The sequence below is a fragment of the Urtica dioica genome, chromosome 9 (genome assembly GCF_054948205.1).
Source record: "Urtica dioica subsp. dioica isolate 48M chromosome 9, U.dioica_male_clone48M_v1_H2, whole genome shotgun sequence".
Classification (NCBI taxonomy): Eukaryota; Viridiplantae; Streptophyta; class Magnoliopsida; order Rosales; family Urticaceae; genus Urtica; species Urtica dioica.
Genome location: NC_142764.1, coordinates 13998833 through 14116864, shown reverse-complemented (window position 1 = coordinate 14116864; position 118032 = coordinate 13998833). Strand labels below are relative to the sequence as shown.

The following is a 118032-nucleotide window of genomic DNA, read 5'->3' as shown; positions in this document are numbered from 1 at the left end:
CTCTTATTTCGCAGTGCTCGGGTAATACTAGTTTGCTCAAAAAACTCATCTCAAATCAAGTTATCTACTTAGCCCACAATTAAATCCCTACAAACAAACTTCAAATTTATATTGTCGAATTTTCTCATATGTTTTTCATTTTTCGAGGAAAATTTAATTGAATATTCATATTCATATTCATTTTGATCTAAATGTATCCAAGATGACTTGATGCATATTTCTTTTTGTGGTTTTCGTCAAATATGATTTAACGAATATAGGAAAAAAATTTATATCACTATACTAGCCATGTTCAAAGTTATTTTAAATCCATATTGCATTTTCTAACACTTTGTTAATTAAGCGGGACATGAAAAATATTATACAAAATTAAAGATAATATATGATAAAATCATCCAACTCAATAAAAATATCACAATTCCATGACAAGTTCTCAAATTTTAGAAATGGTGCATGCTAACTTCATTATAAATGCTATGATTAGAAACATAATTTATTATTTTTAAAAACACATGTAAAAGAAATAAATTGAACTTTCATAAAATTATAGGTACTTAGGAGTTTTGTGTAAACAATGAAGATATAAATGCAAATCACGACCAATTTTATTGTGCTAAAGATATTTATTAATATTAAAGATTTTAAAATTTAGATACATTCGCAGCTAAAAGTGATAAAGAGAAATAAAATTTTAGGTATTTAAGGTTTTTTATTTTTTAATTTTTTTTTTTAATTTTTAAGCAATGATGACAGTTGAGCTAAAAATGGTAATCGGGTATTTATGAATATCAAAAATTTTAAGAAAAATTTGGATAAATTCACAGCCGATAATGTGGAAGAAAAATAAAATTGTAGGTATTTGAGAATTTTTTGTAAATAATGAAAATAGCGGAGTTAAAATGGTAATAGGGGCCAAAATGATATTTATAAATTTTAAAGATTTTTAAAAAATTCGATAAATTTGCAGCTAGCTGTGATAAAACTGGAAGAAAATATTGTAAATATTTTGGAATTTTTTTTTTGTAAACAACGAAGATAGTTTCTCATTTTTAACATATCATCCAAAAATATAAAGAGTCTCAATATCTTTTCAAATTTACTAAAATTCTTAATCGAAATTATACATTTAAAATAAATCCTTTTATTGGTTATATAAAAAAAAATTAAGCCTTTTATAAAAAAATACTAATTAATTAATTAATTCTCTTTTAAACAATAATAAAAAAAGTTTAAACTTATTTTACACAAATTTTAATTCTATTTAACAGAAATTAAAATTGAAAGAAAAAACACACGGCCCGTTGATGTTTAGTAGCTTCTCTAGTTCCCAGTAGCCGCTTCTTCGTTCTCGTCCGAGTTCGTCAACGAATCCACTTTGCAAATCTTTCTATCGGCCTAATCCAGGTTACTTTTCTCATTTCTCCTTTATTTGTGTACTGCGTCTCTGACGGCCATGTGTATAAGGGTTTTGATCTGAGTATTTTGGTTCACGATTCCGTTGAAATAGGTCGTGGGAATCTGCTTTTTGTGCTGTTTCGATTTGGCTATCGCGTTTTTTTATGGTCCGTTTCGGTTTCTGGGTTTAATGGTTAAGTATTTAAGGTTATGGCAATTGCGTTGGAGGTTCCTTATTGGCTGTCGAATGAATTCGAATACAAGGTTGCTTGTAATATTGGATTCAGTTTGTTGCTGAAATTGATAGACCGGTGAAAAAGATTCAGATGCGCGTTAGGTTTTTTTTTTGTTTTTGAAGTTTTAAAATGTAGCTTTTGCTTGGAATATGTCATAAGTGAATATAATACAGCTGAGTGGAAAAAAAAAAAAAGGAAGGTTCTTCAAATTACAATATCTATGTGAAAGGTTTTGGCTTTGGGTTAGTTGATATCTGCACAACTGTATATATTGGCTTTGGTTAGTGATATCTGGACAACTGTATATATTTGACTTTGGGTTAGTTTATATCTGCACAACTGGCTTTGGCTTAAGTTGATATGTCTATTTTGGCTTTGATTTGTAGTTGGTGAGTGAGCCAAATGAACTGAATATTGTAAGCTGTAGAGAGACAAACGAACTTATTATTGTGTGAACTGATTATCTACAGATTTTCACGCGATGGATGTTACCCAAATCCTTTTAAATGCACAAGCGGTTGATGGAGCCGTGCGAAACCATGCAGAGGAAAGCCTCAAACAGTTTCAGGAGCAAAACCTTCCCATGTTCTTGCTGTCTCTTGCGGGGGAATTGGCTAACGACGAGAAGCCTGGCGAGAGCCGAAAGCTAGCTGGTTTGATACTAAAAAATGCATTGGATGCGAAGGAACAAAATAGGAAGATTGAATTTGTGCAAAGATGGTTGGCATTGGACCAAAGTGCGAAGGCCCAGATTAGGGCGTGCTTATTGAGCACCCTCGCATCTCAGGCCCTCGAGGCTCGTTCAACTGCGTCGCAGGTCATTGCAAAGGTCGCTGGAATCGAGCTGCCTCACAAACAGTGGCCTGAGCTGATTGAAGCTCTCTTGTCAAACACACACCAGCTTCCTGCTCAAACAAGACAAGCCACGCTCGAAACTCTCGGGTACATCTGTGAGGAAATCTCTCCTGATATACTCGATCAGGCTCAGGTGAACAAGATACTCACGGCTGTCGTTCAGGGCATGAATGCTACAGAGAGTAACAACGACGTCAGGCTCGCTGCGACGAAAGCACTGTTTAATGCCCTGGGTTTTGCTCAGGCAAATTTTTCTAATGACATGGAACGGGATTACCTGATGAGAGTCGTGTGCGAGGCTACTCTTTCTCCCGAGTTGAGGATTAGACAGGCTGCTTTCGAGTGTTTGGTGGCCATATCTTCCACCTACTATGAGAAGCTTTCTCCATATATTCAAGATATTTTCAACATCACGTCAAAGGCTATAAAGGAGGATGAAGAGCCTGTTGCGCTTCAGGCCATCGAGTTTTGGAGCTCAATCTGTGACGAGGAGATCGATATTTTGGAAGATTACGGAGCGGATTTCACTGCTGATTCCGAGGTTCCTTGCTTCTATTTTGTGAAGCAGGCTCTCCCCGCAATTGTGCCTCTGTTATTGGAGACTTTACTGAAGCAGGAAGAAGATCAGGATGAGGATGAAGGAGCTTGGAATATCGCAATGGCCGGAGGAACGTGTTTGGGGCTCGTTGCGCAGACAGTTGGGGATGACATAGTCCCACTTGTGATGCCATTCATTGAAGAAAACGTGACGAAGCCAGATTGGAGGCAAAGGGAGGCAGCCACTTATGCGTTCGGTTCGATTCTCGAAGGTCCGTCCCCGGAAAAACTAATGCCTCTGGTCAATGCCGGGCTGACCTTTATGCTCAACGCGCTGATGACCGATCAGAACACTCACGTGAAAGACACCACTGCATGGGCTCTTGGAAGAATATTCGAGTTTCTGCACGGTTCAGCTTCAGCCGCGCCCCTTATTACCTCGGCAAATTGTCAGCAGATCATCACGGTCCTCCTTCAGAGCATGAACGATGTTCCGAACGTTGCCGAGAAAGCCTGCGGTGCTCTGTATTTTCTCGCTCAGGGTTTCGAGGACATCGAGCAGCCACCCTCGCCGCTGACGCCCTATGTACACGACATTTTTCATGCCCTTCTGAGCGTGACTCGTCGACCCGATGCTGGAGATTCACGCCTCAGAACGGCAGCGTACGAGACGCTGAATGAGGTCGTGAGGTGTTCTACGGCCGAGACAGCCACGATCGTGGTTCAGTTAGTTCCTGTCATCATTCACGAGATGCAACAGACTTTTTCAGTGCAGCCCAACTCGTCCGAGGAGAAGGAGAAGCTAAACGAACTCCAAGGCCTTCTGTGTGGCTGTTTGCAGGTCATGATACAAAAGCTGGGGTCACTTGAACCAACAAAGCCTCTCATCTTGGAAAAGGCCGACGAAATGATGAACCTCTTTGTGGCAGTTTTCGGCAGCAAAAGTGCCACCTCGCACGAGGAGGCTATGCTTGCTATCGGAGCTCTCGCCTACTGCGCCGGCCCGGGCTTCGCGAAATACATGCCCAACTTCATAAACTTTCTACTGATGGGTCTGCGAGATATCGAGGACTACCAGGTCTGTGCCATAACAGTGGGCGTGGTGGGCGATGTGTGCAGGGCGCTCGAGGGCGACGTTATGACTTACTGTGACCAGATAATGCTCGAGCTACTCAAGAACTTGTCGGACAACCAGTTGCACCGATCCGTGAAGCCTCCGATCTTTTCTTGCTTGGGCGATATCGCATTGGCCATCGGAGACGGCTTCGACAAGTATATGGAGCACGCCGTTCCCATGCTCCAGGGTGCTGCGGAGGTGTCGGTCCATATTCAAGGCGTGGACGACGACATTCTTGAATACACCAACTCTTTGAGGAACGGGATTCTCGAGGCCTACTCTGGGATCCTTCAAGGCTTCAAGGGCTCTGCTAAGGCTCAGCTTTTGAACCCACACGCGCCTCATATCGTGCACTTCGTGGGTGGTCTGTATCTTGAGAGGGACATGTAAGTCGAATGAGATTCTTGCCCAACTTATTTGAGATACTAGTTTCTCATGATTACTTTTGTGCTGTTTCAGGGACGATCTTGTCACAAAAACCGCGGTTGGGGTCCTCGGTGACTTGGCTGATACCCTGGGCAGTGGCGCGTGTTCTTTAATCCAGCAATCCGAGCCGTGCAGAGATTTTCTGACAGAGTGTTTGGGATCTGACGATCCTTTGATCAAGGAAGCTGCCGATTGGGCCAAGTTGGCGATCACTCGGACACTTTGAAGCCGAGGCTCACTTGACGGCATGTTCTTCTTTCTCTAAATGCGTTTTTGGTGTCTAAATTTGGGGTCTGTGATTGCATATTATTATGGAGTCGAGTCATCAAACATTTTTGGTCGGGAAACTGATGCGTTGTCGGAGGCCAGTTCTTGATCTGGTCATCATGTAGGAGTCTTTTGTCATTTATTATTATTATTATTATTATTATTATTTTCTTTGCTGTTTACATTTTTGCATTTGACAATCGGCGTCTACCGTGAGGTTAATGCTCATGAGAGATTTGTGGATACGCTGGGAGTAAGTTTAGGAAGATACCAAATTGAACAAGAAAAAGTTGTCAAAGAAGTTGAATGAAAAAGATAGAATAGATATGGTATGCCTGTTTTTTTTTTCCAAGCTCGCACGTTTGCATTTAAGCTGCTGTTCTTGTGCTTTGAAGTTTGAATGATATCTGCATCGGTAAAGTCTGCATTTGCTCCTAAATTAAAAAAAGAAAAAAAGAAAAAAAGAAAAAAAAAACATCACTATATTTGGGTGTCCATAGGATTATTGCCTTGTTACATATCTATCGTCTCAGAATTTGGTTGTGGTATTAATTTCCCCATTATTTAGTCATTGTATAAGTATGCTCGTTTTCTGGGCATTAGTGACACCGCGTACTATTTATTTTAATGCATTACAAATTTTCACTCTGTTATTCACCGTGGTTTTCCATACCTCATTTTTCGCTTTTCTCGTAAATGCTAAAATAATTCTGGTTATTTGGGCTTCTCAAATGAAAAAGACTCTGAAACGGAGGATGGATTCAAGTCACAATGCTAAAAATATCTATTTTCGAATATTATTAAGGATATAGCACGTATTCTCTCTTAATGAAACAATAAAGAAATAAGACGATAAGAGAGTGGCGAAAAAAAAAAAAAAAAAAAAAACACTTAGATGTCTAAACAAAGGAAATTATAAATTTCGTATAGAAAAACAGCAAAAGTCAAAGTCTGAATAAAGTAAATTAAAATCCAAACAAGATGAAATCTTAGAAGTTCGAAGTCCCTACGAATTTTAGAGAGCTTGCCAAAAGATTTAATCTTAACAAATTTGGATAAAATAAAACAAGTTAAGAGAAGTCCAAGAAATTAGGCATACATGTAGAATTGACGGAAGTAAACACCGCACTAAGCATATATTTTTTTTTTTATCGGATAGATTCTAAACGAGATCAGTTTCAAAAAACTTAAAAGACTTGACGGAAGTTTGAGCAAAGTCTAGAAGAATTTTTTAACAGCCAAGATCAAATGAGAAAATTATGCTCAGATAGCAGACATGTAAAATTAATTAAAGTCTCAAACATTTTAACTCGAATTCCAACCAAATAACTTAGAAACTATTAAAAATTTTGAGTGAAGTTATTGATCTATTATAAATTACCAAAGAAGATCAAGCATACAAGACAAAATTTAAGAACTAAATTCTAACAGAGTTGTGCCCGTGTTTTACGGGAAAACATACGCTTACGAGAAGAAGAAAAAAAGATTGCAAGGCTTGAACCATGAGCATAGTTTCAAAAGAGGGAAAAAAAACATGGTCTGAAGACATAAAATATAATAAATTAAAGATTTGATCACAAGCCATTGTTCGAAAACCTATTTGAAAGGTCGGACTCAATTAAAAATGAAATTTTATTTTCTAGACCTTCTAAGTAAGTGGCGACCTGAATGAACTTGTTATTTGCACACACTATCAAAATTGGACTTTTATCATGTTTTTTTTTACAAAAATGCCCCTTTGAACCTTCTAAAACCTCATTTACTCACATTTGTATTAGTTTTCACTTCTTTCTCAAACTCTCCTATTCTCTCCAGAAGTTGCATTTTGTGGATTGAAGTTGAAGATACATCTTCTTGTAAGGCAAGTAACTCGATATGAAAACTAGAAAAATGGATGGCTAGATCTACTCATAATGAGAAAATAACAGAGGAGATCACGTCGTTTTATAAGAATACGTACTCATCGGAGTTGTTTCACATTGGCCAATGGGAAGGAATTTATTGAGAACCTTTGGTGGAGGAAAAGGCGGTGGATATGGTGCGGCGTTTTGAATAGGAGGAACAAAAGGAGCTGCTTTTAGAAAAGCTTGAGGCATATCTATTAGAAAAAAGGTCTAACACCTAATATTACAGACATCAAACATCTTTGAACACCGATTGGTGATACCTCAAGACAATAGAAATTCAATCCTAAAATCGGATGAAAGCACAACTTGTGTGAGATTCTGACAAGTGGAAAATAGTTCACACTGAATTTCGAGCAACTTAAAGGCTCTAGAAGACCAACGATTGTGGAAAAATATGTTCGAGAACCTGTACACCCAAAAATATCAATAGAGAGCTTGAATTCTTAACGTGACAGATGATAAAATCATCTTCGGACAACAAAACCACCCTAAAATAGTAGACAAAACGACCTCATCAAAAAACAAAAGATCCTTACAAATCCAAACACAAAAACCTAAAACATAAATAACAAGGGCTAATCCCTCAAACCATATCCTTCTTTTCAGCAACCCCTCTTCCTCCACCCGGACACCATCTCGTATCCAGCTGTCACGCTCTGCTCCATTGAGCCTTTACTGGAGATGTACAGAGACAACGTTAGGAAAGGAACCCACCTGCTCTGAGATCTCAAACCCGAAGACGAGAAGCAAAACCTTTGAAGACCACTTGGTTGGGCTGAGGACCACCCCTTCCGAGAGACAAACGAGGTCGACGGTTGTCATTTGATTAGTCTAGTATCGAGCCTATATAAGATTCTTGCACAGAACATGGTCCCAAGACTAATAGACGTTTTGGCATATATGGTGACAATGGTGTAAGGTTCTTTCGTGGAGAAGCGGCAGATTATGGATCTTATTCTTATTGCCAACAAAGTGGTCGAGGAATGTCGGCAAGCGAACAAGAAATTGGTTGTTTTGAAGATCGGCTTCGAGAAAGCCTATGATAAGGTGTATTAGGACTTTATCGATTTTGTCTCTTGGATTAAAAAAGGTTTTTTTTATCCTCGTTGGACAATGTGTTACTGTTTTGGACATTGAAGACAACAACAACGTGCAAGAGACCTTCGCCTTAAGATACCACCATTAGTATAAATGCACACAACCCCTAGAGCTTAAGAGAGAACCTGTCGAGTACATTATTTATTTAAAAATTTGGTTACGTAAGCCATCTAAACTATAGAAATTGCAAATTAGCCAACATTTGGTAAATACTTTATAAATAACTAACTTGCATACGTGACAGCCTATTAACTATATTTTTTTACATATTTGGTTGAGTTAAATAAGTCTTTTATTAATTTGTTCATAAGTTAACTTGACTATTTACAAGAAATTAACCAAATGTGAGTTATATCACAATTCACTATAACCGTGTGGTTATATAACTTAATAACCCTTATTTATTTTTAAAAAACATTATATATTAATTATGTAAAGAATGGTCTAAAACTCAATTTTAGTTATTTATTTATTTTTAATTACGAACTGGAATTTTTTTTGTCCTAGAGAGGAAAATTCTCATCCCGAGAATATCAAATTTCGGTCTTTTTAATGGCTGGAACATTCGACCAGAAGCATAGTTTTAGTACTTATCGAACACTAGAGATAAAAGGAGAGTAAGAACTTGAAAAAAAAATGAAATATTTGGAAGTAAATTTTAGTCCAAATTCGTGTGGGACGATATACATTATGGAGGCGCTATTAATGAAATGAGAACTTTCATATATATATATATATATATGTGAACTAGACACAATTCAATTTCTAAAGGGATTTGTCGTAAATATAAAACATGTGTATTTTGATTTAAAAAAAAAAAAAAAAAACGTTTCTCTAGTGTTGTTGACAATAGTTGACGGCAGTCAACCATAATTTAACCACAATCAACTGGGGTTGATGGTCAAATTCAAGGTTTTAGGATTAAAACAATTTATTTGATAATTACATCTCCGAAGATATTTACGTAAAATTGTACATGAATGATCATAGACTCACAATTTTTTATTTTAATTTTTTTTTACAAAATATCCTATGATTGGAGGAAGTATTTATTTAGAGAGGTGGATAAGAGGTTGAGTTGAGCGAGACGAAACGGAATGTCAGTCTATCCAGTGGCTTCCCTCTCCATTTCTCCACAAACTCCAAAACCCTCCTCTGTCTCCACCGCCAAATCTGCTCCGCAGACTCACTCGTCCTCGACATGGGTCGAATCCCTCCGCTCCCAGGTCCGCTCCAACCACTTCCGACAAGCCGTCTCTACGTACCTCCACATGACCGTCGCCGGAATTCCTCCGGACAACTTCGCTTTCCCGGCCATGTTGAAGGCCGTCGCAGCCCTTCGCGACTTAAATCTCGGCAGGCAGATTCATACCCACGCCCTCAAACTCGGCCACGCCTCGTCCTCCGTCACCGTGGCCAACTCCGTCGTCAACATGTACGGGAAGTGCGGGGATGTCAGGGACGCGCAGAAGGTGTTCGACAGAATTCCCCAGAGAGACCAGGTTTCGTGGAACACCATCATCGTGGCTCTGTGCAGGTCCGAGGAATGGGAGCTTGCTCTGGAGGCCTTCAGGCGTATGCTCGCCGAGAACGTGGAGCCCAGCTCGTTTACTCTGGTGAGCGTCGCTCTGGCTTGTTCGAACCTCAGCAAATCTCGTGGCTTGTCGCTCGGGAAGCAACTCCATGGCTATAGCTTGAGACAATGCGACTGGAAGACTTTCACTATAAACGCCCTCATGGCTATGTACGCCAAGCTCAGGAGAGTCAACGAGTCGGTGTCCTTGTTCCGGTTGTTCGAGGACCGGGATTTGGTCTCGTGGAATACGATTATAAGTTCGTTGTCTCAGAACAACCGATTTGTTGAAGCCTTGTCGTTCTTCCGGATGATGGTCCTCGAGGGAGTCGGTGCGGACGGAGTCACGATTGCCAGCGTCCTTCCCGCTTGTTCCCACTTAGAGATGCTAGTCTCGGGGAAGGAAATCCACGCCTACGCAGTGAAAAACAGCAACTTGAAGAGAAATTCCTTCGTGGGAAGCGCTTTGGTGGACATGTACTGTAACTGCCGAGAAGTGGACGTTGGCCGCCGGGTCTTCGATTCGATCCCCGTCTCGGACCGGAAAATCCCGCTTTGGAACGCGATGATCGCCGGTTACGCGCAGAACGAACGCGACAATGAGGCGTTGAGTCTCTTCCTCGACATGTACGCCGTCTTCGGATTCTCTCCCAACTCCACGACCATGTCGAGCATTGTCCCAGCCTGCGCTCGCTGCAAGGAATTCCCCGGAAAAGCGAGCGTCCACGGCTACGCAGTGAAGAAGGGAATGGTCAGCGACAGGTACGTCCAAAACGCGCTGATGGACATGTACTTCCGGATGGGAAAGATCTCGATCTCCAAATCCATATTCGACGCCATGGAAGACAGAGACATCGTGACGTGGAACACGGCGATCACCGGATACGTCGTGTGCGAACGCCACGTCGAAGCTCTGAACCTGCTTCGCGAAATGGGGACCGTCGCGAAGCCGAATTCGGTGACGCTGATGACGATCCTCCCGGGCTGCGCGGCTCTGTCGGCTCTGTCGAAAGGGAGAGAGATCCACGGGTACGCCGTCAGGCACTCGCTGGCGTCCGACGTGGCGGTCGGGAGCGCGATCGTGGACATGTACGCCAAGTGCGGCCGGCTCGACGAGTCCCGAGCCGCGTTCGAGAAAATGCCGGAACGGAACGCCATCACGTGGAACGTGCTCATCATGGCCCACGGGATGCACGGCCGAGGGAAAGAGGCGCTAAAGCTCTTCCGAGACATGGCGGCGGAGGCGAGGCCGACGGAGGTGACGTTCATCGCGGTCCTCGCGGCCTGCAGCCACTCGGGGATGGTGAGCGAGGGCCTCGAACTATTCCGCAGCATGAAGAGCGAGCACGGAACGGAGCCGATAGCGGACCACTATGCGTGCCTCGTGGACTTGCTGGGGCGAGCCGGGAGAGTCGAAGAGGCGCACCGCCTCATCGCCGACGAGATGCCCCGCGGCCTCGACAGGTCAGGCGCCTGGAGCAGCCTCCTCGGGGCGTGCCGGATCCACCGCAACGTCGAGATCGGCGCGATCGCGGCCGAGAATCTCGCGAAGCTCGAGCCGAGCGCCGCGAGCCACTACGTGCTCCTCTCCAACATCTACTCGTCGGAGGGTCTGTGGGACGAGGCGATGGGGGTTCGGAGGAGGATGAGGGAGATGGGCGTGAGGAAGGAGCCGGGGTGTAGCTGGATCGAGCACCGAGACGAGGTCCACCGGTTCGTGGCCGGGGACGGGTCCCACCCGGGGCTCCACGCCTTCCTCCGGGAGCTCTCGGGGAGGATGAAGAAGCAAGGGTACGTCCCCGACACCTCTTGCGTGCTTCACAACGTCGAAGACGAAGACAAGGAGACCCTGCTCTGCGGCCACAGCGAGAAGCTCGCCATCGCCTTCGGGATCCTCAACACGCCTCCCGGGACTACCATCAGAGTCGCCAAGAATCTCAGGGTTTGCAATGATTGTCACGCTGCGAGTAAGGTCATCTCGAAGATGATGGGCCGGGAAATCATCTTGAGAGATGTGAGGAGGTTTCATCATTTCAGGGATGGGACTTGTTCTTGCGGTGATTATTGGTAGTCAACAGAAACAAATTGTTTTTTTCAGCTTATGATGTTCTTTCAGTGTTTATTGAATTCTACACCAATATTTTTGTCAATGTTAACTAAATTCAATCCAATAAACGTAAATTTCTTGTTGGTGACAAGAAAAAAAAACGCAAACAGTTTCAGCACATTTTGTGTTTAAACTTACGTACTAATTTATGATTTGATCGAGATAAATACCTGATGTTAATTTTTTCCTTGAGCAAATTAATAAAAAGGTTAATTTTTCATAATTATGTTTCCACTGTTCATATGAATACAGATTATAGTATTTTATTTATTATTTAAAATTTTGATCAATAAACATGTGCTAGAAAAATTGCTTTGGAAATTACGCAAATGCATGGTGAACCTTTCTAAATATATTTCGAGACAAGTTCATAAACATGCTACGACTAAAATTATGCAACACCAGTTAAATGGAAAAAATCGCATTCTTATCTAATACATATATTATTAGAACAATATTCTCTCTTGATAAATATCCAAAGCTAGCATGATTTTCTCTAAGAACAACTTCCTATGCAATCTGTACCTGCAAAATCAAACATCGACAGTCTAAGAGATCTAAACATGCACTCCATTTTGAGCACTGAAACCAATGATTAGCAATCTTTTATTTAGAATAAAAAAACTAATCTTACTTGATAGCAGCTTCGAGCGCCCTGCTAATTTCCGGACTTGAAACTGTCAGTCAGAACAACTATTAGCTTTCAGTATTAAAAGTTAGTTCAACGTGAAAATTGATCATTTTTGTAATAAAAACACACAATCCTAGATCATGAATTATCTAGTGACCAAAAATGGAAAAATGACATGAAAGATAGCAGAAATTATATATTATAACCTATGAGTTCTCAACAATAATGACATAACCAACGGTATGTTTTTAATTCCTCCGCAGTATGCCAACTATGCTTTGGATGAATTTGACCTTTCACTTGTAAAACATAGGTATTTTATATGTGGTGAACGCGAACTAAAACCGATGATTACTTATTTTTATTACTTTCATACGTGCAAAGCCAACAATCGAGGCCAAAGATCTTTTTCCCATAAAAATGAGTTTTTCCATGAAATTAACTAATGGTAATATATTTTAGTCATATTTTGATAATATGGAGTCATTTTATCTTATGAGTTCACTGGCTACTAAATTAAATTATCTTCAAGACACAGGGGTCGTTTGAGGTTTGTACCGAGAGTCTTTTGGTCTTGCTTGGATGTAGAAGGAAACCCAGAAAGCATCTTTTTGCATTCTTCCTGTAACTCCTTCACAGCTTTCTTCTCGAGGCTCGGGATCGGAGGCGTATCTCCGTCTGACCAAGTGGGCAGCGTTCTCGCTGCTGCTATCACCGACCCGTCAACAAACGTGTCCCTGTTATTAGCTAGTTGGTCTGCTACAAACAAACAAACAAAAAATTGAATAATAATAATGATATTAATAATAATAATAACTCATGAAAGAAAAATCAAGGGGACCATACTGTTATGATAATACTCTTCTGGAAGCCCCGATATGTTAAATACCGACAAGAAAGTGTCTAAATGAATCTTAGCATTGCCAGAAAACTTGACCACATCCCATGGATTCTGCAATCCAAGAAAAAATTAAATAAATAATAGGGTCGGACCTGAAACTCTATGTGACAAGTACAACATGAAAGGACAAACTACATCGAGACAGGGAAAAAAAATAAAATAAAGGGAGATATATCGAGTTATTTCAGGCAGGTAACCTTGTTGTCACAATAAAAACTAGTTAAGGAACATCATAAATGATTTACCGTGGGTGATGAGAAACCATATCTTTCCATGAATGTGAAATTCTGCTGTCCGTCCATGTAGTTGACAGTCATCTGAAAATAATTGTGATTAAGTCCACAATTTTCCGTCGATTTCGAGAACATTTTTAGGTTCACCAAAGATTCATACAACCTTGGAAGCCCAAGGGTCAGCTATATTACATCACAGTTTTTAAATGAGTGAACAACTGAGAAATTTGGTACATTTAACTTCTCCAACATCTGACCCGAAGGCATCTTACAAGATATAAAAAAACATTTCTAGTTGACATTTGAGAGGATGGCAAAAAACTCTTCCTTGTACAACATTTATGACACTAAATTGCCAATGCCAATATTTTACCCATTTGAAATTTTTGTTTCTTAAGAAGATGCAAATAAGTCCCCCGTACAAGAAAGCGTATGATGTGTTGTACAATTAAATAGATACCTCTTCCCCTTTACGAATTTTCTGTCCCGCATTTATCATCACCTCAAGCATACGATCTTTGAAACGCCAATGGAAGAAACAATTTGGTTGAAATGAATGGTTCAACATGTCTGCAAGAAAAGAAACAATGTTTAATTTCATTTGAAAAGGCGAAAAAAATTAGAAGGTGATGCAAAGATCAGTTCTCCAATCTAAACTCAAAGGCAGTACTAATATTCCATATTCCTAAAATGCCCTTGTAGGTCCAAATCCAAAAGAAATTGTAGTCACTGAACAGGTAATTAAACCAAAAGTTTGACTTTTTATGTTAAAGCCAACCAATTAATCTGCAGATCGTACACAGCTTACCCGCATAAGGAATGAGCATATTTGCGTCTTGAGTGAGAGCGCCGATCCTCACGTGCATGTTTATGCACCGTGACTGTGCAATACCAACTGCCCAAATGAATCTCTCAGGCTCTCGAGCAAGCCGTTTAATTTTGAGAGGTACACCACTGTGCTGGTTGAGATGGTATTACACAGAACATAAACGTTATGACAGAGAAACTAATCTGTCAGCTTGCAAACAATAAGATAAGTTCAAAATCGCAGGAATTTGGCTACCCAATTCTTTTCCCAAAATTCTAGCGCACGGCGTTTTTGCTCTCTTATCGTTGAAGCGAGATCGGAATCCTGAAGCTCCAAAAGCTCCTTCTGCAATGTATAAAGAGGAAAATCATTTGAGTACAGCAAAGCTTCCCATATTGTTCTGGAATTTGATCTAAATTAAGTTATAACATACTAAATAGCTCAATTTATTGCTATCTTCAGTGTGTAAGCATGATATAACCAGAGAACTCTTTCCTTGCACTGGAAACCGTATTTACGTACCAGAGAGGTTCTCATATATACTGAATTATCATTCAAATGATACACAAGAACTTAGCTGCTATGACCAGAGCGCTTTAAACAGATCAAGAATCTGTTTCTTGAATCATATGCCATCTCGGTCCAACCACGTTCAACAGAGAGATAGAAGAAATAACAAAATTGTCCTGCTCAACTAAATGTCTGCGTCCAGTCTCAGAATTGAAAATCTAGTTCTGATCTTTCAATAATAAATGAATCGGAAGTACCATACAGTTCACAAAAACGCAACTCAAACCCAAATTCCCTATATTAGTTATCTTTAATCGTTACTGTTTCCTGTTGCACCCTGTGTCCCTCGTTCACCCAAGGTGTGGCAATTTATTGATTGATTCATTGCACAAGAATTTTAACAAATAACTCGCCACCAAAGCTGAAGCTACTGACTGTATGATCCTACGGTCACCTCTGCAACTAAATAGCAGACACTTATTCCATACCTTCAGTTGGACTAAACCAACCCTACACAGCTCAACAACAATGAAGCACAAGAGATTAAAAAAAAAAAAAAAAAAAAAAAACAATTAAGGAATAAAAAGGAAGAAGCAAAATGATTATAACTCAAGTATTGGAGGCTTGTATAAAATTACTCACGCACCTCTGAAGCTAAAAGAAGGTTGGTACACTCGTCGGAAGCAGGCAAAAAATCACTATAGAGCTGCCAAAAGTTATCGTCACAATCAAATGCATATAAAAGAAGGCATGCCAGTCTCAGGTCCCAATCTGTCTGCCAAATAAAGAGCCATGGCCATCGGTTAAATTCTACTTGTAGAAGATGAAGAAGAAGAAAAAAACATATTGTAAAACTATTCAGAATCAAGATGAGAGTTCAAAACTTGATACCTCCGGATTAGTTGAATTAATGATGTCAAAAATGGGGTGACCGATCGGTATAATATCTGGGAAAAACATCCATGGTAGCTTTTGGCTTATGGTTAGCATAAGTTCTAGTGGAATTTCCATTATTACCTGAACAATCAGTCACAGATTTTTTTTAGAACGAAAACCACTACAAAAAAGAAAAACTATTCGAACTCCATGATATCACTGTCATTAATACTTTTATTATTACTACAATCTCATGAAATTAAGCAAAAAAATTTACTCTGGAGCGTCGGAGTGGCTCAACATCTTTAGAAGCGTAGACTCCAAACCCACCCGGACCTTCTTTAAACTCGATCCCATAAGCTCTCATGCGGCGAACAAACCCTATTCTGTAAAAGTCCGGGTCTGCTGGCTCCAACTATAGGAATTTGACAGCGAAAACAGAATACATTTTCTCAATTATCAATACAAAAACTTAAGAGTCAATTATCAGTACAACTATACCCATTCCTAAACTCCTACCTAGAGTCTATTGTTCTGTCACTTCAAAATCAATTTCGGAAAACTTATCATCACAAACACTCACACCACACTTCGGAGAAGCAACAATCTTACTTGATAAAAGGCAGTGATGGTTTACCTCACTTGGAGATTCCTCGACTTCGGGATCCTGAAAAAGTGGATATTGAGAAGTCTGAATCGAAGCCTTGATGGGTCGAGAGCCATTTTTTGGGTCACCGGCGATTGAACATCTTGGTAGCGTTGAGATTGACCAGCCATGTCTGTAGCCCTTTAACTGCTTTCAGCCGATCACACACCTAAATAGTTAAATACAAGCGAACACAGGCGTATATCCGTATATATAAACACAAAATACATATATATATATATATATATATATATATATATATATATATATACACACACATAGAGAGAGAGAGAGAGAGAGAGAGAGAGAGAGAGAGAGACCCTAGGGATACAGATGTTGAGGCAATGGAAGGGCTGTTGATGTACTAGAGACGTCGAGGAAGCCATTGCCATTAGAGAGGAGCTGGGTCAGTGAGAAAAGTGGGATTCTAAGCACAACATCGATAAGCGAAGCACAAAATAATTGCACATGACAACGTTATCCGTATATGACACAGCCGAGTTTTTTTTTTGTTTTTTAGAAATGACACAGCCGAGTTTAGTACTAATTACCCTCATTTTGCTTGGGTTCATGTATAATTTAATTTTGGGAGACAAAAATTAAAAAATTTAAATATATATATAAAATTACTTAAATACCTTTAGACACGTTATTTTTAAACAAAAGCATTTTAATGGTAAAAAAAAAACATTTCAACCCCAAAAATTTTAGTTTGACCGCAATCAATCGGAGTTGACCGTTGTTGACAGAGGGAAATTTTTTGGTCAAACGGCACACACATTTCATATTTATGACGAATGTCATTTAGAAATTGAATTATTTGTACTTTTCAGACATTAAACCCGAAATTTTCTTTTCTTGCGTTCAGGGCATTTCACTAATGCAAAAATAAGAATATTAAGCAATTTAAATTTTATGAAAACACAAATAACAAATCTAATTTCTATTTTAGTTAAGCATTTGATGAACTACTATAGAAAAATTAATAAGAACATTATAAATAAATAAAAAGATTATAATTTACACACATGTAATCTCGCTATTTGAATATTCACGTCAGTTGACAATTTTCAATGTCTTCGAGATCTTTGAGTTCTTTGTTGATGAATCGACACAATGTCTTTCAAGTCGTTTTTCGAATGAACAATGACCAAAACATGGACCAACTCTATTGGTTCACAATTACTCCGACAAGATGTCAGAATAATTTTCACTTTTCTCAGAAAGTGTAATGGACGAATCCTCTCAAAACGGGAGTTAAGAATTTCGACCACACGCAAAGGGAGGGGTTGCACGTTTTTCAAGAGTGAAAAGTGCTATATTTGAGTATATAGCGCTCCACATCAACTCTGACGCCTCCTTCGATCTCTCCGCCGCCGCCGACGCCTCACACGCGCCCTACAGCGGCTGTCCCTCCGGCGTCGCCGTCTCGTAGATCGCGCCGGGAGAGTGTTCTCCGGAAGCTACATGGAATCTGCGGCGTATAATCCGAGCCTCGGACTGGTCCAGGCGGCGGTGGTGGCATTCATCGTTGGCGGCGACGGGGGGTTTGAGGAGATCACGGTGGCGGTGCTTGTTGAGGTTGAGGGCGCCACCGTGGCGCAAGAGGAGACGGCGAGGATGCTCCTCCGCGTTATCTCGCCGAGCTGCGACTTTACGGCTATTCGCTGTGTGAAGAAGAAGAACGAGGAGTAGACGTGTGTCCTACGAATCTAATTTATTTAACAATCCCCAAAACAAAGGGGGAAAAAATGAAATTCGAATAAATATTTATTTCATGTACAATTTGATTGATGTTATTTGGTGAAAACTTTGTGTATTCAATAGGCAACGCCGTATGTATTCAGTGTAACAAGTGTCAAATACATCATTTTTTTCATCCTTTACTAATACCATTGAATGTTGTTATTTTTTTTTCGGTGAGTTTACAATGAATTTCGCTAATGCCAATAAGAGAACAAAAGGATTTGTGGGAGGTCTCTTTCTTACGCCACTAGGCTAGAGAGTGTCAACTGTCAAATGAGAATAAAGATGTGTTGTGAACTCGTATACGTAAAATCTCAAAAGGGGAATAATGAAAAAGCATGAGGATAATGAGTCTCTTCTATTCGTTTCATGTTGATGGAAGTTGCATTATTATCATAATGGTAACCCCAATAATGAAAAAGTGCTATGTTGGGCGTTTTTATACGGATCACTGCATACTCAAATATATATGAGGATCCCTGAAGGATTCTAGATGCCTGTAGCATCTAGTTCAAAGTCTAGAGAAAAATATTCTATTAAATTACAAAGATCTTTATATGGGTTAAAGCAAATCCGGATGACTGTGGTTTAATTGCTTAAGCGAATATTTAATACAAAATGGTTGGTTATGTCCATAATTCTCTTTGTCCCTGCGTATTCATTAAGAAACCAACATCTGTGTGAATCAATGATGTTTATGTTGATGATTTAAACATCATTGGGACTGATGAAGTGATCAAATAAGTAATCTCTTACTTAAAGCAAGAATTTGAAATGAAAGATCTTGGGAATACAAAATATTGTCTTGGCTAACAAATTGAGCACGTGAAAAATGGAATATTTGTTCATCAGTCAAATTACACGAAAAAAGGTGATAAAACGCTTCCATATAGATAAGTCAAATAATTTGAGTACTCCAATGGTTGTCAGATTCCTAGATATGGTAAAGACTCATTTCGTCCATGTGAGGAATCTGAGCAGATTCTTGATCCTAAAGTACTATATTTCAGTGTTATTGGAGCTCTTATGTACCTTGCTAATTGCGCTCAACCATATATAGCTTTTGCAGTTAATCTATTAGCAAGATTCAGCTCAGCTCTTACAAAGAGACACTGGAATGGTGTCAAACATGTGCTTCATTATCTTCAAGGAACGAATGATTTAGGATTATTTTATCCTAACAAGACAAAACTAGTTTTGATTGGTTATGCAGATGCAGGTTACTTATCAGATCCACACAAATGGAGATATCAGACTGGATACGTGTTTACATATGGAGGGACTGCGATTTCTTAGCATTCTCAAAAGCAAACACTCGTTGCCACATCATCAAATCATGCGGAGATTATAGCACTACATGAAGCAAGTCGTGAATGTATATGATTGAGATCAATGACGCAACATACCAGAGCTACCAGTGGTCTTCCAACAATCGAAGACCCCATCACACTTTTATGAAGATAATGCCGCATGTGTTGCTCAAATGAAGAAAGGATTCATCAAGAGCAACAAAAAGAAAACACATCCCTCCGAAGTTCTTTTCGTTCACTCAAGAGCTAGAGAAGAATAATGTTATCAGCATCCAGTATATTCGTTCTTGTGATAACTCATCTGATCTCCTCACAAATGCACTCCTCACTTCAACTTTCAGACATTGGAATGCGTAAATTGCAAGATTTATAGAAATAACGCATCTATGTCTGCATCAAGGGGTTATTTACATAGCTGTACTCATTTTTCCTTACTGAAGTTTATTATCCCATTGGGTTTTTCCTAATAAGGTTTTTAACGGCAGCATGAACACGTAAATGTATCAATGAGCATCCCAAAATGGGAGTGTTGTAAATAATTTGTATGCTCAAAAGTAAAAAAATATAGGGTAATTAAAGTAAAAAAAAATATAGGGTAATTAAAGTAAAATATATGAGATAAATAATTCATTACCTTATACCTAACTTATTGACTAATATACACAAATTTTACTATAAATATATAAGGATGATGAAGGGAGAATCAATCTCAAAATTCTATAATTTACTCTTTTATTTTCTCTGTACCATTTATTATCTCTATACTTATATCTTATTCTTTCTAAAATTCACACCTTTGTTAGTTTGTTAGTGTTTAAAGAGTTTTGGATTTAAGTTATTACTTTGGTTTTCAATAACATTGATGAATTACTTACAAATCTCTATTTTATTTCTTTATTACAATCGTGTTTTTTTCTTCTTCTTTTTCTAATTTAATAAAATAAAAAGCCCCCAGAACCGGAGCATTTACCTCCAGCGAATTGTCCAATCTTCAAAAACAAAAAATTTCCAGAGAAAGAGTTTTTTGAATTTAATGTCTGTGTTGTGAATGTGTTATCTTGAATACACAGATTCGCGAGCTCAAATCCTCAATTAGCTTAAAGCCTTAAACCCTATAAAAACTAGGGTTTCTCCATTGGTGTTGGACGCAATAGCATAGAAGCTGCGGTGGTCGACGCTGGCTCCAAGCTCCTTAAAGCCGGTCCCGCCCTTCCCGACAAGCTCCTTCGATGGTGATTATCCTTCAACTTACTCCTCTCTTATCTTTTTTGTGGTCAAATTCGATTTGAATACACGATCAATTTGACGAGAAAGTTGGGGAGTTAATTCGTTTTTTGTGCTTGTTCAGATAATTCCCACGCAAATGAAGTGAGTGCCCGAAGATGGAATATTGAACGACAGTGACGATTTCATAGTGGATCCGTGTCGCGGGGTATTGTTATGGACTGGGACGCCATGGAAGACCTATTTCACCACGTGTTGTACATTGGCCTTGGGTGGGAAATGGGCAACGAAGGACAGATGCTATTCACCGACCCTCTTTGCACCCCCAAGGTTAGTTGATATGGTTTAGTCACTCTTTGTTTCTCAACATTTACTTTTAGTATGTAAGTGAGGTGATTCTTTGTTTTCAGTCTGTCAGAGAACAATTGGTGCAATTGATGTTCGAAACGTTGAACATATCCGGATTCTATTCGTCAGAGCAAGCAGTGCTGTCTCTGTATGCTGTGGGAAGAATTTCTGGATGCACAATTGACATTGGCCATGGAAAGATGGGTAAGGAAAATATGTTATCTATGTCGTCGTTGGTGTTATGATCTCTCTGAACCCGATTATACTTAAATTATGATATAGGTTTAGTCGGGAATACATGACACCTTGTGTGGTAATGAAAATCCAATCTTAAAGAGCCTTTGATCTGTACATCTCGGCCATGAAAACACAGCAGGTTTTGAGTGGATGCGTATGTAATCAATTGAGAAATGGATGACTTTCCCCACAGGTTGTACGCCGCTGACATAGAAGCTAATTCCATCTGATGGTTGCATAAAAACATAAATGATTCATTTTTTTTTTTTCAGTATACTCACAAGATTGTGTAATTTGAGCTGCTCGTGCGGGCGTAATCCCCAATTACTGTGCTGTAGAGACAGGCATCGTAGAGGCGGTGATCGGTGTTGGACTCGAAGATGTACGATATATCTGTGGACGATGATCTTGACCTCACTCTTGGAAACGAGAATGGGAAGGGCTAGTGCCAATGGGGGTTTGAAGATTGATGACGTGTACAACCTCTCATATACACATACATGAAGAAGAAGAAGGAAATACAAAAGTGGTTTTTATTTATTTATTGAAAATGATTAATTATTAAAAATAATATATTTAAGGATATATATGTAAATTCAATTTCAAACTCATTTTTAGAGTGACACGGAAGAAAGGGTGAATTTTGAAAAAACTCACAAATACATGGTAAAAAAAAAGGGTAAGATAGACATTGTTACATGTCATATAGTTTAGGGGTAAAGATGAAATTTATCCATCAAATAATTATTTTATTTTGAAAGTTTTATTTTTTAAAATTTATCTGTAAATTAGATATTTTCATGAAATGTATGTCATTATATATTATATTTCATGCTAAGTTTGTCATGAAATAATGTAATGACGTATTTGTCATTAAAAACGTGTTTCATAATAAACTTGTCATGAAATACAGATGACAATAGTAATAAAGAAATGAATAACATCAAAATGTTATCATGAATACAACATGAACAATAGTAATAAAGAAATGAACAACATCAAATAATACCAAACATATGTCGTGTACACTTCGAAAACTCAATATCGGTCTAACTTTTCATAAACTCCACAATAGTAATAAAGAAATGAAAAACATCAAAAAGTACCAAACAAATGCCTGTACAGTTCAAAAAATCAACATTAGCCCGTCAAATGAACAACATTTCATAAACACCGTCTGACTTCATAAACTCAACATTCAATGTAATGTGGGACTCCTAAGAAGAGGAAAGATGGTATGCTCAGGCATTGAAGATGATCGGAAAGAGATACCCGAAAATACCAAACATTTAAAATAAATGGCTGAGCACTTCCCAGCATTGTCGGATTGTTTTTTCCGAAACTCCCGTGAAGGCAGAAATATCTGTTTAAAAAAAGAATAGAATGCACATATCATAAGAACTTTTCTAAAAACGTTACACATATATTTATATAAACTTTTTTACCTCGAATTGTGAACCTCTCGTTGTTTCTTGTAACGCCGAGTATTATTGTAGCGGCGATCGTAACAGGAGAATTCCTAAATTCATGTAATAAAAATTATATAAAAAAAACACACATCATAAAAAAAACAACTAAACAGTTAAAAAAAATTATGGTATGATTGCCTGATGTCAAGTAGGCCAATCTCTGTAGCCATTTCTCTTGCGTTTGCTAGGGTAGCTACGCTCAAGTCCAATCCTCTACAAAATCTCTCCTAAAAGAATATTATATATAGTTATATACATGAAATTCTGGAATAATAAATATATTTTTATATATATATATATATATATATATATATATATATATATTACCATAAAGTCCCCAGGAACTAGGGTCCTCATATTACGGAAGAGAGCATGATCATAGCCTAGGAGATTTTTTAACTTCGTAATGTTTCTCATGAGTTGATGCCGTGTCTCGCCAAGTTTAGCCATTCGTATTTCTACAGAACGAAATTATAATTAGATTGTAATTGAAAAAAAAATCTAATTCACAAATACAAAAATAAAACTTACCGTGCATGGTTCTTGGATGATTGCTCATTCGACATGCAACGTAAACCATGGCGAGCTCGAGCTTTTGCAATTTTTTTTCTGTAAACTCTCTTAGGCACAAGATCCTGAATATTTTCTCGGCTTTTACCTGGAAAAAAAACATTATAGAGGATTATACTTTTTAATAGACTTGATTAGGTAGTTAAGAGTTACCTTAGCTGTCTCCTCTACTATGTTAAGGCTGCAGAAAATAAAAAACGAGTTAGTAGCCAGTGCTTCAATTATTATAAATAATTTGTTATATTAAAAAAGTAAGAATATGCCCTCCTTTATAAAAAATAAAAATAAAAAATAAAAAAGACATAATCTACAATTTAGAAAATTAATTTTTTTTATTATAACAACAAACTGCAGATATTGATAATTCATTCTTCAATTACAATTCTAAAAAAAGTTCGAATATCCATTCCTATATCATGAATTTCACTATATTGGAATTTTTCTTGTAACTCTAGTTTTCAAATAAGAGCTCGAATATATATATATATATACATATATATATATACATATATATATATACATATATATATATATATACACATATATACATATATATATATACATATATATATATATACATATATATCGTTAAATTTCTATTCCTCATGAATTTCACTATAAATTGATTGATAGCTATATCTACTCTTCAATTTTTAGTAATCTTTAATCATCATTTGGAGGATCATTGAAAGACTTTTCGTAAAAGCCGTGAGACATTTTCTTTATATATATAATTTTAGTTGAAATTTTGGAAACGTTAGATTTCATCAATACTATGATAGGAGGACAAAAATATTCGAGCTGACCATAAGGGATCAATTCACTATGCTACTACTACTGAAATTCAAGCAAAATGCTATAGGGCTACTAAACTGTGAAATAAACTTTTTAACGCATAAGGTATCACCACAAAAGAGCCACACAAATTCAACGAATAACCTGCTAATCGTGGGTCTGATATTTATTCGATAAATAAATTGATGACTAATAATAGAAAGAAAAAAAAAGAGGAAGAGTGATCAGATGTTCTCTTGCACATAAATAATGTCATAATCTTCACATATCATCGCATCAAACCTTTATTTTATTTCACATAAGTTAACAAAGGGTAACAAGTCCGACTAATCCAACCAGTCAGATCCGAACCAGAATAAAAACCCCTAAGATTTTATTTTCCCTCATTCATTATAATAATTGTGATCGATCGCACGGAAGACGAAAGTCGAGCAATTTTGAGTTCTTCTATTTAATCGTACTCTCGAAATCCAGGTTTGCGTTTTTGGGTTTTGAACTCTGACTTCTGAGTCGATCATTGTATAATTGTTGTGTTGTTTTGTTTACCTACTGTTGCTGCGTTTTTGTTTGATTTAGGTTTTTAGTTTTTAACCTTGTCTTCATAGTGTTTGATGTTTTATTTATCTCTGGTTGTTTGTAACCTATTTTTTTTCCCCTGTTTGATTTACGAAAGGCTGGTTTGTTATCTTGTGATAGTTATTTACTAGAGGTAATATCACGGCATGGCAAAGCTTTCCGACTTGCCTGACGACGTGGTAGCGAAAATCTTTTCGTTATTACCAGCAAAGTCAGTGCTAAGGCTAAAGAGCGTCCAAAAATCATGGAATATTCTGATCAAGGCTCTTGTGAAGACTCCGAGTTTTGTGGCGGATCATCTGTACAACAGCACCAACAACAGGCCCACCTCATCGTCCTTCATCTTCAACTCGTCCTATCGCAAGTCGGGCTCCGATAACAGCGACAAGAAGCTGACTTTGCTCACCCTCCACCACAACAACGGTGGTGACGACATGGAAGTAGAACTCAGCGAAATCCCCAACCAAGTCAACGCACTTGTAGAGCGAAAAGTTGTGATCTTCACCCACTGCGATGGCATGGTCTGCTTGGTCGACCCGTACGCCACGGCTATCGAGCTCCGGAACCCAGCAACCGGAGACCTCAAGCTACTCCCGAGCCCAGGGTTCAGCAACAAACCACCGGCGTGGATAAGCAATCTCTTTGCTGGATTTGGCTATGACGCGGTTTCTTGCACTTACAAACTCATCGTGGGGTACGAACAGTGGGGGCATACTACTGAGTACGTAGCAAAAGTGTGTACTCTCGGAGAAGACACATGGAGAGAAGTGGAGATATCTATGAAAATCAGCAAGCCCGATCTTCACTTCACGGGGTCTGCTCTGTGCTGCAGAGGGGTCTGTTATTGGATATCTTCAATGGATGTTCTGTGCTTTAACATGCACAGCGAGAAATTTGACGCGGTGTCGCTGCCGCGAGTCTTTCAAGAGGAATGGGGCCCACCAAAGCTCTTTCGACTTGGGGACTCGATAGCGCTGTACGGTGAAATCTCGCGCCGGGTGTGTGTTTGGGTGATGTCACACAAAGACAAGCGTTGGACAGAATTATATAAGTTGGCCAAGCTCAATCGGATTGGGAAGGTGAGAGGGTTTTCGAAGAGCGGGCATGAGATACTTATGCTTGGTCGGCCTCGAGCAGATTGCGGCTTAATCGCCTACAATGTTGCTCAGAACAAGCGTCGGCGTATCTGCGAAAGCAAAAGAATAGACGAAGCTCACCTTATTCCTTATGTAGACAGTTTTCTTGCATTGTAAACCTCGATTTTGTTTTCAATTGTGAATAATTATTAGGATTTTACATTCTATTTTTAGAGTAAAGTGATACTGTGGAGTTTGTGTCATTCCATTACATATTGTTTTTATTCGCGGCTCTCCACGCCCATAACTTGGTTTTTAAGCCAAATACCACGTTAACGTTATTTGCCACGTAAGCTTTTCAAGCTACAACTCATTTAGGCAACAACCATTTTCAATGTTAAGCTAACTTTGAAGTTTATTACACATGACAATCTTTTTTTTTATTTTTTATTTTTATTCAATTTTCATTGGTTGAAAAAAGAGAGGGTCAATTAATTTTGCTAAAGCTAATTTGTTCCACGGAATAAGATAGCAAAAAAGTGAAGCAAGATTCTTCAACTTTGTCTAAAGTGCTAGCAAGTCGTTAAAGTGGACTCTTAAAAATGCTCAGATGGCGCTATCATAGTCACACCAGTTGGTAAGATTTTAGAGTACTTTGGCAAATACAGAAGAGAAGTTCATCTTTTGAAATGCAATGCAATTTAAGAGCAACAAAAAAATCATAATTTTTTGGATCACACCGCTAGGAATACCAATTTGTTTTTTTTTTTTGTTTTGTTTTGTTTTACACGGTTAAATACATAACCAAAATACGCCACTATAATATTATATATATTATATCATGAGACCAAGTACAATATTATAAGATATAAACAAGATCATATACTACTATTGCTATAATACTATAAACTATAATCCTCAACGCCACGAATATAATATAATACTATTAATATAAGAGTACTAATAATAATTCTGCTATATAGTACTAACAATACTTTTATATCAAGTTCAAAAAGAAAAATAAACGATACTCTTATAAGAAAAAGAAATTCAATATACTAACAACTAACAAAACAGAGATAACAGACTTATGGATTGTGGTTTAGCGATTTTTAATTTGTCTAAAAAAAAAAATTAGGAAAATAGCCAACTTAAATGTTTAACATTGCTAAATAGCCCACGTTCAGTAAATTTTAAGTCAATAACCGTAAATAATGAAGTGTCCTAATATGTGCACGTGGCTATATATCTAAGATTTATGTCTGTAAATACACGAAAAATGACTATTTACCTAAGATTTAGCAAACATTGGCTATTTAACAATATCAAACGTAATAAAAAAATAATAACATGATATTATCATATTAGAATGTTAGTCAAGTTGTAATTAACACTTGATATAACCTAATGGTCTCAAGATCGATTCTTAATTAAGCATTTTTAAGTGTTAACGGGCAGAGTCCCGGATAGACGGGTACAGGTCCATCGATTCGTTACTCTGCCGCCACAAGTCCAACACCCATTCCCCCAAAGCTAACTCTAGGCCTTTTTTCTAAACTCTTTTTCTCTCTAACTCTCTCTCTCTCTCTCGGACCTTCTCCGCTGCACCACCACCTCGCCACCACTACCCACCGCCACCACCACAACCCACCACCACAGTCTCCACGCCGCCACCACAGCCTCCCTTTCACCACCATAACCCCTCCAGCCGACCAACCCCAATGCAGGGCCACTCACCCTTGCCCTCCGAACCCCACAACCCCTCCAAGTCCCAGGCCGTCCTGACCTTATCTCTAACTCTATTTTTGTGTTCACTGCCCCCAATCCTCGCTGCTCGTCCGACCTCGCAGCCCCGTGGCATCGTCTCACAGCTATATTTTTGTGTCATTCCATTACATGTTGTTTTTATTAGCGGCTCTCCAAGCCCATAAGTTGTGGAATAAGAAGCAGATATAATTTTTGTTTTTTAAGCCAAATACCACATTAGCTTTATTTGCTGCATAAGCTTTTCAAGCTACAACTTATGTAGGCAACAATCATTTTCAATGGTATGATAACTTTCTATTTTAGCAGGAGTTTATTCACATGACAATTATATATATATATATATATATATATATATATATATATATATATATATACTTTTTATTCAAAATTTTCATTCGTTGAAAAAGAGTGAAGCCCATTAGTTTTGCTAGAACTAATTTGTTCCATGGAACAAAGTAGCAAAAAAGTGAAACAATAGTGAAGCAAAATTCTTGCACTTTGTCTCAAATCGTTAAAGTGAGCCCTTAAAAATGCTCAGATGGCTATCACAGTCACACAAATTGGTAAGATTTTAGAGTACTTTGGCAAATACAAAAGAGAAGTTCATCTTTTGAAATGCAATGCAATTTAAGAGCAACAAAAAAATCATAATTTTTTAGATCACACCGCTAGGAATACTAATTTGTTTTTTGTTTTACATGGTTAAATACATAACCAAAATACGCCAATATAATATTATATATATATTATATCATGAGACCAAGTACAATATCATAAAATATAAACAATATCATAAACTACTATTGCTATAATACTATAAACTATAATCCTCAAGGCCATATATATAATGTAATACTATTAATATATATTAGAGTACTAATAATAATTCTACTATATAGTACTAACAATACTTTTATATCAAGTTCAAAAAGAAAAATAAACGATACTCTTATAAGAAAAAGAAATTCAATATACTAACAACTAACAAAACAGAGATAACAGACTTATGGATTGTGGTTTAGCGTTTTTTAATTTGTTTAATTATAAAAACAAAAAAATTAGGAAAATAATCAATTCAAACGCTTGACATTGTCAAATAGCCAACGTTTAATAAATCTTAAGTCAATAGCCGTAAACAATGACGTGACCTAATATGTGGAGGAGACTATTTATCTAAGATTTACGTCTGTAAATATTTATGGGATTATTCCTATTCTATGACTTGTACCAAGATTTTGGACCAAAATCTACTAAACCCAAATAAATCCTAAACTATGACTACCTATTTTCACTAAATACAAAAATACATTTACTTTTAATAACATTTGATTTTCTTTCTTATTTAATTATTTGACTTTCTTTTTTAATTTTGGATTAATGGGATGGGTTATTCACGTCTCTCTCTCTCTTCCCTCTCTTTTCATGCGCATTTCATGTCTCTGTGTCTTCTCTCACGTCCAAATTCCTCTATCTTTCTCTCACGTCCCACGTCTCTCTCTTTGCTTCAACTCAAGGAAATAAGGTTCGGGTTCAGCTCTCTTCCACTCTCTCTTTTCGTTTTTCAGTTCGTCATCTTTGTTTGGGTTCATCTTTGTTTTTTCAATTTGTCTTTTCAGTTTTGGGTTAGAGATTTTCATGAAAAACATTTGGTCATATTAAAAGTATTAAGTCGTTGAATTTATGTGGTTTTTGAAGTTAAAAAACAAAGAAAAAATGATTCTCGGGATTCTGGAAAATTTTGTAAAGTTTTTGAAAATTTCTGGGTTTTCGTTGAAGATTTAATGACATTGATGTCAATAAATATGCATTTTTATTGACATTAATGTCAATAAATCTTCAACGATTCTGGGAAATTCCGTTGAAGATTTATTGACATTAATGTCAATAAATCTTCAACGATTCTGAGAAATTCCTTTGAATATTTATTGACATTAATGTCAATAAATATGCATTTTTATTGACATTAATGTCAATAAATCTTCAACGATTCTGGGAAATTCCTTTGAAGATTTATTGATATTGATGTCAATAAATATGCATTTTGAAATTGGCTGTGAACCTCGGCCATTCATTAAGGAGATTTTTGCGGTAATTATAATGTCAATAAACTGTCTTTCTCGTCGGTCTCAATAAACTGTGTTGTTTATTGACATTGATCTCAATAAATTGTCTGGTTTATTGACATCAATCTCAATAAACTCTCTGATTTATTGAGATCAATCTCAATAAACAAGACAGTTTATTGACATTGATCTCAATAAATCAGTGAGTTTATTGAGATTGATGTCAATAAACAAGACAGTTTATTGATATTGATGTCAATAAACCAGACAGTTTATTGACATTGTTGGTAAATTTATCATGTTCTAAGTTTTTTTTTTTGTCATTTAGGGATGGAGCTGATAGTAATAAATGTGTACTTTTTAATAGTTATTATATTAGTCTATTGAAATATAATATTGTGTATTATGTTAACAACGGAGACTGGGATGTTTGTCATTAAGACCGCAGAGGTCTTGATGCACGGGCTTCCGTTGACGGATTTGAAGCAAGAGAACATGGCCATGTACCGCCAGAAGCTAGTCATCGACCTTTTCAGGCACGGCAGTTTGAAGCAAGAGCATAGATGCACGTCCGACATTGATGACTGACGTTATGAGATGTTTAGTTTTTATTGACATTATGAGATGTTTAGTTTTTTATTGACATTATGTGGAACTAGTTTTTATTGACATTATGAGATGTTTAGTTTTTATTGACATTATGTGGTTCTATGAGATGTTTAGTTTTTATTGAGGATCTCTTTCGGCTTACAATTCATTTGCCGAGGATCCACAAACTTGTGTTTCACAACTTCTATTGTCAATAGCACCGTGGCTTTTGGATTCTTTCTAGACTCCACATAACATGTATGCTCAGAATCAAACCAATATTAAGAAGAAATGAATGTCATACAATAAGATTTGTTAATGGATCACAATGTTTAAAGTATTTATTGACACTGATGTCAATAAATCAAAGTATTTATTGACATTAAAGTCAATAAATCACAGTATTTTATTGACATCAAAGTCAATAAATCACATTATTTATTGACTTTAAATTCAATAAATCAAAGTATTTATTGACATCATAGTCAATAAAACCCAGGGTTTATTGACATTAAAGTCAATGAATCACAGTGTTTATTGACATTAAAGTCAACAAATACTCTGATTTTAGGTACTTGAATATAACTAAAATTTTAGGTTGGGAGAAACACATACCTCCTGATTTGAAAAACCTCGGTCTCCTTTAATATTAATAAAATACATATTTATTGACATTAATGTCAATAAATCTTCAAAAGAATTTCCCAGAATCGTTGAAGATTTACATTTATGTCAATAAAAATGCATATTTATTGACATCAATGTCAATAAATCTTCAAAGGAATTTCCCAGAAGCGTTGAAGATTTATTGACATTAATGTCAATAAAAATGTATATGTATTGACATCAATGTCAATAAATCTTCAATGAAAACCCAGAAACATTGAAGATTTATTGACATTAATGTCAATAAAAATGCATATTTAATTGCAGAAGTTCTTACTTCATTCTTCAAATACATGGCATTAGACTTATACAAGACATAAGGCAAACTAGTAAGAGAAAAATAGCATTGAGCGGTAAATTTAAATAGTCTTTTGTTCAAATATCTTGGTAACCCCAATTTAGAATGTGAACTTATAAAATTGGAAAGAAAGATAACAGAACTACATGCCTTGGTATCAAAGTGTCGAACATGTAATACTCTTGATGGTACTTCCTTTTTAACTTGCCAAGCCCAGCTAAATACTCTCCTCGTTCGTCGGTCCTTGATCTCTGGTGGGACCCACAGTTTTATTTCCTACAATTAAAATCTCGTAATCTGCACAATCGCGGTAGCGAGTTACAAACCTTATTTTTGGGCTGATATTAAGTCAGATTTCATAATTTTTTATTTTTTATTTTTATCAAAAACAATGTTTAAACTTTATTGGGATTGCTTTGTCTTCAATTGGTTTGCAATTTACTTCTCTATTTATAATACATGAGAGTTGATATAACTCAACTATACAAATCATGTGGGACTTTCGTACAGTTCTCATTTTGTTCAAGTATTTAATTAACATTCAACAATTAGACTACACAAAACACTCGTCTAAATCTGTAACATACATATATAATATAATAAAATATTATTAAAAACAATAGGCACACAGTCATTAAGCTAATTAATGGTCCAATCTACACATTACGAACATAATATAATATAATAAAAGGTCCAGTGGCTATCTGGCCATATGGAACGTTAGAAATTTTGAAATAACCAACGTTTCGTTAAATTTTTGTAAATAGCCACGTAAATCTATTTACGCTATAAAAATAACAAAAAATGTAGAGTAAATTTATAATAAATATGATTATTTACGAAATATTTACAACAGTTTTTGACTATTTACGAAAAATTTACAAAACGTTGGCTAAAACGCAAACAATTATAAATTTTTGTTTCTTTTGTCTACTACTTAATCCATTCATCCATTTTTGACTACTACCAATCAAAGCCTTAAAAGGTCTCCCATAAAAATTAAAAAAAAAAAAAAAAAGTTTAATAAATAGGAGGGCTTAAAAGTTAAAATGCCGTGACAGATAACAGAAAAAAAAGCCTGTGAAACCCCTTCTCCTAAAGTCCCGAGATTGCAGAGACGACAATGAAATCTGTTAAACGACAGCTCGAACTCCTCCGTTCCACTTCCCGGTACTCTTCTTCGTCTCCTCACCGACCATTAACGAAAAACCAGTTGGCCCGAACGAATTTCCTGATCCCGCGGCTGTGCCTCGCCGACCGCGTGAAAGTCGCCGCCAAGCTGGCCATCACGGCGCTCCTCACCAACCCGCCGCCGGGCTCAGTGTCCCTGTCGCCTCTCCTCGACCGCCTCGCCTCCAAGCCCGGCACTGAGCGCTCCCTCTCCTTCCTCGCCCGCCTCCGCCGCCGCCACGTCACCCCCATCGCCGCCGTCCTCGCCGCCTCCTACTTCAACAAATCCCGCCCCACCGACGCCCTCACACTTTTCAACTGGCTCGCCACGCCTAAATCGCCCTTCTCCCTTGACGCTAAACTCGCCGGGGTTTTCATTACCGGGTTTTCCAGGTTCGTCAATGCTAGATTTTTTTTTTTTTTTTTTTTGGAACAGTAAAGATGTTGAGTACTCAATTCTGCTCAATGGTGGCTTTAGTCATTTGCGTGCGTGCGTGTGTGTGTGTGTGTGTGGCAGAAATGAGATGGTGTTTGAGAGTTTGAAGGTGTTGAGGGCGGTGATGATGGCTGGCTCCTATGAGGACTTTCGATGCAGCGATACTGGGAAGTTGGTCTATAGAGCTTTGTTGAGGGAAGCGAGGGTTCGAGAGGCAGAGGATTTGAGAGAAGCTTTGGAGGGTAATGATGCGAAGAACGTGTTGTTGCTGATTGATCGGATCATTGAGGATTGGACTGTGTAAAGTGCAAATATGTTTCTTTTCTCGTCTTTCTTATACATCAGAATGAGCTCTGGAACTGTTTGACCTCTGTGTGTTTTCTTCTGATGGTCACTCAAATCGAATCCTCGTGAAGCTTTTAGGAGATGGTCACTCACCTATTGGAGCACATTTCAAGCTCAGATCAGTTACAGATGAAGAAGAAGCTTCAGAAGCAAGGTACATGAAGAATGTCCCTTATTCAAGCTGTGTTGGAAGCTGCATGTATGATATGATCAGCACTCGGCCATACATTGCTCAAGGAGTGAGTCTAATCAGTAGATTTATGAGTAAACTTGGAAAGCAACACTAGGATGCATCTAAATGGCTTGTCAGGTACATCAAGGGAAGTTGGATTTGAAAATGGTCTTCAAGGGCTCAGAGAATCAAAGCTTCACTGTCACTGGATACTGTGACTCGGACATTGCCAGTGATCTTGACAAGAGAAGGTCACTATCTGGCTATGTTTTTACAGTGGGGAGGGGGGGACACTGTAAGTTGGAAAGCTTCCTTGCAACATGTGGTTGCTCTCTCAACCACAGAAGCTTAATACATAGCTCTTACTGAGGCTATTAAGGAAGCAATGTGGCTGAAAGGTTTTGTAAAAGAGCTTGGCTGGGTGAATGAAGAGACCTCAGTGTATTGTGACTCTCAAAGTGCTATCCATCTGTCTAAAAACAGTGTGCACCACGAGAGGACCAAACACATTGATGTGCGGCTACATTTCATCAAGGAGATCATCAACAGCGAGCAAGTCAGAGTCAAGAAGATAGGAACTAAGGTGAATCCTGCAGATATCTTCACAAAACCGGTACCAGTCAGCAAGTTCAAATCCGCATTGGACTTGCTGAGACTGGTCAAGGCCTGAAGACTCGAAGGAAGGGCGTGAGAGAGGAAGATTCCAAGCTGATCAGTATGACAAGACAAGGTGGAGATTTGTGAACTAAGTATGTCTTCTCATTGGTCCACATCAACTTTACAAGAGGCTACACGGTGGATTGCGTAGCAGTGAAGCGATAGATCAAGTGAGAGTCGGTTAGTTGTGTATTTAAGGACCTTTGAGTCATTGTAACTGTTACATTCGCTTGACGAGAGAAAATCCGTGATCTGAGAGAGAAAACAAGAGAGCTTGAGAGAACACTGAGTGATAGAGAGAGAAAGTTGCTCGGAGATTGTTTGTAAGCTTGGTATTGTAACCGGATTTTGGTGGTTTCTCATAGTGGATCGTTTAGGGCCTCTCACGCCGGAGCTGGAGTAGGATCACATTGATCCGAACCAGGATAATGGCTTGAGTCCTATTATTGTTTGCGTTCTGTTTGTTCTTCTGGTTTTTCCTCGATAATTTCCTTGATTACTTGCGCAAGAAGTTTCGTGTGCGAGACTGAGTTTTTGAATAATCGTTAAGTTCGTTGGTTTATTCGCTGGTTTTCTCTAACATAAATCATCAGATGAATGAGAGGTTTGAAAACGAAAAAGAGCTAGGTACTGTACCGAAGGACTTAGATAGATGGAGCACAAGAAGACAATGGTGATGCTTACTCCTAATTTCGCCTCATTATTTTTTCTTCTCAATCGGTTCCACTTATTTGGGTGTGACTTTCTCTTCCTTTGTCTTTCATTTCCACTATTTATTTGGGAGTGAAATGGATGGAGTTAATAATAGGGTTTAAAATTTGTGAACTTAATCCATGTTTTCCTTTGAGTCAAAATTTTCCTCCAAAATAATTCAAAATTCCCGCCATTTTTTTTTTTGTAAATATGAATTCAAAAGTTATGTTCGTTGTTATATAAAAAGAGGCTACATATTAATTCGCTTAGTTAGTGGAAAAAACTAGATATACAAATTGATTTAGTAATCGAAAATAAATTGAAAATACCGTTTCATATTTCTTGTTTAGAGTTTAGACCAAATTTTCATTTGATGACAATGAGGCTACATGATTCAAATGCTATGGTTTTTGAAGTCAATTGATTATGACTCTTTAAATTAAATAAAATTGAATAAAATTTATAATAAATTTTTAAATTTATATAACATTTGATGCTAAACTATATTACATTTACATTTGATATAATAATCATGCATCAAAATAGATAAAAATATATTAATTATTGTCACAACTAATTGACAATTTTGGTGTGTATCTATCATTTGGCTACGTGCAACCACAAGATCCGATCCTTGGTCTAACCGCTGACGCTCACTAATGTTGATAAAAAAAAAGAGCAATAACACAATCTTCTAAAAAAATAAACAATAAACTAAATACATGATACAAGATAGATATAAACTCGTTAATAAAATAAGAGTCTTTCTCGAAGACTAATTAATATTTAGTCATGGCAGAGTTTGTAATTTTGTTTTCCGACTGTTTAATAAAAAAAACGGTGTGATGTAGCTAAATAGTCAATTTAAAGTTATGAATTTGTAAAATAGCCAAAGTTTGTCTTAATTTAGTGAAATAGTAAAAATGTGCAGTAATCTGGTTTCAAATTTTTTTTATTTTCTTTAAGAGTAATTTTTTTGAAAGTGATAAATTGTTTATAATAATCGTTAAAAAATTTAATATTAGCTGTCAAAAAAATTTTGAAAACGTAAATTTAATTATTTTGCTGAAAAGTTGAAATTTTGACTATTTTTCTAATAAATAAGTTTCAAATGATTATTTTGTACAATTTAATGGTATACGGCTTATAAAAAAAAGCTATAATTGTCTTAACTATTTTGGCATTATTGTGCTGCTTTCAGAATTGCTTTTAAAAAGTACTGTCAGAAAAAGTGCTGTCAGATAAAGTAATGTACAATTTGGTTAATCAAAATCCAAAGCAGTTGATTTTCTAAAAAGTTACTGTTTAGTGTTTGGTAAACAGTTTTATTTAATTAGCTTCTAATGTCAAAAAAGACTAAAGTAAATCTAAATAATATTAGGTAAATCTCAATATTAATATAAATAGAAAAAATAAATAATTTAAATAATTTAATAATTTTTAAATAATATAAACTAAAATCTCATCTGTCTAGAAAAAAATATCATTAAACGAATAAAAATTACCGTCCACCTTCAACTTCTTTAACGCACAACTCACAAAATAAATTGAGAGTCTGCGCGTCCCAAACCGCTTTCACTCTTGATTTAATATTCTTATTTTCTACTTGGTTGTGGTTGTTTTGGCTATCCATCTAAAGCCAAAATAATACATGTAAATTTTAATTATAATATTTTATCAAATCAATTCAAGTTTCAGCAACTAAAACGTACACATCTTATATACATATTAAAATAATAATACATAGTAATGTTACCACAGCAAAAAAAACCCCTCCATAAACACATCCATACGTTATCACATAAAATAATATATTAAAATAATATAAATGACATGTATTGTTTGAAATAATATATGACTACTTAGGTTTGTATCAATTTTAATACATGTACTGTTTAATGTGTAGAATATGAGTAAATTTTTTAAAATATGTTTATACTGTTTATAGTAGTGTAAAAACCATGAAGATAGTCGCCATATTTTGTTATATACATGGTTGTTTATATGATAATTCTCTTTAAATAACGATTCCTCATATTATATTATTAGTAGATTATTATTTTAAAATATCTTATTGTTATCAATATAGCTATATACAGAATTTCATCCTAAATTTATATGGGCTTTGAAAGCTAACTTGACTTTCATCGGTAGTATATTTTGTTATTATAAGTTGTGAGGAAGCAGCAAAACGTAACCCAACCGCGAGCTTTTAATGGAACAGTTATCAATAGCAACCTAAGTAATTTCAAACAGTACAAGCGCAGCAATGTACGACTAACCCTTAGAATCCTATTGACTACGTACAATAAAATAATATATTAAAATATGTCATTTATGAGCCTATCTAAAACTATGTGTTATAATATCAGGCTTGTATAATAAAATATGTGTTTTGTATTGTCTACGTCTGAAAGCAATTGAAAGCAAAACATGTGACTGATTGAAAACAATTAAAAGCAAAGAAAAAAAACGTGAAAACTAGCAGAGAACTGTAAACATGGACGTAACCACAGATAAATAATATAAAAATCACATACCTTTTGATTTTTTTTTGTTGTTGTAGAGAATTGTGAGAAGAGTTGCAGAAAGAAACCAAGTTACGGAAAAAAACCCCAAAAATAAAAGTTACGGAAAGAAAAATAAATAGTAGGTGGAGAGAGAAACTAATATCTACAAAAGTGGCTTTTAGAAAAAGTATCAAATATCTGCTTTTAAAATTTGCCTATAAAAAAACTAGGCTTGTGCACGGTCCGGTCCGGTCCAAAACCGGCCAAAAAATCGGACCGGACCGTTCAAAAAAACCCGAATCGGACCGGACCAAAAAACTGAAAAAACCGGACCGGAGCGGACCGTTTTGAATTGTGTAGACTGAACCGGACTGTTTTGAACCGTTTGGACCGTTTTGAACCGTTTAGACCGGACCGGACGGGACAGTTTTAGACCGTTTGGACCGTTTTGAACCGTTTTACATAATTAAAATTAAAAAAAACCATTAATTTTCCACCAAAACAAAAACATATAGTCATGTATGTGAGGGAAATACATGCACAAATGCCTAATTTGGCTAATTAGACATTAATTTATTTATTTTTATTTTTATTTTTTAATTTTTTAAATAAACCGGTCCGGTCCGGTTTAACGATTTTAAAAAAAAAAACCGGACCGGACCGTTTGAAGAGACCGGACCAGGGAAAAAAAACCGTTTTAAACCGGATCAGCGGTCTAAAAATCACCGGTCCGGTCCGGTTTACACTTTTTACGGTTTTTTTGCGCCGCCCTAAAAAAACCAGAACTTTTTATTAAAGTGTTTTTATTTTAATTTACCAAATATAAAAATTGACTTAAAATTCTAAAAAAAAAAGCAAAAACACCTAAAAATAAGCAACGCAAGACGCACCTCCTTAAAGTTAACAAAAGTTAACAAAGGGTAACAAGTCCGACTAATCCAACCAGTCAGATCCGAACCAGAATAAAAACCCCTAAGATTTTATTTTCCCTCATTCATTATAATAATTGTGATCGATCGCACGGAAGACGAAAGTCGAGTAATTTTGAGTTCTTCTATTTAATCGTACTCTCGAAATCCAGGTTTGCGTTTTTGGGTTTTGAACTCTGACTTCTGAGTCGATCATTGTATAATTGTTGTGTTGTTTTGTTTACCTACTGTTGCTGCGTTTTTGTTTGATTTACGTTTTTAGTTTTTAACCTTGTCTTCATAGTGTTTGATGTTTTATTTATCTCTGGTTGTTTGTAACCTATTTTTTTTCCCCTGTTTGATTTACGAAAGGCTGGTTTGTTATCTTGTGATAGTTATTTACTAGAGGTAATATCACGGCATGGCAAAGCTTTCCGACTTGCCTGACGACGTGGTAGCGAAAATCTTTTCGTTATTACCAGCAAAGTCAGTGCTAAGGCTAAAGAGCGTCCAAAAATCATGGAATATTCTGATCAAGGCTCTTGTGAAGACTCCGAGTTTTGTGGCGGATCATCTGTACAACAGCACCAACAACAGGCCCACCTCATCGTCCTTCATCTTCAACTCGTCCTATCGCAAGTCGGGCTCCGATAACAGCGACAAGAAGCTGACTTTGCTCACCCTCCACCACAACAACGGTGGTGACGACATGGAAGTAGAACTCAGCGAAATCCCCAACCAAGTCAACGCACTTGTAGAGCGAAAAGTTGTGATCTTCACCCACTGCGATGGCATGGTCTGCTTGGTCGACCCGTACGCCACGGCTATCGAGCTCCGGAACCCAGCAACCGGAGACCTCAAGCTACTCCCGAGCCCAGGGTTCAGCAACAAACCACCGGCGTGGATAAGCAATCTCTTTGCTGGATTTGGCTATGACGCGGTTTCTTGCACTTACAAACTCATCGTGGGGTACGAACAGTGGGGGCATACTACTGAGTACGTAGCAAAAGTGTGTACTCTCGGAGAAGACACATGGAGAGAAGTGGAGATATCTATGAAAATCAGCAAGCCCGATCTTCACTTCACGGGGTCTGCTCTGTGCTGCAGAGGGGTCTGTTATTGGATATCTTCAATGGATGTTCTGTGCTTTAACATGCACAGCGAGAAATTTGACGCGGTGTCGCTGCCGCGAGTCTTTCAAGAGGAATGGGGGCCACCAAAGCTCTTTCGACTTGGGGACTCGATAGCGCTGTACGGTGAAATCTCGCGCAGGGTGTGTGTTTGGGTGATGTCGCACAAGGACAAGCGTTGGACAGAATTATATAAGTCGGCCAAGCTCAATCGGATTGGGAAGGTGAGAGGGTTTTCGAAGAGCGGGCATGAGATACTTATGCTTGGTCGGCCTCGAACAGATTGCGGCTTAATCGCCTACAATGTTGTTCAGAACAAGCGTCGGCGTATCTGCGAAGGCAGAAGAATAGACGAAGCTCACCTTATTCCTTATGTAGACAGTTTTCTTGCATTGTAAACCTTGATTTTGTTTTCAATTGTGAATAATTATTAGGATTTTACATTCTATTTTTAGAGTAAAGTGATACTGTGGAGTTTGTGTCATTCCATTACATATTGTTTTTATTAGCGGCTCTCCAAGCCCATAAGTTGTGGAATAAGAAGCAGATATAACTGTTGTTTTTTAAGCCAAATACCACGTTAACTTTATTTGCCACGTAAGCTTGAACAACTCATTTAGGCAACAACCATTTTCAATGTTAAGCTAACTTTTTTTTTTTTTTTTTTTTTGATACAGCTAACTTTCGATTTTAGCAGGAGTTTATTACGCATGACAATCATATTCTTTTCTTCTTTTTTTTTTTTTTTTTTTTTTTGACTTTTTATTCAATTTTCATTTGTTGAAAAAAGAGTGGGCCATTAATTTTGCCAGAGCTAATTTGTTCCATGGAACAAGTAGCAAAAGAGTGAAGCAGGATTCTTCAACTTTGTCCAAAGTGCTAGCAAGTCGTTAGAGTGAACTCTTAAAAATGCTCAGATGGCTATCATAGTCACACCAGTTGGTAAGATTTTAGAGTACTTTGGCAGATACAGAGGAGAAGTTCATCTTTTGAAACGCAATGCAATTTAAGAGCAACAAGAAAATCATTACTTTTTAGATCACACCGCTAGGAATACCAATTTTTTTTTTTTCGATTAAATACATGACCAAAATACGCCAATATAATATGTTTTTGTACTTGGTCTCATGATATAATATATATATATATATATATATATATATATATATATATATATATATTATATCATGAGACCAAGTACAAAAACATAAATTATAAACAATATCATATAGTACTATTGCTATAATACTATAAACTAAAATCCTCAAGGCCATGAATATAATATAATACTATTAATATAAGAGTACTAATAATACTTCTACTATATAGTACTAACCAAGGAATCGAATACCGTTATCGATGTCGTTCCAGGACTCAGATTTTGATGGGTTCCCGCGAGAAGCCCTTGACTTACCAGGGTATCCAGTGAAACCGATGGTAAACCGTGCCGGTGAACTTATCGTTATCGATGTGATTTACCATACAATACCGGACTTACCGAGGAAGTATGCAGTGAACAACAAATTTATATAATGTCATACATATTACATACCATAGGCTAAAAAAGAAAATAGTTTACAATATTGTTATTACATACCATATGCTAAAAAAGAAAATAGTTTACAATATCTTTATTACATACCATAGGCTAAAAAATGACTACTCCGGTAATATCCATTAACTACGGTCATACAATAATCGTACCAACTCAAAAAATGAGCGTATGCAGTTTGGTACATGTCCAAATGGTAGTCGTATTCCCATTGCGTCATACATGTAGAGAAAGAGTATGCGAGATAACCTTGTTGCGGTTAGACTGGGGTCATGATGATTCGTGGTGGTGGACAATAGTCGTTGTTGCGGTAAGAGGAAGACCCTTCATAATATTGGTACCCCGTGTTTTGAGGAGTAATTGTCACCGATCCGAAGTTGGTCGATAAATCATCAACGTCATTGCTAGACGTAAATGACATGCATCATTCATTCCTTACCGTGGCCGCCCCCATAACCTGTGTCAAAAAAAGTTGGGTAGAAACGGTTATAGTCTTCCTCACTTGGTACGTATTAGTTGCCACCACGACCGACACTGTAGGAGCCTCCACGTCCGTTCTATACTACCACCAGCACCACTAGAGCCATAGTCATCACCACCACCGTAGGTACCTCGATCATCACCACCCCATCCACCTCCATCACCCCTTCCACCATCACCGCCCTCACCGTCATTGGATTCAGAACTGTGGCTAGATTCGCGTTGAGGAAGAACTTCTTCCTCTAACACGCGCTCCGGATCAAGTCCAAGTTCTCAGGCCGTCTAAGCTACCGTCGGATCCGCCATGTGGTTGACGTCATCCAGTGAAACCGAGTCAATCCACCAAAGCATTATCATGGCCCGAATGCTCAAAAGCTCTTTCAATGATATCCAAAAGATCCATCAGGGTTGTCGAGTTGTCGTGGATCCGGGTCAGTTCTCTGATCTACAGCTTCATGTTGTACGATAAGAAGACAAGCTTCTCTAGCCTCTTATATGCTAGGCGGTTCCTTTGTTTGGTGTGGATCAAGGCGAAAGTGCTCCAATTTCTCTCGCAAGCAGATAATGATGCCGTCTGAGACAAAATTCGAATGGCCAACGCTTGCAACGTCGACGTCCAATTCCCATAACATTCCCACCATTTAGCTGTAATCATGTCAAAATAATTCATATAATTTCATCTCATTAGAATCCATGGCATAATCTTCATATAACAGTATACGTAACACTTACTTGCACACAACGTCCCTCATGCCGAGATAGCACTTCTTTATGCGAAGTCTGTTGGAATTGATCTAGGGTTTAAGAAAAAGTTTAACGCTTCGGTAAGCGGCGGAATTTTAAAATTTTTCTTTCGATAAGTAAAACGTTTTTACTAACCTAGACAAAGAGCAAGCACATGTAAATGAAAACTAATATGAGCATTAAAGATTACTAACCTCCTTTGAAGCTTGAACGTTGAGAAGCTTTTGGAAAGTTGCAACGTTCGTCTCCCTCACAGCACGTCTCTCTTTCTTTCCTCGCCAATTCGAGCAACCACGAAAGTTTCTATCACTAAATCACTCGAGAGAAAAATGAATTAGTGTGTGGGCACTTTTAAACACTACGACTTAAGAACAAGTCTTAAAGTCGAAGAGCTAAAACACTAGGTCAAATGAGCACCTAGGTGCCAAAACCAAAAACGAAATTGAATAGAGAGAAAGAGAGGAGTCGGCCAATGTTCTAGAGAGAGAGTCTCTCAAATCTCTAAAACTTGGATGAATGAAATGTGAAGAATGGGGCTCTTATTTATAGGAGAGATCTCACCTTCAATAAGGTAGTTTCCTCTTCTATAGAATATCACATATTCATGAGCAAATATTGCCCATTTCCCCTTTGATTCACACGGCCAACAAGACTTCTAGAAGCCCTTGGATTTGTTTCCTATTTTGTTCCTTCTCTAGGTTGGCCGAAATTCCCCTTTCCATGTAGGGGAAATTTGTTTCCTCTTTTTCTTTTGGCAAGTATCTAAATACATTCATGCACAAAATAATCTCCCTTTCTCTCTTTATGTTGGGCGGCCATATGCTCTCTAGAATGGGCTTCTAGAAGCTCATTCATTTGTTCATGACAACATGAGAAAAGCCCATTAAGAATTTTCAATAAAATTCTTATGAAATGAAATTAATTCACAAGGCCCAATAAAATGACCATGTCAAAATTTATCGACATTCATTTCATCCTATGTCTCAAAAGACAAAAATACCCTTTTGACAATTTTCGTAAAACTTGTCTCGTTCTTGTTTTGACTTAGCTTCTAGTTTAACTATTCCTACTCGATGTGATTTGTGACAGTGACCTCATGGATCCAAATGAACAAAGCTTGAGCTAAATACTTGGACTCAAAAGTTCACAAACCTTTTCCAAGTTTAGCTTAATGTCAACTGACTCCACTAAAGAGTTGGCCAGTTCATTTATTCACATCCCAAGGAACAAAGCATGAGGTGATATACATTGCATTTCAGCAATCTTGTAGAAGAATTCCATATCTATGAGAACTTCACAAAGTTACTCATGACATTCTCACAACTTAGTACTTCACCAATAGGCCCTGTTCAGAATCATATAGTGAGTCCGAACTCTGACTTTCTCAAATGAGAATACATAAGCTGTGAAATGGCATGTCTCATTTCAGGATTAAGGTAAGCACGATGCAATTCATAGGTAGTGACTTCGAAACATAAGAGGTTAAATGGTTTGTTCTTATCTTGTCTCTAGAAGTGCACTGGTCAATTCAGTACCTTCGGAAGATACCTAGAAGAACTATAGAGTCTCCAACTCTCAATGCCCCATAACCAGACATCATAGATTCTCTTAACAATCGTACTGAGGTCAATAGTCATTTGACCCTTAGATTGTGAATATATCGTTTTAAGCAAACTACGAAGAGTTTGTTCATGCAAATCTACATTTGTCTCTTCGTAAGTTGTTTAATTTGCTTATGGACTAAAGACTAATGTTTTATCATAAAGCTTCAAACATACAAGGAAGAATGAATGAACGTTTCAACTTTTTATTAATGAATAAGCAATTACAAGCAAGAGTCTTCATGAGACTTTATTACATCAAATGTACAAAATAAAGACTACAACTCTTCTTGTGGGCACCATTGACAACAAACTCCCACTTGTCTCAAAGAAGATGTGTGTAGTCCTTCATGCGTAATCCCTCTCGATGGTGGTCGAAGACCTTGTTCGCTAGGGCCTTGGTGAATGGATCTGCTAGGTTGTCCACCGTTGAGATCTTCTTCACTTCCACGTCTCCGCGCTGCACGATCTCTCGAATCAAATGGTATTTCCTCTCAATATGTTTAGAGCGCTTATGGCCTCGAGGTTCCTTTGAGTTAGCGACGGCCCCACTATTATCACAATAAAGGGTCATGGGCTCGTCGACGTTTGGAACAACTTCCAAATACTTAAGGAATTTTCTAAGCCATACAGCCTCTTTGGGTGCTTCACAAGCAGCCACATATTCTGCTTCCATTGTGGAGTAAGCAATGCAAGATTGCTTAATACTCCTCCACACAACAGCTCCACCATTAAGGATGAACACAGATCCCGAAGTGGATTTCCTGGAATCCTTATCCGCTTGAAAATCGGAGTCGGTATATCCCGTCATAGTCAGGTCAGTACCTGAGTATGTAAGCATCAAGTTCCTAGTTCTTCGAAGATACTTAAGAACATGATTACCAGCAATCCAGTGCTCGGGTCCAGGGTTGGATTGGAAACGGCTAACTACGTCAACCGCGAAACAGATGTCAGGTCTAGGGCAAAGCATAGCATACATGAGGCTTCCTACGGCAGAGGCGTAAGGAATTTTCCTCATATCTTCAATCTCTTGTGCAGTCTTGGGAGACTGGTCCTTAGAGAGTGAAACTCCATGCCTAAAGGGTGTTTGGCCCTTTTTAGAGTCTTGCATCGAGAAGCGATCCATCACCTTATCAATATAAGATGCTTGAGAGAGCGACAGAGTCCAGTTTTTCCTATCTCGAAAGATTTGGATCCCCAGAATGTACGCGGCTTCTTCTAGATCCTTCATATCAAATTGCTTTGTTAGCCAGACCTTAACTCAGATAACTTACTCACGTCATTACCTATGAGTAATATATCATCGACATATAGTACCATAAACACAACTTTACCTTCGTGCATTAACTTGTAAACGCATGGCTCATCTATTGACTGTTCAAAGCCAAAGCTCTTCACAGTTTCATCGAATCTAATATTCCATGACCTACATGCTTGCTTTAGTCCATAAATGGATTTAAGCAACTCACAAACCTTGGTCTCTTAACCTTCTTCCACGAAACCGTCTGGTTGAGCCATGTAAATGCGCTCGTCAAGATTGCCATTCAGGAAGGCTGTCTTGACATCCATTTGCCAGATCTCATAGTCGAGAGCTGCAGCTATGGATAGGAGTATGCGGATGGATTTAAGCATCGTGATTGGCGAGAAGGTTTCTTCATAGTCAATCTTTTCTTGTTGGGTATAACCATTCGCCACAATTCGTGCTTTGAACATCTCGACGTTCCCATCCGGACCCATTTTCTTCTTGTATTTCCACTTACACCCTACGAGTTTAACCCCTTCAGGAAGGTCTACAAGTTTCCAGACTTTGTTGACATAAATCGAGTGCATCTCAACTTTCATGGCGTCAAGCCAAAGGTTTGATTCAGAACAAGCCATCGCTTGGCAATAGGAAACAGGATCATCCATGTCAGAGACGGCTACGAGAGAGTCTCCATAGGACATGTACCTGTCAGGCTTTTGAGTAGCCCTCCCTCTACGTCGAAGTACTACTTGACAAGATTCTGAAGAGTTAGGTTGTGTTTCAGTTGGGGTAAGAACAGTTCTTACAGATGAGGTAGAAGCTTCCTCACCCAACTTTTCTTCAAGCACAATTTTGCTTCTAGGTTTTGCATCCTTCATAAAGTCCTCCTCAAGGAAACGAGCATTCGTGCTAACGAAAGTCTTATCGTCCTCGGGACTATAGAAGGTAAAACCTTTGGTTTCCTTTGGATATCCAACGAACAGACACAATTCTGACCTACTAGCTAACTTGTTAGTCTTTTTCCTTAGCACGTGTGCGGGGCAACCCCAAATTTTGATGCGGCCAAGATTCACTTTACGGCCAGTCCATCGTTCATAAGGAGTACCAGGAACCGTCTTGGACGGAGCTTGGTTCAGAATATAAGCGGCTGTTTCGAGGGCATATCCCCAAAAGGAAAGAGGGAGTGATGAGTAACTCATCATTGATCTAACCATCTCTATAAGAGTTCGGTTTCTTCTCTCTGACACTCCGTTCTGTTGAGGTGTGCCAGGTGCGGTAAGCTGAGAAGCGATACCTTCTTCTTTAAGAAAGTCATCGAACTCTCCAGACATATACTCACCACCTCGATCAGATCGAAGGATTTTGATCACTTTGCCAGTTTTCTTTTCCACTAAAGCCCTAAAGACCTTAAATACGTTAAAGTTCTCGGATTTGTGTTTGAGCAAATAGACAAAACCATATCGCGAGTAATCATCGGTGAAGGTAAAGAAGTATTCGTATCCTCTACGTGCCTGTTGGCTGAGCGGACCACATACATCAGAATGTACTAGTTCCAGCAACTCAGTGGCTCTTCGACCCTTATCGGAGAAAGGTCGCTTAGTCATTTTTCCTTCTATACAGGATTCACAAGTAGGTAGTGAACCTATTGCAGAGACTTGGAGTGGACCGTCCCTCACAAGTCTCTTAATCCTATCTAGATTGATATGACCAAGTCTTAAGTGCCATAGGTATGTTGATTTTGTTAGATCGGAGGATTCAGAAAGTTTGATCCTCTTTGGCTCCCTAATTAGATCATTATCTATTTCGGTATCTAAAAGTGAAGGTTGAGTGGGATAGATGTAAAAAAGAGCATTCTTCATACACACATCAGTGACAAAAGAATTATCAGGAAACGAAATACGAATTCCATTCTTAATGAACTTTAAACAATAATCTTGCTCAAGAAGACGAGCAACGAATATTAAGTTCTTCCCAAAGGTAGGAACAAAATAAACATTATTCAAGTTTAAAGTGCGGTCTTCAAAAGACAGCGTCACGGATCCCACAGCCTTCGCAGACACCAGGCTCTCATCACCCCATTTGAAACAGAACTCGCCTTCCTCTAAGCTTTTGGTTTTCTTGAAACCAGTCAAGGAACAACAAATATGGTTAGTAGCAGCGGAGTCTAGAATCCACGTTGATACACTATCAGCTACTAAGCATGCTTCAGTAACTAGTACAATACTATGTTCCTTTGCTATGAGATAGACAGTACAGTTCTTTTTATCGGCCTTGTGAGGTCTCTTCTCAGTTCCAGAGGCGGAGGCTTTTTGCTCAGTAGCATGTGCCTCTCCTTGATTCCTCTTTCTCTTAGTGAGACCTACAACATTGTGAACCTCCTTCATAAGCTTGGTAACAATGTACTCTAGCTTGTTTATGGAGTAGCTCATCTTGGAGGTATCAAAAGATGCGGGGAGAGTTTCTAAGATCATATCTATGACATTCTTCCCATCAATCTCAGATCCTGGGATTTCCATTTTATTCAGATAACTAATGATCAATATCATAAAGTCTCCAATAGGAGTCCTAGCCTTCATGTTAAAGTTCATAAACTGTCGGACTGCTTGTTGCCTTGCTTGACGCCTTTGCCCTCCAAACATCTCAAGGAGATTGTAGAGCATGTCAGCGGCAGTCTTGATGTCACGATGTTGCAGTTTCAGCACATTGTTCATAGATGCTAAGATATAGCACCTCACAATATCATCGGATCGAAGCCAGGCCGCTAAGGCGTCTTTGTCCTCTTGAGTCGAATCATCATTTGTTTGAGGAGGACACGGGGTGGTGAGTACCCATTTGTGCTTGTTAACGGTAAGGATGTTGTTGAGGTTACGTTTCGAATCTACGTAGTTTTTGTTTTCGAGTTTGTTCGAGGAAATGATGATCGAGAGAAGGTTGAGAGACATATTGCCTAATAAGTTGAAACAAGTTTATGATTAGTCTTTGGTTTAGGATTTAAGTTTTTAAATATTTGATAAAATCCAAAGGTGTTATAAACCAAACGATAATTTACTCCCTCAAGAGAAGGCCGCAAAAAATCTCCATTTATAAGTAAATGACACATCATTAATGCTTAGCCAAGATGTCAATACACCAATTTTGACTAGCCACCTTTTAAATTGGTTTGATCACTCACATCCTTTCGCAGAGACTCAAGGGAGGAATACTAGGGATTGAGCCTAAGTGTGCAACCAACCACTTAGTCCAAAAGGTCAACTTTGAAAAACAATCCCCCAAGGGGAGGCCTTGCCTTCATCGTCTCACTCTCGGACGTAGCTCATTGAGCAATGATCGAAGCAAAAACGCCTTAGAGTACTCCCATTTAAGAGAGGGCCACAAGAGCGGCTCTTAGTCCCACGTTAATTGCTTCTTTCATTAGTGTTGGGGATCGTGGGTTACAAACAACAAGTATAACCCTCCCACTTAGTTTTTGTTGTTGGTACATTGACTCTTATAAGTTCGGAAACGGATTTCCTAGTTAGAGAGCGACAGAGCGGACAACTAGAAAAGAATCCTAGATTTTCATGTTCAGAGCAGTGTTAGTGCATAAAGGCACAAGGGACATACTCGGATCTTTTCCTATTTTCTATTCCGGGAAAGTGCATGAGGAAAGTGTGAACTTCAACTCACTCGAACACTTGAAAGTTTGAGATTACACATCTTTTTATTTTTCGGCTTGTCTACAAGGAGACCTCCCACTCAAATTTTTAAGAGCATATAGATTTTGAACATATGTGATATAGATCTAGTTTTGAAAACATTTTGAAAACTTATTTGATTTGGATGACAAAATATTTTCAAGTTTGAAAACGAAAACGGTTTTTCAAGATTCAAACTAGTTTTGTAAAATTCAATTTCAATTAAACTTTCAAAAATCAAAACATTTTAATCTTTCACATCATGTTTATAATCTTAAAAAAAAAAATTTGCTCAAGAAAATTTTCTCATTAGAGTTCTATAACTCATGGTAGTGGGGCTGAAAATCCGGATTTCTAAAAAACTGGACTTTCGGAACAGCCGCGCACCTCGGAGTAAAATCTCCATAACTGGAGGCTCCAATGTCCTTTTGACCTAAAACCCGTGGCATTGGAAAGAGGACAGATAGAGCTTTAATTTGATTCAAGAATCATTAAATTTAGATTTCTGAGAAGAGAGTTATGCCACTTTTACTGCGGGTTTAAAGTTCTAATTAAAGTTCGGTCTTTTAGGTGCGAAAAAGAATCGAGTGTAACGGAACGTTTTAAGAAGTTGTTAAAGCTTTTATTTGTGTTTTATTAGCAAGTTAATAACATGGTATAAAAGAAATAACAACAAGCATAAAACGATTCAAGTAAATAAAAGAAACTAGTAAGACAAGAAAACTAGTCACAAAATTTACTCGAAATTTTCTCAAACTTAAAAACACGTTTTTTTAATATAAAAAATTAAAAACTTTTAGAACTGATTCTAATGTGTTTTAATATCATCCCAAACTCATAGAAAATCAATATGATTTTTAATTTAAAGACAAGAGCAATAAATTAAAAAAAATCTAAGATAACAATTCTAAGTTGTCACAAAATTAGTAAACTTTCGAAAACGATTTTCAATCTCATATTTTTAAATACATGTACATGCATATCTTTGACCATAGCTCTAATACCATTTGTTTGAATTGATCTAGGGTTTAAGAAAAAGTTTAACGCTTCGGTAAGCGGCGGAATTTTAAAATTTTTCTTTCGATAAGTAAAACGTTTTTACTAACCTAGACAAAGAGCAAACACATGTAAATGAAAACTAATGTGAGCATTAAAGATTACTAACCTTCTTTGAAGCTTGAACGTTGAGAAGCTTTTGGAAAGTTGCAACGTTCGTCTCCCTCACAGCACGTCTCTCTTTCTTTCCTCGCAAATTCGAGCAACCACGAAAGTTTCTATCACTAAATCACTCGAGAGAAAAATGAATTAGTGTGTGGGCACTTTTAAACACTACGACTTAAGAACAAGTCTTAAAGTCGAAGAGCTAAAACACTAGGTCAAATGAGCACCTAGGTGCCAAAACCAAAAACGAAATTGAATAGAGAGAGAGAGAGAGGAGTCGGCCAATGTTCTAGAGAGAGAGTCTCTCAAATCTCTAAAACTTGGATGAATGAAATGTGAAGAATGGGGCTCCTATTTATACGAGAGGTCTCACCTTCAATAAGGTAGTTTCCTCTTCTATAGAATATCACATATTCATGAGCAAATATTGCCCATTTCCGCTATGATTCACACGGCCAACAAGGCTTCTAGAAGCCCTTGGATTTGTTTCCTAATTTGTTCCTTCTCTAGGTTGGCCGAAATTCCCCTTTCCATGTAGGGGAAATTTGTTTCCTCTTTTTCTTTTGGCAAGTATCTAAATACATTTATGCACAAAATAATCTCCCTTTCTCTCTTTATGTTGGGCGGCCATATGCTCTCTAGAAGGGGCTTCTAGAAGCTCCTTCATTTGTTCAAGACAACATGAGAAAAACTCATTAAGAATTTTCAATAAAATTCTTATGAAATGAAATTAATCCACAAGGCCCAATAAAATGACCATGTCAAAATTTATTGACATTCATTTCATCCTATGTCTCAAAAGACAAAAATACCCTTTTGACAATTTTCGTAAAACTTGTCTCGTTCTTGTTTTGACTTAGCTTCTAGTTTAACTATTCCTACTCGATGTGATTTGTGACAGTGACCTCATGGATCCAAATGAACAAAGCTTGAGCTAAATACTTGGACTCAAAAGTTCACAAACCTTTTCGAAGTTTAGCTTAATGTCGACTGACTCCACTAAAGAGTTGACACTGAAAATCTCTCGGTTCAAATGAATTTATTTTCTACTTAAGAATTTAACTTAATTGTAATGAGTGGATCCACATAAAATTATCAGTGTTTACCCTTCATGAATATCATCAGCTAGTCGGGGTTTACAAAATTACCATTTTACTCTTCTAGCTGTTATTTCCTCAACTCCTTTGTTGCTTGTGAATAAGTTAGAAACAATGTATTGACGAGGAGCTAACAAGTCACATTGTTTCATCCAAAAGAGTCAATACTCAATTTGGACACTGGCCAGTTCATTTATTCACATTCCAAGGAACAAAATATGAGGTGATATACATTGCATTTCAGCAATCTTGTACATGAATTCCATATCTATGAGAACTTCACAAAGTTACTCATGACATTCTCACAACTTAGTACTTCACCAATAGGCCCTGTTCAGAATCACATAATGAGTCCGAACTCTGACTTTCTCAAATGAGAATACGTAAGCTGTGAAATGGCATGTCTCATTTCAGGATTAAGGTAAGCACGATGCAATTCATAGGTAGTGACTTCGAAACATAAGAGGTTAAATGGTTTGTTCTTATCTTGTCTCTAGAAGTGCACTGGTCAATTCAGTACCTTCGGAAGATACCTAGAAGAACCATAGAGTCTCCAACTCTCAATGCCCCATAACCAGACATCATAGATTCTCTTAACAATCGTATTGAGGTCAATAGTCATTTGACCCTTAGATTGTGAATATATCGTTTTAAGCAAACTACGAAGAGTTTGTTCATGCAAATCTACATTTGTCTCTTCGTAAGTTGTTTAGTTTGTTTATGGACTAAAGACTAATGTTTTATCATAAAGCTTCAAACATACAAGGAAGAATGAATGAACGTTTCAACTTTTTATTAATGAATAAGCAATTACAAGCAAGAGTCTTCATGAGACTTTATTACATCAAATGTACAAAATAAAGACTACAACTCTTCTTGTGGGCACCATTGACAACAAAGTCCCCTCTAGCTTCTCGGAATGCGATCAACTATAATGGATAACGTCGGTGTGAGTACAGGTTCTACAACTCATTGAATAATATAGGTTCAAGATTATACCTCTCTACCCAGTGAAACACCATCTAACTCCGGATGCAGCTTATCAAACACCTTCGTGACAGCCGCCATATGCATGTTATCCATTACTACATCTGAGTTATATTGCAACTTCGGATTGAAAAAGAAAGCTGCAAGAGAAGCAAGTGTTACAAAAAGGAAAATGTTAATGAATTATTGCGAGATGTAGTTCACCTGCAACATGTAATGAATGACACATCTGACTAGTCCATCTACGCTCCACGATGTCGAGAACCCATTTCTTCCCGTTGAGCGCCGACAACTTCTTCTTCATCTCGTAGAACACGTAGTACAGTAGACCAATCGTCGAATGCACTTCGGTATCAACCAATCGAAGAGTGGTGTACATAGGCTCAAAAATTGCATACAACTCATCGAGGGATTGCCAAAACTGTGAGTTCAAAACGGTCTCGGTGATGGATTTTCCGGCAGGCGTTGGGCTCAATCTGTCGTTGTCCCACCACTGATTAGTGAACAATGACCTCAACGCGGCTCTTTTCTCCCGGAGACTTCTTAGGGTGAGGTAGTTCATAGCAAATCGTGCTGCCCCTGGACGGATGATTTCACCTGGGGCCACTTCTCGTAGCTTGGACAACACCGCGCCGTGGTTGTAGATAAACTTTGTCGCGTCTCTCGTAGCTTTGATTGTCCCCTTTACTGAGACTCTCTTTCCGATGTCTTCAAACATCAGATCCAAGCAATGTGCGACACAAAGTGTCCAGTACACATTCTAACGCCGAAACAATTTCTACCCAGCACTCTTGTAGTTGGCGCCATTGTCGGTGACTACTTGGACGACATTATGTCTCCCGTCCTCTTTCAGCACATCATTCAATATTGAGTAGATGTAGTCTGCACTCTTGACATTCTTCGATGCGTCTATGGACTTCAATAACACAACCGCACCAGTGCAATAGACCATTATGTTGATGATACTCAATTTGGTCGGCCATGTCCAACCATCAGCCAGCATCGTGCATCCATACATCTTCCAACGCTTCTTTTGCTCTTCCACGAAGTTCTCGGCTTCTATGACCTCCATCTCGAGGTACTTGTTGTAAACTTCGTACACTGATGGCAGAGGAATCTTAAGACATGCAATACACATGAACATCAAATTCCAAACATAAATATCTTAATACAAGTACAACAAGTGTGAGAATTACCGAGATCTTGAGCCGTCACATTCATGTTTTTGAATTCATGACTGTTGACCTTGCTCGCGGGCACGTGTTGGTGAACGATGAATTTGGTAATAGCTCTTCCGAGCCACAACTTCTTCTTTGGGTCCACCATCTCAGTCACTCTAGGTTGCCTCGCACTGGGAGACTTATATAACGACGGAGCAACGGGTGGATATTTTGCAATCGAGCCCCCCGGGACCCCATTGGAACCGAGCTTCCCATTCTGACCGAGCTGCGTCCTGACGTGACCTCTTCATCGCTGCTCGGAGTTCTGCTTCGTAATCGGGAGTAGGACCCTCTTTATCAGCGTCAGTTTGAAATGGTTTGTTGATGGTCCTTTGAATGGTTTCATCCAATGTATGTTTCTGTTTCTTCTTCTCAACATTACCGAGGATTAAAGCTTGCATCTCCTCCATCACCTCAGGAAGAAACCTATCGCACATTTTAACGTTCTTCTGAGAATCCAAATGTGCAAGATGATTTTTTTACTCTCGTGATCCCCCCCTCCTCCCATTACATGACCGCAAAAGTTGCACGTGTTCGTACTTGCTTTTCCCGGAACGGGCGTGCAATACCTCTTTGCTGGGTCGGGTGGCGCCATTCTTCAAGTCTACTCTACAAACAAGTCTAAAACATAAATATTCAATCCATAAAAAATTTAATTTCAAGTTTTCAAGTTCAACAATCAATATATTTCATATCACATATTCAATATTTAATTCCATTAATCCATAACACATATTCAAAATTTAATTCCAATAATCCATATTTACATATCACTTATTCTAAATTTAATTCCAATAATCCATAACACATATTCAAAATTTAATTCCAATAATCCATAATTTCATATCACATATTCTACATTTAATTCCATTTATCCAGAACACATATTCAAAATTTAATTCCAATAATCCATATTTTCATATCACTTATTCTAAATTTAATTCCAATAATCCATAACACATATTCAAAATTTAATTCCAATAATCCATAATTTCATACCACATATTCTACATTTAATTCCATTATTCCATAACACATATTCAAAATTTAATTTCAATAATCCATATTTCCATATCACTTATTCTAAATTTAATTCCAATAATCCATAACACATATTCAAAATTTATTTCCAATAATCCATAATTCCATATCACATATTCTACATTTTATTCCATTAATCCATAACACATATTCAAAATTTAATTCCAATATTCCATAATTACATATCACATATTCTACATTTAATTCCATTAATCCATAACACATATTCTAAATTCATATTAAATTTCAATATGCAATATCACATAAACCATAGTAAGAGTAAACACACATCAACCATAACAAAATGTCAAAAAAATAACATGAGCTCAAAATCATGATCAAAAGATTCAAAACAAATAAATGAAGTATAACCATGACAAATTACACGGTTTTGTACTGAACCGTGCCGGGAAGGTCACTGAACCCGGTTCTCGGGTGAGAACCATCCGGTTCCCCCGAGATTTTAAACCTTGGTACTAACCATACATATGTATCAAGTTCAAAAAGAAAAATAAAGGATACTCTTATAAGAATAAAAATTCAATATAATAACAACTAACAAAACAGATATAACAGACTTATGGATTGTGGTTTAGCGTTTTTTAATTTGTCTAATTATAAAAACAGAAACTTAGGAAAATAGCTAACTTAAACGTTTGACATTGTTGAAATAGCCAACGTTTAGTAAATCTTAAGTCAATAACCGTAAATAATGACGTGGCATAATATGTGGAGGTGGCTATTTATCTAATTTCCGTCTGTAAATACACGAAAAATGGCTATTTACCTAAGAAATAACAAACTTTGGCTATTTAACAATATGAAACATTTAAGTTGACTATTTTCCTAATGGACCCATATAAAAAATAATAACATGATATTATCATATTAGAATGTTAGTCAAGTTGTAATTAACACATGATATAACCTAATGGACTCAAGATCGATTCTTAATTAAGCATTTTTAAGTGTTAACCGGCAGAGTCCCCGATAGACCGGTACGGGTCCATCGATTCATTACTATGCCGCCACAAGTCCTACACCTATTCCCCCAAAGTTTTCTCTCTAGGCCCTTTTTCTAAACTCTTTTTCTCTCTAACTCTCTCTCGGACCTTCTCCGTTGCACCATCACCTCGCCACCACTACCCACCGCCACCACCATAACCCACCACCACAGTCTCTACACCGCCACCACAGCCACCCTTTCACCACCATAGACCTCTAGCCGACCAACCCCAACGCAGGGCCACTCACCCCTACCTTCTAAACCCCCCACAACCCCTCCGAGACCCAGGCTGCCCTAACCTTATCCCTAACTATATTTTGTATTCACTGCCACAAATCCCCGCCGTCTGTCCGACCTCGCAACCCAGTGGCATCGTCTCATAACCATATAGCCTCCCTGTAGCCTCTTCTCGCATCACCTCGCCGCCTCCAAACTCGACGCTTCCGAATTATTAGCTAGTCACATATTCTCGGTTAGAGGGTAATAAGGATCCATTCGGAATGACAATTTAACGAGCAAATGTTGATCCTCTAATTAGATTACAGTTTCATTTAAATCGTTTAGATTTAAAGCATGAACCATGACACCTATTGATGTGGATGTGGCCCTGAGCGACCGTCGTGTGCAAGTTCGTCATGTTCGACAATTTCGTAGTCATCGCCAAGTTTGGTAAAAATCTCAGCATCTCCTTTATAACATTGCTCTATTTTGACCAAAAATAAAAACATTAGAAAAACAAGTGATTTTGTGAGCCCCTCTCCGGTGAACCAGTGAGCCTCCTCTCCATCATTGATCGCAGCCATTCTTCTTTGGAAAACAGGTGAATTTGTGACTTTGAATCTCTCACCCAAGCCTCTTTGAATGGGTTGAATGTTCTATCAAGACTCAAAAAAGAATCTGATGCACCTAAGAAGGTTTGTTGAATCTCCTTGTCGTGACTCTGCAATGACCTTTTGATGCACCAAAATGGGTGAAGAAGACGAAGGAGATCAGGCCAAAAATTTAGTAAACCGTTTCAATGTATTCCTCTCAATTGTTTAGTCTATCTTCTCACAGCATCTCGTCTCTTTAATTTTTGAAATTTGTAATTTACTATGCCATTCCAAACAACACGTTTGGGATATAACCAACGTTTGGAAATTTATTAAAAAAATAGCCAAACAGATGAGGTGACACTTGAATAAGCAATTTAAATTTTTCATTTTGTCCTTCCAGCCTTTTTTTTTATTGCTAACTCTTTCTCTCTCATACAATTTTTTTTCTAATCAAAACTTCAAATGTCTATATCTTCCTCATATGAACTCAAAAATTGGGTGATTCCAAATCATACGGATTTGTGGTGCGGAGAGCTTCAAAAATAGATCTATTGTGTTGGATGAAAAATCATGTATACTATTGTAGAATTCCATCGGAATTCACCATTGGTATATTAATTGTCATTAATTGTTGAGTTCTTTTAAATTATTTACATTTTTTTAATTATAACATGTTTAATATAATGATATTTAAGTCAAATATAATTATTAATCACTATTTCTTAAGCGTTTGTAAACGTTGGCTACATCTCAATTTTATAGTTTAGTTTTGACTACAAATCTACAACGCCCTTCATTTTATAGTACATATTTTTTTGGTAATTTTATTGTTATTTATATTTTAATTGTATTGTATGATTATAATTTGTCCATATTTAAAAGTCGCATGACAACTACATGACCTAATTTCCGGCTATTTTAACGTCAAATGTAACATGTGAAACTTTGATTGCAAAAAAGATTGAAACGGCAATTTTTTCGTCATATGTTCAACTTGTTAAAGTGATCATGGTTGAGGAGCCAAAACTGTCATTTAAAAAAAAATAAAAAAGGAAGATATATTTTTAGCTTAAACGTAAAATTTTAACTAAATGAGGAAGGATTATTTTATGAAAATAAATTCATTGTGTCGTTTGTAGGCCTGTGCACGGTCCGGTCCGGTCCAAAACCGGCCAAAAAACCAGACCGGACCGGAGCAAAAAACTGTAAAAATCGGACCGGACCGGACCGTTTTGAATATTTTAAATCGGACCGGATCGTTTTGAACCGTTTGAATCGTTTAGACCGGACCGTTCTAGACCGTTTTGGACCGTTTTGAACCGTTTTACATAATTAAAAAAAACATTAAATTTTTCACCAAAACAAAAACATATAGTCATGTACGGGAGGTAAATACATGGATAAATATCTAATTTGGCTAATTGGATATTAATTTTTTTTTGTTTTTTTATACATAAACCGGTCCGGTCCGGTTTAACGAGTTTTATAAAAAAAAAACTGGACCGGACCGTTTGCAATGGCTAGACCGGACCGGTAGAAAAAAAAAACCGCTTTAAACCGGACCGGCGGTCTAAAAATCACTGATCCGGTCCGGTTTACGATTTTTACGGTTTTTTTGCGCCGCCTTATCATTTGGTAGGGAAGAGGGGGGAACGAGAAAATTAGGCGAGATTGATTTTCAGTGGGACTCACAAAAAATGATCCATTTCAATTTGGCGGGATTGAGAAAAATGAAAACAAAAAATTAGAGTAAATTACACATAATATTTAATACTATAGATATTATACAAAGCAAATAACTATTTAATAATTTTAGTATACAAAACACCAATCATGACTCTCTATTTTAATTTATATCAAACTTATGGATTCTAATTTTCCTTCACACTATACCAAACAATTTATTAAAAATTCATAATAACCGCTTTTCTTTTGTCGAACATGTAGTACTCTTGATGGTACTTCATTTTTAACTTGCCAAGCCCTTGTTTGCTCACTAAGCTTGGAGGCTCGTTCAATTCCCGGATTGCTTGGTGGAGTGGATTTTCAAAGCTAAATACTTTGCTCGTTCATCCGTCCTTGATCTCTGGTGGGACCCACAGTTTTATTTCCTACACCCATTAAAACCAAAGATTAAAATCTCGTAATCTGCACAATCGCGGTAGCGAAATACATAACTCATTTTTGGGCTGATATCAAGCAAGATTTCATAATTTTTTTTATTTATCAAAAACAACGTTTAAACTTTATTGGGCTTATAATTTTCAGAAGCCCAACAATCATGAGATTTGTAATTAACTAGGTTACTTTAAACATCTGATTTTTGATCTAACCAATGTTTGACAATTTTTAGGGATATAGTCAAATGGCTTATGTGGTAATAATTAAGGTCTGATTTGCCCTTATATATTAATAAATTCGTCACTTTCTCTCTCCTATTTTTTTTCAAATAATTTTTTTTGCATAAAAACTTCAAAAATTCGTATCTTTCTCATACGAACTCGAAATTGAGTGATTTCAGATCCTACAAATTCGTCACATCGAGATCTTCAAAAATAGACTCATTGTGTTTGATGAAAAATTATATTTATGTCGATAATTTCAAAAAATTCCAATTATTTCCATATTTAAGTTAGTAACGTGATTTTTCTACATCTATGGTTTAAACATGATTTTTCATCAAACACAATGGATCTATTTTTGAAGATCTCGGCGTCACAAATCCGTAGGATTTAGAATCACTCAATTTCAATTTCATATGAGATAGATATGGTTTTTTGAAGTTTTTATGTAAAAAAAAGTGTAGGAAAAAAGTAAGAGAGAGAAAATGATGAATTTGTTAATAAACAAGGGCAAATCAGACCTTAATTATTGCCACATAAACTTGTTGGCTATTTCCCAAAAAGTTGTGAAACATAGGCTAAAAACAAATTTCATAGTTTCATTTTGGCTATTTTGCTACACTGCCCTTGATTGCTTTGTTTTCAATTGGTTTGCAATTTACTTCTCTATTTATAATATCTGAGAGTTGATATAACTCAACTACACAAATCATGTGGGACTTTCTTACAGTTCTCATTTTGTTCAAGTATTTAATTAACATTCAACAATTAGACTACACAAAACACTCGTCTAAATCTGTAACATACATATATAATATAATAAAATATCATTAAAAACAATAGGCATACAGTCATTAAGCTAACTAATGGTTCAATCTACACATTACGAACATAATATAATATAATAAAGAGTCCAGTGCCTATCTTGCCATATGTAACGTTAGAAATTTTGAAATAGCCAACGTTTCGTTAATTTTTTGTAAATAGTCACGTAAATATATTTACGCTATAAAAATAACAAAAAATGCAGAGTAAATTTATAGTAAATATGATCTTTTACGAAATATTTATAACAGTTTTTGGCTATTTACAAAAAAATTACAAAACGTTGGCTAAAGCGCAAACACTTGTAAATTTTTGTTTCTTTTGTCTACTACTTAATCCATTCATCCATTTTTTTCTCCAGACTACTACCAATCAAAACCTTAAAAGGTCTCCCGTAAAAAAAAAAAATTTTAAAAAAAGTTAAATAAATAGAGGGCTTAGAAGTTAAAATGCCGTGACAGATGACAGAAAAAAAGCCTGTTAAACCCCTTCTCCTAAAGTCCCGAGATTGGTCTTATTGTAGCTGAACTTTTGTTAAGTTGTTTTATAATAGCCCATTGTAACAATGTAATAGCTTATATAGAGGACACAAAAGGCGACACATAATTTGTTGCGGCGAACTTTCTCAAGGTGAAGGCACTTCTCACGATATTAACTTGCACGAGTTAATACCGTGGAGTTTCTGCAGCAAAAGATGTCTTGAGGAACCACTAGAAACTAACTTGTGAACTAAGTATGTCTTCTCATTGGTCCACATCAGCTTTACAAGAGTCTACACGGTGGATTGCGTAGCAGTGAAGCGAGAGATCAAGTGAGAGTCGGTTAGTTGTGTATTTAAGGACCTTTGAGTCATTGTAACTGTTACATTCTCTTGACGAGAGAAAATCCGTGATCTGAGAGAGAGAACAAGAGAGCTTGAGAGAACATTGAGTGATAGAGAGAGAAAGTTGCTCGGAGATTGTTTGTAAGCTTGGTCTTGTAACCAGATTTTGGTGGTTTCTCATAGTGGATCGTTTAGGACCTCTCACGCCCGAGCTGGAGTAGGATCACATTGATCCGAACCAGGATAATCGCTTGTGTCCTATTATTGTTTGCGTTCTGTTTGCTCTTCTGGTTTTTCCTCGATAATTTCCTTGATTGCTTGCGCAGGAAGTTTCGTGTGCGAGACTGAGTTTTGAATAATCGTTAAGTTCGTTGGTTTATTCGCTGGTTTTCTCTAACAAATTGGTATCAGAGCCTTTTCTCCGTGTAGAAACAGGTTGATCAACGCGTATCTCATCGACGATCAAGATCTTGAAACCCTAGCCTGAATCGAATCCCTGATCAAGATCCGACAATGGCGAGTTTCAAGACAGACTTCGATAAGTTCGATGGCAAGAACGACTTCGGATTATGGCAAATCAAAATGCAGGCACATCTCGGAAATTTAGGGCTCGATGAAGCGCTAAAGGAAGAATAAAAAATGTCAGAGTCTCTCAAATCTGATAAGAAGGAAGAAATCCTCAAGAAGGCAAAGAATGCGATAATCTTGAGCCTAAGCGATTAGATTCTCAGGAAGGTAGTGAAGGAGAAGACCGCATTTGACATGTGGGAAAAACTCAAGAGTTTGTACATGACAAAGTCTCTCCCTACCAGAATCTATCTGAAGCAGAAGTTTTATAGCTTCAAGATGGACGAGCAAAGATCAATCGATGACAATATCGATGAGTTCACACAACTGATCTCAAACCTGGAGAGTCTGAACGTCAAGATTGAGGATGAAGATCATGCTATCTTTCTTCTCAACTCTCTTCCTAAATCGTATGAGCAATTACGTGATACTTTGAAATATGGTAGAGATAAATTGTTTTTGGATGAGGTTATTTTTGCAGCTTACTCAAAGGAACAGGATCTGAAGTCACAAGTCAAACCCTCAAAGAATGAAGGTCTGAACGTGAGATGAAGATCAGAAAAGAAGGAAAAAGGGAAGAGAAGCAAGTCCAGATCCAAGTCAAGATCAAAGGACAAGAATGTATGTTGGCATTGCAACAAGGAAGGGCACTGGAGAAGAAACTGCCCTGACAGGAAAAAGGATCAAAAGGATCCAAATCAAACAAAGCCAAAGGAAGATTCAGCAAATCTTTCAAGTGGATTGCATGAAGCAGAAGTGCTAGCAGTCTCTGAAGAAGATCCAATGGAGCAGTGGATCTTGGACACAGGGTGCACCTTTCACATGACACCCAGAAGAGACTGGCTGTTTGACTTCGAGTCAAAGAAGACTGGAAAAGTACTCATGGGAAACAACTAATCCTGTGATGTTCATGGCATTGGCTGTATCAAGATTCAGCAAGATGATGGCTCTTGCAGAATTATCAAGGATGTGAGGTACATTCCAGATCTCAAAAGAAACTTACTTTCTCTTGGAGTGTTTGATGCTGCAGGTTATTCCTATAAGGCCCAAGGTGGATTCTTGAAGATCTTCAAGGGAATTCTGATGGCTCTAAAGGGCAGGCTAGAAAACGGTCTATACGTCCTTGAAGGCAGCACAGTTCTAGGTGAATCAGACACTGTCCAATCAACCTCAGAAGAGACAGAACTTTGGCACATGAGACTTGTTCACATGAGCCAAAGAGGGATACAAGAACTGTGCAAGCAGGGCCTCATCAGCATCAAGAAGATCAAAGAGTTGACCTTCTGTGAGACATGTGTTATAGGTAAGGCACACAGGTTGAGTTTCACAAAGGCAACTCACAACACAATAGGTACTCTGGATTATATTCATTCAGATTTATGGGGTTCACCTAACTCAGTCTATTTCAAAATGTCAATATTTTATCTCCTTTGTAGATGACTTTTCTAGGAAAGTTTGGATTTATTTTCTTAAAACAAAGGATGAAGCTTTTGACAATTTTGTTGCCTGGAAAACTCTTATTGAGAACCAGACAAGCAAAAAGGTCAAAAGGCTTAGAACATATAATGGACTTGAATTTTGTAATAGTGAGTTTGATAACTTTTGTGTAAGAAATGGTATAGCCAGGAAACACACATGCGCATACACTCCTCAACATAATGGGGTAGCTGAGAGGTTCAACAGAACAATCATGGATAAAGTGAGATGTATGCTCTCAGAATCAGGGTCGAGTCAGAAATTCTGGGCTGAAGCAGCTTCAACAGCATGTTCACAATCTGTCTTCGTCTTGAACGTCTTGATGAAGGACTCGAGGATGACACCTTAGTATTCTGAAACGTAATCTCCGAGGCGAATAAGAAAGATGAGTGGGCACAGTCTTTATCTCACTAGATCACGAAACTAGGTGTTTCGAGATCTCGCTCTTATTTTACTAAGAATGGAAACGAATTTTCCGAGGGGAAGAGAAGTGAAGTGCTCGGCCAAGGTAGGCTAGAGAGCACGGAATTTTCACCAAAAATTGCTTATTTTTGCCTTCTCATGAACCCCTATTTATAGTAGTAAAATGAGATATTCATGGAATCTTCCAGAATATTTTATTTCCTTTTATTGTGTTCACACTAGAGGATTTAATCTAGGCCTTTGGATCTCAACAAGTGAATCATACTTTTTCTCTCATCCATCATATCAATATCTATGGGATATTTAAATAGAGAATAATTTATTTAGTGAGATAATAAAGGAGAATATATTATTCTCCTAAATTTTCTCCTAAATATTCTCCTAAATATTCTCCTAAATACTCTCCTTTAAATAAGGAGAAAATATAGGAAAATATCTTATATTACTCTCTCTCCTTTATTTAAACAACTAAAGAGAAAATATTGGTAAATACCAATATTATGAAATTCGAATTTTAGGCACACGGCCAAGGGGATTTTGCGCAAACCCTAGTGCCAAAATTCCCAAATTCGACTTTTCATGTGTGCAAGGCCCAATTGCTTAAAACCCAATTAATTATTTATTTACTTGGTCCAACAATAAACAAATAATTAATAATTGTTTATTTACTTGATCAAACAATAAATAAACAATTCTACCATAAATATTTATTTAATTCTGCGAATACCCGTTTTCCAGAATTAATGCTGTCAATCACAATTACAGCAAGTGAGATTAATAATGATAGACATCATTATACGAAAGTTCTTATCCGCCTTTATCAGAGCCGAATCGGGGACTATGGACCTAGTAATAGGAGCTTAACAAATCCGATGAAAAACACGAAATAGTCCTTTCTCTTTTGTCCATCGATTCGTCTACTCTTGGTCAAATACTTCACCTTGTAAGCCAAGACTGAACTCTCCTTTATACTAGAATTATATTTACTCATCGTGACGAGTGTCCACTGATATAGTCAGTTCGTGATCAAGATCATCCAGGTTCAACCCGTGTCAAGAGAAGTCAATTTATCCGTTATACTTCTCTTGATACATATCAGCCCTAAGCATTGTTGCTTCCCCAGCGAAAGATTCTTTCGAACATTACTTACTTCGAAAGTGCTAGCAATCTATCGGTTCTGGAATCAACCCTTAGGTGAGTGAACATTAACCTTCTTTCAGGAAGGCTGGATTCCGTATCTGTAAATCATTTCCCACTCGAATCATGCTCTGAGAAAACTCCCAAGACATAAGCTGTGATTAGCATGAATAGCCTTTTAGCGAATGAGTCAAAGAGCCCAGTAACATAACCCAGTGTCCATGATCACTTCAGGATTTAGATCAAGTCTCACTGTGACCATCATAGTGGCCTCGGTTAGTGTGTCGTAACGGTCCTTAAACGACACATCTACACCAAGACCTGTCCAGGTCGTACACTTACCACAAGTGTAGAATGCTCCCACATAGTGATCAGCCTTCACCCATGTGTTCCACATATATGACTTTAGATATAGCTTTCCAGGCGTATATCAGTCATCGATCATGTTTTAGCACACCGCCCGAACTCAGGTGCCCAGCACGTGACTCAGTTAGATACGGAGGCTATGGAAGATAGTTGTTATTGATTCTAATTGTTTAGAACTCAACCCACTAATCATATAATGCTAATAAAGTAATCTTATTATCGAATTTAGTAATCATTTATTCATTATCTTCAAGTGGGCAATATTCCTAACATCAAGCAGTCACCAAGACAGTGGTACCTGAGATTTGATGATTTCATGAACAAGCAAGGTTTCTCTAGAAGTAAACATGACAACTGTGTGTACTTCACCAAGCTGAAGACTAAATAGTACATGTATCTACTGATCTATGTAGATGACATGTTGATAGCATGCAAAAACATATATGAAGTTATGAAGATGAAGGCTCAGCTCAATGCTGAATTTGAGATGAAGGACCTTGGACCAGCTTCAAGAATTTTAGGTATGGACATCACAAGGAACATGAAGGAGAGATGGCTAACTCTTTCACAGAGCAACTATCTCAGAAAACTTGTGGACCTGTTTGGCCTCAGTGAAGCCAAGAGTGTGTCAGTACCTATTGGAGCACATTTCAAGCTCAGATCAGTTACAGATGAAGAAGAAGCTTCAGAAGCAAGGTACATGAAGAATGTCCCTTATTCAAGCTGTGTTGGAAGCTGCATGTATGATATGATCAGCACTCGGCCATACATTGCTCAAGGAGTGAGTCTAATCAGTAGATTTATGAGTAAACTTGGAAAGCAACACTAGGATGCATCTAAATGGCTTGTCAGGTACATCAAGGGAAGTTGGATTTGAAAATGATCTTCAAGGGCTCAGAGAATCAAAGCTTCACTGTCACTGGATACTGTGACTCAGACTATGCCAGTGATCTTGACAAGAGAAGGTCACTATCTGGCTATGTTTTTACAGTGGGGAGGGGGGGACACTGTAAGTTGGAAAGCTTCCTTGCAACATGTGGTTGCTCTCTCAACCACAGAAGCTTAATACATAGCTCTTACTGAGGCTATTAAGGAAGCAATGTGGCTGAAAGGTTTTGTAAAAGAGCTTGGCTGGGTGAATGAAGAGACCTCAGTGTATTGTGACTCTCAAAGTGCTATCCATCTGTCTAAAAACAGTGTGCACCACGAGAGGACCAAACACATTGATGTGCGGCTACATTTCATCAAGGAGATCATCAACAGCGAGCAAGTCAGAGTCAAGAAGATAGGAACTAAGGTGAATCCTGCAGATATCTTCACAAAACCGGTACCAGTCAGCAAGTTCAAATCCGCATTGGACTTGCTGAGACTGGTCAAGGCCTGAAGACTCGAAGGAAGGGCGTGAGAGAGGAAGATTCCAAGCTGATCAGTATGACAAGACAAGGTGGAGATTTGTGAACTAAGTATGTCTTCTCATTGGTCCACATCAACTTTACAAGAGGCTACACGGTGGATTGCGTAGCAGTGAAGCGAGAGATCAAGTGAGAGTCGGTTAGTTGTGTATTTAAGGACCTTTGAGTCATTGTAACTGTTACATTCGCTTGACGAGAGAAAATCCGTGATCTGAGAGAGAAAACAAGAGAGCTTGAGAGAACACTGAGTGATAGAGAGAGAAAGTTGCTCGGAGATTGTTTGTAAGCTTGGTCTTGTAACCGGATTTTGGTGGTTTCTCATAGTGGATCGTTTAGGGCCTCTCACGCCGGAGCTGGAGTAGGATCACATTGATCCGAACCAGGATAATCGCTTGAGTCCTATTATTGTTTGCGTTCTGTTTGCTCTTCTGGTTTTTCCTCGATAATTTCCTTGATTACTTGCGCAAGAAGTTTCGTGTGCGAGACTGAGTTTTTGAATAATCGTTAATTCCTTGGTTTATTCGGTGGTTTTCTCTAACATAACTCATCAGATGAATGAGAGGTTTGAAAATGAAAAAGAGCTAGGTACTGTACCGAAGGACTTAGATAGATGGAGCAGAAGAAGACAATGGTGATGCTTACTCCTAATTTCGCCTCATTATTTTTTCTTCTCAATCGGTTCCACTTATTTGGGTGTGACTTTCTCTTCCTTTGTCTTTCATTTCCACTATTTATTTGGGAGTGAAATGGATGGAGTTAATAATAGGGTTTAAAATTTGTGAACTTAATCCATGTTTTCCTTTGAGTCAAAATTTTCCTCCAAAATAATTCAAAATTCCCGCCATTTTTTTTTTTTGTAAATATGAATTCAAAAGTTATGTTCGTTGTTATATAAAAAGAGGCTACATATTAATTGGCTTAGTTAGTGGAAAAAACTAGATATACAAATTGATTTAGTAATAGAAAATAAATTGAAAATACCGTTTCATATTTCTTGTTTAGAGTTTAGACCAAATTTTCATTTGATGACAATGAGGCTACATGATTCAAATGCTATGGTTTTTGAAGTCAATTGATTATGACTCTTTAAATTAAATAAAATTGAATTTCATTCTCTAAAATTGAATAAAATTTATAATAAATTTTTAAATTTATATAACATTTGATGCTAAACTATATTACATTTACATTTGATATAATAATCATGCATCAAAATAGATAAAAATATATTAATTATTGTCACAACTAATTGACAATTTTGGTGTATCTATCATTTGGCTACGTGCAACCACAAGATCCGATCCTTGGTCTAACCGCTGACGCTCACTAATGTTGATAAAAAAAAGAGCAATAACACAATCTTCTAAAAAAATAAACAATAAACTAAATACATGATACAAGATAAATATAAACTCGTTAATAAAATAAGAGTCTTTCTCGAAGACTAATTAATATTTAGTCATGGCAGAGTTTGTAATTTTGTTTTCCGACTGTTTAATAAAAAAAACGGTGTGATGTAGCTAAATAGTCAATTTAAAGTTATGAATTTGTAAAATAGCCAAAGTTTGTCTTAATTTAGTGAAATAGTAAAAATGTGCAGTAATCTGGTTTCAAATTTTTTTTATTTTCTTTAAGAGTAATTTTTTTGAAAATGATAAATTGTTTATAATAATCGTTAAAAAATTTAATATTAGCTGTCAAAAAAATTTTGAAAACGTAAATTTAGTTATTTTGCTGAAAAGTTGAAATTTTGACTATTTTTCTAATAAATAAGTTTCAAATGATTATTTTGTACAATTTAATGGTATACGGCTTATAAAAAAAAGCTATAATTGTCTTAACTATTTTGGCATTTGTGCTGCTTTCAGAATTGCTTTTAAAAAGTACTGTCAGAAAAAGTGATGTCAGATAAAGTAATGTACAGTTTGGTTAATCAAAATCCAAAGCAGTTGATTTTCTAAAAAGTTACTGTTTAGTGTTTGGTAAACAGTTTTATTTAATTAGCTTCTAATGTCAAAAAAGACTAAAGTAAATCTAAATAATATTAGGTAAATCTCAATATTAATATAAATAGAAAAAATAAATAATTTAAATAATTTAATAATTTTTAAATAATATAAACTAAAATCTCATCTGTCTAGAAAAAAATATCATTAAACGAATAAAAATTACCGTCCACCTTCAACTTCTTTAACGCACAACTCACAAAATAAATTGAGAGTCTGCGCGTCCCAAACCGCTTTCACTCTTGATTTAATATTCTTATTTTCTACTTGGTTGTGGTTGTTTTGGCTATCCATCTAAAGCCAAAATAATACATGTAAATTTTAATTATAATATTTTATCAAATCAATTCAAGTTTCAGCAACTAAAACGTACACATCTTATATACATATTAAAATAATAATACATAGTAATGTTACCACAGCAAAAAAAACCCCTCCATAAACACATCCATACGTTATCACATAAAATAATATATTAAAATAATATAAATGACATGTATTGTTTGAAATAATATATGACTACTTAGGTTTGTATCAATTTTAATACATGTACTGTTTAATGTGTAGAATATGAGTAAATTTTTTAAAATATGTTTATACTGTTTATAGTAGTGTAAAAACCATGAAGATAGTCGCCATATTTTGTTATATACATGGTTGTTTATATGATAATTCTCTTTAAATAACGATTCCTCATATTATATTATTAGTAGATTATTATTTTAAAATATCTTATTGTTATCAATATAGCTATATACAGAATTTCATCCTAAATTTATATGGGCTTTGAAAGCTAACTTGACTTTCATCGGTAGTATATTTTGTTATTATAAGTTGTGAGGAAGCAGCAAAACGTAACCCAACCGCGAGCTTTTAATGGAACAGTTATCAATAGCAACCTAAGTAATTTCAAACAGTACAAGCGCAGCAATGTACGACTAACCCTTAGAATCCTATTGACTACGTACAATAAAATAATATATTAAAATATGTCATTTATGAGCCTATCTAAAACTATGTGTTATAATATCAGGCTTGTATAATAAAATATGTGTTTTGTATTGTCTACGTCTGAAAGCAATTGAAAGCAAAACATGTGACTGATTGAAAACAATTGAAAGCAAAGAAAAACAACGTGGAAACTAGCAGAGAATTGTAAACATGGATGTAACTACAGATAAATAATATAAAAATCACATACCTTTTGATTTTTTTTTTGTTGTTGCAGAGAATTGTGAGAAGAGTTGCAGAAAGAAACCAAGTTACGGAAAGAAATCCCAAAAATAAAAGTTACGGAAAGAAAAATAAATAGTAGGTGGAGAGAGAAACTAATCTCTACAAAAGTGGCTTTTAGAAAAAGTATCAAATATCTGCTTTTAAAATTTGCCTATAAAAAAACTAGGCTTGTGCACGGTCCGGTCCGGTCCAAAACCGGCCAAAAAATCGGACCGGACCGTTCAAAACGGTTCAAAAAAACACGAACCGGACCGGACCAAAAAACTGAAAAAACCGGACCGGAGCGGACTGTTTTGAATCGTGTAGACTGGACCGGACTGTTTTGAACCGTTTGGACCGTTTTGAACCGTTTAGACCGGACCGGACCGGACCGTTTTGGACAGTTTGGACCGTTTTGAACCGTTTTACATAATTAAAATTAAAAAAAACCATTAATTTTCCACCAAAACAAAAACATATAGTCATGTATGTGAGGGAAATACATGCACAAATGTCTAATTTGGCTAATTAGACATTAATTTATTTATTTTTATTTTTTAATTTTTTAAATAAACCGGTCCGGTCCGGTTTAACGATTTTTTTTTAAAAAAAAACCGGACCGGACCGTTTGAAGAGACCGGACCGGGGAAAAAAAACCGTTTTAAACCGGATCGGCGGTCTAAAAATCACCGGTACGGTCCGGTTTACAGTTTTTACGGTTTTTTTGCGCCGCCCTAAAAAAACCAGAACTTTTTATTAAAGTGTTTTTATTTTAATTTACCAAATATAAAAATTGACTTAAAGTTCTAAAAAAAAAAGCAAAAACACCTAAAAATAAGCAAAGCAAAACGCACCTCCTTAAAGTTAACAAAGGGTAACAAGTCCGACTAATCCAACCAGTCAGATCCGAACCAGAATAAAACCCCCTAAGATTTTATTTTCCCTCATTCATTATAATAATTGTGATCGATCGCACGGAAGACGAAAGTCGAGCAATTTTGAGTTCTTCTATTTAATCGTACTCTCGAAATCCAGGTTTGCGTTTTTGGGTTTTGAACTCTGACTTCTGAGTCGATCATTGTATAATTGTAGTGTTGTTTTGTTTACCTACTGTTGCTGCGTTGTAATTAACACATGATGTAACCTAATGGACTCAAGATCGATTCTTAATTAAGCATTTTTAAGTGTTAACCGGCAGAGTCCCCGATAGACCAGTACGGGTCCATCGATTCATTACTATGCCGCCACAAGTCCTACACCTATTCCCCCAAAGGTTTCTCTCTAGGCCCTTTTTCTAAACTCTTTTTCTCTCTAACTCTCTCTCGGACCTTCTCCGTTGCACCACCACCTCGCCACCACTACCCACCGCCACCACCACAACCCACCACCATAACCCACCACCACAGTCTCTACGCCGCCACCACAGCCTCCCTTTCACCACCATAGCCCTCTAGCCGACCAACCCCAACGCAGGGCCACTCACCCCTGCCTTCTAAACCCCACAACCCCTCCGAGACCCAGGCTGCCCTAACCTTATCCCTAACTATATTTTGTATTCACTGCCACAAATCCCCGCCGTCCGTCCGACCTCGCAACCCAGTGGCATCGTCTCATAACCATATAGCCTCCCTGTAGCCTCTTCTCGCATCACCTCACCGCCTCCAAACTCGACGCTTCCGAATTATTAGCTAGTCACATATTCTCGGTTAGAGGGTAATAAGGATCCATTCGGAATGACAATTTAACGAGCAAATGTTGATCCTCTAATTAGATTACAGTTTCATTTGAATCATTTAGATTTAAAGCATGAACCATGACACCTATTGATGTGGATGTGGCCCTGAGCGACCGTCGTGTGCAAGTTCGTCATGTTCGACAATTTCGTAGTCATCGCCAAGTTTGGTAAAAATCTCAGCATCTCCTTTATAACATTGCTCTATTTTGACCAAAAATAAAAACATTAGAAAAACAAGTGATTTTGTGAGCCCCTCTCCGGTGAACCAATGAGCCTCCTCTCCATCATTGATCGCAGCCATTCTTCTTTGGAAAACAGGTGAATTTGTGACTTTGAATCTCTCACCCAAGCCTCTTTGAATGGGTTGAATGTTCTATCAAGACTCAAAAAAGAATCTGATGCACCTAAGAAGGTTTGTTGAATCTCCTTGTCGCGACTCTGCAATGACCTTTTGATGCACCAAAATGGGTGAAGAAGACGAAGGAGATCAGGCCAAAAATTTACTAAACCGTTTCAATGTATTCCTCTCAATTGTTTAGTCTATCTTCTCACAGCATCTCGTCTCTTTAATTTTTGAAATTTGTAATTTACTATGCCATTCCAAACAACACGTTTGGGATATAACCAACGTTTGGAAATTTATTAAAAAAATAGCCAAACAGATGAGGTGACACTTGAATAAGTCATTTAAATTTTTCATTTTGTCCTTCCAGCCTTTTTTTTATTGCTAACTCTTTCTCTCTCATACAATTTTTTTTCTAATCAAAACTTCAAATGTCCATATCTTCCTCATATGAACTAAAAAATTGGGTGATTCCAAATCATACGGATTCGTGGCGCGGAGAGCTTCAAAAATAGATCTATTGTGTTTGATGAAAAATCATGTCTACTATTGTAGAATTTCATCGGAATTCACCATTGGTATATTAATTGTCATTAATTGTTGAGTTCTTTTAAATTATTTACATTTTTTTAATTATAACATGTTTAATATAATGATATTTAAGTCAAATATAATTATTATTCACTATTTCTTAAGCGTTTGTAAACGTTGGCTACATCTCAATTTTATAGTTTAGTTTTGACTACAAATCTACAACGCCCTTCATTTTATAATAAATATTTTTTTGGTAATTTTATTGTTATTTATATTTTAATTGTATTGTATGATTATAATTTGTCCATATTTAAAAGTCGCATGACAACTACATGACCTAATTTCCGGCTATTTTAACGTCAAATGCAACATGTGAAACTTTGACTGCAAAAAAGATTGAAACGGCAATTTTGTAGTCAGATGTTCAACTTGTTAAAGTGATCATGGTTGAGGAGCCAAAACTGTCATTAAAAAAAAATAAAAAAGGAAGATATATTTTTAGCTTAAACGTAAAATTTTAATTAAATGAGGAAGGATTATTTTATGAAAAGAAATTCATTGTGTCGTTTGTAGGCATGTGCACAGTCCGGTCCGGTCCAAAATCGGCCAAAAAACCAGACCGGACCGGAGCAAAAAACTGTACAAACCGGACCGGACCGGACCGTTTTGAATTTTTTAAACCGGACCGGACCGTTTTGAACCGTTTGAATCGTTTAGACCGGACCGTTCTAGACCGTTTTAGACCGTTTTGAACCGTTTTATATAATTAAAAAAAACATTACATTTTTCACCAAAACAAAAACATATAGTCATGTACGGGAGGTAAATAAATGGAGAAATATCTAATTTGGCTAATTGGATATTAATTTTTGTTTTTTGTTTTTTTATACATAAACCGGTCTTGTCCGGTTTAACGGGTTTTATAAAAAAAACTGGACCGGACCGTTTGCAATGGCTAGACCGGACCGGAAGGAAAAAAAACCGTTTTAAACCGGACCGGAGGTCTAAAAATCACTGATCCGGTCCGATTTACGGTTTTTTGCGCCGCCTTATCGTTTGGTAGGGAAGAGGGGGGAACGAGAAAATTAGGCGAGATTGATTTTCAGTGGGACTCACAAAAAATGATCCATTTCAATTTGGCGGGATTGAGAAAAATGAAAACAAAAAATTAGAGTAAATTACACATAATATTTAATACTATAGATATTGTACAAAGCAAATAACTATTTAATAATTTTAGTATACAAAACACCAATCATGACTCTCGATTTTAATTTATATCAAACTTATGGATTCTAATTTTCCTTCACACTATACCAAACAATTTATTAAAAATTCATAATAACCGCTTTTCTTTTGTCGAACATGTAGTACTCTTGATGGTACTTCATTTTTAACTTGCCAAGCCCTTGTTTGCTCACTAAGCTTGGAGGCTCGTTCAATTCCCGGATTGCTTGGTGGAGTGGATTTTCAAAGCTAAATACTTTGCTCGTTCATCCGTCCTTGATCTCTGGTGGGACCCACAGTTTTATTTCCTACACCCATTAAAACCAAAGATTAAAATCTCGTAATCTGCACAATCGCGGTAGCGAAATACATAACTCATTTTTGGGCTGATATCAAGCCAGATTTCATAATTTTTTTTATTTATCAAAAACAACGTTTAAACTTTATTGGGCTTATAATTTTCAGAAGCCCAACAATCATTGATTGCTTTGTCTTCAATTGGTTTGCAATTTACTTCTCTATTTATAATATCTGAGAGTTGATATAACTCAACTACACAAATCATGTGGGACTTTCTTACAGTTCTCATTTTGTTCAAGTATTTAATTAACATTCAACAATTAGACTACACAAAACACTCGTCTAAATCTGCAACATACATATATAATATAATAAAATATCATTAAAAACAATAGGCATACAGTCATTAAGCTAACTAATGGTCCAATCTACACATTACGAACATAATATAATATAATAAAGAGTCCAGTGTCTATCTTGCCATATGTAACGTTAGAAATTTTGAAATAACCAACGTTTCGTTAATTTTTTGTAAATAGTCACGTAAATATATTTACGCTATAAAAATAACAAAAAATGCAGAGTAAATTTATAGTAAATATGATCTTTTACGAAATATTTATAACAGTTTTTAGCTATTTACAAAAAAATTACAAAACGTTGGCTAAAGCACAAACACTTGTAAATTTTTGTTTCTTTTGTCTACTACTTAATCCACTCATCCATTTTTTTTCATCAGACTACTACCAATCAAAGCCTTAAAAGGTCTCCCGTAAAAAAAAAAATTAAAAAAAAAATTAAATAAATAGAGGGCTATCCTAAAAGTTAAAATGCCGTGACAGATGACAGAAAAAAAGCCTGTGAAACCCCTTCTCCTAAAGTCCCGAGATTGCAGTGACGACAATGAAATCTGTTAAACGACAGTTCGAACTCCTCCGTTCCACTTCCCGGTACTCTTCTTCGTCTCCTCACCGACCATTAACGAAAAACCAGTTGGCCCGAACGAATTTCCTGATCCCGCGGCTGTGCCTCGCCGACCGCGTGAAAGTCGCCGCCAAACTGGCCATCACGGCGCTCCTCACCAACCCGCCGCCGGGCTCAGTGTCCCTGTCGCCTCTCCTCGACCGCCTCGCCTCCAAGCCCGGCACCGAGCGCTCCCTCTCCTTCCTCGCCCGCCTCCGCCGCCGCCACGTCACCCCCATCGCCGCCGTCCTCGCCGCCTCCTACTTCAACAAATCCCGCCCCACCGACGCCCTCACGCTTTTCAACTGGCTCGCCACGCCTAACTCGCCCTTCTCCCTTGACGCTAAACTCGCCGGGGTTTTCATTACCGGGTTTTCCAGGTTCGTCAATGCTAGTTTTTATTTTTTTGTTGGAACAGTAAAGATGTTGAGTACTCAATTCTGCTCAATGGTGGCTTTAGTCATTTGCGTGTGTGTGTGGCAGAAATGAGATGGTGTTTGAGAGTTTGAAGGTGTTGAGAGCGGTGATGATGGCTGGCTCCTATGAGGACTTTCGATGCAGCGATACTGGGAAGTTGGTCTATAGAGCTTTGTTGAGGGAAGCGAGGGTTCGAGAGGCAGAGGATTTGAGAGAAGCTTTGGAGGGTAATGAAGCGAAGAACGTGTTGTTGTTGATTGATCGGATCATTGAGGATTGGACTGTGTAAAGTGCAAATATGTTTCTTTTCTTGTCTTTCTTATACATCACAATGAGCTCTGGAACTGTTTGACCTCTGTGTTCTGATGGTCACTCAAATCGAATCCTCGTGAAGCTTTTAGGAGATAGGTCTTGTTGTAGCTGAACTTTTGATAAGTTGTTTTATAATAGCTCATTGTAACAATGTAATAGCTTATATAGAGGACACAAAAGGCGACACATAATTTGTTGCGGCGAACTTTCTCAAGGTGAAGGCACTTCTCACGATATTAACTTGCACGAGTTAATACCGTGGAGTTTCTGCAGCAAAAGATGTCTTGGTCTAGATGGTGTTGTAAATGCAAGTTTGTTTCTTGGAGCATTGATATGTTTTTATTCGCAGTTGAGATTTCGGGGCACTTTTGTTTCGAGATGATAATAAGAGGCCCTAGATCAGTTTGGAAGAAGTTATCACAGTTTTGGACTTCCAATGTGCTCATAAAACAGTGACACCATCAGAGATGGCGTAATGTTTTTTTTTTTTTTTTTTTTTTTTTTCTTTTATAAAACCACCGATGGAATTCGATCCGGGTTTGTGATCCAATGTGTCTGCCAGGGATGCAGGCCACATGAACGTTGGACAAAAATTGGCTACCCCATGACGAACCATTTTTTTGTTTTTTGCTATTTTCTCTTAATATTTTTGATAATTTTGATCCGAAATTTATCATATTTTCTAAAGGTTTGTGACTCTTATAAATTGTCGAAGTTAATGGTTTTCGTTTAATGTTTGAATTGTCAAAAAAGTTACTTGAATGTTGCTCGTGTTTAGTTAGGTTTGATCATCTTGGTTAGCTCATTACATTGTGGTCAACCTAAGACCAGGCCCGGCTAGAACCCTTCACTTTAGGTTTGCACTTGAGAAAATGCCCAAAACTTTAGAGATGGACCAAAAACCACACGTAATCGCATCAGTCTTGAGTTTGAGAGAAAGGATATAAAAAGGATAGAATAGGGGAAATTGAAAGTGTGTTTTTGTTAATGAGCACTGACAACACAGGGAGTGGACCCCATATTTTTCATGACCACTATGAAGCTGCTACGTTACCGTTGATACCGATTATTATTATTGTTTGTTAATTTATCTGGGACTGGATTCCTACAAAAACAATGAAAAAAAAAGACTAATACATTTGGTGATTTTACGAAATACCTTATGTAAAAGGTTTATCCAAGGTAAAAAGTCTCTTTGAAGATTTACTTGTGATGTTTTTCAGACGATAATATATTTGTCAGTAAAATTTGAAATCACGGCGCCATAACAATATAAAAGTTTACAATATAAAATGACGAAATTATATCCTAAAATAGATAACAGTGTCGCAAATCTCCCCACTAGCATTGATATTAACTATTGTATAAAAAAAAATCAAATCCAAATCAGTACCCTAACTTTCAAATTTCAATTTTGAAATAAAAATAACCTTAAATTAAAATTAAATAATAAAATTCATATATCCCAATAGATGACTTCATTTCCGTGTTCGAATTGCAACTCTGAATCCTCGATTCTCTGTTCGAATTTGTGACTTCGATAACTATCAACTGTCGATTTTTATCTATTTGTCTCTATCTGTGTTCTTCACGATTAAGAGACTATTGTTTGTTTTTTAGTTTTTAGAAAAATTACATATATGAGGCAAATGAATAAAGATAATTATTGTTTACATACAAATATTACAGTCAACGTTAATAAAAGATCAATAGAAAGAAGATTATAATTTCGTCATTTGAGTTAAATGAATTGTATAAACTCGATATTTTTACATTTCACTAAAATACAATATATATATATATATCGTCATTTTCTAATAAAAGTCGGACTCTGTAATAATGCCAAACCTTTACGCTATCTCTCTCTCCCCGTTTTTCTTCGTCTTTTAAACGACAAGAGTGACTCTCTCTCTCTCTCTCTCTCTCTCTCTCTCTCTCTCTTTGCGCGACCAATCCGCGGATCACCGATCGGCGATAAGCAATGGGACAGGTTCTGGACAGACTTCAAGGCACATAATCTTCATCTCTTGTTTTCATTTCCGTTTTCCTGCTTTCCTTTTTTTTTTTTTTTTTTTTTTCCTCTTCTTTTTAATTTTTTTATTTATTATTTTATGCTTTGTACAAGAGTTTGTGATCCTGATATTATCATATTATAAATGATTTTTACTTGTTAGGATTTTTTTTTTCTTCTTTGTCTTTGCTGAATCACCAACTAATAATACTGGTGCTCGTCAGATTCCGAATATTCAGCTATATGGTTTCAAAGTTTTATGTTGTTTTACTTTATTCCATGTGAAGGCAAGGAATGGAAGCAAAGGCAAATAAGGAAAATAAGTGATAAGGTTTTCGATCGCCTTCTGGATCACCAGACAAGCGAGGCTGGGTTGGCATTTGAAAAGCTATACATCGCTGTCCTTCTCGTGTACAAGTGAGATTACTGTACTCTCTTTCGTTTTCTTTCTCCATTTAGGAGCTAGGAAGTATTAAGTGTGGAGATGGAATGTTTAACTTTGCAGTGATATTAATAAGCATTTACCTGGGCCTCATTTTGACCCGCCATCCAAAGAAGAAGTCAGAGCGTTGATTCAGGTAAATCTTATAGCCCTGTAATGCGGCGCATAAAAATTCAAACGATGTTCATTCGAAGAATCGTTCTTTACTAAATCTGAGATTGAATCAACACCAAAGTCAATAAAAAATTGCCATATAATTTTAAGAGAAGGATTTGGCTTTTTGTTTCGACGATTGCCATGCACCCATAACTTATATGGAAGTTTGACGGTTTTAATCTACCATCGTAGAAAGGATTATTGATGTTGGTGGATAAGAGAATAGTCAAAGCCGATAATGTCAAGGTGTTGTTAGCTTTTGCTACACATTCTTATGAGAGTCAGAAGCTTAGAACGAACCGTCCCATTATGTATCCAAATAAATTACAGAGGCAGTAATTGGTTACTTAATGTTGGCTGGAATTGTCTCTGCACTTTCTTTCAATCCTATATCAAAGTCAAGGTTTTGTGCGGTTGTATCTTTGTTTTTATGAACCCATATAGACCCTGAAAAACCACACCACAAAAGAGTTTAACCCGGTAAGCAGTTTCAAAAATTATACCAAATAGTTGATGTATTCATTGCCAGGTTCTGGTAATGTAAGATATTTCAGAATATACTTCGACTATATCTTTCTGTTGACAGTTGAGTGAATGAGTAATTTGTAATCATTTCAAATTTGTTTAGGGGCGATTTAGAATAATTAGTAAAAATGTTAGTACATAGGGATTGAAATGAAGGGAAGTTGTGGAAATTGTATGAAAGTGCAGAGGAAGGAGAGGTCGAAATATAATCTTTACACTATATATTTCAACTATATGATACCAAAGCTCTTATTACTTGCTCTAGCTTGCTGTTTGTTTTTTTTAGTCTGGTATTAGTACGTTCATATCAGGAAATTACAGCAATGAAAGCTGGTAAAAAAAAAAAAAAAATAAGAAAAATGAACCCAGCTGTCACCAAGCATCCAATATCTCGTGGTATTGAATTTCGGTGGTTTTCAGTAATTTTGGAGAAGATCCAAAATACCGTGAAAGTTTACCAGAATTTTTTTTTCCTTCTGAAAATAATGAAATTTCCGTTGAAAATCGAATAAATTTGAGAAATTCCGATGAAATTGTCAAATCAGTATTTGAAATCTCCCTAGAATATCCGTTGGCATTTCCATAACAGTCCTATCATTCTCAACCGGCCCTTAAATCATTGGTTCTAATAATTGCTAATCATTGGTTCTAATAATTGCTATGTGTAGGAATGTGACATGAACCTGGACGGCGAACTCGACCGTGAAGAATTTGTGAAGTTCATAAAACAGCTAACAGCTGGAGCAATGTCGGTTGTGAGTCAGGGACTGATCATCACATTAGTGGTGGCTCCGACGGTGGCGGTGGCCACAAAGAGGGCCACTGAAGGCGTTCCCGGCGTCGGAAAGGTTGTCCAGAAAGTACCGACTTCAATCTATGCCTCCATTGTCACTCTCGCTATTGTGCTGATACAAAAATCACAGCTCGAGTCATCTGACTAAATCTGTGTATCACTATAGCATCTGTGGATTAAACGCCAGCACGCTGGACAATGTATAAATATGGTTTATATCCTGTTATATATTGATGTATATTCAAGCACCATACGATTTTCCTCAATACTGTATTCTGTATTATATATAATAATACGAAGACTTTGTTGCAAGTGCTGCTGATTTTCGCCAATATGCTGATTCTTTTTCTCCAGTTTTTAAGTTTACCTTCGGTCATTTCCATTAGCAATTTGAATTTTAATCAAATGGAAGTACTGGTAAATCGTAGACAACTCGCGTTTTAATCCCTGTTATTCTTTTTTATCTACTGATTCCCCGTCTTTATCCTCTCTCTCTCTCTCTCTATATATATATATATATATATATATATATATATATAACAAGTTACTAAGGTCTTAAAAAAGATTATGAAGGAGTATTTGGAGCCCAGAACCAGTAAAGCTTACAAAGCTGATTTGCAGTATTCCGGCGTGTTTCAACTCGTTCTGTTTAACAATTAGGTTTTCCTATGTTTATTATGTTTCGAATTCCTTCCCTGATTAGCTTTGAAGAATGATACAAAGTTGCTCAGACTAACATCGGAGGCTTAAAATTACATCTAACCCAAGTTCTTAAAAAAAAAAAAAAAAAAAAAACAGTAGAATCATAAAGAAAAATAAACCAGTAATGTGGCATAACGTGTGCGGTGCCTAATTCAAGTTTACACAGAAATGATTACAATAATAACATGCACAGAATCTTTTCCTGCGGTGGATATCAAGCATTCAGTTGCTTTAGACGAGATTTGGCCTGATCCAATAGTTCTGCCACAAACACCCACAATCACGAGAAAGTATATCAATATCTACTCACCTACATATTCAAAAAACGACAAAGACACAGTAGGGGGAGCGAAAGATATTACTTTGCTCGAACGCTGTTGCTTTCTGTGCGCTAGTTCGGAAATACAAGTTTCCGTTCTTTTGATACACACCCTATTCATTCATATAAGTGAACAAGTTATGATCAACTCACTGAAAGCGACACTGAGTGAAACAAAGAATCGAATTAGCATAATAAAATGATACAATACCCTGGAGGAAGAAAGAGAGCTAAGCTCGGCCAAAGCAGTTTCGTGGGATCTTATTCCCCTCACTACCTCCTCTTTCTGCCGTAAGTCGCCAATGGACTCTCTGCTGCTCGTTGCAGACGATTCAGCTGCAGAGGAAGCCATGGGTCTATTTCTCTCTGAAATTGAGAGTAAAACGACGAACGGATATGCTATATTAGAAGCCAATTGAATAAACAAACGCGTATCGACAGGCTTTTAATCCAAAAGCTCAAACGCAAGTTCATATTTCTGAGCTCAATTCATAATTTCCTAATTAAATATTGTCGAATCAGAAATTAGGGCTTACCTTTTTCTGGGTCGTCGAACCACAAGGATGTGATTCCGAGCCTGCGACTCAAATCGACCGCAACAGTTATCGTCGCTGCGGAATACGAATTGAGAGAAAGAGAGGAGAAGAAAAAAAGAAGCTTGGGTGTAATTCCAGTATGCGCTTTACAAGTTTGTTACAATAAGGAAGGGTAATTTTGTTGTTTGCCCTTAAAAATTACGCCATTTCAACTTTAGATGAGTACCCTCTCAAACAAATAATACCTCATCCATATACCCTTTTTTTTTTTTTTTTTTTTCTTTTATTATTATTTTTTTAAAAACAAAACAGCAATCTCCAGCTCTCCAAATGAACGCATAAAGAAAAAAAAAACAGCTCGTACGTGCTTGGTACACATGGGTTCTCGCTTGCACACCACACCAATCATCGAGTCAAGCTTCATTCGGGGCGGTAGACATTCCGGTGGCGAAGTCGAGTTCCGACGACGGCGACGATATTGACGGTGCAAAACCTCAACCCCTAAACAAATTAGGGCTTTGTGTTTAGGTAGTTTCATCAATGAAATTTTTATATTTCGAGTTTGATACTTCTTTTTGTTGTGTTAGATTGAAAACTTTGTTAGTTTTGAACCAGAAAAATATGTATCCAACTCAATGAAACTTTGATTGGAAAATATTTTCGAATGTTGAAGATGATCGTCGAACTCTACTGATACTGGTAATTTCCAGTAGATCAGTAGAGCAGTAGAGTTCCGGAGGTAGAGCAGTAGAGTTCCAGAGGTAGAGCAGTAGAGCAGTAGATCAGTAGAGCAGTAGAGTTTGATTTAAGCAGTAGAGTTCCAGAGGTAGATCAGTAGAGCAGTAGAGTTTGATTTAAGCATTAGAGTTCGAGAGTTAGCTCAGTAGAGCAGTAGAGTGACATAGTTATATCTCATGAACAAAGTAGATTTATATAGTAAATTTATTATTAGTGTTCTACTTTTTAATTTTCATATTGTATATTAAATTTATCATTAGTATTCTAATTTTTAATTATCATTTTGTAGATAATGATGGAGACTACGATAACGGTTTATTACAATGGAAAGTGGAAAAAAGAAGATGGCTCGCATCATTGGGTTAGTGAAAAGAATGATAAGCCTGTTATCATCGTCATAAATATCGAGATCAAGTTAGCCGACTTAATTGAAAAATTGTATGTGAAACTCAAAGTGGATAAAAGTAAGCTAGACTTGAAGCTAAGTTTTATGTCAACTTCATGGGATGCATACGATCCTATCTACATAGAAGATGACGATGATGTATACGGTTTCTTGATGGATCGTGATGAAAAAAACCGTAGAAGTTCACTCCGTGTAGAATTCATAGAGAAACTTGAAGTTAATCATGAAACTCAAGTTGAGGAAGGTGACGCAAATGGTAATGATTTAGAAGGAAATCATAACAACACTTTGAAAACAGGTAATAATTTGACCCTTCAACAATCTTAATGCTTATTATTTTTATTGTATACTAACACATAATAATAATGTGGTTGCAGCTACAATGGAAGACATTGAAGATGAAACCACCAAAGTAGTAGGAGGATCAAGTCTCCCACAACATGAGTTAGACACGTCTACTTTACTACCGACGTCACCATCAGAAATGTTCCGAGAGTCGGAATTTCTTGTTGAATCCGACGTTGAATCAATCGATATAAGATCTAATAAGCCATATAGCTTCACAGATGGTACAAACTTTGAAATAGGCCAACACTTCAAAAGTAAGGATGAATTGAAAAATATGTTGTTGGACGCGGCGATTAAAAATTGTTTTGGAATGAAGATAGTAAAGTCGTGTAAGAAAGTGTTTGTGGTTGATTGTGTTGATCGGGAGTATTGTAGTTGGCATCTACGAGCAGTTAAGTTGGCAAACACTAACTTCTTCAGTATTCGAACACATCATAATGTTCATACTTGTAGTTTGGATAAACGGAAAAAGAAACACTGTCAAGCAAGTGCTGCTATGGTCGCAGAGGTGGTGAAAAAGAACTTCCAAGAAATTAAGCAAACACCAACACCGAAGGGCATAATGGGCATGATGAACTCGCAAGGGGTTGAGATTTCCTATTGGAAAGCATGGAGGGGAAAACAACTTGCCAATAATCTTAGGCGAGGTTCACCGGAAGAGAGCTACAAGTTGCTCCCATCTTACTTGTACATGTTGAAAAAGGTTAATCCCGGCACAATCACTCATTTAGAGTTGGACGAATATACCAGGTTATTTTTGCATTCATATCTTTTGCAACTCCTTATTTTAAAGTACATTATGTGTTTATTATTCATAATATTCACTAAATTTTATATATTTTAAAAAACAGGTTCAATATCTTTTTCTAGCATTCGGAGCGTTGGCTAGAGGGTACAAATGCATGAGAAAAGTTATTGCGATAGATGGGACGCACTTGAAAACAAAATTTGGAGGTTGTTTGTTGGTCGCTACGGCACAAGATGGTGATCGTCATTGTTATCCTATTGCTTGGGCTGTTGTGGACTCCGAGAATGACAATGCATGGATATGGTTCTTAACAAAGCTTCAAGAGATCGTACGAGATGATGAGGATGTCGTTTTCATTACTGACAGAAATCAAAGCATCAAGAACGCGTTGGGAAGAGTTTACAAGAATGCACGACATGGATATTGTATGTGGCATATCAAGCAAAATCTCAAATCACGTTATTTTTGCTCGGATGCCATCGATCTATTTCTACGGGCGGCTGAAGCATACCAAGTTTCGCGATTCAACGAGTCATGGAGCGAGATTCAAAACAGGTACAATCAACTTGCAACATATTTAACTACAAACATGGATGTGAGTCATTGGTCTAGAGCTTATTTTGGTGGTTATCGGTATAATATTATGACAACGGGCGGAGCTGAGTCGATTAATCACGCTTTAAAGGAAGCTAAAGAGTACCCACTAATTTCCATGCTTGACGCCATTCTAGAGTTGACATCAGATTGGTTCTACAAGCATCGAAATGAAGCGTCATCGTGCAACACTACTTTCACACCAGAGGTTGAGACTATTCTTTGTAGGAGATTCATTAAGGCCCAAACAATGACGGAAAAACCCATTGACATGTATGAGTTCTCGGTCATTGGTGGGACGTACGATGCGGTTGTAGATTTGGGTCGAAAAAGTTGTACTTGTCGTGTATTCGATCTCGATAGACTTCCATGTGCACATGCTTTAGCAGCTTTGAAGACCTTGGAGAATGTGCGTGATTACAGCTCTGAGTATTACACAGTGGATTTATGGTCGCTTGCGTATTCAGAAAAAATATACCCGGTTCCATCACAATGCGAGTGAGATATCCCTAAAGAAGCAGAGTTGGTTGATGTTATACCTCCAATAGTTCATAAGAGAAAAGGCAGGAATAAGACAAAGAGAATTCCTTCAGTGGGAGAGAAGATGCGGAAGAATAGGTGCTCAAAATGCAATCAATTTGGACATAACATATCAAGATGCCCTTTGAATGGAGGAGAAGCTAGGTCAACACCATCAAAAAAACGCAAGAACTGATAAAATAAAAAAAAAGATGCTTATATATGTATTTTTTGAATTGACTTATTTATCGTATGTCCATGGATGTTTATTACCATGCATTATTGCTTTCATTTTCTTAAATTGTAGTGATATTTATATTGATCTACTAATCAGTAGAGCAGCTCTAATGCTCAGTAGAACCACTAGTAATATTGTTCTACTGACCAGTAGAGTAGCTCTAATGCTCGGTAGAACCACTGGTAATATTGATCTACTGACCAGTAGAGTAACTCTAATGCTCAGTAGAACCACTAGTAATATTGATCTACTGATCAGTAGAGTAGCTCTAATGCTCGGTAGAACCACTAGTTATATTGATCTACTTATCAGTAGAGTAGTTCTAATACTCGGTAGAACGACAAGTAATATTGATCTACTGACCAGTAGAGTAGCTCTAATGGTCAGTAGAGTCACTAGTAATTGTGATCTACAGACCAGTAGAGTAGCTCTACTGCTCAGTAGAGTCATATAAAACTTAAAAATATTATACATGATCCTAACTAATATTAATAAATTTGTCACTAATGTTATAGATGAATCTAATTCTAATTAATTGTTCACTAATTTTAATCAAATATATCATAGGACACATATTATAGATGAAGCTCATTAATTTTAAATTATTCATATGACTTTGTTATTATACATGAAACTATCTAATATTAATAAATTTGTCACTAATGTTATAGATGAATCTAATTCTAATTAATTGTTCACTAATTTTAATCAAATATATTGTAGGACACATATTATAGATGAAGCTCATTAATTTTAAATTATTCATATGACTTTGTTATTATACATGAAACTATCTAATATTAATAAATTTGTCACTAATGTTATAGATGAATCTAATTCTAATTAATTGTTCACTAATTTTAATCAAATATATCATAGGACACATATTATAGATGAAGCTCATTAATTTTAAATTATTGATATGACTTTGTTATTATACATGATCCTAACTAATATTAATAAATTTGTCACTAATGTTATAGATGAATCTGATTCTAGTTAATTGTTCACTAATTTTAATCAAATATATCATAGGACACATATTATAGATGAAGCTCATTAATTTTAAATTATTCATATGACTTTGTTATTATACATGAAACTATCTAATATTAATAAATTTGTCACTAATGTTATAGATAAATATAATTCTAATTAATTGTTCACTAATTTTAATAAAATATATCATAGGACACGTATTATAGATGAAGCTCATTAATTTTAAATTATTCATATGACTTTTTTATTATACATGAAGCTATCTAATATTAATAAATTTGTCACTAATGTTATAGATGAATCTAATTCTAATGAATTGTTCACTAATTTTAATCAAATATATCATAGAAAACATAATTTAATCAAATTTGTCACTAATGTTATAGATGAATCTTATTATAATTAATTGATCTACTGACCAGTAGAGTAGCTCTAATGCTCGGTAGAGTGACTAATAATATTGATCTACTGAACAGTAGAGTAGGTCTAATGCTCGGTAGAGTGACTAGTAATATTGATCTACTGACCAGTAGAGTAGCTCTAATGCTTGGTAGAACCACTAGTAATATTGATCTACTGACCAGTAGAGTAGCTCTAATGCTCAGTAGAACCACTAAAACTACTAACCAGTAGCGTAGCTCTACCGCTCGGTAGAACCTTGCATTTCTATAAAAACGTTCTCAAGGACTTGTTCATCATATTAATTTCTAAAAACAATAAGTATCAAGACACATAATATACTTAACTAGTACATATATTGAATATAAGTCAAGGTTCCCAATTGCCTTCAAAAATATCAACGGCCATCTTCTTCTTAAAGAGTGGAACGTTAGCATCGTTTATATCTTCAAAGCCTACTCCGGCGGAATCAAACTCGATATATTTGATTGCATATATTCCACAATTTGTTCCCCTGTTTACCAAAAAAATAAAAGTTAAAAAAATAACACAAAATTGATTACCTAACAAATAGACATTGTAAATAGCATCTACACACTTACTTCTTATTTTGTGGCAAATCTTTCACCCGCTTACACGGCCATGGACTTCTTAATTTTTCGCCAAGCTCATCAAACATACCACTTTGCTTAAGCATGATTGGCATCATTGTGCAAAGCGGTTCCATAAAAGCTCCAACATTAAATTCATCACACAATTTCATGTTGCAATAAAAAACAAATATCTCACATATTTGTAAATCTACTTTAACCCCCACCCAATGATTACCATTCACAAGATGAATAGTGTATAATGCTTTCATGTGTTTCCAAGATTTACCTAATTTAGGTGTTTGACCTACCCAATAAGATTGCAAACCTTCATCACATTTGTAATTCACATCTTGAGCTTTGTCCATCATGGCAAATATGAGTAGTTGTGTGAAATTGACGTCCAAAAATACAACATCTTGATCAAAGATCTCATTGAACTTATTTTGCCGCTTCCGTATACCGTACATTGCTTCATCGATTTGCTTCATAATAAAGAGAGAGAAAAAGTTATGAATTATCAACTAAAATAGATATCTAAATACAAAAAAAAAATTAAAAAATCTAAATACAAACTCGAGGCCATGATTTCGACGAAACTTCATATTTCTCGTATATGGAGTTCGCATATACAAGGAGCGCTTTTTGTTTCTAAATGGCCGCCCACCGACGTCGTGAGTATTTCTTTCCTCTTCCTCGACAACTCATGGTGGTGTCAAGTAATACTCTCCGCGATCTTCATGATCATGATAATCATCCCGAAATGTTTCATTTCTTGTGAAGTTGCGGTCACGGTCTTGAAATTCGCAACTACGAGACTCCGTGGATCGAATCTCGTGAATAAGTGTGCTTTTCAATTGACTCAAGCTTTCATCAAAATGACTCTTTAAGTCACTAAACTTTTTGTCAAAATAACTTTTTAATTGACTAAAGAGCACACCCGAGACATCGTTCACATGAAAATGTGTAGATGATACGATCGGCGGAGACGTACCATCGTTCATATGAAGAGGTGTAGATGATACGTTTGGCGGAGACGTACTAGTTTGCGGTATTGGTGGTGGCACGGGAGGCACATCAAGTGGAGGAGTAACAATGTGAACGGGAGGTACATCGTTCATATTTCTTTGTACTAATGCACCCGAGCGGAATTTTAGCACCAAAGAATCAAGAACTTCGTCATCTTCGTCCAACAATTTAGTGGATCCACGTAATATCTTCTTCTCTTTTCTCGTTGGAAGCAACAAACCTTGTATGATCTACATTGTATATAAGATAAAAATCATAAATATTTTATGGTTTAAAATATTTTTAATTAATCATATTATATGAACATTATTATATGAACTTACCTCTTCTTTTGTAATAGTGTTGTAAATATCGCTCAACTTAGGAGAGTTTCGTTTATTCCACATCTTAGTTTTCCATCGTAAAATGCGTGGATACGTACTTTCACTAATCACTTCACCGTATTCTTTTGCTATTGCAGGTACCATCTCGTATATCCATATCTAAAAAAAAAAGAGTGTATTTTAATACAACATTCAAAATAATTCATATTACTCTACTGACCAGTAGATCAGCTCTAATGGTCAGTAGAGCCATGATTAATTGATCTACTGACTAGTAGATCAGCTCTACTGGTCAGTAGGCTGATCTACTGGTAAGTAGATCAATTAAATGCGGCTCTACTGGCCATTAGACCACTATTAATATTGATAGAACATGAAAATCATACCTGAAAAGCATGCACGAATCCTAAAAACGTATATGTCTTCTCCTTATTTTTTGAGTGTTCTTCTAGTTTTGCCTTTACGTCCTTCCTAAGAGCCGCCAATGTGCACTTGTGCGATTCAACACCCCAATCGAATCGATCGAACACTTCAATATCATCAACTAGCCCAACGATCTAATCTTCAATCGGAGTCTTTTTCTCATACCCGAATAAGACACCAGTCAAAAATAAAAGAAGAGCGGTCTTAACCTTGTCGTAGTTAATATTCTTGGTTCTCGCGGGTTTTTTCTCGAGTTCACACACCAAATTATCAATGTTGATTTTGTTCCTACTAAAAAACTCGGTCGCGAGGCGTACATTCTGAGATGCTTCATCTTTGATTTTCTCTCTATCTGAAACATGAGTGAAGTTGAGCCCCGTAATCATTTGATAGTCTTCCATTGAAAATCTCATTGGTGTTGAATTAACCATCATCCACATTTCCTTTTTCTTCTTTGTCTGAATCTGACGAAGAACAAAGTACCACATCATTTGACTCGAGCGTTGGTATTGTTTAGGAAAAGTGAGAAGATGGCCGAATTGCGTCTTCTTGAGAATCTCACACTCATTCCTGATCAAACCTTTCTTGATAAGTTTGCAATACTCTTCAAAATTACTTCTTATAGTGATCTTCATCGGGAAATATTCGTCCTATTTAAGAACTGGCTTCAATGGTTCTAAATCTTTGATCTGAAAAAACGTAAGAACAGTAGTAAACAAGTTAAAATTATTATTTTTCTTAATTTTGCTTTAGTCGGATAGAATAAAAACTATAATTCTATTAATATTGTTTACTCTACAGTTCAGCAGAGTACTCTACTGAGCTGTAGACTGGAGCAGAATCTGCTCTACTGAGCAGTAGAGTAGCATTTTATTGCAATAAATTAAGTGTTTTTACCTGAATGATCCGATCATTTGACGACTCTTCATCGTCATCACTTTCATGTTCTTCTTCCTCTGATGCATTCGAACCATCATCATTTCCGTTATCTTCTTCGTACGTGTACTCCACACTCTCTTCGTCCGTAGACTCTTCGTGATTATCTTCATTTTCTTCGTGTTGTTTTTCCGCTTCTATAATGGATTGGCGAAAACTCGAACTCATTGGGTACCTAAATATAAAATCAATACACAACCACTTAAACCTCACAGGTGACTTCATTCAAAATTCTTCATCATCAATTGGGCACGCAAAGAAAGAATGAGAGAAAATCAAGAATCAAATCAGCCTATTTCCCATTTATTTTTGAACCTCTAACTTTCAATTGAGTTGAACGATTTTGTGATGAATATGGGAAATTTAGGGCTTATTCGACTCATTCCATTTTTATTTTTTCAGATTTCAACGGGTTTTTTTTTAGTTATCAGTTGACATGTTTATTCTTAGCTTATATTTTGTTCTTTTAGTTTATTTGATTTAACCCCCTAAATCCGAAAGTTGCTGACTCATAACAACTCAATGAAGTTGTATGTGGGCTATCTATAATGGTTCAATAGACTATAACTCCTCCCTATAACATCTTATAATCATAGTGTAAAACTTTTAGTCTTCAATTTTATTTTATTAAAATACTAAATAAAACTTAGGTTATTTTTTATATGGGATAAATTTGATCAAGTCGGCTCAATGATAAAAAAAAACTGACACTAATAAAAACTGACACACAATTGTATAGTGAAAAGTTTGCATACCAAGAAGTATGAACAAACCTGATAGAGAACCATCAATAGTACAGTTATCCAAAATATATAAGTTGTTTGTTTCAGACCATCACAATCAGAGTCCTCCTTTGAGATTCACCGATCCCACAGCAAAATTGAAAACAAACATGCTAAACTTAGAAGGATTCATATAAAAAGTGGTGTTCAGCGAAGATCTTGGTGCCGATACTAAAGGACTTAAAAGCAAACTCCTCATCTAAATGAGTTCAGAGCCTAATGTAACTTTATGTTTGAAGCAATGCAATAGATTTTTCGATTTTACTGTGCTTAAATCATATTTTCTATTCCCATCACAAAATCAAAGAAGAAACAAGTAGTAGTGACAAAAGGGTACTGATAATCTGCGACCTCTTAATGGAAACTAACTCAAAAGCCGAATGCAAAGAGTCAAAAGGACAATCGAACAAGAATTAAACATTTCGAGTGACTGTACCTCGCCGCCCTCGTCCTCCGTGCCGCCGGTGTCTCTCTCTCTCTGCTCACTCTCGCTCTGCCTCTCACTCAGCCCACGCCTCTCTTTCTCTCTCTCTTGGCCGAAAGTTTTTTTCTCTCCCTGTTCTTTGTTGTGCTAGGTTGGATTCTCTGCTGGCTGCTGCTAGGTCTCTTGGGGGTTTGACAGACGCGGGAAGAAGAATGGGTTCTCAGATTTCAAGTTTTCTATTTTTTTTAATTAAAAAAAATAAGGTGAGAAAATGATGGGTATATAAGTAATTTTGATGTTTTGGGCTGAAAAAATAAATGAAATAAAAATAAAAATGAGAAGAGGATATAGAATTAAAACTGACTTTTTATAAATGCATTTAGCTAATTTTCTCTACAATAAGCGTGATAGTAATTTTTTAATTTTGACAAAATTAGATTTGGCACTCTAAGGACGAATGATGGAAGATGGATTAATAGGATGAAAATAAAAGTAGTGGAAAATTCTTAACAAATTAATTAGTATGATAGGAAAAAAAAATTATAATTTATTTGGTGGTATAATAAACAAACAAAAACAAAAAAGAGAATGGATAATTTTTATTACACTAAATTTCTTAATACCCTTATATTATATAGACCAAATTAGGGAAATAACCACTTTATAATTATATAAGGATTGCCACTAACTAAAAAGTTATTGGTGTAATATTAAAAAAAAAAAAGTTTTTTTGTCATTTGGAACAATCTATCCATATTTGAGTGATAGTTTTTTGAGTTTCACACTTCCACCGATAAAAATCCATCCATCGTTTTGTTTTTTGTTTTTTGTTTTTTAGTTTTTTTTTGTGACATAGTTTAATTTAACAAAACAATCTTTGTTATAGTTGTTCAAAACATGCTGTAAAAAAATATTTAAGACCCGGGTCACTTAAAATTACTCACACGCGAATATAACTGAAAAAATCATGTTTTCAGTTATGATATTATTGTGATATATTCTCGATTATTTGGTTTTCGAGAATAACAGATTTGCAAGAGATTTTGTGTTTATCTAGTGTAAAACTCATTGTGAGTCGAATTAGGTTAATACCTTTTTCTATTAGGTAAATTTACGCCACCTTAAAACAGGAACTAGTCTCTCTGCCTTGGAGATCTTCATTTGTGCAGAGATTATAAGTGCGTTGTTTTTGCATTGACGTGCTTGTCAGTCTTCGGGAGAGAATTGTGTGAAAGAGAGAAATAGTCTCTCATCTAAGGGGAGCTTAGATTTCTATCTATTAGAGAAGTCAAAGAAGAAGGTGTTTGAGAGGGAGTCGTCAAACTTAATTCATGTTCCTTTGATTATTGAGATAGTGGATTGCTTTTCACCACCGGACACATCAGTCCCCTTGAGTAAGTGCTTTATCACAGAACAAGGTTACCAAATCTCTTGTTCCTTCATTGCTTTTTCGTTGATTATTTTTTTTATTGTTGTTTGAATTAATCTTGCTAAAAACAATCAGTTGTTCAACAAGTTGTTTCACCCACTAGTTGAACAACCATCTTAATCATGTTAAGTAATTTCATTTTCCATCTTCTTTACCAGACAATAGATATAACAAATCCATTATAATCTATCATACCAAACAAAGCTTAAGGGCATGTTTGGTTTAAAATAAAAAATGGAATGTTAATGGCAATGGGAATGATAATGGCAATGACAATGGAATGGTATTATATTTTTTTTTTGGTTTGTAATATTAACTCCAAAAGAATGGAAAGTAAAATTTACCATATTACCATTTTCATAAATTTACCAACTTTCTCTTCTTTATCACTACCACTTCGTCTTCTTCTCAGCATGGACTGATACAGTAAAACAAGATGAACTAAAATGGACTTTAAACCATATTTCTCAATAAAACTTCAAATCCATTGTCTATTTAGGAGAATAATCTGAGGGCCCGATTTTTTTTCCCTTTCATTGGGTGTTGTGCAGGCAAAACCAGTTTCAATTTTTTTGGATCTTTATTGGTTAATCTCCCATGCCTAACAATTTCCATACACAAACTCGACAAAACAATCGATAAAAGAAAAAAATGAAAATATGTTGAAATCGCTTTGCGTTCATCTATGAACCTACTCTAGACTACTCGTCTCCGTCGTCTTCATCGTCGGCGTCGCATCTTCTCCGGCAAGAGAACGGCGGCGAAGGCGGGTGGTGCCGAATGTCTCGTCAAAGACCTTCACAACCTCCCATATCGAAGTTACCATTTGCGGTGGCTCGGCTGTCGACGGCGCCTTCGAGATCCCTCCGGCGTCAATCTTCACTGTCGCCGCCCTGGGAATGATCGTCTCCGTCGTGCTCTACGAGAAGGCGCTCGTTTTAGTTTTAGATTACAAATATAAATATATATTAAATGATATAAAAGGTCAGTTTGGGAAGAATATTTCATTACACGGTGGAATGGTTCATTCATCCCAATTTATAAAGAATCAAATTAATGCAATGATCATTCCGTATAATGATGATTACCTCATTTAAAAATGAATCAAACAAAGGAATAATAAATTTAAGGAATCCATTCCATTCCATTCCCTTAAAAAGTCACCAACCAAACATACCCTAAGAGTTTTAGATGGGTTTGAAGGGTAATTTTGACGTTAAAGGGGCAAAAAAAACCTTGAGCGCATTTTCGACTGAGACTCTTAGGTGGGCTTGCAGGCTAGCACATGGACCAAGATGGACACCCAGGGGTTTCATAACACACGAGTCCAAGTATCCCAAACCACTCGAAACTGCGGGCTCGAGCAAATATTCGTGGACCTAAGGAGACCTCAACTGAACTGGCGTCAGACCTCCTATGCATGCCATTCGAAGCTCAGGCCCGGAGGGATGGTCTTGGACCTCTTGCATGGGCCAATTCTATACTAAGGCTCGGACAAAAGGTCTCGGACCTCCTGTCTAGGATATGAAAGCGTGGCTGAGGTTTTCTCTTCTATCTGGGCCCATTCAAGGCCAAGGCCTGGACGGATGATTTCGAACTCTTTTTATGCGATCATGTGACGATGGCCTGGGACAGGGCTCGAACCACCGATTTGGGCCAAATAAGAATCGAGGCATGGACCAACGAGACCTCTAGATGACATGATCTCTTGATGGACGAAACTTGTGAACGTCAGAGACTTAAGTTGGGCTCTCAATGTGGGTGGATGGAACCTAGGGAGCCAGACATATGATACCTAGGGCCGATCCTAGGTAGGTTGAGTAACCATAAACGGGAACCAGACATGCATTTGACCGACCATGGATATGGGCCCACGATTGAGTCATAGATACGAGACCTTTTCCTCCTTCTTTGTGTTATAATGACTTGATTTTGCCATTTTCCTTGAATGTTGGGTCGAATCCGACTTTTTTGTGTCAGTTTATACTCCAATTCTTTAAGTGCCTTTAAACCCAATTTTATATATATATATATATATATATATAAGCCTGTTATTATTTATGAGGCTATATTTATATCTAATTTATTGGCCCTAAAAAGAAAAAAAAAGGTAATTTTTTTAATGTGTATATCTAATATTTTTAGTGAAAGGATTACAGATATATTTAATTATAACTTAATAACCCTATTATTTTATAAGATACTAGCTAGCTAGTAAGTATAAGTGTCGCCAGTAAAATACTATTTGTACAATCAATATTAGATATTAAAATCTTTATATGATATCAATGATCGGTCATTAATTAAAGTCAGTAATCGATATATTAATAAAATTAAAACATCCATATCGATTATGGTATAGTATTTTAACCCTTCCATTTAATTAGCTTGTTATATTTGATCGTTTCTTGTTGTAAATGTCTTGGCTGATTTTAGTGCATTTATCCACAATTTTTTAAGCTCAATTTTATAACATAATAAAGATTTTTTTTTTCTTTTTCTAAGGGCATTTGCATTTTATTTATTTATTTAACATTTACCTACAGTTCACAGAGCAAATTATTATTTAAGCCGCCAATTGAAAGGGTTTTTTTTTTTTTTTTTTTTTTTTAAAGAGCACATATTACACTCACAATATGTGCGTGCATTCATTTCATACCAACACTCCAACTATACAACCACTAACCATCATCATCACCGTAATCACCGGTGAAGATTAACCCACGTACCGACACTTGGAATCCCATTGCGGACCACAAACAGCATATAATACCCCGGCGGAGCGATCGCCGCGCTGGATGGTCCAACCACGGTCGCACTGTAAAAGAAGGGCACGACCAACCTCGAAACTCCGGCCAACCTCATCACCACCATCCTCTGGTTCATCCCAAACGAATGCGTCGAAAACACCGGCGATATCAGCCTGAACGACACACCGTCCAGTCCGGCCGCCGCAAACGTGACGGAGAACGGCCTCCCGTAAGCCATGTCCGCCGGGACCGCCAGAACCCTCGGCCGCACCACCGACATGTATGGCGGCGAAAACGCCTCGAGGCTGAGGTCCGTTGGGAAATCGACGCCGGTGAAGTTGTAGTACACGTGGGGGTTGCTTCCCCCGACGAGGACCCTCCCGTCCGGAATCAGCACCGCTGCGGAGTGGTACAGCCTCGGCCTCGAAGCCGCCGCCATGACGGAAAATCTCCGTCCCGGAGCTCCGGCGGGACTGTACAGCACCGGCGTCATGACCGGGTCCCGCGCCGCCTCCCACCCGGCCGTCCCGCGAGCCGCGCCGTTCAGGATCGCCACGTCACCCGAGGGCAAAATGACCATATCGCCCATGACTCTCCCCATCGGCATGTCCTCCATAGCCCAGCTAGCGTCCAGGTCGCTCACTCTCATCCTCCCACACGACGAGAGAGCTTGAGCGAAGGACGTCCCGTTCATGGCCGCCTGGTGCGACCCCCTCGGCGCGCCGCCGCAGATCATGACCTCGGCCCCGACCCCGCCGCTGTTCTCGTCCAGCGGAAGCAGAACCGACGACCCCGAGCTCGGGTAGTTCCTCGGGTCGCCTCCGGGGATCGGAGGGAAATCCCTAACCACGCGGTTTCCGTTGTAGTCGAACAAGACGGAGCGAGTGTTGGCAAAGACGAACAGATTCCCGTCCGGCAACAGGTGGAGGAAAGGGTACAGGTTGTTCTCGTCGGGGTCAATGGTGTCCCTCAGAAACCCCATCCAGAAGAGATTGTTATTCCCACTCTCTCTGGGGAAGAACTCGTAGTTGAACTGGCGTCTTCCTCCGACGACGATGACCCGACCGTCCGGCAATATCTGGTTGGAGGCGTACCATCTCCGTTGGGCCAAATAGTTGGGAGTCTCGATCCAGTCGCAGCTCCGGGCGTTGCAGGGAGTGAAGGAACGGACGACGTGGTCGCCGTCATTGAAGCCGCCGGTCTGGATTAGGGTTCCGTTGGGAAGGACGGCGCCGGAGGAGCACCACGAGTCGGTGAGGAGGGTCAGGGCTCGGAAGGAGTTGGTGGCGAGGTCGAAGAGGACGGAGTGGGCGGTGCAGTCGGTCTGGAGAGCGGTGTCGGCGGGGTCCACGCGGCACCGACCGCCGCTGAGGGGGACCAGCGACGGCCCAAAGTCCGTGCGGTCGAACATCACGACGGTGTTGTCGTGGAGGACCTGCATGTGCATGGCCGATATGCCTATGTTGCCTTCCACAATTTGCCACCTTCCTAATAATGCCCTCGGTTGGGATTTCACTTGCACTATCACTGCACTGGACATTGTTATTATCGTTAACATCAGGATATTCTTCCATAGATCATCACTACTACTCATTTTTTTTCTTTTGGGTTATTTTTTGGGTGTTTTGTTGGGAAGAGAGTAAGAGGGAATTAAGTGGAGTTGAATATCAGGCGTGGACTACGAAAATGATGTTTAATTAGCGAGCGGAGACAATGAAGAAAGCGTGAGACTTGAGAAGAAAAAGTAGGATTGGGGAAGAAAGAGAGTTTAAGCAGCTAAAGTAGGCGATTCATAGCGGAAATTGTCATCAATTGTGTGGTAATTAATTGAGACTGTATCGGACTGACCCATTTTCTTGGGCACTTCATTCGGCAAATAAACAGACATGCATTGAAAGGTTGCTGCATGGAAAGGAAGTTTTTGACAGCAAAATACAAAGTTCGCCATCTGTTTAGATATATAGCTCGTGAATGATTTTTATTACCTCGTCGACCTAGTACTTTATTATTCTTGATTTCTTTTTATCGTATCTTAAGTTCTTATCATCTTGGCTAAGTTTATACTAGACGTTTCTTATAAAATAGTCATCAAAATATTAATATTTTGTTATCATTATACAAAACAAAAATTATACAGATCAAGTATGAAACTATTTTATGTGATGTCTCTTATAATGTTATTAACAACACATATAACATCCGATAATTTACTAATTTAGTGAGTAATCTATAAAAACAGTAAATAAAGACACACATAATAGTAACTTAGCTCGGTAAATCGTACCTACGTTTGGAGGGATGATACTCTCAGTGGTAAGGTAATTCACTATCAATATAGAGTAAGTATAACGTGATCTTAACTGAATGATCCATACCCTTGAAAGCCCTCTATTTCAAACTACCTGTGAATTACTGTGGGGGTATAATTTTTTTTTAAATATTTATTATTCATTGGGCCTTGGTTCGTCCAAAGCCCAATAAGTAATTCAGCCCGGCTCTAAGTAAGAAGCCCAAGCCCAGCTCGCCGAGGAGAACAGATCGTCCGCGTTGGTCCAGTCAATTAGCGAAGTCATGGTCAAGCTGAAACCTCGCCAAGAAGACCGGATCTGAGAATTGACCAACATACAACGTGGCAAGGACGAGCAGATCAACATGTGTCCAAGAGATGATTCTTTCTCCGTCTATAAATAAAGATTTGTGTATTCATTTTTGCACACATAAGCTTTGACTCAGTCTTTGATATTTGTATTCGAATTCTCTAGTCTTTGTTGAGCTTGTCCTCTTGAACTCGGCACTTCGCCTGTTCTGTAAACAATATTATTAATAAAGCTTATTCCTTCTATATTTCGTATTAATATTTCTTTTTAATTAAATCGGGATTTCATTTTTGTTTCTTATACGAAGTTTTCTGAGACCTATTATTAAATTAAACAAATATATCGCATATTTATTTGTGATTGTTGACGATCCCGAAATCGACATCAACAAGTACGACTCAAGGTCTCCCTGAATCTGAGTCCATATATTTTCACTCAACTCACTCTCCAAATGGTTGATCTATGTTTATAATGGTACGTGATGTACAATACCACGAACACAAACCCTATTTATTATGTCACTCGCATGAAACAATGGTGGAGAGAACAAAACAGAATAAAAACCACACTTAAGAATAATAGTGTTTTCGCTCAATATATGTACTTTAAAAAAAACTCCAAGTGTGTAACTAGACTCCGATGGGCCAGACTTTCTCTTTTATATGAGTCGAAACCTAGCTAGGGTTAATTTAAGTAATCTCCTTGTTCTGATTCTGTGAACAAAAAATCAGAAGCATATCAACTAATAAATCAGACTTGTGCAAAATTTTAGATCGTATATTTCCTGAGCTATTAAGGGGGTCTGGTATTTCAAAAAAAAAAAAAAATATTTCGTACTATACACTTGTGCCAAGTGCCAACCCAAAATATTGTAATTCCTTTTATATTTCTACGAGACACTTGTCCCATAAATATATTACGCGAAGTTGAAGAACCTGAATCGTTTTTGGGTGGAAGGTGATAATCAAAAAATCATGGTCAGTTTAGCTAGTAAGAAGAAGTGTCCTTACTGGCCTTTAATTCCTTTGTTCAAGTCAGTTCTGGAAGTTTCTTCTATTTTCATCTCAGTTAGTTTTTTGTGGTGTAATAGACAAGCCAATTTTGTGGCTCATGCTCTTAGTAAGTGGGCTGCTCATTCTGAAGATTTTGGTTTTTGTTCCTTAGGAGAGGTTCCGCCCCTTGTGCAGAACGCTTTTGACTCAGATTAATCAATGTATTGCTAATTAGTGGGCTTTGTATGTATGAAATAATGTGGCCTAACTGTATTACATATTATGGTTTAATTATAATAAGATTGAATTATATTGGTTTATAAATAAAAATGTAATTTCTCTATATACTCTGATGGTGAGTCTATATTAAGAGAAGCTTTAGGGCATGATACTCTCTCAACCCATTACATAGTTTTTCTCTGCCACAAAAATAAAGCTCAGTCTAAGGGGTCAAGAGAGATAAACCAATTTCGATAATTCTGGCACTGCTATCGTCGCTCTCGTCATGGATCGAGGTAGGCTTTCTTGATCTTTAATAGTACGTGAAAATCATATACTATTAAGATTTTGGCTTATTAGGATAGTTCAAATTAATGCTTATACAAATTACCTATATAATTGAATCTGTTGCTATTAGCTAAACAACACATGTGTTTCCAATATATATATATATATATATATATATATATATATATATATATATATATATATATTAAAAACATGATGTAAGACATATTGGAAACAGTTTGTTAAACTACAAAATCCAGCAAAATCAACATAACAACAAACTCCCTCTTTTGTTTTTTTGTAGGCAAAATGTTAGGAATCCCACTTCGAAAGTGAATGGGAACTAACAAGAGCTTTATAAAGGTCATGGGTTACTCCTCTCATTACCAATTGGTTTTGAGATGGAACCCCATGATACTTTCATGGTATCAGAGCAAGTAGGTTGCTGAAATGAGTGAGCAAAATTTTTCCGCACAAACTGAGGCTGAATCTCCCATGGCTACTGGATCCAAAATCGTTCCAATCGCGTTCAATAACGCTATTTCTGTGAAGCTCGATGTGACGAATTTTCTCGTCTGGCGAAAGCAAGTTCTAGCAGCAGTGAGAGGCTACAAGCTCCATGGATTTCTTCTCAGCACCAAAGCGCCTCCTCAGCAATTTCTCTCCGACTCCGACAAGCAGATCGGCAAAGTCAATCCACTGTTTGACGACTGGGAACAACAAGATCAACTTCTTGTTTCCTGGCACTTATCATCGATGACTGAGAGTGTTCTACGAAGAACGATGAAGTGCGAGTCAAGTGCTGAAGTTTGGAATACATTAGAGATTTATTTCGCCGCTCAAGTTCGAGCGAAAGTGTCTCAGTACAAAACAGAGCTCCAACGACTACTGAAGAATTCACTTTCGATGAATGAATTCTTGCTCAAAATCAGAAACCTAATTGATCTTCTGAGTCTTGTTGGCCACGATGTAGGGGATGGAGGTCACTTGGATGCTAATTGTGATGGTCTACCAGCCGAATATGACACATTTGTGCTTACTACAACAGCACGGACTGATGAGATCAATATTGAAGAATTTGAGTCGCTTCTTCTTGCTCAGGAAGCTCGAGTTGAAAGTCGGCTCAGAGATCTTGACTCTACTGCTATGAAATCGGTGAATGTGGCCTCGATTAATCAGGAGAAGAAGAATACTGATTCTCAGGTTTCGTCTAATTTCAACAACACCAGTCACTCCAACTTCAGCTCCTTCAATTCGACTGAGAGAGGTCATGGACGTGGACGTGGTCGCTATGGCCGTGGATCTGGAAGTCGACCTGTATGTCAAGTGTGTGGACGTGTTGGTCATGCTGCTCTTGACTGTTATTACAGGTTTGATGATTCCTATCGCTCTCAAACTCTGACTTCTACTCGTGGAGGTTTCTCTCGAGGTCGTGGTGGTTATCAGAGTTTTCAAGGCCGTGGATCTCATCCTATGGCAATGATGGTTACTCCATCCTCATATAATTCTGATCCTCACTGGTATCCTGATTCTGGAGCTACTACACATGTCACCGCTGATGTTGGAAATCTGGCTTATCACAGCGACTACTTTGGTCCTGATCAGGTGCACGTTGGCAATGGTAAGGGTCTATCTATTGAGCATATTGGTCAAACTCTTGTTGTCTCTCCTTTTACTTCTCGAAAATTGTCTCTCTCTGATTTGCTACATGTTCCTGAGATTACCAAAAATCTACTCAGTGTGAGAAAATTTTGTGTTGATAATAACGTCTTTTTTGAATTTCATCCTTGGTTTTGCCTTGTTAAGGATCTGAAGTCTCGTACAATTCTCTTGGAAGGAAAGGTTAAAGATGATCTCTACATTTTTTACTCAAATCAAATGTCTCTTTTGAAGTCTTCCTCGGATCGTTCTTCGTTTCAGGCTGTAGTTCCGGCTCAGTCTGGTGTGTTTTCTAGTCATTGTGTGAATTCGGCTTCCATGTCTCGAGATCCAAATATTTGGCATGCTCGGTTAGGTCATCCTTCGAATAAGATTGTCAACACTGTCCTCTCTTTGTGTAATATCTCTTCAAAATCTAAGACTGAGTCTGCTGTTTGTTCTTTATGTTGTCTTGGTAAAATTCACAAGTTTCCTTTCCATAAATCCAATACTGTGTATTCGTCTCCTCTTGAACTCATTCATACTGATCTTTGGAGACCAGCTCATACTATTTCAAAGAATGGAAATCGTTATTACATTACGTTTATTGATGTCTACTCTCGTTTCACTTGGATTTACATGTTAAAACAAAAATCTGAGGCATTACATACTTTTGTGAACTTTAAAAATCAAGTTGAATTACAAACTGGTATGAAAATCAAAGCCATTCAATCTGATGGTGGCGGTGAGTTTCGTGCCTTTTCCAAATTTCTTGAGACTCACGGTATCAGTAATAGGATCTCGTGTCCTCACACTCATCAGAAAAATGGCTTAGTTGAGCGTAAACACCGACATATTGTAGAGAATGGCATTACTCTTCTTGCTCATTCGGGTATGCCTTTTGAATTTTGGGATAAGGCTTTTCGTTCAACTGTCTATGTTCACAATCATTTACCTACTCCTGTCCTTCAAAAACCTCTTGAACTGTTTGCTAAGACAAAGCCAAACTTTGCTCTTCTACGTGTCTTTGGTTGTGATTGTTTTCCAAACACTCGTCCTTATAATGCTCACAAGCTTGATTTTAGGTCTGAAGAGTGTACGTTTATTGGCTATAGTTTGAATCATCGTGGTTACAAGTGTCTTTCCAAAACAGGACGTGTCTTTATTTCTCGTGATGTCATATTTGATGAGTCTCATTTTCCCTTTAAGTCATCTTCACACTTGGTTATTTCTTCTTCTATTCCCGAGTCTTCTTGTCCAACTCAGATTCCTCTTGTATCTTCCTGTTTTGAGTCGACCAATGTGCTTGATAATTCTGTTGGTCTGCACTTACATTATGAGATTGTATATATGTCTCAAGAACAGGCTGCTTCACCTGTTGCGGTCACGCCATCATCAGTTTTGCCTACCTCACCTGAGCCCTCTTATGAGAATGTTCCACGTGTACCTGAGCCCACCAATGTGCATGGCATGATGACACGAAGCAAGCATGGTATTCATAAGCCTCGGGTTTTTACTGCTTCAGTGCTTGAGCCTTATAATGTCAAGGAGGCTCTCTCAAGCTCAGGTTGGACCTCAGCCATGACAACTGAGTTGGATGCTCTTCGTCGTAATTCCACGTGGCGTTTGGTTCCTTGTCCAGTTGATAAGAAATTCATCGGGTGTAAATGGGTGTTTAAGGTCAAGGAACACCCTGATGGCTCTCTTAACAAGCTTAAGGCTCGCTTGGTGGCTCAGGGGTGTGGCCAAGAGGCTGGCTGTGATTATAGTGAGACTTTTAGTCCTGTGATTAAGCAGACCACGGTGCGTGTATTACTTACCTTGGCCGTGTCTCAGAACTGGTCTCTTCGCCAATTGGACATAGACAATGCATTTCTCAATGGTGATCTTCATGATGAGGTGTATATGCGTTAGCCACCGGGGTTTGTTGATCCTCAATGTCCTGGTTATGTGTGTCGACATCAGAAGTCTCTATACGGTCTCAAACAAGCTCCTCGAGTGTGGTATGAGAAACTTCAGACTGCTCTGCTTCATCTGGGGTTCTCCGTGTCCAAGGCTGATCATTCACTCTTTCTCAAGCACTCTGGTGGTTCATCTATTTTTCTACTGGTCTATGTGGATGATATCATCATCACTGGCTCAAATTCGTCTGAGGTTGAACTCCTGATCTCTAATCTCAGGTCGTTATTTGCCCTCAAAGATCTCGGCAAGCTAAGTTACTTTCTTGGAATTCAAGTTTCTGAAACCTCCACTGGCTTGGTTTTGTCTCAAACCAAGTACATTCATGATTTGCTATGTCGTGCTAAGCTGCAATTTGCAAAACCTATGTCTTCTCCAATGACCAGTGGTACATGCTTATCTGCTTTTGGAAGTGACCATATTACTGATCCTACCTTGTATCGTAGTATTGTTGGTGCCTTGCAATATGCCACGATAACAAGGCCTGAGATAGCTTTTGCAGTTAACAAAGTGTGTCAGTTTATGCATAAGCCACTGGAGTCTCATTGGAAGGCCGCTAAGCGCATTCTTCGCTATCTAGCTGGAACTGCGGACATGGGGTTGTGTGTTCCGAACTCACCTCATATGAATGTTACTGGGTTTGCTGATGCTGATTGGGGGTCTGATCCAGATGACCGTCGTTCAACCAGTGGGTTTCGTGTGTTCGTTGGCTCGAGTCTGGTTACTTGGTCATCTAAGAAACAGCATACTATTTCACGGAGCTCGACTGATGCTGAGTTTCAGAGCATTGCTTCTGTCGTGGCTGAAATCACCTGGATCACAGCTCTTCTTCGTGAGCTAGGAGTTTGTCAATCCAGGCCACCAGACGTGTGGTGTGATAACCAATCCGCTGTGTTGCACTCCGCTAGTCATGTTCTTCACGCCCGCACCAAGCACGTGGAAATGGATCTGTATTTTGTCCGCGAGAAGGTTGCTCAGGGTCTTCTTCGGGTCAAGCACGTTCCCGGTCATGACCAGATCGCTGACGTGCTGACCAAGGCTCTCTCAAGTTCTGCTTTTCCTCGGCTTCGTTCCAAACTGATGGTTCAGCGCTTATAGTCGTGCACATCAGTTTGAGGGGGGCTATTAGAGTGTACGTCCTGCGTGGCGCAATTGTTTCATTCTATTGGTTATTAAAAGTGTATGTCCTACGTGACAACTTGAGTTTTCCCTATTGGTTAGTCTTGGGGTATAAAAGATTGAGTCTCTGTATTAGCCAAACAGAATTCGAAATACACAATTCATTCTCTCCTGCCTTTTTCCTTTAGATCTCTCCTTTGAGTTCTTTCATATTAGAGTGTACGTCCTGCGTGGCGCAATTGTTTCATTCTATTGGTTATTAAAAGTGTATGTCCTACGTGGCAATTTGAGTTTTCCCTATTGGTTTGTCTTGGGGTATAAAAGACTGAGTCTCTGTATTAGCCAAACAGAATTCGAAATACACAATTCATTCTCTCCCGCCTTTTTCCTTTAGATCTCTCCTTTGAGTTCTTTCACATGGTATCAGAGCCCATTAAACCCAAACGGGTATCCGATCCAATCGTTGAGATTCGGCCCAAGATGAGCGAACGCAAAGAGCCGCCATCTTGAGGGGGCGTGTTAGGAATCCCACATCGAAAGTGAATGGGAACTAACAAGAGCTTATAAAGGTCATGAGTTACTCCTCTCATAATCAATTGGTTTTGAGATGGAACCCCATGATACTTTCACACAAAACACATGGCATCGCATAAGCATGAACCAAGTCTAAATACAATAACAGTTGCTGAAGTAGACAAAAATATATTACATACCAAAAGAAAAGGAGGTTCATGTGAATGATCAATACAAATCACAAAAGATTGATCTTCAAACATCAGGCCTCTTCTTGAGTCACCTGATTATTAGTAGCGGGGGCAAACGTGGAGGCTTCATTAGACTTGGTGGTGATGTACATTAGATTTAACACCTCTTCAGACTTGATGGAGAGGCCAATGAAGGTGAGCCACTAAGAGGTGCCATAGCACAATAAGGTTGAGCATGAAAGAAATGTGACGATGAGTGAGTAGTCAGAGTAGGGACGTGTTGAGAGATTATAACGAGTTAATAGAAAAAAGAAAGAACGAATGTGAAAGGAAGAAGGCAAGCAGAGAGAATGAAGGAGAAGAAGGGACAACAACGATAATGATATTTTTTTGAAAAATTAGACGAACTAGCCATGTCCAAACGTTTAGATTGCAAAATAGCCAACCTTTGAGAAACTTTTGCATAATAGCCAATATGGGTGAGCTGGCAAATCAGACGTATTTTTTCTACCTAAAATGCCCTTATTTTTTTTTTTTTTAACGTTGGTTTTATATAAACGTAAAGAATCAAAATGAAAAAGTCAACCAATGATCCACTTTAAATGCTTGTTTAACAGAATTTCCACGTTTAAATATACACGTTCAGATTTGAAGAGACTTTTCCCTCACGCCCAGCCAAACGCTCGGTCTCGCGCGCCCCGTCTCGTGCGCAGCACCGGCCTCGCTCGCCGGCGTCCCAGCCGTCCCAGCGCTGGGCCTATCCTGGTTGGGGGCTCCCTCCTCGGCGATCCCGCCCGCCAACGCCCTGGGCGGGCTCGGCTGCCTCCAGAGCCTGGTCGGCCGCGCCGCCGGCCACGCCGGGTGAGGCCCAGTCGCCCGGAGGAGCATCGCCCGAGCCCACCACCTCGATGAGAAGGGAAGACTTATCTTGATTTCCGGAGAGCGCATTCCCCCTGCCCCCGCCGTGGCCGTCGGCGCCACCGGTGCCGCGCCGTCGTCCACCCAGGTGTTTGAATCAGGTATTGAACGACTTATAGGTTTTTGTTATCTGTTTTTATGTTTGATATTTGTACAGGAATTAAAGATCTTGTTTTCAATCATGTTAATTTCTGTTAATTCTTGTTAATTGTTGTTGACGATCTGGTGTTAACGATTTTAATCCTGTTAATTGCTGTTATTTAGAGCTTTGATTGAAGATTTTTCACTCATTGATTCATGTATGGAACGATTTCAATCCTGTTAATTTATGTTAATTGCTGTTAATTTATGTTAATATCTGTTAATTTCAATCGCCGGTCTCGCTTCAAATTTTTTTGTTTGACTTTGTTTTTGAATTTTTTCTCGTGCGTTGTAGGTGTGGTTGCGTGTTGGTTGGCATTTATCGCGGTAGATTTCTTAGATACGCAGCATTTATCACGGCGGATTTTTTTAGTTGACATTCATTGCTTCCAATTTTATTTGTTTCTTTTTTTGGACGCGGGAATTTGATTTGATATTACTTAAATGAAGGACAAATTTGTATTTTTTAACTGTTAATGTGGTATATTGGCTACACATTAAAAATAAACCAAAACTTGGCTATTTTGACAATTACAACGTTTGACTTTGTTATTTAGCTTGGGCTCCCTATTTTTTTTTAAAACAAAAAATTGAAACATTCAGTAACGAAATGTAATAGTTTATCTTTTTAAAAATTAAATTTATTAGTTTCTCTCTACTTAAAGGGTAAAAAAAGACATAATATAAGTTAAAATAATTACGCTGATGATACTTCTGTCGAATTAGTATTATAATAAGTTCAAACCGGAATCAAACTGATTTTTTTTTTATACTTATGGACGAAGCTAGAAATTAAATTTCAGGGAGCTGATATAAACTTTTTCAAATGATGTATAGCAATAAAGAAATAAATTTTTTTCTTAATTCATAATATATAATAAAACTCTGAACAAATTAGATAAATCAGGGCATCAACGGCTCGACTAAATTGGGGGTATATTATGGCAAGGGACAAAAAAAAAAGCATTTTTATAACCTTATCAAAATTAATTAAAAAAATATAAAAATAACAGATATATGAATTTTAAAAAAGACATTTTTAATTTTTTTTTAATTTTTCTTGGATTTTTTTTTCTGTACCTATTCATTATTTAATAATCTTTTTCAATGTTTTTGACCTTTGTTTCTTTTAAATTTTTAATTAGTTTTGTTTGATTCTGAATCACTTGAAACAAGTATAAATAAGAGGAAAAAACTGTGAAATAAAGTATTTTTGGAATAAAGTAATATATTATTAGAATAAGAATGAAATGTAGGTATTATCTCAAAATATTTTTAATATAAGATAGTTGTTTTGTATTTTAAAAAAGTATAAATTTTGAATTTTTTTTGTAAAATAAGATATTTTCGGAATATGAATAAGATATTTTAAAATCTAGGGCCTTTATTTGAAAGGGCCTTGGGTGGCTCATCTTGGCCTCTCTTGGGCCGGACATGAACAAGAAAGCTAATATAAATTTTTTCAAATGATGTACAATAATCAAATAATATATATATATATATATATATATATATATATATATATTAATTCATAATAGTTAATAGAATTTTAAGTTTTATATTGTTTTAAGTGATTTCATTATTTAAAAAATAGAGTTTTAAGTCGGTTAATGATCTTATTTATCAGAGAGAATCTTATATATACATTTTCATTCTCTTATTTTTTATTTTTATTTTTTACATTTTTCACCACTACCTGGCCTCATACCTATCCATGGACGTAGTGGGCCTAGAGAAGGCTGAAGCCGGAGCAAACAATTTATTATTATTATTATTATTATTATTTTACAATTTTTGTCCATTTTTCAAAATTTGCTAATTATTTTACCTTGAACAGTTGCAAATTAACCCCTCCTAAACTTTTTTTTTTAACTTTAGGCCACCTAAACTTTATCCAACACTTTAGCCCCCCTAATTTACATTACTGACTCCGTCCATGTACTTACCTATATTATATTTTCACCAATAACTTATGAGTCTGTTAGGTATATAGCCATATTTACAGTTTCACATTACTATATAACTAACGTTTCGTAAATGTTAGATAAATAGTCACATCCATGCATTTACACGCGTAAATTGATCGCGTAAATTGATGTAAATACCCCACATTTATTTATTTATTTTAATAATATGACAAATCAGGAATGTCACGTCATCTTTATCTCTATTTACGAAATGTGGCTAGATAACAATATCAAACGTTTTAGTTAGCTAGTTACCTAATTTTTGATAACTTATTATAGAGATAGCAAAATAAAAAATTCGATTGGGCTTGCAATTTTTCGAAGAACCCAACCAAACCGAACATACTATAGAAGTAATATAGATGTTCCTTATTCTGTTACATTGCCCCTCTTTGACTACGTGTGAAACCTAGATACAGCATTGAGAAGATTATGAATGCTCGTTGTATAGATGGATCTTTTTATATTACAGACCATTTATGATTTATTCAGTCACTTTCTGTTTTTCCCGTCGGACCATCATTTACATCTCGGAAATTTTATCAAAAATGAAAAAGTATCGGAAGCAAGTTCATCTTGATAGTAACATCACAAATCATGACTATAAAGTACTTCCAGGTAAGACTGGAATAATCTCTGATATCCACAAGAGCTATGGAACGGACTTTCTGTACGTATATCTATTTCATGCATATATCAGTGACTCGTGTTTCTGTAAATAAAAGTAAAAAAGCAGATAAAGAAAAGTTTAGAAAGCACATGAGTTGGTCTTCGAAGGTGTATATAGCTAACTAGTCTTACCTTTAGTGTAGTAATTAGTAGTTACACCGAACCTTGTTGTAATGGCTCGGTTTCCATTGTTTGGACTTGGTTACGTTGGTTGTCGAGTGGCATGTACTGCGACATAATGGCCATGATCTCCGAGTCCATGTATGACTGCAAAAATAGAAGCCGGGATTTAAATCACTGATGCACATAATTATTGGTCACGAAACAAAGTCCTGTTTGTTGTCTATGGACATACCCGTAGCCTGTACTTGTAAAATATGTAACCACCGAGCCCCACGCTCACCATACCCCCCAGAACCATAAAAGTTAGGAGCCATGCGAATTTCGACCCACGTCGCTCTGCTCATGAAAATTCAAACAATTAAGCATTCATCACAACTCTCAATAATGAAGTAATTTCAAGAAACGACGTAAATAGCATAAACAGTTAAGACAATCATCGATAAGGAACTTCAAATAATGCCCCACATTGATGTTGGATTAAGTTGATTTTGAAAAGTCGTTTTCGAAGGTCCTCTTGTTTTTGCTTGTCAAATGTTTCCTTATTATAAATGCAACTAAGGGGGAAAAAAGACTGTTCTCTGCAAATTAGAAGTTTTAAAATGAATTATTGGCATGTTGAAAAGTGTGTGGTGTTACCAATACAAGTGTCTTGGTCGTTGATGTAGAGCATGTCTCCCTTGCACTTGCAATCATACCCTCCCCACTTGTTCTTACAGCTGCAATTCTCGCACTGACAAGCGCTACGTTCCTTGCACTCGTCAATATCTATTGCACAATCCGATCGACGCAAAATGTTTAGTTAAATATATCAAAGAAACAGACTTCTATTTAACATGCCCTCTAAAGATGATAGTGATTATTTGGGCCACATCCCATTATGTTAGGAACACTGCTCGTTTGAGCTTTGGGGGCTCCGATATATATAACAAGTGCTTTGTACATATGATATGGAACTTTCTAGAAATCACTATTACCGTCGCATTTATGACCGTCCCCTTGAAACCCCGATGGGCAGCGGCAGCCAGATAAATCAGCGTCCTAAAACAGGCAGAACAAATCCATTATGATCTCAGAAGTGTTATAAGAAGTACAATACAGAGCATATCAGTTAAGTATCATAGAGAGTAGAGATCACTGAACTGAGCAAGCTGAGAAAGTTAGTCCCTTCTTTGTTTCTGACCAACATCCTCCATTGTCCATTGCACATCTTGCGGGTCCATAAGCTGGTAAAGACCCAATAAAAGGCACTATATTTCACTCTTGTTTTTGGACTTTCTTGATCACAAAATTATGCAGAATTCGAATCCTATATATATGTTCAGCTCTTATAAAAAAAAATGAGCATACCTTGACAAGAGGAGTAACCATCACCCCTATACTGTACACCATCTACAACAGGGCACTCGCAAAGTCTTCCGCGAAATGTGTCCTGAAGTAACCGAGAAAGAGTGGGAGAAAAATGCTTAGAAAGTATAAATACGAAATTCAACTATATATTTGGTTATATGAGTTAAGAATCCAAACGATCAAAGCTTTCTACATACCTTGCAAGCAGTTATATTAGCGTGTTTATCCTGCCAACAACCACCATTCCTCTCAAGGCATTCATTTGTCTCAATAGCTGGTTTATAATACAAAAGTATATATAAATACGGTCCAAGACAATTTGCTTAATAATGCTACATCAAGATGTTAAAAAAAACGATACGAGTGAGATGGCATAAAAAACAGTATCCACCTTCATTCAAACAGATTGGTGGTTCACTTTTCTCCTCAAATCCTGAGCATATAGCTTTCAGCACAGAGGCCCTCTCCAATTTTCCTAAAAACAACTAGAAAATATAAGAACTTCACCAAGATAAGTGGGCTCAAAAGAATATACGTTTTTACGAAGATGAACAAAAAGGCAAACCTCGGTACTGAACATCATTAATGACCAATGTTGGCAAGATGGTAACGTCGCCGCGAGATCCTTTGCCGACCTAGATAATCCGACTGGTTATTGATGACGTAAGGTACACGATTTCCTAAAAACTGCAACATTGTTGAAATCGTAATCACCTGAACTAGTTGCTCGTTTTTCAGCACTTCGTTTTCGACATCCGCTTCGGGATCACCCATACAACTCTTAACTTTATCAACGGGCAAGTCTGGAAAAGCACGGAAAACACGACATGGTCAAACGGACAAGAGCTAATTAAGAAAAGCTAGAGCGGAGAGTCATACACTACGTACCGAGGGACTTCATGATATCCTCGGCGCATTCTTTTGTATAAGTTTTGTCCTTCATGGAGCAGCGGACATGGAAGTCGGTGACGTAGTCCCACCAGACCCAAGGGCGACCGGTCTCGTTGCCGACCCTGTGGACGCAGAGCTGCCTGAGATTCTCGAAGACGACGTCTTTGCCCTCGTAGCCGCGGCCGAAGTCCTTCTCGGGGTCGGGGGCGCAGTAACGGCCCCGGTTGATGCACTGGGACCGGCACTGAGCGCTGTGGACGAAAGGCAAAGGACAGAACCAAGTGATGTAGTGGGGCGTGAAGAGGGCGTAGCCGCGCTTCTCGAGGATCTGGGCGTGGCCGCGGAAGTCGGACACGAAGCGGGTCTGCTCGTCGCAGCGGGACCCGCACTCGTCGTTGCTGTTGGTCCAGAGCTGGTACTCGACGCGGGCGTCCGGGTGGGGGACGGCCTCGCGCCAGTCGAGCTTCACGACAACGTCGTTGCCGCTCGCGATGGCCTTCTTGATGGCGTCGCCGAACGACTTCTTGATGAGCGCCGACGGGATGTTGATCCGCTCGATGAAGCCTTCCGCGTCGGAGCTCTCCTCCGGCGAGTCCATCGTCAGAAGCGGCTCTTCTTTGTTGTCGCTCACCAGCACCGCCGCCGCACCCGCCTCTTGCGCGTTCCACACTTTCAGCGCAAAGTAGCAATCTAATAACCCCAAACCCATACAAGTTCTATCAAGTATACCACAATATATAGACAAGTTCATCAATTATATTTTCTATCATTTTGGAAACGTTTTCGAATTCTACTCGTGCACCGTAATATTTTACAATAATTCTACACTAATATAAGATTAAAAAAAAATTTAGCTTAGGTGCTGTGATTTACTATTAAAAAGGTAAGGTAAAGTATAATTTAACTAAAAGCGCCCGTATACTGCTCATGATCCAACTAATCTTGTGAGGCAAGCATAACAAGAAAAAGCTTTTGCTTTAAGTGAAAGCAGTATAGTTGAAGAAAAGTGATTAAAACTGTGCTGTCAATCGTGGATTTTTTTTTTATTTTTTTTATTTTTTTTTTTTAACCAAGTTTACGAAATTATTGTAATTCTATGATTGAGAGATCAAATTAAGAACTCTTTGGTGAAATTGTTTCTTGCTTATTTTTTCTTCTTCAGTAGGGAATCTGTCAGTTCTTCTTTTAGCATTCCATTAATGGCAAGTACGATATACGAATTACGTGTAATTAAAACTGAATGAATAGATAAAAAGCCATGACCAGACCAATGATGTACAACAACTTTAAGAGCTAGCTACCAGAAAGGGATACACAAGCGTCGTCATCAATAAATAACACGAGAAATAAACCACAATTTTCCCCACTATATCTAGCAATTAGAAGCATAATTGATCATCCTAGTCTAAAACGAAAAGGCTGGAAAGGAAAAATGAGAGAAAGAAACTTGTGAAGATTGAAATAAACCTATAAATGAATTGACTCAACAAAAACAAGTCCACTTATAAATATGAAGTCTCTGCTTCTAACAATCTAATAATAATTTTAACAATAAAAAACAGAGAGAGAGAAGTGTACCTCCACGATCAAGAAGAACGATGGATGGCCTAGGAGATTTAGCTTTAAGCGGCTTATCTCCAGGAAAGGCCTCACAAGCAAACGAGCCTTTATCTGGATAAACGACAGAGCCAATAATATATCCTCCATAGTCTGGAACTCCAAAGTTCCCTATAGAACCGTCATGCTTCGATCTCAGGCTCATCGGAGACAGTACTTTTATACTTTCTGTCTCCACGATGAACCCTCCTTCAACTACGTTGTCGTTCACCAGAGCTGATATAATCAGAACCAGAGACATCGCTACAAGCTTATTTCTCATCGTCATCGTCAAAATAGCCATGCAAGCTTTTTGGATCTTCTCGCTCTCTAAGCCCTGTGTTTTCTCTTCTGTCGATGGGTTTTCTCCCAACACCCTAGACGTGTCTCCGATATGACTTTGCAACGGTCAACAGGTGGAGAGGAGAGAAAAAGAGAGACGGTTTAGTTCGGAATGAGAGAGGAGAGAGAATATTTTTGCGTTGTCTTAAAATAAGAGTGAGTGAGGTTTAACTTCCTCTTTTTTTAAGTCTGTGACGTAAAGGAAACGACAGGTTAGAGAGAGAGAGAGAGAGAGAGAGGGTGAGTAGACTTGGACGGAGTCATTGGAACTACTTGAACAACTTCCACGAGGAAGAGTGTGAGAGAGAGAGAGGGAAAAATAAAAGTCAATATAGGTTTTCTCGTAATATAATTAGGCCTAAATATAATGCCTTGTGTACAGTTTTTAAATATATCATTTAAGGAGGATTTTTTGATAAAAGGAAAAAATAAATAACAGTAGTTAAAATATAATTTTTTCAGTATCTCATGAGTCATGCATTAAAATAATTTCCATGACTAACATTGGTTGGTTCTACAATCCGTTACACACGGAAGTTATTTTTCTATATTGCAAGCACAACACACCATTACAAAGAATAATATATATATATATATATATATATATATATATATATATATATATATCATTTAAGGAGGACTTTTTTTATAAAAGGGAAAAAAAAATAAATAACAGTACTTAAAATATAATTTTTTCAGTATCTCATGCATTAAAATAATTTCCATGACTAACATTGGTTGGTTCTACAACCCGTTACACACGGAAGTTATTTTCTATATTACAAGCACAACACACCATTACAAAGAATAATATATAATTAGGTCAATAATCCAATAACCCATCATTTAAAAAAAATATATATTCAAAATTTGATTTTATTAAAAAAATTAATCTGTTAGATCTATAATAAATTAATTAACTAAAAATTAAATTTAATTAGTCCTGATGAATTATTTTTTTAATAAAATAAAATTTTGACTAACACCTTAAAATTAACTAGAAATATAACTAATTTGTTGTGATATATATATATATATACATATATATATATATATATATATATATATATCACATCTTATTTAACAACATATTTAATTGGAGTGACTAGCTGCAAGATACATCCAAGCAACATGAAGACCTGATGATCCATAGTTAAGAAGAATGAGTTTTTATTATTTAAGAACGTAACTCATCGAGCATAATCTAAAATAACGAAGAGTTGGCGACACTACACAACTAGTCAAATAAGAAAACAATGAGACACAGACTAAAGAAATAATCTCATCAGTTGACGACTGAAACTCAAGAACTCACCGAGAACACATATTTGGCAGCTATTTATTGTTATTTGTCGTTCTCAGAAAATCGAAAGGAATTAAATTTCCTCACGAAAATTGTGAGAAATTCTACGCCAAAGACGGAAGGCCCAACCAATATGGGCCCGACTCGAGCCAAGGCGCATGCCGAAAGACTCTCGCACGAGCGTGCTGGACGGTCACCGCACGGGCACCTGCCTCCCACACCGTGCCTGCCCACACACAAATCATAAGTCTTCTCCAATCCTCCTCACACCTTGATTCCCACCTTGATGGAAGGGTTTAAGGCAACTTCTTCTAAACATGTACTACTCGATTACAGAGTTCTGAAACACTGCCGAAAACTCTCCGCACTCAATTTTCTCTGATCAAGCACAAAATATCACTAAAATAATCTTGGTGTCCCCACTTTAACTAAAGCAATCACACTAATGTCAAGCGTAGATGGACGCGTCAGAGGCACCGCTTTTGCGCCCTTTTAGCTATTTTCTTCTTCTTCTTCTTCTTCTTCTTCTTCTTCTTCTTCTTCTTCTTCTTCTTCTTCTTCTTCTTCTTCGTCTTACTCTCGGGTCTCCACAAACGAACGAAAAACGTCTTGAAACTAGAAGAGCGATACACGTGACTTTAGTGTTTCGCGTATCTGGCTCGGGCGTGACCACTTGGTCCGGCCTTGGGTCGAACCGCCCAAACTCTTAAATCGTTATTCAATTTTCAGCGATAATAGTTACCACTCAAACTAAACGAGGATTCAGGGTCTTATCAACCATTAAACTTGAAAAACATCGACTATAAAAAGAAAACTTAGATAAGGAAAAAAAACAGGCGCTCTCAATCATAGTTTTGAATTCTTCAAGAATATTTTCCATCACTCAGGATCCTTAATATATTCTTTCTTTTAATAGATTCCTCTGTCATTGTAGACAACCTGCCTTACTTGATACTCTCGTGTGTTTGACATACTTTTGGCTCAACATATCGGGCTCCTAGTATACCGATTCCTGTAACATTTTTGTTTGTCAATGATTTTGTATTAGAAGGATAGGGGTAGCATGTAAGAAAAATGACAAGTTTGATCGAAGCACCAAAGCAAGAGACTTGAGAAGTCGCTCTCCCGATAGATTGAGTAGCACAAAAGCACGTTTCCGCTGCAACCTAAAGAGATCAAAGTGTTCGTGGACTAATCTAACCTTGCTAAAACGTTCAATAAAATATTGGAGCAAATCAACCAACTACAAAATAAGAATCGAGAGCACAAAGACAAGGGTAACACTTTTCTTCAAAGTTTCAATTCTAGACGATGACCGTCCCCATCAAAAGTTAGAAAATAAGGTCACAGATTCTTACCCAAAGCCTAGGTCTTGAAGGCATGTCAATGAGAGATATGAAAAGGATAAATAAAGCGATGACACTTCAATACCTATCACGAGAATGAAATTCTTTGTAACATGTATCAGCCATCGTGTGATAAAAGCAAGTATGAAAAGATTGGATTGAGAACTACCAAAACCACTAACAGAGAGTCCAACACAGACGACAGTTCGGTCATCAACAAAGCGCATTTCCAAATATTTAATTGGGATCAAAGAAGTGACTATGGGACAACAATAGTTGAATATGTAACATCTTTATTCGTGATTAGGGTGTTAGGTCATCCATTTTCGGGGATCGCGCAGTGGCTATGAAAATATTGAGATTTATTTCCATAAAAGAGATGTGAAGCACTCATCTTGAAAGGTGTCTTTTATGACATATAAAGTGCAATGCTAAATATGTTACTGATAAAATTTATTTATGTATCCTTATAATGGTTCGTGTTTATATATTATTACTCTAAATCTTAAAATCACAATTGAAGAGTCAAGAATAAACTTTCAAGACATATTGTGAGTTAGTTTCAAAAAAACATTCCACACATAAAGATCAAAAGGGAAATCCAATCCAAGTACTGATTGTGAGAACAAAATAATGATGCCTAGTCTACGTTCATGTGATCAACAGTATCATTAGTAGCGTTTTTAAGGATTTGGTTAGGCGGCTCAAAGAAGATCACAAAATATAAGTTAATCCCCTATCTTGTGTGATCTAAATATCACCGACACTTTCACGGATAAAAGCATTCTCAGTTGAAAAAAGTGTATTTAATATTTTCTTGATGTCTCTAAAACAAGTTAAGCACCACTAAACAATTTACCAGATTAATAAGACAATAAGAATGTAAATCAAGAGACAAGGAATTAGTAACCCAGTTCAGATAATTGTGCCTACTTCTAGAGGGATGATACTCTCGGTAGAAATAGAAATTCACTAACTGGAAGAATAAGTACAATGGCAGACAACCTTGAATGATCACCTTTCAGGTTTCCTAAATGTAATCAGAGAAGATTGAGAAGAAAAGGTAGTATGTTTCTCATTCATGTATTGGGTATTTATACACGTTAAGGTAAGAAATAAATGTAATAAGGACATAATATTGTATCCTAATACTACCTAATATTACGTTCACATTCTATAACACTCCCCCTCAAGCTGGAGCATATATGTTAATCATGCCCAGCTTGTTACAAAAATATTCGACCCGAATTCTATTAAGCGCCTTTGTGAAGATATCTCCTACTTGATCGCATGTCTTAACATATGTTGTGGAAATCAAGCCTTGTTGAAGCTTCTCACGAACAAAGTGAAAATCGATCTCAATGTATTTTGTTCTCTCGTGAAAAACTGGATTCGATGTGATATGTATGGCAGCTTTGTTGTCGCACCATAACTTTGCTGGCAAAGTGACCTCGAAGCTTAATTTTGTCAATAGTTGATGTATCCACATTATCTCGCACGTTTCTTGTGCCATCGCTATGTATTCCGACTCAGCAAAAGATCTCGATACGATATGCTGCATCTTGCTCTTCCATGATACCAAGTTTCCTCCAACAAAAACGCAATATCCAGTAGTTGATCTTCTTTCCATCTTAGACCCTTCATAGTCTGCATCTGTAAACCATTCAATCTTATTATGACCATGATTTGAGTATAGGATCCCTCGTCCTGGTGCTCTTTTCAAGTAACACAAGATCTCCTCCAATGCTTCCCAATGATCAACTGTCGGGGACGCCAAGAATTGGCTTACTAGCTGACAGAGTATGCAATGTCTGGACGAGTAATGGTGATGTAGTTCAACTTGCCGACTAATCTTCTATATCGTTCGGGATCATCGATTGGTTCTCCTTCCTTCATAAGCTGCATATTAGGAGTCATTGGAGCATTCGTGGTTCGGCCCCTAATTTTCCTGTCTCGGAAAGCAAATCAAGTACATACTTCCTTTTAGATAAGTATATACCTTTTTTTCTTCTCGATACTTCAACACCCAAGAAGTATTTTAGCGTGCCCAAATCTTTCGTGTGGAACTGGGTGTGGAGGAATGTTTTGAGAGCCGAAATGCTGGTAGTATCACAACCTGTAATGACTATGTCATCAACATAAACGACTAGGAGAATGGCATCATCTTTTGTGCTTCTGAAAAATACAGAGTGGTCAGATTTGCCCTTTCGAAGTCCGAACTGTTCAACAGCCTAGCTAAACCTTCCAAATCAAGCTCGAAGACTTTGTTTCAACCCATATAATGCTTTTCGAAGACGACATACACGACCATACTCCCCCTGAGCAACAAAACCAGGAGGTTGCTCCATATACACTTCTTCATGTAAATGTTTGTGCAAAAAAGCATTATTAATGTCGAGTTGGTGCAGATGCCAGTCATGCGAAGCCGCCAAGGAGATGAAGAGGGGAATAGATGTCAACTTGGCAACCGGAGAGAAGGTATCGAAGTAGTCAATGCCATAGGTCTAGGCAAAACCTTTGGCAACTAAGCGGGCTTTCAATCGAGCAAGTGTACCGTCCAGATTCATCTTGACTGTGAATACCCATTTGCATCCAATTTCTTGTTTCCCTGAAGGAAGGTAACTAACTCCCAAGTACCATTGTCATCTAAGACATCTATTTCCTCTGTCATTGCTTTTTGCCAACCTGGATGATCTAATGCTTCACGAACAGTTTTAGGAATGGTGATAGAGTCAATGGATGAAACAAAAGCATATGAAGAGGATGACAGAAGATTATATGAGATACTAGATGAGATGGGATAAGTACATTGTCGTTTACCTGTGCGTAATGCGATGGGAAGATCCTCGGTCAGAGGTGGATCTGATGACGAAGGACTAGGTGTAAGACATGTGTCTGGAGGATCAATAAGCATTTGTGGCACAGGACGGACACGACGAGTATAGATGATAGGTGATCGAGGAAGACAAGGTGGTGGAATACTGGGAGCAAGTTCAGTTGTGTCAGATACTAAAGGAGGAAAGACCTGAGAGGGTGATGGAATGTCTGGTGAAGTAATGGAATAGACTAAAAGATCATCATCCCCGGGTGGTGGCAAGACACATTTTTCAGATGTAAAGTATGGTAAGTGTTCATGAAATGTGGCATCAATAGACACAAATACCTCTGGAGACTAGGACAATAACATCGGTACCCCTTTTGAAGGTGAAAGTATCCCAATAACACACATTTTAAAGGTTTTTTTAATCTAATTTTGTGAGACCTGAACGAACATCCCGAACAAAACATGTACTACCAAATATTTTTGGACTAACTGGAAACAAAGGTTTTTGAGGAAACAATGTTTTGTATGAGATCGTACCTTGAAGGACAGATGATGGCATACGGTTGATAAGAAAACATGAAGTAAGGATAGCATCAGCCAAGAAACACTTTGGAACACCTGTTTGAAATAGCAAGGCTCAAGCAGTTTCGATAAGGTGTCGATTTTTGCGTTCAGCAAATCCATTTTGGGATGCAGTATCAACACATGATGATTCATGGAGAATGCCATTTTGGATCATGTAATTTTGGAATTAACTGGACATGTATTCTTTGGCATTATCACTACGAAAGGTGCGAATAGAGCTATTGAATTGAGTGCGAATCTCAGCACAAAACGAACAAAACAATGAGAATAATTCTGAACAAGCATTCATTAAAAATAACCAGGTTACACGAGAAAAATCATCCACAAAAGTGACAAAGTATCGAAAATCTGGATTGGACGCAACAAGACAAGGACCCCAAACATCTGAATGGACTAATTCAAAAGGAGCGCTAGATCACTTATTGACCCTAGGACGAACTTTGCCAATGATGTTTAGCAAACTGACACGACTCACAGTGTAAAGAGGAAACTGAGCGAAATTGAGGACAAAGTAGCTTGAGAAGAGGAATGGATGGGTGACCTAAACGACAGTATTCTTTGAGGGCAGATGTGATGATGGGGCAGGCAATGGATTTAGATGTGTCAAGAATGTAGAGACCCCCAGATTCATGTCCTTTACCAATAGTCCGTTTCATCATGAGATCCTGAAAAACACAGAAGTTGGAAAAAAAAAATGAGATTGAGCAATTTAGTGTTTTTGTGAGTTGGCTAACAGAGTTAAATGATAAGTTGGGCAAATGCAAGACTTGATATAGTGACAAGGAAGGAGTAGGTGTGACAGTGCCAGAACCAATAACAATGGATGGGGATCCGTCGGCTAAGATAACTGTGGATGCGGAAGCATGAGGTGTAAGGGTGGAAAAGAGTTTTGAATTACCTGTCATATGATCTGTGGCACCAGAATCAATGACCCATTTGGAGGATGAGGAAAGGAGACACGCATTCGGATTACCTGATTCGGCAATTGCAGTGACATGGGGTTTTAAAGTCCTTAGTGATTCCTGGTACTTGAAAAATTTGGCATACTCATCAGCAGGGACACGAGCCAAATTGTTGTCGGAAGATGCAACATGAGCCGACTGGTTCTTTTGATTCTTGTATTGAAGCTTCTGACACTCTTGGATCGTGTGACCTGGTTTCTTGCAGTAGTTAAAGTGATTGTGGTAGTGTCTTTGAGATGAGAATCTGAACTTCTTGGGGCTCCAGGTTTGTAATAAGCGGGGTGACTTGAGCCATGTGTGTTTCGGGATAGCAGGGCTCCATTGACAGGATTAGGTGGAGTTCCCTTTGTGCGAAGAACGCGGCTGAATACCTCTTGGAGAGAGTAAATGTCTGAACCAAAGATGATTTGTGACCTCGCAGT

At 37.4% G+C, this 118032-nt stretch overlaps 15 protein-coding genes across 21 annotated transcripts; 9 read left to right on the top strand and 6 right to left on the bottom strand.

Moving 5' to 3' along the window:
- The first annotated feature begins 1265 nt into the window (after positions 1 to 1265).
- LOC149385134 (importin subunit beta-1-like) lies at positions 1266 to 5015 on the top strand. Its single transcript, XM_089625640.1, has 3 exons — positions 1266 to 1404; positions 2102 to 4526; positions 4600 to 5015. Exons 2-3 carry the CDS (start codon positions 2113 to 2115, stop codon positions 4790 to 4792), a joined length of 2607 nt encoding a protein of 868 aa, XP_089481766.1. The 5' UTR covers positions 1266 to 1404; positions 2102 to 2112; the 3' UTR covers positions 4793 to 5015.
- A 3815-nt stretch (positions 5016 to 8830) lies between these two features.
- Positions 8831 to 11586, top strand: OTP84 (Tetratricopeptide repeat (TPR)-like superfamily protein). Its single transcript, XM_089627103.1, has one exon. The coding sequence runs from the start codon at positions 8936 to 8938 to the stop codon at positions 11480 to 11482; it is 2547 nt and encodes an 848-aa protein (XP_089483229.1). The 5' UTR covers positions 8831 to 8935; the 3' UTR covers positions 11483 to 11586.
- Positions 11587 to 11867: 281 nt separating this feature from the next.
- PTAC14 (plastid transcriptionally active 14) lies at positions 11868 to 16602 on the bottom strand. Of its 2 annotated transcripts, none has more exons than XM_089626953.1 (13): positions 16444 to 16602; positions 16115 to 16270; positions 15755 to 15892; positions 15493 to 15618; positions 15248 to 15376; positions 14347 to 14436; positions 14092 to 14242; positions 13744 to 13853; positions 13296 to 13367; positions 12996 to 13101; positions 12708 to 12908; positions 12153 to 12195; positions 11868 to 12043 (listed from the first exon to the last, which is right to left on the bottom strand). In XM_089626953.1, the coding sequence occupies exons 1-13, from the start codon at positions 16513 to 16515 to the stop codon at positions 11965 to 11967; spliced, it is 1473 nt and encodes a 490-aa protein (XP_089483079.1). In that variant the 5' UTR covers positions 16516 to 16602; the 3' UTR covers positions 11868 to 11964. The 2 variants fall into 2 exon arrangements, with proteins under 2 accessions (XP_089483079.1, XP_089483080.1); XM_089626954.1 differs by having other exon boundaries at positions 11869 to 12043; positions 12708 to 12905; positions 16444 to 16601.
- A 3432-nt stretch (positions 16603 to 20034) lies between these two features.
- On the top strand, positions 20035 to 21716 carry LOC149385131 (actin-related protein 7-like). 5 transcript variants are annotated; one of them, XM_089626948.1, is made up of 5 exons: positions 20039 to 20411; positions 20528 to 20733; positions 20814 to 20955; positions 21034 to 21181; positions 21261 to 21716. In XM_089626948.1, exons 2-4 carry the CDS (start codon positions 20620 to 20622, stop codon positions 21051 to 21053), a joined length of 276 nt encoding a protein of 91 aa, XP_089483074.1. In that variant the 5' UTR covers positions 20039 to 20411; positions 20528 to 20619; the 3' UTR covers positions 21054 to 21181; positions 21261 to 21716. The 5 variants fall into 5 exon arrangements, with proteins under 5 accessions (XP_089483073.1, XP_089483072.1, XP_089483071.1 ...); XM_089626947.1 differs by lacking the exon at positions 21034 to 21181 and having other exon boundaries at positions 20035 to 20411; positions 20595 to 20733; XM_089626946.1 differs by lacking the exon at positions 21034 to 21181 and having other exon boundaries at positions 20035 to 20411; positions 20581 to 20733.
- Positions 21717 to 22083: 367 nt separating this feature from the next.
- LOC149385130 (transcription initiation factor IIB-2-like) lies at positions 22084 to 23744 on the bottom strand. Its single transcript, XM_089626253.1, has 8 exons — positions 23722 to 23744; positions 23181 to 23208; positions 22989 to 23115; positions 22785 to 22915; positions 22596 to 22684; positions 22448 to 22507; positions 22271 to 22351; positions 22084 to 22105 (listed from the first exon to the last, which is right to left on the bottom strand). The coding sequence occupies exons 1-8, from the start codon at positions 23742 to 23744 to the stop codon at positions 22084 to 22086; spliced, it is 561 nt and encodes a 186-aa protein (XP_089482379.1).
- A 287-nt stretch (positions 23745 to 24031) lies between these two features.
- LOC149385129 (putative F-box protein At1g32420) lies at positions 24032 to 25699 on the top strand. Its single transcript, XM_089626814.1, has 2 exons — positions 24032 to 24296; positions 24519 to 25699. The coding sequence occupies exon 2, from the start codon at positions 24545 to 24547 to the stop codon at positions 25649 to 25651; it is 1107 nt and encodes a 368-aa protein (XP_089482940.1). The 5' UTR covers positions 24032 to 24296; positions 24519 to 24544; the 3' UTR covers positions 25652 to 25699.
- Positions 25700 to 31847: 6148 nt separating this feature from the next.
- Positions 31848 to 32884, top strand: LOC149385128 (uncharacterized). The gene is made up of 2 exons (XM_089627109.1): positions 31848 to 32419; positions 32544 to 32884. Exons 1-2 carry the CDS (start codon positions 31980 to 31982, stop codon positions 32764 to 32766), a joined length of 663 nt encoding a protein of 220 aa, XP_089483235.1. The 5' UTR covers positions 31848 to 31979; the 3' UTR covers positions 32767 to 32884.
- Positions 32885 to 37847: 4963 nt separating this feature from the next.
- Positions 37848 to 39451, top strand: LOC149385127 (putative F-box protein At1g32420). The gene is made up of 2 exons (XM_089626700.1): positions 37848 to 37920; positions 38143 to 39451. Exon 2 carries the CDS (start codon positions 38169 to 38171, stop codon positions 39273 to 39275), a length of 1107 nt encoding a protein of 368 aa, XP_089482826.1. The 5' UTR covers positions 37848 to 37920; positions 38143 to 38168; the 3' UTR covers positions 39276 to 39451.
- Positions 39452 to 41354: 1903 nt separating this feature from the next.
- Positions 41355 to 52134, bottom strand: LOC149385126 (uncharacterized). Its single transcript, XM_089626252.1, has 3 exons — positions 51621 to 52134; positions 51437 to 51556; positions 41355 to 41554 (listed from the first exon to the last, which is right to left on the bottom strand). Exons 1-3 carry the CDS (start codon positions 52132 to 52134, stop codon positions 41355 to 41357), a joined length of 834 nt encoding a protein of 277 aa, XP_089482378.1.
- A 20950-nt stretch (positions 52135 to 73084) lies between these two features.
- LOC149385125 (uncharacterized) lies at positions 73085 to 74351 on the top strand. Its single transcript, XM_089627031.1, has 2 exons — positions 73085 to 73572; positions 73676 to 74351. The coding sequence occupies exons 1-2, from the start codon at positions 73133 to 73135 to the stop codon at positions 73896 to 73898; spliced, it is 663 nt and encodes a 220-aa protein (XP_089483157.1). The 5' UTR covers positions 73085 to 73132; the 3' UTR covers positions 73899 to 74351.
- Positions 74352 to 75736: 1385 nt separating this feature from the next.
- On the top strand, positions 75737 to 78165 carry LOC149385124 (Calcium-binding EF hand family protein). The gene is made up of 4 exons (XM_089624887.1): positions 75737 to 75930; positions 76220 to 76349; positions 76438 to 76510; positions 77724 to 78165. Exons 1-4 carry the CDS (start codon positions 75903 to 75905, stop codon positions 77994 to 77996), a joined length of 504 nt encoding a protein of 167 aa, XP_089481013.1. The 5' UTR covers positions 75737 to 75902; the 3' UTR covers positions 77997 to 78165.
- A 491-nt stretch (positions 78166 to 78656) lies between these two features.
- LOC149385123 (Prefoldin chaperone subunit family protein) lies at positions 78657 to 79581 on the bottom strand. Of its 2 annotated transcripts, none has more exons than XM_089626789.1 (4): positions 79406 to 79581; positions 79081 to 79235; positions 78913 to 78982; positions 78657 to 78811 (listed from the first exon to the last, which is right to left on the bottom strand). In XM_089626789.1, exons 2-4 carry the CDS (start codon positions 79219 to 79221, stop codon positions 78765 to 78767), a joined length of 258 nt encoding a protein of 85 aa, XP_089482915.1. In that variant the 5' UTR covers positions 79222 to 79235; positions 79406 to 79581; the 3' UTR covers positions 78657 to 78764. The 2 variants fall into 2 exon arrangements, with proteins under 2 accessions (XP_089482915.1, XP_089482916.1); XM_089626790.1 differs by having other exon boundaries at positions 79081 to 79247; positions 79406 to 79579.
- Positions 79582 to 81171: 1590 nt separating this feature from the next.
- Positions 81172 to 82741, top strand: LOC149385122 (uncharacterized). The gene is made up of 2 exons (XM_089626251.1): positions 81172 to 81600; positions 81749 to 82741. Exons 1-2 carry the CDS (start codon positions 81172 to 81174, stop codon positions 82739 to 82741), a joined length of 1422 nt encoding a protein of 473 aa, XP_089482377.1.
- A 2022-nt stretch (positions 82742 to 84763) lies between these two features.
- Positions 84764 to 94674, bottom strand: LOC149385121 (uncharacterized). Its single transcript, XM_089626250.1, has 9 exons — positions 93038 to 94674; positions 87657 to 87870; positions 87077 to 87223; positions 86723 to 86893; positions 86337 to 86495; positions 85962 to 86243; positions 85313 to 85469; positions 84997 to 85195; positions 84764 to 84908 (listed from the first exon to the last, which is right to left on the bottom strand). Exons 1-9 carry the CDS (start codon positions 94672 to 94674, stop codon positions 84764 to 84766), a joined length of 3111 nt encoding a protein of 1036 aa, XP_089482376.1.
- Positions 94675 to 106065: 11391 nt separating this feature from the next.
- LOC149385120 (vacuolar-sorting receptor 7-like) lies at positions 106066 to 110747 on the bottom strand. The gene is made up of 13 exons (XM_089625495.1): positions 110231 to 110747; positions 108650 to 109342; positions 108476 to 108564; positions 108327 to 108396; positions 108153 to 108236; positions 107959 to 108035; positions 107762 to 107843; positions 107555 to 107637; positions 107389 to 107452; positions 107051 to 107179; positions 106647 to 106750; positions 106424 to 106558; positions 106066 to 106334 (listed from the first exon to the last, which is right to left on the bottom strand). Exons 1-12 carry the CDS (start codon positions 110550 to 110552, stop codon positions 106445 to 106447), a joined length of 1911 nt encoding a protein of 636 aa, XP_089481621.1. The 5' UTR covers positions 110553 to 110747; the 3' UTR covers positions 106066 to 106334; positions 106424 to 106444.
- Between the last annotated feature and the right edge of the window lie 7285 nt (positions 110748 to 118032).

Coding starts and splice junctions, on each gene's coding strand:
- LOC149385134 (XM_089625640.1), top strand. CDS start 2,113: ATGGATGTTACCCAAATCCTTTTAAATGCACAAGCGGTTGATGGAGCC. Junction 4,527..4,599: donor CTGTATCTTGAGAGGGACAT/GTAAGTCGAATG, acceptor GTGCTGTTTCAG/GGACGATCTTGTCACAAAAA.
- OTP84 (XM_089627103.1), top strand. CDS start 8,936: ATGTCAGTCTATCCAGTGGCTTCCCTCTCCATTTCTCCACAAACTCCA.
- PTAC14 (XM_089626953.1), bottom strand. CDS start 16,515: ATGGCAATGGCTTCCTCGACGTCTCTAGTACATCAACAGCCCTTCCAT. Junction 16,271..16,443: donor TCAACATCTGTATCCCTAGG/GTCTCTCTCTCT, acceptor GGCTGAAAGCAG/TTAAAGGGCTACAGACATGG. Junction 12,909..12,995: donor AGAAGAGTATTATCATAACA/GTATGGTCCCCT, acceptor GTTTGTTTGTAG/CAGACCAACTAGCTAATAAC.
- LOC149385131 (XM_089626947.1), top strand. CDS start 20,620: ATGGACTGGGACGCCATGGAAGACCTATTTCACCACGTGTTGTACATT. Junction 20,734..20,813: donor ACCCTCTTTGCACCCCCAAG/GTTAGTTGATAT, acceptor CTTTGTTTTCAG/TCTGTCAGAGAACAATTGGT. Junction 20,956..21,260: donor CATTGGCCATGGAAAGATGG/GTAAGGAAAATA, acceptor TTTTTTTTTCAG/TATACTCACAAGATTGTGTA.
- LOC149385130 (XM_089626253.1), bottom strand. CDS start 23,744: ATGTCTCACGGCTTTTACGAAAA. Junction 22,685..22,784: donor TAGTTCCTGGGGACTTTATG/GTAATATATATA, acceptor ATATTCTTTTAG/GAGAGATTTTGTAGAGGATT. Junction 22,508..22,595: donor ATTGGCCTACTTGACATCAG/GCAATCATACCA, acceptor ACATGAATTTAG/GAATTCTCCTGTTACGATCG.
- LOC149385129 (XM_089626814.1), top strand. CDS start 24,545: ATGGCAAAGCTTTCCGACTTGCCTGACGACGTGGTAGCGAAAATCTTT.
- LOC149385128 (XM_089627109.1), top strand. CDS start 31,980: ATGAAATCTGTTAAACGACAGCTCGAACTCCTCCGTTCCACTTCCCGG. Junction 32,420..32,543: donor TTCATTACCGGGTTTTCCAG/GTTCGTCAATGC, acceptor TGTGTGTGGCAG/AAATGAGATGGTGTTTGAGA.
- LOC149385127 (XM_089626700.1), top strand. CDS start 38,169: ATGGCAAAGCTTTCCGACTTGCCTGACGACGTGGTAGCGAAAATCTTT.
- LOC149385126 (XM_089626252.1), bottom strand. CDS start 52,134: ATGTTTGAAGACATCGGAAAGAGAGTCTCAGTAAAGGGGACAATCAAA. Junction 51,557..51,620: donor TCATTCATTACATGTTGCAG/GTGAACTACATC, acceptor CTTCTCTTGCAG/CTTTCTTTTTCAATCCGAAG. Junction 41,555..51,436: donor GTTAGATGGTGTTTCACTGG/GTAGAGAGGTAT, acceptor ACATGATTACAG/CTAAATGGTGGGAATGTTAT.
- LOC149385125 (XM_089627031.1), top strand. CDS start 73,133: ATGAAATCTGTTAAACGACAGTTCGAACTCCTCCGTTCCACTTCCCGG. Junction 73,573..73,675: donor TTCATTACCGGGTTTTCCAG/GTTCGTCAATGC, acceptor TGTGTGTGGCAG/AAATGAGATGGTGTTTGAGA.
- LOC149385124 (XM_089624887.1), top strand. CDS start 75,903: ATGGGACAGGTTCTGGACAGACTTCAAG. Junction 76,350..76,437: donor GCTGTCCTTCTCGTGTACAA/GTGAGATTACTG, acceptor TTAACTTTGCAG/TGATATTAATAAGCATTTAC. Junction 76,511..77,723: donor AAGTCAGAGCGTTGATTCAG/GTAAATCTTATA, acceptor TGCTATGTGTAG/GAATGTGACATGAACCTGGA.
- LOC149385123 (XM_089626789.1), bottom strand. CDS start 79,221: ATGGCTTCCTCTGCAGCTGAATCGTCTGCAACGAGCAGCAGAGAGTCC. Junction 78,983..79,080: donor GCTCTCTTTCTTCCTCCAGG/GTATTGTATCAT, acceptor ATGAATGAATAG/GGTGTGTATCAAAAGAACGG. Junction 78,812..78,912: donor AGCAACAGCGTTCGAGCAAA/GTAATATCTTTC, acceptor TGTTTGTGGCAG/AACTATTGGATCAGGCCAAA.
- LOC149385122 (XM_089626251.1), top strand. CDS start 81,172: ATGTTGTTGGACGCGGCGATTAAAAATTGTTTTGGAATGAAGATAGTA. Junction 81,601..81,748: donor ACTTGTACATGTTGAAAAAG/GTTAATCCCGGC, acceptor TTTAAAAAACAG/GTTCAATATCTTTTTCTAGC.
- LOC149385121 (XM_089626250.1), bottom strand. CDS start 94,674: ATGAGTAGTAGTGATGATCTATGGAAGAATATCCTGATGTTAACGATA. Junction 86,894..87,076: donor AAGATGAAGCATCTCAGAAT/GTACGCCTCGCG, acceptor ATTGAAGATTAG/ATCGTTGGGCTAGTTGATGA. Junction 86,496..86,722: donor GATTCGTGCATGCTTTTCAG/GTATGATTTTCA, acceptor TTTTTTTTTTAG/ATATGGATATACGAGATGGT.
- LOC149385120 (XM_089625495.1), bottom strand. CDS start 110,552: ATGGCTATTTTGACGATGACGATGAGAAATAAGCTTGTAGCGATGTCT. Junction 107,844..107,958: donor CTAATATAACTGCTTGCAAG/GTATGTAGAAAG, acceptor CGGTTACTTCAG/GACACATTTCGCGGAAGACT. Junction 107,638..107,761: donor TGGTTACTCCTCTTGTCAAG/GTATGCTCATTT, acceptor GGTCTTTACCAG/CTTATGGACCCGCAAGATGT.